We start from the raw sequence: 143,583 nt of genomic DNA, 5'->3' as shown, positions 1-143,583 counted from the left end.
CACCCGCTCTCCACCAGGCCCCAGTTGGCTTCCTCCCACCACGTATACCTTCCCTCCGAGGGTGGCAGAGCAGTGCCAGCCACGGGGCGTCTCCATGGGAGGTTTCTCGGTCCAGGTGTCGGTCTCCACGTTGTAGCACGCCACAGAACGGGAGTAGGCGCAGTTGGTGTAGCCGCCGGTCACCAGGATGTCCCCTGAGGGAAGGGTGGCACTGGCGTGGCAGCAGCGGGGCATCTCCATAGGGGCACGTATCTGCCAGGTGTTGGAGGAGGGCAGGTAGCTCTCACTGGTAGCCAGGAGACCTTCCACATTGCGCCCGCCGATGGCAAACAGGCGGCCGCCGCTGGCAGCCAGGGAGAAGTGGGTGCGGCGCTGACGCATGCTGGCCAGGTGGAGCCAGGTGTTGAAGCGGGGGTCGTATCTGATGGAAGGAAGGGGATATATTCACTGTGCCTTTTCCTATCAGATATCTCTGTAGTAAACTTTATTCCAGCATAATGATGTTGTGCATTGAGGGCAGGACGATCACAGCTCCATTTGTGCCCCATTAACTCTTAGATTATTATTTTTATTAATTGAGTAATGACTCAGTAATAAACACACATTTTAGCTTTTAAGACACATGTTAAACTTAAGGCCCTTCACAGATTTTAATCTGCCCTCTTATCACTTTAGGTCAGAGACTCCTTTTACATCATGGGCCACATACAGCCCAATGAAACTCTCCTTTCTCTCAGTGTAAGTTTAACTACACATTTAATCCCTGAGACATGTTAATATAAGAAAAAGAAGTGTAATTTCAACAGTCTCAGTTTTTCTACATGATAAAGAACTGCTGCTGTAGTAAATGAAAGAAATCTGTCAGCACAACTCTTTGGGCTTAAATTGTAAGAGATAAATGTTTAAAATGACATCAAATCTGGTTCACTACACTGCCCTAGAATTATAAAACAGAAAGTCTTTGTTAATTCAAAGAAAATGTCCTTTTTTAATACTCTGTACCCATTGTAAAACCAGAAATTTCTACAGTAGATGAGTGAAAAAACAGGATTTTTCTCTTTTTTAATTGTTTCTCTATTACCTGGTTAATTTTGTGTAGCATGAATGAGCAGTGGGGTGGTTTTAATCATTAGGAAAAGCTTAAAAATGTATGGAAATACAGTTTAAAGTAAAAAGAATTCTAAATCCGTCTAGTGGGCCAGATTGGAGTCTTTGCCAGGCCGATTCTGGGCCCTGGGCCTTATGTTTGACACCCCTGCATTAGGTTCTTCTCCCACCTGCTGAGGGTGCTGACGGCGTGTTTTGCCTGGTTTCGGGCGTCGTTCTGGTCCTCTCCTCCCGCCACGTACAGGAAGCCGTCCATCACGGCCACGCACTGGTTGAAGCTCTTTGCCGGCAGCTGGGTGAGGTGGCGCCAGGTGGCTCCTCCATCACGAGGGTCCCTCCACAGCACCTACACGCCAAAGTCAAAGGTCGGAGGGGTATTTTATTAGATTGAATTGAATATAAAGACTGCAAAACTAACGAAGAGAAGAATGTTAATGTGTTCATTCAGGAAATTGACCTCGCGGCTCAGAGCTCTCTCGGTGAGGGATGGACGCCCTCCGATGGTAAGCAGAGTCTGCTGCCCGGCGCGGACCTGCGTGCGTCGGGACTGCAGGGTGTTCTGCTGGTAGGGCAGCAGGTGGTAGTTCATGGCGTCCACCAGCAGGCGGTGACACTGGGGGTCCAGCATCATGCGGGGCACCGGCTGGATCTGGCTCACCAGCTCGCTGGCCGGGATGGTCTCGAAGCGAATGTGGGACAGAAGCTCTGCGGCGTGAACCTGGCGGGAGGAGTCGAAGTCGAGCCACCTCATGGCGAGCTGGAGGAGGGGGTGACATCAGTGAATATGGCAGATTAAAAACTTTTAGCACAAATTATCTGTCTGATTAAAAAATCAGAGCATTTAATCAGGAATAAAATCAGTGTAGGGCACCCCTATTACAGATTTATTACATGATAAGTGATGCTGCTTAAGAATTTAAACATAATTTAGTGTTAATTGTAAGACATTAGGCTTTTTACTCACCTTAAAGGTATAAAGCTCCTTAAGTAGCTTAATAGCTCCCAAGTTATATAATCAAAATATTTTTAAAGTACCTGCAAAATGGCAGTTTCAGAATCATATAATTATGTTTTTGGATCATAATTATTGATCTATTGGTGAGTGTATATTACTTTAATGTTGCAGCTGCTGCTGATTTTAATGATAACTCATAACTCGGGGGTAGGATTAAGGATCTGTATCTTTTTGTGCTAATAAAACCAGTCCAGATACAGTAGCAGTTTAACATAGCTGCTGAGTTATTCACAGACTCACATATGGTCCAGTTTATAAATAAAAACACTTCTCAGCTGTTTGTCTATTTAAGTTTGTAATGCAGCTGTATATTAATAAACAGGCTTCCTTCTTGCATACAGTGTGAGTTATATTTGGGGACTTGTGCTCACAGCCGAGCTGCAGCCGACTGGTTTGGATTGATGGGTCTGTGCTGGGCTCTGAACAGCTGGTCTGGGGTCTGTTATTAGTTCTGGATGAAAATAGTCTCTGAGGGTTGGAGGCGTCAGCAGTCGCCTCCTCGAAGACCTGGTATTTCCTCTCAGTTAGGACCTGAGAAGTGATTATTATGTTCCCACTAATTCATGGTAAGAAGCATTTGATCAGAGTTTAAGATTAAACTGCAGCAGTGGTTTATTCCCCTGGAAGTGCAAGAACATCATTTTAAAACACTCAATTCCAAATAAACATGATGTTTGACCTCTGACCTGGAAGGCGGTGACCTCTGAAGGCAGCAGCAGTGAGTCGTCCTGCAGGAAGGCAGAGATCTGCTCCAGGGTCAGCTGGGTGAACAGCGGCGTCTCGGCGAACTGCACAAAGTTCTCCAGCACAAAGCGGCGGGCGGCGTCGCACACGGGCGGGAGGCCGTAAGCGGCAGCGATGTTCCAGACGTAGACGCAGGTCTGCACGTTGAGCTCAGCCAGCAGGAAGTCCATGCACATCTTGAGGAGCTGAGGGATCTGCAGGGTGGCGGCGGCAGAGACGGTGCAGCCGATGGTGTAGAGGGACATGTGGACGCGACCCAGGTAGGCGAAGGTGATGACGTTGGCCAGACCTGCGGACAGAGAGACAAAGAAAGAAGTTAAAAGAGTTTAAGGATTATTTTTAAGCACCAGTAGCAGAATTATCACCAGGAGACAGAATAAGTGATGTGCATGCACTCTTTATAGATTTATAAACTATTATTTGCTGTAGTATTGGTGATGTCATAACTGACCTCTGTAACAAGCTCAGAGGAAGAGGATTCAAACGCCAGAATAAAGGTCAAAAATCAGACAGACTTCTTACTTCTGTGTCTGTCTTGCATGAGCTGTTCATTAATCAGTTTAACCCACAGAGAGACAAATGGATGATCGTGGTGGTTATGCTCACACAAAGCGACCCCGTGCCTCCTTCTAGAGGTCAGACTAAAGTCCTGTTAACCTGCTGAACAGCAGGGACTGATGTTTTAAGCAGATTACAAATGTGAGCTTTAGACTTCAATACATTAGGTTTCCTAATTTAGCCCTGAACAGATGAAATTAAAAACACAGCAGCATGATATTTACTCCACCCACATGTGCCCTGATGAAGGTCATTAGGTGCACACGCTCTGTGGCCAAAGGAATTAAACACACAAAATATCATTGAGCAGTCCAGCGTGTACAGATAAAGCACGGTGACCTCTGACTTAACATGAACCGGACGCACCCAGAGGAGAGAGGGAGGGGAGCTCCAGACGCTTCATGCCCGGGTCTTTGGCCAGAATCTCCCTGAAGTACTGACTGACAGACGAGATCACCAGTTTGTGGACATCGAAGGCTTTCGTCTTACAGGCCAACTCCAGATCAGTCAGGAACCTGAGGAGGAGATATAAGAGAGGCAAACAGTGTATCTACCCACACAGTCGTTTCATCGTGCGATACGATATAGCAGTCAGCATCAAACTAACTTCTCCTGGCGCATCTTGCTGAGCTCCTCCAGCAGGGCGTTGCCGTGCAGGGGTCGTGTGAGCTCGCTGCCCAGGCCGAGGCCCCTCTCTCCGGGCTTGATGACGGGCGGCGGCAGCGGCAGGTTGAGGCTGTTCAGCTGAGCAATGTCCAGAGCCGCCATCTGCTCGATCTTCTTCACCCCGCTCTCCATCACCACAACGCCGTCGCCACGGTTCTCCACTTTCAGCGTAGCTGAAGCGGTCTCCATGGCGACCTGAGAGATGGTTTCCACGGCAGCTTTCTTCGGACGGGAGGCCTTCTTCTTGGGGGGCATTGCTTGACTGCGGATGATGTTTTATTTCCTTTGTTTTAGTCTATCTTTACTTTAATAACTGTGTTCGCTAAATTCACCCACTCAGCGACTCACCTTCACAATGAAACAAACCCTTTGGTTTGGTTTTCTTCAGTAAGCGCCGAGTGGAGCAGCTTCAGACAGCTGGGTGTGTTCACTTTCACTTTAACACAGCACACAGCACCTGAAAGCAGACAGAAACAATCAAGATGTAATCAAATGCTGCAGAGAGAGAATGAAGACTCCTCTGAGGTGTTTCTGCAACACCTGTTCCAGATCAGGTATTTGTTCTCCTCCAGGGTTTTTCTCCCCTGCATACAGAAAATGTTGGCAGCCACAGAACAGGTTTCAACCTTCCACATAAGGAAAATCACTGTGATAACTCTTTTTTTTTTTTGTCTTAATGGGACTGACACTTTTCTACTCGAGCTGAGCCCACAGATCCCACAATGCACCTTTAAGCACCTTCTGACTGTCTTTCTCACAGACTCTGAGGTGCAAATTGGAGTTTGGTATCTTGCCCGAGCTCTTTGACATGCAGACCAGGGGAGCCGGGATCGAACTGTTCAGCTGGTCAGCGACCCGCTGTACCTCCTGGGCCACAGCTGCCCCTGGTATTCCCAGGCAGTCTCAAATCCTCAAAACCTGGCTGAACTCAGCTTAGCTTCCCAAATCAGACGAGATCACACTCACAGTCGTACCACGCCTGAGCACGGAGGATGGCTCCACTGGTTGTCTATGGCTCCCCTCAGTCTGTGACCTCAGTAAACACGTTCCTGATCCACGATGGTTACATCCATCTTTTATGTGGTCTGTGATGAAGCCAGTTTTGAGCCAGAAGAAAGCGCCTGCACCCCCAGGACTACCCGTCAGTTAACAGATTACGTCACCATTTTCACAGTTAACCTTTTGAGCCGGTTTCATTTCTTTTTGTTTCTAGTTTTCCTAAAAGTGTTATATCGTTCCTTGTGTACATCAGTATACTTCCTTGTGTGTCATCTTGGACCTGTCTGGAGGTTAGTTTGCATCTCTGACAGGAGATTTTGGTCTCCTGTCTGCTTCCTTTGGGTCATTTCCTCTGTGGATCATCCCAATATCCTTTATAGTTGTTATCTGCTATTTTCTGTGCTTAATGCTCAGATTTTGATATTTGACTTCTGATTCTGGCCTGGGGATTTATCCTAATTTAGTTTTTCAGACACCATAGGTTTTATATATTGTACACATCTAGAGGATCTAAGGATCAACTTCTGTTCCTGTTAAACGTTCTATAAAAATAAAAGTGATGCGTTTTCTTATATTTTTTGGGAGAGCATCTTGAAAAATCCAGCCTTTAATTACTCACTGCATTACAGTGACTTCCTACTGACAGATGAGCATTACTCTGCTAATCTAAGTATGATTTATTTCTGATTTTACACAGGAGTGAACATCAGAACAGACAAACATTCCAGTTATAACATAAGACCTTAATTGGAATAATAAACATGAACCAGTAAATGACACAAAAACAAAACAAAGGAAAAAAAAAAAAAAAAAAAAAATATATATATATATATATATATATATATATATATATATATATTACCATACCAAAATAGGTAGGTGAAAAAAAAAGAGGAAAAAAAACATAAACAAAAAGGGGAAATAAATAAATAAACATTTCATAAATTTCACAAATAATAAAAAATGAAAAGAAAAAAAAGGGGGGGGGGTAAACACTAAAAAGAAAATAGATGAAGGGCTTAATGTATTCTGTGTTACTATAATTGATAAGAGTTATGTACCAGGTATGCGCAGCTACAACTGGGATGAGTGGAGATAGCACCACTCATGGAGTCACATCCAGTGTCAAAGACATGATTCAAGAGCGGTGACCAGATTTTTGAGAATGTGGTTTCGGAGCCTTTGAGAGAGTGCCTAATTTTTTCCAGTTTCATGAAAAAGAGGGCATCTTTTATCCACTGAGAATGTGTGGGTGGGAGAGGATTTTTCCAGTGCATCAGAATAACACGTCTAGCTAACAATGTGAGCAAGGCCACAAGGTCAGCAAGATGGGGTGACAGTAACTGATTTTTGGGGGAGGACCCCGAATAAAGCAGTGAGTGGAGAGGGCTGTATTGTGGTTGAGGTGATTCCAGAAAGTGAATTAAAGACAGATTCCCAAAATGGGGATAGAGAGGGACAGGTCCAAAACATATGACCAGTGTGAACTACACTGTATGATTCTATGTCGTGCACATATTGATGAAGAGCGAATGCGTTTTAGAATGGTTTGCCACACTTCGTCTTCTATTTCTATGTTCAAATCATCAGACCAGGTAGCGCGAAGATGGTTAAACCCAGGGGTCAAGTTGGAAATCAAAATATTGTATATTTTTGATATTCTACCCTTTGGAATTAGATTAATTTCTAACAGTCTGTCAACCATAGTGGAGGTGGGGATTATCGGGAAACCAGAGAGACTTTACTCTGCTAATCTGACACACCACAACACAACAAACACTGACTGATTATCAGCACCTTTTCTAAATCCTGCTGAGGATCACAGAGGACAGACTCCACGTCTCTGTAGGCCTGTATCTGTGGGTGACAGCTGCATGTGTCCTCTGCGAGGCCTTCCAGAAATGGGGCTCGGCTCGGGGTCGAGTTTGAGGTTTACGGTGGCCCTCAGCAGTCACTGCTGCACATCACACCCTCCGTATTTCACCCACAAAGTAACCGGGAATCTTATTCATGCTCGCAATGAGTCGAGGTCTGCAAACTGAGAGAGGAGCTGATACATGAAGGTCAGACCACACAATGATTACAGAGAAAATGCCAGGAAAATAAATAAATACATGCAATATTTAATGTAACGAATCTGCCTGTTTGTGTTTTTTATCTTTATTTGGAAGCTTTTGGTTTGGACTGACGGAACTTTCCATGTGATTAAAAACAAACAAACATCCAGAAACATTAAGATTTAACTGCAAGTGCAAAAATAAAAGTGCACAAATTTGGTGCATTTAAACTTTCAAACCCCAAAAAGTTGCACATCCTTCTCCAACAGCAGAGGAGAAACAACAAAACCTTTGATAAATTCTTCTCATCTTAAACACCACACGTCTGTTTTGTGCTTATTGTTTAGGGAGCATCTGCAGCTCGTACTTGTGCGTGATGCAGTAAATGAGTGCAGCTCAAACAGGCCCAGTTATAAATGCTTGTGACCCCCCTGGTTTGTTTGCAGAGTTTTAAAGAGTTGTGGGCATGCGGTCACAAACAGAGACGGTGATCTTTGTTCCTGGCTCACAGTTTGTTGATAACGAGCTGAGCCGAGTCCAACGTGACCTCAGCCTGAGCTCCTCGCTCTGCCAGCTGTAAAACCACATGACCTCTGTAATATCAGCTTTGCCCTTCTCTGCTTCTAGAACATGTTTGGTACCAGATTGTTCCTTTTTGAGTGAAGGATTGAGCGTGAGCACAGGTTTCAGGTGGGATGGAGGCGTACCTTAAGATGTGAAAGAAGCAGAATTTGTCCTTTTTGCTCTCTCTCAGCAGAAATGATGACTCTGTGCTCACACAACTACTGAATGTTGTTTTGCAGATGTAACCTTTCCCCTCACACACAAATACACACACACGATGGTCTGACCTCAGTCAGCGACTGCATGGCCTCTGCTCCAGTACGAGCACGAACTACCAAACCCACTGATGCTGAACTACACAGTACGACAATATTAAGATAACATTGTCTGTCCTTCATGCACCCCCCCCCCCCCCCCCCCCCCCCCCCCCCCCCCCAAAAAAAAAACCCAGAAACACAGCACAGATTTGTGCTGTGAGCACGAGCAGAAATCCTGCTGAAACATCTGAGCTGTTTATATTATGGCTGCATATCGATTATTGGTTCCTGACCTCTTTATTGACCCCATGATTATTTAGTTTAGTTTGTATGGTTTTTAATTGCCAAATTTGTTATGACAAATAATGACAACCATACCTTAACCAGCTGTTTTTTATTGTTACCATAGCTGACCCGTGTCAGTGCCATGTATCCTGGTTGTTTACCATTTAGAATTTCCACTTCACTTATTTTATTAACATTTTATTAACATTTTATTAGGTGGTTTTGAGTCTCTAAGGCTTCTTTTATATATTTTTTTTCAAATATTAGTATATATTAATGTCTCTCTGTCTCTGGTATGTTTCTGCAGGATGTGGCCAGTCTTCATCCTCAATAACATCATCTGACAGTAATTTTAATTAACGCTGATGTGACCACCAGTGTTGCTGTTTCTGAAACCTGACGCTCTCAAACCTCTCAGCTCATCAGAAAGCCGGCCTGGTTAACGTCTAAGCTCATGGAAAAAGTATTCCAACACCAGCAACTCAAACATAACTGCAGTGAAACCGCCGCGACCACAGATGTATACATGATTCACCGCGCTTTCCGCCCCCCTCCCTTAAATAGCACCTTTGGGCTCCACACATGGACAGGCCACGGGTGGGAGACGGGATAGTACAGGATGGAGCCGCAGCTGTTGTTGGTGTCATATGAAGAGGAGGAGCTCCCAGTTACAAATGGTAGAGGCCACTCGGGATGTTGCAATCCTTCCTGAAACAGTTCAGCCCCGTTTAACCTCATGACATCAGACGCTGCAGAGTGAAAGCACCCCACAAAAGTTTGGATCTGTGCAGAGCTCAATAATAATAATCGATTTCATTTTGATCTGCTGACGCACTAAAGCAGTTTCCACGCCTCTTTTATTAGACGGTGTTACAGTAACGTTTAATGCTTAACTGTATCCAGTTTAAAGTTTCATATCTCTAATGTGCAGCCGTAACATCAGCCATAAAATAATTAACTGATAATCACCAGATTAACGATTTTCTGCAGCATTAATCTCTCGTGTTCTTTGCAGCAGCGTTGTGTTTTACTGATATATTTTTATGTTCTTTATAGATTTTAAAATCACCATTTTATCATCATCATCATCATCATTTGATAATTCAGTTCAGTTCAGTTTTATTTATATAGCACCAAATTGCAACAAACAGTCGCCTCAAGGTGCTTTATACTGTAGGTAAAGACCCTACAATAATACAGAGAAAACCCAACAATGGCGACAGTGGGAAGGAAAATCTCCCTTTAACAGGAAGAACCAGCAGAACCAGGCTCGGGGGGGCAGTCATCTGCCACAGGTGAGGGGAGGGAGACAGGACAAAAGACACACTGTGGATGATCTCTGATTGGAGCAGGCGACACTCACAGGGATCATTTTCTGTGGAAAAAGAAACGCCTGTTTTAAGCGAACGCGCTCAGAGCATGAAGCTGAAAGCCTGACTTAACATTGACAGCTGAGAACTGCTGTCACGCCCGTTATCTCAGACTTCTTTGTGAAGATCACGTACTTTTTTTTTTTTTCGGGGGGGGGGGGGGGGGGGGGGGGTCATGCAGCGATTTTATACATTTACTTAACAAGTCAGAGATCCCTGCTCTGATCCTCTGGGGAGGAAGGGACATCAGGAAGGGACTCTGGCTTGATAATCAGTCAAACAATGCAGAACTACATTTAAGCAGGTTTCCCACCCCTAAATAAAGTAACTTTATTTAAATGCAGTGAAATGGATAAAATAGGCAGCTGACTGAACTTGTCCTGTCTTCATGTGAGCTTTTGTTCCATCAAATTGATCTGAACCAAATCGATCATTATCTCAGACAAAGAGTAACAGATTTAAAATCAACATTTCAGGCAAACATGGGAACAAAGTGACTCAGTGGTGTGAAAATAATCTTTGCTCTGTGTGGATCAGCTGTCACAAATATCTGGGACTGAGGTTAGAGGTGCGAGCAGCTGCTCCGTCATCCACCATACTAGGAACCAGACCTCTACCCCCCTCCAACCACCATCATCATCACCATCAGTGACACATATACCGCTTTCAGCACACGTCGCTGAGGATTTATCAGTTTGAGCGAAGTCGCTAAACACAGGGTCTTAAAACATTACTGAACACCTTCCTGTTTCTGCACTAACAGATACTTTAGCAAAGCTTTATTTTTCAGGAATACACATTTAATTTAAGTTTCTAAAAACAAAAAGCATCCTGAAGAAACAAAACCTTTAATCTATCTAACCTACACAACATGTGTACTAAATATTTACAGATATCCAGGCAGTGTTTGGAAACTTTTATGTGGATGTTTATGTTTTTATGTTGCCATATTAATGAGAAAACACTCCTGTCCAGTGCTGTAAAAAAACTGGAGCTGAAATGTTTTGAACACGTGATCAAACTCGAAAAGATCTCAGGTGTCAGAAACGGGTCAGGTGTTCGTCTGCTGGCCCAGATACCTGAACCTGTACGAATAAAGTTTTAGAGTGAATGTTTTCAGTGCTAATGTGAACAGTCAAGGTGTTCTCTCTTTCTGAATGTGCAAAATCCAACAACATTCAGAAAGTTCTGCATCCTGTGGTTAAATAAAAGCTCTGGACTCAAATGGATCGGTCCATGGATGGATTACTCTGGAAGCTATTAATGTAAACAGGTGGTATGACGCATCGTGGCAGAAACATCAGCTTCATCTGAGAGCTGATTGTTTTCTCATTTACAAACATTTATTTCTCACATTCTTAATGTTTTATTTTGATTATTAAACTCGTGGAGCAGGAATGAACCCGACAGCTTCTCTGCAGTCTAATGGACGTTTGTGTGGTGGAGAAACAAACAGCTTGAATGGAGCTGAAATAAAACGTGAGTGTGGATTAATCCGCTGTTTGCAGTTGTGTTTATTCACCTGGAGAAATCTGACCTGTTTTACTGTGAAATACAAGGAGGAGGCTGTAATGCAAGCACCACAGGCCCTGCTTCAGCTCTGATATTTTTAAACCTCCTGTGAAGCTGCTCTGAGTGTGTCACACTTTGCAAAGAAGCTCAGATTTTTTTCCAGCAACTGTCATTCTGCAGAAACAGAGCTGCGCCCTCTCAGTTAAACGTGTACCTGTGCAGCTGTGATGCTGCAGAGCAGCACAACACAACCACAGTCCACATCCTGAGTCTTTATTAGCTCGAATGAAGATGATCAGCAGAGTTTGGACTGAAAAACTATGTACTGATGAGAGGACAGATGCTCATTTGCGACTCACAAACAGAAACTGTTATAAGTGTTGTTTTTCTGCTGCCCTCAGTCCCTAAACCTTCGTGTAACCAGCTGCTCAGGTCGCACTAGCAGCATTGTGTTACATTTCTGGAGTCCTGATTATTCCTCAGGGATGATCGGACTCTGCGGCTGCTGAATGCTCCAGTTACTGGCTGTTTGGTGCTAAGCAGGAAGTGTGCTGCACAGCTGCTTTCTCCAGCCTCAACAATACATCTGGAGTGAGCGTGAACCTGCATCTCGTTTCCACAAACCCGCACATAACAGATGGAAATGGTGACGTTATTTCCTGAGTCAAAGCGGTTTTTTGTTAATACGATAACGTTTGATCCACAAACATTTGGTTGGGAACAGCTGCCGCACACAGTCAGTCTCTCCATAAACACAGACTAGTGTGCATGGCAGGGATATCCCCAACCTGGATGCCTGTTTAGTAGACATAATCAACACCTTTCTGTCTCATTTGCTGCCTGGTAAGTTTTATTTCTCATGACTGTTGCAGTCTTCAGCTCTCTGGCCCTGATGTGAGCGTTATAAACATGTCTGCGCGGCGTCGAGCTGAGACATGCTCGGATGTTTTGTTTGTTTCATTTTGCTTGAATTTGTGAATACAAACTTTCCCATGATGGGAAGTCCAGTGAGGGCATCGAGCACTGAAGGCTCAACTTTGGCACAACTTTTTAACCAGGACAGTTGAGAGCAGGTGGTCAGATGGTGGTTATTCAGTGTAGAAATGCTTGCTGGGTAATCTGTCAAGTTCACTTCATAGTTAAATAAATAAATAAAGCTGCTGAAATGCTCACCGAGCTGCAGAGACGGGCTGTTTTATTATGAGCTTCACCAGAATGTAATAACTGCACAGACCTGTGTTCACAGCACCTGTACCTGTGCAGTATAATTATACACAACACACCAGCAGCGCTCCACCTCATCACTTCTCAGATATAGCTGAATTCCTCTGCTTCTCTCACACGGGTATTTATAGGTGCTGACCTGCAGATGCATGCATGCATGCGTGTGTGTGTGTGTGTGTGTGTGTTTGTGTGCGCTCTAACACCCCCTGCAGTACAGTAATATCCCAGCAGCAACTGGCAGCTGCTTCACATTGTTTCCATTCAGCAGTTAAGTATAAATATTAGTATAAATTGTAGTTATTATTGTGGTGCTGCTGTGTGATCACTTCATATGCAGTTTATTTATTTTACTTTAATAAACTCTCCACTAAAAAAAAGAAGCGCTCCCTCTGAATGTGCTGAAGTTAAGTGCACCTTACCTCTTTCTCTGGCCTCACTCCTGCTTTTCTTCCTCTTTCACCTTCTTTCTTTGTTCTGAGTCGTCGTTCTGTCACAGGTTCCTCTGAGCTTCGTCCCTCCGTCCTCTGTCCAACCCTGCAGCAGTGCTGTGTGTGTGTGTGCGTGTGTGTGTCACTGTTTTCGTATCAGTATCAGGATCCTGACCACTCCAAACCTCCACCCCCCCATCAAACCCTCCTCTTTCATTTTCCACCTCCAACATCCACCTCCATTTCCAAATACAGGCACCCCTCATCACCCCTCCCCTCCCAAAATAGCCCATCACAGGCCTGCTCTCCCCACCCCCCCTTTGGAACGTCAGGGTTTCAAGTTTGAGACTTGGTTTCTCTCCCGTGTCTCTGATTTCTTTGTTAGACTGTTGGTCATCCCTCTTCCACACCAAACAGGAGTTTGCATGGATCAATAGTTATTTTGTGACGACTGCAAACATTAAGTTGTGGTCGCTGCATGAAGGAAGCATCTCAGTCTCAACCATAGGAGACGAGAAGGTTCCTACATGAACTTTTCACAACATAAACAAATAAAACACATGAAGTAATTGATGATTTTTGACTGCTTGTATTTTTTTATGAGTGTTGCAGGAGAGAAAAGCCAAATGCTCCAAAACAGAAGGAACTTTTAGTAAAGTAATTAGACTGAAGGTGCAGCATGAAACTGCATAATAATCAAACTATATTATTAGATAAGAATACAACCTCTAATTCTAACTAATGCACTCAGCTTGAATCTGTTATGTAGCAGAGGGTGACTCTGCCTTCACACCTCAACACAACAAGAGCTCCGCTGAGCAGGAGCCAACGATCGTAACAGGAGGCAGGCGGGCGGAGGGGGTGAAAGTGCTGTTAGAGTGAAGTCAGTGTGTTTGATGGGTCCAGCGCGAACAGTATGCATCTACGGTGTGAATTTGAACATCCTCGGTCTCATTGTTCTCGAGTTATGGCAAACATTAAAGTCACTGACACCAACAATGATGGTGAGGCTATGACAGTGGCTGGACTTTTTCTGTGAAACAGCTGAGCTAAAAATGAGTATAACCAGGGGCTAACCTAGAATTCGGCAGGTGGGGACGACCTTAAGGTCAGCTGTAGTGGCTCACCGTGGGGAACCTTCCATTGTGAGCTCCAGTAGATTATCTTTATGTGCAGGCTGTGATCAGCTGCTGCTGCTCTGAGGTTTGTGTGGATTCAACAAGATGTAACCTAATATTTCACAAGCTGATTTCCATCCCCGACACTGACAGCTGTTTATAGTCTTTATACTGACAGCATACAGTCAGTGAATGAACCTCAGCATCATCAGCTTAAATTCAAACTCATCTCTGCTGCACTGAGGTAACCTGTAACTCTGACCATGAACACCACAGCTGCTCAGCGCCAGGTGACACAGAGCTTTACTGTAAACTCACCACAGTACAGCAAACTAACCTGTTTATCCTGCACTAAACTGCAACACAAAGTTAGTGTGCGTCAGTTTGTTTTACAAAATTAAAAAACAGATCATACACAGATCAAATATCAGACATCAGTCCTTCCCTTTAACTCTCACCTCTCTTCTTCCTCTCCTCTTTCCTCCATCTTTCTCCATCTCTGAATGAACTTCTCTCTCAGTCATACAGCAGCTGGACCTCCAGCTCGCAGACACGCTGTGTGACAAACTGCACACAGTTTCTTTGCTGATATTTGTTGAGCTGTTAAAAATGTAGCATTTGAAATTAGCTGCAACACCACCCTTTATGCTCGCTCCTCATCAGCAGCGCTGGCTCGATGCTAAAGTAAGGCGACCACATCTGCACTCGGTCCGCTGTAACCCCTGAGTACAGCGCTATAAATGAGGCATAAATTACACGGTTTTGCCTTTTTCATCTCTTTGTATGCGATAAGTCCAGTGATGGATGCACCTATATGATTGTATTTTATGTGTAATTGTTCCTACATTTAGGCTGAGATCGGTTTGATGTTTGAAGGCGCAGTGATGGAAATAAAAACTTCCCTCAGATGTTAAACCTAAAGTAACGAGTCTGGTTTTAAAATGTAGAAAGTACAGCTATTTGTCAAAATCGAAAAATAAATACTCAAGTAAAGTACAGATACCTGAAAAATCTATTTAAGTACAGTAACAAAGTATTTGTACTTTGTTACTTCCCACCTCTACTTATTGAAAAAATTCTTTATTTAAATATTATATATACACTCACCAGCCTCTTTATTAGGTACACTTGTTCAACTGCTCAGCCAATCACATGGCAGTGACTCGATGCATGTAGACATGGTCGAGACGACCAGCTGACTTTTAAAATGAGCAGCAGAATGAGGAAGAAATGTGATCGCTTCATGTGTGGTTTGGTCACTTTACTCTAATAAAGTCTCCACTAAAAAAAAAGAACTGCTCACTCTGTAATGCACTGACACCCAAAGCTTAACTTAATTTATTCCTTATGAACTGAATTTTAGCAGCAAATATTTACTCAGACATTTTACACTCCACTGATTAAAATAGGCACCTTTTCTGAAAGGTTTTGATGGTGGAAGGGTATGCTGGGAAATACTTCACTTTTTTGCACAATGTGCACAAACCTGAGTGGGCAGAGCTGTATTTTAAGACATGTTTAGCAAAGTAAAAAAAAGTGGAGCTGTCATGACTTTGCTGAGTGAGAGGCCTGAAACATGAAGGTCTGACGGGTGGGTACTTCGTGTTTGTGTAAAGGACTGAAGCATTGCTACTATTTAAATGTTGAAAATATGCACTTATACTGTAATATTTGTGAGTGAACATGTAGAAGCTGGTTCATTGGAAATCACTGTTGAATGAGGAATATTCTATAAATGAACGTGCTTGTTATATGGTCACGTGTGCAGTCGGTCTGTGAGGACCTGTGGTTAATGGGCTCTCCTGTTTATTCCACACTTATACATGTTCCAGTTCCTGTGGCAGCCGAGTGGAGGAAGATGCTGAGAGTTTACATCAATGAGTCTGTTCCTCAAACCTCTGCGGGTGTTGTCCGTGGTGCTGATCAACGCTGGAATGATGCTACTGATATTATTGATTATTGGTATTTGCTATTATCTTTGCACCTACTGTGTGTGTGTGTGTGTGTGTGTGTGTGTGTGTGTGTGTGTGTGTGTGTGTGTGTGTGTGTGTGTGTGTGTGTGTGTGTGTGTGTGTGTGAGAGAGAGAGAGACAGAGACAGAGAGAGAGTGAAATGTTGTGTTTGCTCTGGTACAACCTGACAGTAAAGGTCCAGAAACATGCACTGCCAAAAGCATTCGCTCATCTGCCTTCACACACACACACACATGAACCTGAGTAACATCCTTTCTTAATTCATAGGGTTTCATATGTTGTCGCCCACCCTTTGCAGCTATAACACCTTCAACTCTTCTCGGAAGTCTTTCCACAGGTTTAGGAGTGTTTATGGGAATTTCTGACCATTCTTCCAGAAGCACATCTGTGAGGTCAGACACTGATGTTGGAGAGAAGACCTGGCTCACAGTCCTCACTCTAATTCATCCCACAGGTATCATCCTATCACAGCATTCACTGAGCTCCTGAGAGCGACCCATTCTTTCACTAATGTTTGTAGAGGCACTCTGCATGCTGAGGTGCTTGGTTTATACACCTGTGGACATGGAAGTGATGGAACACCTGAATTCTAGGATTTGAGTGAGTGTACCTGCCCCGGGTCCTACACCTGTGCCTGATGTCTGGTCTTCTGTTACTGAAGCACCTCCTGCTAAAACACCCATCATTCCTCCATGGTGCTGAACCTCATAGGCCCTTAAAAATCCCCCACACAACATTGTTATTACCTAATAATTAATAATTGAATTTATAATTATTTTACTGTATTGTGTTTATTTTGCTTCCAGAATGGTTTGGTTTGTTTGTTTGTTTGTAGCTCATTAAGATGCTTTTTGTCATTTATTTTTTGAACTTCATGTCATCCCACTTAGTTAAGGTTTTTGCTGCAAGCTTTTTCATGTTTAACTTCAGTTTTTAGCTGCTGTAAGTGAGGAATGTCCCAACTTTGGGATAAATTAAATATACCTTATCTTTTATTTTCTTATTTGTATCATGCGAGGCCATGGATGACACCTGTGTGACGCCACAGACAGAGGACCAGGTGCGCTGACGTACTTCCGCCCATTATTAAGCTTCTGTAAGTATTTTAAACTATAGGGTTCTATAGGTGTATAACGATCCCGTTCACCACTGCGATAAATGGCTCGATTTTAAATGAAAATGACTGAATCCTGAGGGGGAATTTTTCAGGTATTATGCTTTATTTTATAAACTCCAGCGTCCCGGTTACCGGAAACCGTCTCGTTTCTCCTCTTTCTCCGCTCCGTCTGGGTCAAACAGTTTCCGGGCGACAGGGTACCAGCAGTAAACATGGCGGAGGACCTGCTGGAAACAGTGGAGAGACTTCAGTCCCGGCTCCAGGAGAACCAGGAGACCCGAAAGGTAACGACCCAGCAGGTCGACACCGACACGTATGGTGGTCAGCACCGATCGTTCCCCGAAGCGTGACCGAGGCCGAGAGACGCGAGGAAGCCGCGGTCACGGCGGCGGATCCCAGAAAGTCGTAACGTTTTTTTTTTTTTTTTGCATGCTGCGTTCAGGCTCGCTGTCCAGCTCGGTCCTTTCAGACTCCCGCTCAGACTGTGATCCGCAGGCTGCTTCCTGAACCGGCTGCTTTATTTGCAAATGGGGCGATTCATTTGCAGATGATTAGATCAGCATTATGGGAACTGTAAGATAAACAGAAGACAAAGAGCGTTAGGAGCATAGACCTAGTGAAAATAGGATTAACATCAGGCGTTTCTACATGTTGAAATCAGGATATTTCACTGTAAAACATCTCCAGCATCTGTTGCTGTACACAGTTGATGTTTTGTATTTTGATCTGGGTGTAATTTATAGTAGGGATAATGGAAGTATGCACCAAAATTGATACTGGTTGCATGTACACTGACGTGTTTGGTACATAAACAGTTACTCCTGCCTCCTTAAACCAATATTGTTAATAGGATTGTGATTTCTAACTAATGTGTGAGGCTGTGGCTTCAGCTGTAAACAAGGTGTGGATCTAGGCCAATGGAGGAAGACTCCGTCCCTATAATTATAGTCCCCCAATGAAAATATGCATCCTTTATTGATTTAAATAGGTGTCTGTTTTTTAACACTAAAATGCTTATTGCAGCCTCAAAATGGGCCGTTGGGGGGGGGGGGGGCTCCATCTTCATATGTTTAAATTATTCACATACATTGATTTAATACTGAAAACTGCATGATGCTCTGTAGCCCACAGACAATTGTGTGATTTACTCCAGACCCCAGGTCAAAATCCAATATTTGAAATAACAGGCAATATTTTTTCTTTCAGATGCACAAAATATAAACAGATTTTCCTGATATTAGTCACATGGATTTATTTATTTACTTGTTTTAAACCCTGACTAGCTTCAGTCAGCTGTTTGTCGCCTGTTGCCAGCAGGAAACTTTGCAGAGCGCCCACTTTAACTTTCATTTATTGGCTGTTGTAAACACAGATACCAATAATATAGCTGGTGTCAGTTCAGTCAGGCTCCAGTTAAAACAGATGAAGAATAAAATGTTAATTTTATTAGTTTGGATAACTTATCAAACCATAATTCTGTGGCAGTGTTTAAATGAAAATTTCAGGGACTTTTAGAGACTTAATCCACTGTACAAATGTTGCATAAAAACTAAAAGTGTGTTATTTGGCAATAATTTAGCTGAAATATTTCAGTATTTTTTTGCTGAAGGAGCATTATTGGTTATTGTGTTAAATCAAATTGTATTGAAGCATTTATCACGTCTCTCTGACTTTTCTTCTTTTTTTATAACAATAGTAATTCAGGAGGATTGAAGGATGTCAACACAAACATCTTTGAATCATTTGAGTGTCAGTATGTCTGACAGCCCGTGAAGGCACCGTGTGGGACGTCACTGTAATTAAGGGGTTTTAACTTGTTATAACGTACTCGTTTAACCCTCGTTTTCAGCTCACTGTAACGACTGTCAGCTCATTGTAAAAACCCACCGACTGATCGTCTTTCCTTTGTTAAACCAGCGCTCCAAACGCCGCACGTTTGACCCAAAAACCAAACTCGAAGCTAGCGCTGCCGTTAGCCGTCCAGCTAGCTAACATTAGAAAGTAGTGACAGCTCAGCGGCGGCAGGCCTCCGAGATTTACCCGATTGGGGCTAACTGAGGCTGGGCTGCTGCTTTTGACCCAAACCCCGAGTCTACTGCGAAATCAAACTGGTGGTGAAAGCGTGTACATGATGACAAACGGCCTCCTGGCTTCGCCTTTGTTTACTGCTGGTGTGTAACAAAGCAGCGTGGACGCGTGTGGTGCGTTTGCTGAGCGCAAACCAGCTGCAGAAGTGAACATTTTACTGCAGAAAGACGCTAAAATGAGGAGGGCAGTGGGTTTTTATAACGGCTCTGCCACGTTAGGCCACCTCATCCTTCGGCTTTGATGGCGCAGCGCTGAGTGCAGACGGTGCGAGTCAGGCAGCAGCTGCAGGTTTCGCTTAAAGCAGCTCCACAGAGCAGATGGAGCCTCCTTACTGAGGAAATGCATGAAAATCACGCTCTTTGTTTTCCCAGTGTTAATATATAATGAATTAATCTATAATGGTGTGTTAGTCGTTTTGATCACTCAGACTTTGCAGGAGAAACACACAAAACAAAACAGTAACAGCTCAGAAAAAAACACAAATCCTTCCCTCTGTGACCCAAACTGCTGGCTGCATAATGGAAAGGCTCTTTCAAAATAAATAAAAATAAAATCGTAGCTTCTGATTTTATAGCAGCCTAAAGTTTTGCAGTCATGCCTTAGCATACTGAGAATATTTCCGAATTCAGATCTGTTTTAACATTTAAAGACATGCTGACTACAGTCCATGTTTTGTCTCATTATGCCTGCACGACTGTAACAGCCTTCGGGTTTTAGTATAGAGTCAAGGTTTTACTGATTAGCTTTTAAAGCCCTTTGTGGCTGAGATGCATCTCAGACCTTTTTGAAGCATTTGCAGCAGCACCTTGAGATCCTCAGGCAGAGGATTTTGTTCTGTTGCAGGGGCTCATCTGAAACCTCAGGGCCCCCCGATCAGTCCGCCTGAGGAGAACAGGCCGGTGGCATCAGTCACTTCCTTTGAGTCGCAGCTTATAACACACTAATGTGGGAAAGTATGAAAGATTTAGAGGACCTGTTTAGTAAAAAAAAAAAAAACTCAGCAAAGAGTCATTTTTACTCCCTAAATGTGAACTCAAAGCTGAATCTTGTGTGGTAAACATACTCCTCTCTGTCAGTCAGACAGGTCCAAAAGACTCAGTGACAAAGGTGGCAGCAAGGTGATTCCCAAAGATCATCCTGAGACATTTATGCCCACTGTGTTCTGAATGAGCAGAAAATTAGCTTAACACACCTGCACCATTTTCATCCAGCTGATGAATTAACATAAATTAATGTAATGTGTTTAATTTGACCTCCTGAGACCCTGCGTCCACATATGGGGACATTTTGGCTTTGCTGCACCTGATACTTCATTCTGCTCAATAGTGTTTTATTCTTTGTTAAGTCACGTTGTTTTTGTTGTGTTATGCTATAAAATAATCCCATTGTCCACATCTGAGGACATTTTTTCTTTTCACAAGATTATGTAACAGCCATGTAACAAAATAAAACTTCCTGTTCAAAAAGGGAGCTTAGTTTATATACATATCAGGTCCATCTAATCACAGATATCTAGGAGAAATTAAAAATGCATGGCAAACAGGAGCTCGGATCTCAGGAGGTTAAATACAGGTCCACACACTTCCTTTCTTTAAACTATAGTCAGTGTGGGAGATTTTTAAGGCAAACACAAAACAGTAAATCATGCTTGTGTTATTTGTGACGACTGCAGAGATTAAATAGATCAGTGATACAGAAAATGAGATCTGTTCTTGATTCTATGTTCTTTATTATGATGAATTTACAGGAACAAATGAATGAATAAAGATTCACTCCCCCCGGTAGCTTTACTCATTATACAGATGTGCACCGTTCAGTTTGTTATATTAAGGGTGAGCAGGTGTCCCACATAGTTATGCCCCCCCACCCCTCGTCCCACATATTCAGACAGTGTCCCACATTTTAACTTTAGGCCTCTGAAGGTCCTTATCTATATTATAATGACATTATGTTGCCTAGCAGCCACCTACTAACATCATCTGACCCACAGAGAGAGGCTGAGCTGGGGTATGATAAAGGCTCATAATTATGGCTGCAGAGGGCATCAGTGCACCCTCAGCTCTGGCTGTCAGGCTCAACTTTGACCCCTGTGATTGTGGCTCTCTGTATTCACTCTCTTCTCACCCCAACCAGACAAGGTCACCCTCCCTGACCCTGTTATAGTGAATTTATTTGGTTTCTCTCTGTAATATGTTTTTATTCTCGGACTTTACAAAAGTGGCTTTTCATGATTCTCGGTTCCAGATAATCCAGATAATTTATTTTACACTGGCTCTCAGTTCGTTCTCTGCCTGAAATGATCTGTTTTAGCCCCTTTAAGACAACTTTCTTCTGATTGGCTGCATCTCACAAACAGAAGGTTTGAACAACAGCCAGGCGGGGCTTCTGTTCTCACATCTGCAGTATTTGAATCTTGTCTAATATAATCCACCATTGTAACATGGGTACATGGAAGGAGACGGGGAAAGGCAGTGTTAGTGCGCAGCAGTGGAATCAGCACTGATCTTATTATCACAGTCTTCCTCTAAACTCTTCCTCTAATGTTTTTCTTCCAGCTGTTGAAGACTCTCAAAAGACTGGGGGAGCTTCCTATGAATGTGGACATACTGGTGGTAAGGATGTGTCGCTTCATCGTCTCCACACTGTTGGGATAAAGGGGTGGGGGGGGTTAAAATATTCCAGATAAAACACTGAGATGAGGTGAGTGGGCAGCAGGTTGATGGCTTCCTCACCTGTTCGACCCGCCTCGCTCTGTCAGCATTTATCAGCGGAGTCTGAACCTGTTTTTGACAAATTCTTTGGCTCATCCGGAGCTGCAGAAGCCCGACAGTAAAATCTGGGTGTTTCCTTTGTAGGAAACTGGAGTGGGAAAGACCGTGAACTCCTTCAGGAAACATGAAGTAGCTGGAGAGTTGGCAAAAGGTCTCGTAGCCAAATGGAAGAAACTGGTTCCTCAGTCTGCAGACAGGTACCGGCTGCACTCCTGTGCCTCAACATGCAGGCGGTAACGATGAGCGGAGCGGTCTGAGTTTAGCTGTCGTGTGTCTTTATTACTCTGAGTGTGTGTGTAATGGAGACTTTCCAGGGCGGGAACCCTTTAAAATAAAAAGGGGACAAATCTGAGTTCTGTCTCCATGTTTCTTCCTCAGGCCCAACAGCCACGCCTCCAGGCCTCACACACACTCTCGAGGCCACGATGTGAGCGGTGGAGGGGGCCACAGACGTGCCCGAGAGCCCTCCCCTGAGGAAGACCGCTCCTACATAGAGGAGGAAGAGGAAGAGAGAGGCTACCACACCAACTACTCGCCCTCACCCCCTCAACACGACCAGTACAGCCCCCTGCAGCAAGGAGGGTATCACTCAGACGAATATGACAGCCCCGAGCCCGAACCCGAACCCGAACCCGAGCCCAGCCCGCCGCCTCCTCCTCCCCTTCCTTCTCGCAAAGACGTCCGCCACACCAAACCACACAAAGAACCCAGCAAGAACCACCACCATCACCACGCCGACCGAAACAGGGACAGGGACGAGGAGCGGCGGCAACGCCACGCACAGACGAGTAGTGACAGAGGAGGCGGAGGAGGTCCGGGGAAGAAGCGCAGCGGCGATCGAGAGACGCATCAGAGTCTGGTACAGAAGTCTGCCAAACACAACAAGAAGTCGACCACGCATGACGGCAGGAAGGAGGAGAAGAAGAAAGGAGGAGACGATGGTGAGTGTGACGTTCTTCAGAAGAACCACAACACCTGTCTGTAAAGGTAGCTGCTCCGCCCACTGCAGGAAACAGTAATTAGGTACTCAGTTAACTTATAGCAGTGCTTAATCTGAAGACCACGTCGCTCCGATCTCATTTCGTCAAATCACGAGGTCACAGAGCAAAATTTCAAATTCCTCTAAAGATCCCAAATCAGAAAAATACCAAATACTTTTGGGGAAATGTGTATAAATTAAAAGGCTGGGCGTGAATATTACACGGACAATTTGAGCCACACATCACTAAAAACCTATAAATACAGTACATAAATAAATAAATATGATCCTGTTATACTGTAAAAAGAGATGGCAGGACTGTTAAGTATACTATACTCATTAGAAACCAGTTTTTTCTTAAATATAATGATGATGTTTGCAGTCTTTAACTTTCAGTTATGAGAAGGCTCAAAGTGATGGTGCAGCAGGAAGGTTTGTGTGTTTTTATCAGCTCTGATCTGTTCTGAGGAGCTGAGAGAGCTGGCAAACTGCTGACAGGAAGTGATGTGACTGTTTCCTGGTTTTCTTCATTAACCACAGCACGCCGCTGTGAAGCATCAGAAGAGGCGTGTGCGTTCTTAGAAATGAAGCTGAAACGTATGAGGCGGGTGATTCATTGATTAGGCAATCAATATTAATTAACAGCCAAGAAGTTTGATAATGCCTTCATAATTTAAACTGCACCGATGTGGACGGCGTACTGTCCGGCATGCTGGAAAGGAGCCAGTCGAGGTGGTTCAGGGATCTGACTAGGATACCTGCTGGATGCCTCTCAGGTGAAGTGTTCAGGTATGTTCTACAGGAAGGAGGCCCTGGAGTAGACCCAGGATGCCCTCTGCCAGCTTGGGAATGCCTCTGTGTCCCCCCAGATGAGCTGGAGGAAGTGGATGGGGAGAGGGAGGTCTTCAGTGGTTAGACTGCTGCTTCCATGACCCAGACTCAGATAAATGGTAGAAGATGGAGGGAATTTAAACTCGTGCAAAACATTAAAATATTAGACGTCACCTTAAGCTTGTCCAGTTTTGAACTGTTTTAAATGGCCTTTCCACAATGATTTGATTCATTGTTTAGTCAGTAATGGAGATTAGCCACCGTCTGAGCATGTGGTGGTTTTACGTGGTTCCAACTTTCTGAAAATTAGACTTTTGTTCTGTTAGCTCTGGACATTTATGATTATTACCTTTGTGTAAGCAGGAAGTAAAATGCTTTAGCTCCAGAATCTCTTTGAAGGGTCTCTTGGTAAAAACACCTGGTGTGGGAGGAAGCTGAGCAGATCCAAACTGCACACAGAAGGGTTTGAACCTGCAACCCTCATGCTGTGAGGTAACAGTACTAACCGCTGTTCCACCTATACAGTGCAGTAGCCTTTACTGTTTAAGTTTATGGCATTTTATCAGCAGAACTATTTAACAAATAACTAAAATAAGTCGTCCTTCCATCTCAGGGCCTCTAGAGGCTGAGTGGGAAGCAGAGTTCGACCTGCACAAAGATGTAAAGTCGTTGGCTGCAGCTCAGGATTTATGACAGAAGCTCTACGCTGGGAAAGGTTTCGAACACACACGACACAATCTGAAAACCTGAAGCCTGTTTACGCTCGCTGTCGTTGCTCTTATGAAGGCGGCGCGAACCAAAGGTGAGGCAGGAACTGCCGTCGAAGAGCTTGTTCCACGACGAGGCGTCCGTCTGTCCATCCGTCCACAAGAACCGCTGCTCCTCCTAAAGCACCGATTGAAATGGTGCGATCGCCTAATGGGTCTCAACCCAAACCCATCCAGGTCACATCTGTCGTACGATGTCACTGAGCTTCAGGGTGTAATCTGGTGTGAACGTTTCTGTGCGATCGTGTCGGTCTTTACTGGAGCTCAGAGATTTCTGGATTATGGAGAGGGAGATGAAAACTTCTTCTGTTCCTTTGGGTTTGATTGTGAGTGGTGACAGGTTACTGCAACAATTACTGCAACAATTACTTCCAACATTAATCATCACTGTAAACATGTAACACAACCAATGTGGTGACCATAAACTCAGCTCGACTTCCCCGACAGAGGAGGTTCAACCAAGGTTAGATCAAAAATATGAATTATAGGCTTTATTTTATATTTGTCATTTATTAAATATGTTACAGGGAGTTAATGCAGTGTATTAACTTCATCTTCCAGCACGACCACGAGCGCCAAAGGACTCTCCGTCTAAGGAGGAAGAAGAGGACTTTGAGGTGCCCACCATGTCCTTCGAGTCCTTCCTCACATACGACGCCCCATCGTCCGTCAAGAAGAAGAAGAAGCCATTACCATCCTCGTCTTCATCACACAGTCGGCCGTCTCACACGTCGACGTCGTCCTCCCATCGCACGCAAACACCTCCGCCTGCACCCTCATCCTCCTCCTCATCCTCCTCCAAAGCACGGAAGGCGAACGGTGCTCAAAGTTCCAAGAGGACGCATTCAGGCTCCAGCTCATCATCAGCGGCGCCGACGCCAGAAAAACGCAAGAGGGTAAAAACTTCTTTATCACTTTGAAACAAAGAGAACAAACAAACGTTCATCACTGTAAAAGAAACGGCTGCCTGACAGGATTAAAAGGAGCAAACAGGCCTTATGTTATCCATGTTTCTGGAAGCACGAATCAATATTTAAGCTGATGATTTTAGATTTGTTAAAGTCTCTTTCTAACTTTGGAGTGAGCGATAACTGAAGCTTAGGAAAGACTGCAGCTGACATTGGTTAATCAAGTGTGAAAAAGTGCCTTTAAGGTTCCCCACAACTCAAAATAATATAACAGGTTAACCCTCTGAGGTGTAACTCGATGATGATTAGTGACCCCTGACTGTGATTTGATTAGAGTTAGGGTTAATCCACTCATTCGTGGAATTAAAGTAGCTGCAGCGATCGTAGAAATCACTCCGATGCTGTCGTGTTGGTGAAAACTGTCTGTGAGAGCCTTGAGGCTGCCGGTGATTTTCTCAGAAAGCTTCGTTTTGCTTTTTTTTTGTGGGATGTTGTTTCCTAGCAACAGTAGATAACTCCACTGTCAAGGTGATGCAGACCAAGAAATACGAACCGCAGCCAGCTGGTCAGCAGCACAGCAGTGCTTTAAACCTGAATTATTTATTAGAGCAGCCAGCAGGGGGCGACTCCTCTGTTTGCAAGAAGATCTGCAACTGTATAAAAGTCAATGGGAGAATTGCCCTTCAGCAGGCACGGTTTATGACCTCGGTAAAGTCTTTAATGATTGGTTCATGGGTTCAATTGCTATTTTTTTTTTTTTTTAAACTTTATTTTTAAACAGTTTTATAGTCTTACAAAGGTGAACACAACATAAGAATTGAATAACATATAGAACATTGAACAAATGGGTCACCGAGGGAGAGGGACAGTGGTGTATCACAAAAAAAGAAGAAAAAGGGGCAAATAATGTTCCAAATAGCACCGGGTTACAGTAAAACTTATTGAGGTCTCAAGGGGAATGAATGGGGTTGTAGGTTGGACGCACCTGCTAAGAACGTGGAGACCCCTGTGTGAAAATTTCAGTAATGTCTTATTATCTGATATCAAGTCACCTTTATCACAAAGTATAGCAGAGGGAAAATAGAGCGAGAGAGAGAGAGGTGAGAGAAAAAAAAACAAAAAAAAAAAAAAAAACAAAAAAAACTGAAAAATAAATAATTACTTCACAGTATTTTTACATTTGCATATATTAACCATTTTGACCAGTATTTTTCGGCCTTGTTGCTTTGAAGTCTCAGGGAGTAGGTGAGCATCTCCATATCACATATTTCTTTTACAGTGGCAGACCATTCTTTCAGTGTTGGTGGGCTCCCACTAAGCCATTTCCTTGTTATTGCTTTTTTCCCTGCTATCAGTAGTATTTTCAGAAGGTATTTATCTGGAGAGTTGAGTTCAGTTGATAAATTACATAAATATATAGTTTGAAAGTTAAAGTCAATTCCAAATCCAAGAATTATTCTTATCTCTTTGGCTATCTTTGACCAGTAGGAGTGAATCAGTGGGCATCCCCAGAAAACATGAAAATGGTCTGCCATCACATTGTTACATTGTCTCCAACAATGCCCAGAATCAGTTCTGCCAGTCTGAGAGTATGTTATTTTGGGGGTTATAAAAAACCTAATGATATTTTTCCATGAATATTCCCTCCATAGCCCTGAGCTGGTGGTGGTGGAATTAATTTGGCATATGTTTAGCCACTCATTGTCTGTCAATGTTATTTTGGCCTCCTTCTCCCACTTATTTTTAATATGTAGTGTTGATGTTTTATTGTATGCTTCTAGGCATGCATATATTCTGGATAGTCTCTTCTTATTGGATTTACCCTTATAAGCGTCAATAAAAATATTAGCTAAATCCTGATCGTTTCTTTCTAGTATTTTAACATTTTTATTAAAGTGATGCCTGAGCTGTAAGTATCTGAAAAAGTCACACTTGTCAAGGTCAAATTTTTCTTGTAAATGTTGGAAGCTTTCCAAGTCGGTTCCAGAAGAGATCACACAGTATGACGTAATACCTTTTCTGGTCAATTCCTTGAATCTGGAATCAAGCTGTGCGGGTCTAAAGTCCTTATCATATTCAATCCATCTAAATAGCCATGTTCTCCTCTCTGTGAGGGGGTTGCGGAATTCTCTAAACCAGGTGTTGAGAGGGGCTTTTGTAAAAACACACAACTTTTCTGAATATGTATTCTTGAGGTGCTTATCTCCCAGCAGGGCTTGAAGGGGGATGTCTGTTTGATTTACTTCTAGTTCTTTCCATTTTGCATCATACCCCTCTTCACACCAATAAGCAGCATACTGCAGTTGCGCTGCTTTGTAGTAATTTTCCAGACATGGGAGTGACATTCCTCCTTTATCTTTTGGTAACTGTAAAGTTTTGTAGCGTACCCTCGGTTTCTTGTTCTGCCATATAAACCTAGAGATGGATCGGTTCCACTTATTAAACTGCTTGGTAGGGATTTCCACTGATAAGGATTGAAAAAGAAATAATAGTTGGGGTAATACAATCATCTTTATTATTTCTATGCGGTTATATAAGTCAAGTGTCAAAGGGGCCCACCTGTCCAGATCATTTTTAATTTTATTAGTCATGGTATCATAATTTGTTTTATATATTTTGTTTAGATTTTTGGTAATGTTAATGCCCAGGTATTTCAGGATCTTTGTTTTCCATTTAAATTTGAGCATTTTACTTATATCTTCTTGGGGTGAGTAGTTAAAAGAGAGGGTCTGGGTTTTTTCTATATTCAGCTTATAGCCCGAGTGGAGTCCAAATTGGTGGAGGCAGGACATGAGGTTGGGTAAACTAAAATCTGGGTCAGATAAGGTCACCAGAATATCATCGGCATATAGACATGTTTTGTATTCTCTTCCCTTAAATAGGATTCCCTTGATTTCTGGGTCTTCCCTAATTTTTTGAGCAAGTGGTTCTATAAAAAGTGCGAAGAGAATGGGGCTCAGTGGGCATCCCTGCCGGCAGCCTCGTTCCAGAGGGATTGTATTTGTAAGGCTGCCATTTATTTTAATCCGAGCCACCGGCAGATTGTATATTGACTTCAGACAACTTATGATTGTATTACTGAAGCCAAAGCATAGTAAGACCAGATATAAGTATTCCCAGCGTACAGAATCAAAGGCTTTTTCTGCATCGAAACTAATTGCCAGGGATTTCATATTATTCTTATTCACAATGTCAATAAGGTGTAGTGCCCGCCTCACATTGTCCTGTGTACGTCTATTTTTGATGAAGCCTGTCTGGTCTGTATCGATCAGATCAGGGATAATATTTTCCAGTCTGTTAACAATTATTAAAGTGAATATTTTATAATCGGTGTTCAAGACAGAGATGGGCCGATATGAATTACACTCCGTTTTATCTTTTCCCGGTTTTGGTATTATAGAAATTATTGCTTGTTTCCAGGATGGTGGGGTCTCGCCCCCTTTAAGCACGTGGTTAAAAGATTTTAACAGCAAAGGTGTTATAGACTTCCTAAAGGTCTTATACCATTCAGCTGGTAGTCCATCTCCGCCTGGTGTCTTGTTTGCCTTCAGTTTTGAGATGGCTTTATCAATATCCGTTTGTGTTATTTCTGCAGTTATCCCTTTATTTTGATCTAGGCCGATTGAGGGCAGGTCCAAAGAATCTAGATATTGCTTTACCGATGAAAGCTCGGTTAGTTCGGGTTGACTATATAAATTCTTATAATATATTTCAAAAGACTTATTAATTTCATCCGGTGTGAAGCACATCTGATTGGTAACCGGGTTTTTAATTTTATAAATGGATCTGTCTAATTGTTGCTTTTTGAGTCGCCAGGCCAATGTTTTTTTTGCTCTCGGTCCATTTTCGTAGTAGGTTTGTTTAATATATTTGAGTTTAAGTTCCACTTTGTCATCAAGTTTCTTATTTAATTCCTCTTTTATGGTTGCAATTTGCTCTAGTAAGGTAGGGTCTTTGGTCTCAATATGCTTCTGCTCTAATGTGTCTAGTTGTTTAGTCAGGTAATTGAATTGCTCGGATTTTTCCTTTTTCTTCCTTGATGCCCACATTATGCTTTTTCCTCGCAGTACTGCTTTTGCAGCGTCCCATAGGATACTCGGAGACACTTCTGTGTTATCATTAAATTCTACATATTCTGCGAGTTCTTTGTTAATGAATTCCTTAAATTTATTGTCATTTAACAGAGCTGTGTTAAGTCTCCATATTGTTGTCTTAGGTTGAACTTCTAAATGTAGTTTCAGGTATACTCCAGAATGGTCGGATACATCCCTAGTGCCAATATTACAATCTAGGATTCTGTGTCTGTCTGCTCGGAATAAGAAGAAATAGTCGATTCGTGAGTAGACGGCGTGGGGGTGAGAAAAAAAGGTGAACTCCTTGGTTGATGGGTGGCATTCCCTCCATACATCAATTAGGCCTATCTTTTGGATCATTTTTTTAATATACAATGATTCAGAGTTAATTTTTTTAATTGGGTTTGAGGAGTCCAGGGAGGGATGCAGTTGTACGTTCCAATCCCCTCCGCATATCAAAACACCTGAGGTTTCTGCCACTATGAGATCAAATAATCTGTCAATTAGTGTTTTGTCGTGACCTGGTGGCCTGTATACGTTGAGTAGAGTTACTTCCTTTGAGTCTAATGTCCCCCTCACCAAAACAAAACGCCCTTCCTTGTCCGTGATCTGTTTAGATAACCTAAAGTCTATCCTATTTGCAATTAGTATTGCAACACCCCTCGTGTGTCCATTTGTATGAAAAGAGTAAAATGTCTTTTTAAACCCCATTTTTTTAAATTTCTCATGGTCTTCTTTTCTTAGGTGGGTTTCTTGCCAGAAGATAATGTGTTGCTGTTCTCTCTTCATCTTAGCTATGAGCTTTCCTCTTTTGATTGGGTTTTGTAACCCATGCACATTAAGAGTTATTATTTTATATTGTTGGTGAAACATAAATCTTTAAATGAAATAGTTCCCTCTATCTTACACATCCAGGGTGACCTTAACATTTGAACATGGATAAAAAATAAAACCAATGAACTTGTAACTTGTGAATGTCCAAATAAAGATAGTGAAAAAGCGACTTCCAAGACAAAATGACTCATATGAGAGTCTTGGTTGGAGAGAAAAGTCCCCGGAAAATGGGGGGTCTCTCCAGTGCAAACTGGCATTGCTCGGTAATGAGTATAAGCTCAGTGCACAATCAGAGCCTTTAAACAAGCACCCAAAACAACGGTCTAATCTTGTAATCTGTGTGTAACGGTAACTGGCGTCTATCTTGTTAACATTAGCAAAGACAGGGTGAGAGATGGTTAAGGTGAAATCTGACAGTGTCTCTTTATGCAAATATTCCGTTTTTAGTCCATACGCTGGATTAAGGCACTATGATTGCAAATCTTACCACAAGGAAGTTACATGAATGAGTTTATCTTGGCGGAGGGGCTGTGTCCCCGGCATCATGACGAAATCCGCTGAGTTTTTTCCGTGCTCTTTCTCCGTGCGTATCTGGGTTCGGTCGTTTGGCCTCCACCCTCTCCCAGGACAGTCTGCCCAGTCTCTCCATCGGTGGTGTCGTGGGGGGATTGTCATTACTGTTGTAGTCAAGTGTGAGACCCCTCTTCTTTAGATCCTTTATGGCCTCATCTGCGCTGTTATATGTAACCGAACCACTGTCAAAAAACACACGGAGCTTTGCCGGCGGTGGGGTTTGAAAGCGGAGACCTTTTTCTTTCAGAAATTTTCTGATGGGGGCATAAGCTTTCCGCTTCTTTTGGGTCTCTGCCGGGTAGTCATGGTCAAAGTATACACGTTGCTGATTGAGGCGAATCTCTCCTTTCTTCCATGCAGAGCGGAGCACCAAATCCTTAGTTCTGTATGCCAAAAAATAAATCACGACGGAGCGGGGGTTGGCATTCTGCGGTGGTTTGGGGCCCAGAGCACGGTGGCAACGTTGTATAGCCAGATCGTTATCCTGAAGTGACAGCTCAGCCTTGATAAAACTTTCAATAAACTCCAATAAATTCTCACCCTCTGTGTCTTCAGGAATCCCGTATATACGGATGTTATTTCTTCGTGAGCGTGCTTCTAACTCAGTCAGCTTGGCTTGAATTTTATCTTGATTGCTTGTGGTTTGGGACAGCACCTCTTTCGCCACCGCAGTCCATTCCTCCATTTCTGCAACTCGTTTTAACGACTCCTCCGCTTTGTCTCTGGTCTCCTTCATGTCGGTCGCAATTGCGTTTAGCTTTTCGTTAACCTCCTCTTTGAAAATGGTTAGATCTCTCTTCATGTCGCCGGAGAGGTTGTCACGAAAGCAGCTTAGTTCTTCTTTCACGTCTGTGCGAATGGCTACAATCTCTTTGTGGATGGCTTCGATGCTAGCTTGGAGGCCTGCCATAGCCATGTGTTGGTCGTTTACGTCTTCGTCGGCTTTCCCTTTAGAGTCTCTCTCGCCTGTTTCTTGTATCTGGTTTGATTTACAGTTACCTTTTAGTGTCTTTCCCCTTCTCATCATAAATTTATGAATTCAAAAATGTCAATACAGCTTTGGCGTAGGGGAGCTAATCAGCCGTGTTGGGAGCGCTCGTTCAGTGCGTCTGTTCACCTCGGCGCCATCTTGGGAAGTCGTCAATCGCTATTTTAAGGTCTTATATAATAAAACATTTTGGTCATTTTGTAAATTATGGTCCAGTTGTTGGAGGATAAAGCAGAATATGCTTTCAGGGTGGGTCTACCTTGTGACTGACACAATGCAACCATACGAGTGCGCAGTGGCCTCCGTTTGTGATCCACGCCTCACTCGTTACCTCTGATGCAATCGCCAAAAATATCGATTGAAAGCACAAACCACATCGGTGACGTCACCATGTCTGAGTCTCTGCTACTGGCAGAACGAACAGCCCCTCTCAAGTAATACAAGTTGTTCTGTCCTGTTACACATACTGTGTACTTGTACATAGTAGAGAGACACAAACAAAGGTCAGTCCAGCGTCTTTGCTAAGCTAAACTAACCATGGACTGCCTGAAACAGGACAGTTTTAATACATTTAATTTCAATCTTATTTATAGCACCAATTCACAGAAAGCCACTTGGAGCTGTTTTATATTATAAGGTCCTACATTAGAAAAAAAGCTCCTACAAAGGTCCTACATTATAAGAAAGAGAACCTCCAGCAGGACCCGGCTCAGGGTGGTGCCGACATTGAGGGTGAGGGAGAGAGAAAAAGGGAGAGCATAAAGAGACGAGCAATAACAGAGAGCAGACAAAATTTAATGCATCGCAGGTCCTGCAGCAGCCTGAATCTATCACAGCATAACTAAGGGACGTTTCAGGGTCACCTGATCCAGCTTGATCATAAAGGAAAGTTCAGAGTTCAACTTTAAAGGTAGAGAGAGCGTCCCGAGGCATTTGAGAGGGAAAATTCAGACGGCATGACCAAAACTGGGCAGCACGGTGGCATTATGGTTAGCACTGCTGCCTCACAGCTAGGAGGACATCTAGAAGGTCTAGGTTTGAATCCACCTTGGCCCGGGAGTTTGCATGTTCTCCTTGTGTCTGCGTGGGTTTCCTCCCACAGTCCAAAGACATGTAGTTACTGGGGTTAGGTTAATTGGTGACTCTAAATTGCCCATAGGTGTGAATGTGAATGGTTGTCTGTCTCTCAGAATCAGAATCAGAAGGTTTTTATTGCCATATGGGTGAACAGGTTCACAGCATTAGGAAATTGCTGCGGTACTTCGTGCTTACAGAAAAAAAACAAAAAACAAAAAACAAATAAGTATAAAAACTATAAGACAATATACAAGTGTTAGCCCTGCGACAGGACGGCCTGACCTGTACAGGGTGTACCCTGCCTCTCGCCTCTCGCCCTATGACAGCTGGGGCCTTATGATAGGCTCCAGGCCCCCCACCTCCATGACCCTGAACACGATAAGAGGAGCAGAACTGCTGCACATGCCATCTTGGTATTGAAAAAGCAGGAATTTTTTGGCCACACAAACACAATCTTTGCCTCAGTGAGTTTTTCCATTTCCCTAAAAAGAAAAACAAGTTGAAGTTTTCACCATCAGAGGCACAAAGCAGCAGCTCAGACCCTCACTTTAACCAGCTGTATCACTGCATCCTGTTATTGTGCAGGTTTGATCTTTACCATCTCCTATCACAACAGCAGTAATCATGTCAGATTTATGCTTCTTATTGTATCATATTGAGACTTTGCTTTTGTCTGCATTTCCTGTGTAGTTGAGCTCCCTGTCTGTTTGACTGCACTTGCAGCTTTTGGCTTAAATAATTTCTTATCACAGGTGGTTGAAGCTGTGCCGACTCTTCCTGAAATCCCGCTGCCAGCGATTCAGCCCAACTACAGACCTCTGCCCTCCATCGACGTCACGCCGCTGTCCCCTCAGAGACGCAAAGGTAAGGCCCCCCCCCCTCACACCACAGGCTTGAAGGTCCACGAGAACACCAAAGCGGGTGATCGTTGTAGTCCTTATTTCTGAAGACACAGACGGGAAAGGGTGGACCCTTACAGCAGTCTCTCTGTGCCTGTGTTTGTGCATAAATTAAGTGTCTCAAACATTTTTGTCTTTAACTAATAACTACGAAACAAATACTTGCAGCTAAACTTTGAGTTAACCGCTCACTTCGTGTCATGTAGGAGCTTTAGTGTGATTGTGGCTGATGTGCAGGTTTGTCTTTGTAGACTTTTCTTTAATTATCGTTCTTTTCCTCCTTCTGTGTCTGTGCGCTTCTGAAACCATAAAAGCATCTTTCATGCGTGGAGTCACACATGTAGTTTCAAGTGATTTTTCTTGCTGGTGTCAGCATAGCTGCAGACATTCTTCCTCATCCTCTACCTCCAGGCGTGCTCTGACTTCCACTCCCTTCTGACTTCACTTTCAGTTCCTGCCTACAGTGAAGAAGATGACACGGGCTTTACGGGCAAGCGGTTCAACTCCAAGATGGTGGTCTACTCGGGGTCGAAGACCTCCTACCTGCCCAGGATGATGACGCTGTACGAGCAGTGCATCCGCGTCCTGCAGAACAACATCGACTGTGAGTCGAAACGCAGCGTGTGTCCCTGCGGGGGGGGGTCAAAGGGCACAAAGAAGCTGTTTGAACATGTGTATTAAAGCTAATTTGATCTAAAGTGTAGTTTAGCATATTTTTATATTTTAGTTTTTATTTACTTGGGGGGGGGGGTATGGTGTGGGGGTGTTTTTCAGAAGCCTCGGACCCTTAAATTCCAGTGAAAGGAACTTTTAATGCTTCAGCATACCGAGACATGCATACAGGCAAAGACTTCTAGCAATGCAGCGTATTTTCACAAATACATATGAAACTGAAATATGACAAACTGGGAGGCGTCAGTCTTGATTTTAAGTAGAAAATATCACAAACTGATCCAGGTCCAGATTTCTGCCCGGATTCAGGGAGCAGAGATGTTTTGAATATAGTGTCGTTTCAGGTGGTTTGCAGGGTGGGTTTGCTGGTCTCAGTTCAGTTTTTATTGTTTGAAAATATTTAGCGATAGTTGCAGAGTTTTGTTTGTTTGTTTTGATTGAGGTTGATTTAATTACATTTTGACATTATGTGAAGTCTCACTAAACATTTACCAAATGCTGTCTCGGAGTTTGAGAAGGTTCGGTTTCTGTTTTGCGTTTGGAAAACTCGAGTAACCTCGCAGGGACTCAGTTCAGGTATTTTTGAAGGCTCGGACTTTTTCACTGTGATGGTCGGTGTAGGTGTCGTTGATCAGTTCAGTTCAGCTGAAGATCTCCACAATCTTTGAAAGTCAATATTGACTCATCTGGGGTCCTTACCTGAACTCCGCCCATCTGTAATCTTCAGGTGGTTAAAACAAATGCACACTGCTGAACGGTGTAACACTGGTTTCTATGGTGGCATCAGTGTGATACCTTCACTCTGATCATCAGAGGGTGTGTCAGGTGCATTAGCCTCTGTGTGGATTTCCACATACGCTCCTGTGTGCAGTACAGAACAAGAGCGCCCCCTGTAGGTCGATATGAAAGCCCCTCAGCTCTGCAGCAGTGTGTTCACAAATGTAAACCTGTGCTGACGGCGCCTCTGTGCTCTTTCAGCGATCGCTGAGGTGGGAGGAGTGCCGTTCGAGATCCTGGAGCCGGTTCTGGAGCGATGTACTCCGGAGCAGCTGTACCGCATCGAGCAGAGCAACCAGGTAACGTGTCAGACTTTACTGAACCTTTAACCTCAAAACTTAACCTCCAGGTTGTCTTCAGGTTTAACGGTTTAAACACGCTAAAGCCTCCACACGGGCTTCTCTTTATGAGGACTCCAGAGATGCTTCCACTTCCACAGAGATGTTTAAGTTATTACAGAAATAAAATATTATAATAACAATTACACTCATTGTTATTGTCTGCCACAGCCTCTGCAAAGAAAGTAGCTGTTTATATTATTGATAAGCTGTCCTCAGTTATTGTTTTTGTGGCAAATTAAAGCAATTATTTATCATAAACTCTTCTTTTCTGTCTCCACAAAATGTTTGTGTTACTAATGTCTCGTTGCGTCGTGAGAAATGGCGTTGCGTCTCTTTCTGAATCTTCTTCTCGTCTTCTTTCAGTGGTTCACGGAGGAATCGGACGAGCTGTGGAAGCATCACTGTCAGCGCGACTTTAAGCGGGAGACTCCGCAGGAGTACGAGTCGTGGAGGGAGATGTACCTGAGGCTGCACGACGAGCGCGAGGAGCGACTGAGGATGCTCACGCAGAACATCACATCTGCGCACGCCAACAAACCCAAAGGTGGGACGAGCTTTTAATCGCTCAGGTGTTACAAAGTGCAGGAAAAAAGGCGATCGTTTGTGCAGTTTTTTGTGACGAGTCGAGTGTTTGAATGAGAGCGCCGTTTCCTCTGGCAGGACGCCAGGTTAAGATGGCGTACGTCAACTCTGCCGCCAAGCCGCCACGTGACGTTCGGCGCCGACAGGAGAAGTTTGGAACCACCAGCGGTTCAACGGCCTCCTCCACCGTGGCTGCAGCTCCCATCAAGTGAGTAAAGAATAATCAGGATTAAATTGATCAACATCACAGATTAAGTCTGAGGAAGATCTTCTCTCTGCATCTGCTTTCAGCCAGAGGATAGTTTTTATCTTAAATTCACCTCAGTGATTCTCTTCCTGTGTCCTTCAGAATAAGACCGGCTACCATAGACTACTCCGGAGAATCGAGCCGCTCTTCTTCTTCACAAAGCAACCCTCCTCCTGCCGGCTCGTCCCGCTCCTCTGCACCGAGCGGAGGAGGAGGAGGACACGCCGCCCGAGAAAAGCCTCAAGTCAAAAGTAAGTCTTGCTGAAGCTGTTATTGAGATTTTTTTTGTGTCTTTTACACTAACAAACTATTTGTTCCTGTTTCCTTTATCCCTGCAGAAATCGCCCCCATGATGGCCAAAACTATCAAAGCATTCAAGAACAGATTCTCCCGCCGATAGTGTGAAAAAGACTGAATGTATTTTATGTCATTTTAATTAGCGCAATTGGACTGGAGACCCTCCGACCCTGCACACACACTTCCAGCCCCGCACACACATCACATGAACTCTGCAGTATTTGTGGCAAAATGGTTAACTTCCTTTTTTTTTCTCTGTTTTTTTTCCTTTGTTTTTTCTGTGGTGACGTCTGTTCTGCAGGTCTTAAATCTTTGAATCCTAAATGATGGTACACACAGTAAAAGGACACACAAACACACACAGTCTGTTACTGAATCATGTTTTCCAGCAGATTTTTTTTAAAGAAAGAGTCGCACGTTTTTGGGGGGGAAATCTTTGCTGCGAGGTTAGATTAGAAGATCAGTTTCTCTCCAGCAGCACAAAGACTGGAAACAGGGGAGCGGCCAGCCTGGTGACAAAATCTGCCCAGCAGAACCTTTAAATATCAATAAATAATGTGTAAATCTGTACATATTCACAGCCAAAACATGCATCGAAAATTTGTAAATTTTAGAAAAGATGTAGTGCCTTGAACCTGCATTCTGTTGAATGGCCAGCAGAGGGCGGATCTGAACTCAGATTGCATAGAAGTCTATGAGAAAATGACCCTTCTTCTCACTTGATCTGTGGACTCAGTTAACAGTTTCCTGATGAGTTTATGGACTCGGTTGTTAGTTTTAAATCTTAATGAACACAACATAAACTTTATGCAGTAAATTATTATTGCGTTAGAGTCAAAAAGGAGGATAAAGCCACCTGAGTTTCAAAACACGTCACGATGTCCACATCCATCTTTTATCTACAGTCTGTGACTGATTGCACTAATCGATTTCTTTCAGATTTTCCCATTTTTAAAAATGTTGAGAGAAAAGGTGACACTGCTGTGACCAGAACATCAAGATGCAACACCTTAATTCAGTCACATAATTTTGTTCAGAGTAACATTCCTACTAAAGCGCCCCCGTCTGCTTTCCCCCCCTTTGGTTCCAATCTTTGTGCCGACCGGTTCGTATTTATTATACGACAGATGAGAGTTGTATCGGTCTTGATCTCAAACTAGAAATAAGCATGTTGTCCCGAAGTGTTCATCTTTTCCTTGTAAGGGACAGAAAAAGGCTCTAAGTTTAAAACAGTCAGCTGTTGTTTTCCCTTATGACCAAATGATACACTACAGTGGGAAACTTTTACACTTTTACTCTTGTTTTGTCTCTTAATCGCATGCATGATGCACGTCCCGACACCCGAGACATCAGCTGGACGATGGAAGACTCGAATCCTGTTTTGCCCGGTGCATTTTTTTTAAAAATGCATGGGGCTAAGTTGATATCGCAGATGAACGCACGGCGGCGTAGACTCATTTTAACCCTCCTGTGGCTTCAGATCACGTTTCCCTGCTGTCCAATGTGTGCTTCCCTGTTTTTATCTGCTTCACTGTGACAAACCGATCGAGTGAGGGGAGAGTAGGAAGAAGAACCATCATAAGTTGTCTGCAGCTGCAGTCCATGATGATGATGTTGATGATGATGATGAAATGTATTTATTTTCAACACTGGGACCTGGCACCCCACAACATGGGCCTGAATGGAAGTAGATGACAAATTGTAATTTTATTAGATTTTAATAAATGTTATATGGTCATTTTTATTAAAATTGACTTTTTGCCCTTAAAAGTGTTTGTGTTGAAGTGTCTCTGATTTCAACATGACTGTCATGAAGGGTTATTAGTCTGCGGAGATGGGGGTGCAGAGAAACAGCCCATCTTACCAGAACAACCTGACCAACCAAATCTGTGAACTGGTTTACGGGACTGTGAAACGGCACAACATGACCAAAGGAAAGAAAGAGAAAAATGTGTATTTAAACATTTAATACTTATTTAAAACAAAAACCTCATTATTGGTTTTTATGTGGTGAAGCTGTTAGAGAAACTTCTAGATCCTCAGCTTTGATATTTTTTCTGCTACACTGAAAAGCACCTGTTAGATAAGCCGTTGAACTCATGTGAATATTTATGTTGCACCATAAATTTATTTATAAATTGAAAATACTCGCTTTCATCCTTTGGTGGTATCGGGAATATAAATACTTCATCATTTCCGTTTGTTGTCGAGGAAACGTCGCTTTTATTTTTACGTGACACTTGTAAACAGTTTGCGACACTATCGACGTTTGTTGGTAAAAATCGTGAGCCAATCAGAGAGCGCATCGCTTATGTTTTTGGGCTTCGTCTGGGTAAAGTGGCTACATTGGTGCAGATGACGATTTCCTGCGGGGAGCCTTTTCAAAATAAAGCGTTTGGATCACAGCCCCTTCAAAAAAACTCTGCGGCTCACTGGAAACAAACAGCATGTGCAGGAGGAATTTTATTTTTTTAATTTTAATGTCAAATTAAGACTGTTAACCCTTTCCAACTGTCAAATGTAAGAATCAAAGGCTTCATATTCCCATCACTACTCTGAAAATCCCGATGCTCTATTAAACTACCTGTTCACCTTAAAGGTCTTCATTACTGGGCCACAAAACACAGACATACAACACATCAGATATATCACACTTAAAAATATACAATGCACAGTATATGAAGCACATAAGACACTCTGAATTAAATCTAAAACTCTGGAGATGCACTTTTATCCTGTTTATATTCAGGACATTAAAAATTACATTACTTTTGATTTTTATGTCTTTTGATGTCTGCCATCATTATGTATGATTACAATGATCAAATTATGTCTTAGTGAACAAATATTTATTTTTTGTGGAGATGTGGACTTTCTGGGAAGCAAAGAAAAAACAAAGTTACTTTGTCTCAAATTCGCATAAAGATAAATAAAGTGATTGCTTGAAGTAACAAATATTGGTTAAGAAATAATGAATAAGAAACTCATTTTACTGGAGCTGAGAGAAAGGGAGGTAGTGCAGCCTTTAATTAAGGTGTGACAGGTGCTCGTAATCAGATGACAAAGGAACACATGAGCCAATCAGTGAGTGGGAGAGAAAAGTAAATGAAGTGAGGTGTGGGAAATACTTTTTAAAATTAATGTTTACTACAATTTTCCTCTCTGAATGAGAAATAACACGATTCTTTTATTTTACACGACCCTTAGTTTTATTTTGAAACCCTCGTACCGGAAGCTAATTCGTGACTTCGCTTCGCTTGACGCAGACGTCAGTTAGTCTCACGCTTCCAAGTGAAACTTGCTGATCTCATTTCACGCTATAAAAACGCTTCAGCGTGAACGCTGCGATTTATTTCTCCCGGTGGTCAGAACCGGAAAGCAGCCACGATGTCTGGGCACGGGCACGGTCATGGTCACGGGCACGGCTGCGGGTGCGCGGGTGAGCATGAGCCCGCAGAGAGGGGCCTGGAGTACGGACTGTTTCAGCGGATCGACCTGGAGAAGCTGCAGTGTCTCAACGAGAGCCGGGACGGAGATGGCAAGCTGGTGTTCAAACCATGGGACAAGCGGAAAGAGCGGGACAAGGTAACGGCCGCATAGAGCCTCTCCCCCGGGCAGGGGTCCCGGTAGAGCCGCCCCGTGCCCGCTGCGGAGCTGCGCAGCATGCAAACAAAACTTTACCGGGGTTAGAGGTGCAGGAGAGGCGGTAGGTTCGGTCTGCGCATTAAGTCAGCAGCTTCTCAGAGTTTGATTTATTAAGGTAACTTATTGATTATAGATTGGTTTGTAAACGGGCCTAGCACGAGGAAGGCGCACGCAAAAACCATAGATGGAACAGAGGTGCGTAAAGTGTCCCTAAATTATCATAATAAAGCGTAATATTACTACACAGAGGCAAAAAATGACCACAAAGGACTCCCATTAGACAGAAAGCAGCTACAGATGTATGTAAAATGACCACGGAGACATGTCAGCTGACCCCAAACAAGGTGCATCAAGTGACCACAGACTATCCCAATGAAACACATCAGTGCACTGAGGTGCAAAGCAACCACAAATATACATAAAATGACCAGAGAGACATGTCGGCTGACCCTCCCCCCCAGCAGCCAAACTAAGATGTAAATGAGCACAGAGATGAGACTCCTGTACAGGAGATCAGGGAGCTGCTGCAGTTTGTTGTTCAGTTCTCTCTCACCCTGATTAATATAGGAATGACTCAGCAGTCGTTACTCAGACAAAACGAGACATTTAGAGGTCATAAAGGTGATTTCTGGCAGTTTTCCACCCTCGGGTTTTAGAATTTCTCAGTACAATTTTAATGAAACCTCCCACACTGTCTCACAGATCCAAAAACACTTTGTTGACTTCATATTTTCATAATAATTTATAAAACGTTTTTAAAAATAAACCTGATTTTCCTCAGTGAACTTTACGGGAAGCCCCCAGGACGGCCGGGGAGCGATCAGATGACTTGTTTTCTGAATAATGTTTTTAATTTTTCACATCGTGCAGAGCTGTCAGCGAGTCCCAAACCCAAAAATACTCAGTTTACAGTCATGTTTGGGTTTTTTTTTTTCAAAAAGCATCTCATTTTCACACTGAGCACATTTTCAGTTTGAGAGCTCGAACAGCTTTTAATCAGGTCCAACATTAACGCGGGGACATCCTCATCAGACAGCCTGTATTCTCTGTATTAACGATGCAGCCCAGAATTCACACCTTGTTTTTTCTGCTCGCAGTTCGTGGAGAGCGACGCAGATGAAGAGCTGCTGTTCAACATCCCGTAAGTCCTAAAATCATCAGCATCACCGTTAGCCTGAACTCCTGCCGTCTCTGCACACAGTATGCATCCCAGCATGCACTGCAGTCTGCCAGCACTGCTACTTCGATTTCATGTGATAGTCTCTGCAGGATAAATCTCACAATTCTTACCTCTCTTCATGTCCTCTACCTCTGTTTGACCTCTTAGTTTTTAATTTTATATTTATTTTATTTTCATCCATCCATCCATTCACTTCCGCTTATCCTATTTAGGGTCGGGGGGGGGGGGGGAGTGGAGCCTATCCCAGCTGACATAGGGCGAGAGGCAGGGTACACCTGTACAGGTCGCCAGCCTGTCGCAGGACCAACACAGAGACAGACGACATCCACACTCACATTCACACCTATGGGCAATTTAGGCAATTAACCTAACCCCAGTAAGTGCATGTCTTTGGACTGTGGGAGGAAACCCACGCAGACACGGGGAGAACATGCAAACTCCACGCAGAGAGAGAGGGAGGGGCCTGGGCCAAGGTGGAATCGAACCCAGGCCTTCCAGATGGTATTCTGAGGCAGCAGTGCTAACCACTGCTTTATTTAATTTCTCAAATTAAATAAAGGGTCCCCAAAGGTGATGAGTAACACCTTCCTCTTTTTCATCATTGCGCCACGTTTCTCTCTGCACAGCGGCTGCCTGTAGCATGCTAACACGCTATCAGTAGGAGGTGAACTGGTCAGAGTTGCTGCAGATTTGATAAATGACAAATGATTTAAGGGGACCTATTTTCTACATTTTTTTTCCTCATGTCAATTTAATTTATAGCCTTAGAAGTTCATATCAAACATGTTCAGAGTTTCAAATAATGAAGTAAAGTTGTGTGAAAGTGTTGTTATATCGAAGCCTCGGGTTCAGGCAGCACTCTGTTTCCATCAGTTTTCTTCATTTGTTCATCTTCTGCAGGCAGCACAGTTCACAGCTGCCCCTCAGCAGGCTTCCTGAAAGAGGTCAATCAGATGAAAGAGGGACGGAGAGGCTGTCGTTTAATCAGGGCCTGCATTCACAAACATAAGAATCTTCTAACTTGGCCTGTAAATGTCAGAATTATAAATCAATCATCAATCAGCTGTTAAGTTTCCTCGTTGCATCAGAGGTGATTGAATCCCCTAAAAATGAAGTACTGGCATTTTTCCTCTCTGGGAGGGGCTTTCTGCTGCTCTGCACTTTGACATTTCCTCTTTGCTTAAGAAACTCTTCGGCCTCTTAAAGTCCTCGTCCCCACTTCCCACAGTTTCCATCTTATGTAAGCGCTAAAATGCTCTGTGAATATCTTTTTATCTTTATGGGATTAACGCCTGACTGTTAGGATTCTTAGAAAGCTTCTGAGTATTTTAGGATCTTGTTTTTGAACAGATTCATTAAATGAGTGAGGACTGTTTTAAATGAAGCTGTGGTGGAGTCCCTGAATAAAAATGCTGGAAATCAGCAGTAAAGGTCCCCTTTCATCAGTCATATATAAACTTTAAGCCCCAGGCCTTGTAATTTCAGACCGACGCGTTTATGCTTCTAATTTCATTTTTTTGTTTTCACAACTTGGCGTTCCTCTGCTTCAGCGTGCGTGTGTGTGTGTGTGTGTGTGTGTGTGTGTGTGTGTGTGTGTGTGTGTGTGTACACACACGCCTGTACCAAAGCAACTGTGTGTCCTCTCTTTCAGTTTTACGGGCAGCGTGAAGCTTAAAGGCATCATCATCTCCGGTGAAGACGATAGCTCTCATCCAGCTGAGATACGACTGTGAGTGCTCGTGTCTGAGACATTGCAGGAAAACAGAGCTGCAGGCTGGAGCCTGTTTTCTAAGTTAGACTTCACACATCATCTATTTAAGAAAGGAGAAAATTAGCTGCCTGATTGTAAGTTAACTTGGAAGCAGCATCTTCTGGTTACATTTATCCTGTTGGCCTTTTGTGTGTGTGTGTGTGTTTTCAGCTACAAGAACATCCCTCAGATGTCCTTTGATGACACCGGCAGAGAGCCTGAACAGGCTTTCAGACTCAACAGAGATCCTGGCGCTGAGCTGGAGTACCCAACAAAGTGAGAGCACAAATCACAGTAACACAAAAAAAGCTCCTGCACTCCAGAAAGTGTTGAAGATGGATGAAAATCTTTCTGTAGTTTAATGGCTGCAGGAAGAAAACACCCACACTGAAGACACTCGATGTGCCACTCACTGAGGTGCTCGTGTTAAACAGACGTCTCAGTCTAAGTTTACAGCTCCTGATCACATTATTCTAACTTTTTCTGTGCACCCACGAAAAGCCGGTTTTCCAGCATGTTCTCATCTCGCGCATAAAGGTGCTTTGTAAGATACCGCCTGTGTCTCCCCGTTGTGGAGAAGGTGTGTGTGTTGGTGTGCACGTTTTCATGTAGCGGCTGCTTGGAGAAAACAGCCGAGGTTCAGGGACCTGCGGTCTGCATGGGGGACTCCCAGAGGTGGTGCTGAGCTGAATTCACAGTGTTGTGTTTGTGTGCAGTCCTCAAAAAATGAACAGTGTGCAGCCCAGCGGGGATGACGTTGTGTGCAGGTCAACTGCCGACTGGTTGAAATGGGAGTGATAGCACGAATATATGGAAGCCTGTTTGAGCCTCTGAACGAGCATTTTTTGGCCGTCTGTAACACATTTTGGATTATCTCAAACTCATTGACTGAAACACCTGAGTCTAAAGTTTTGCAACGATAAACCGAAATGTTGACTTACAGACGGCAGAAAATGCTTTTTCGCAGTGGCTGAAATGCTCTTCTTCCACGCTGGTAAACTGTTTGGTTTTACTTTTTTCCCACTCAGATTTCACTTTCACTCACTTTTTATCACTTTTGCTGGTTAGCTGTGGGCTCTTAAAAAAAAAAAAAAAAACGGCTCTTCTAACAACTCTGAAAGAGTCGAGGAAAGATGCTGTTTCAGTTAAAATACACCAAACTCACAGCAGCGACCAACTGGGAGCAGGATGCTGCGTTTAATGGAAATTTTAATGAAATTACAATGATACTTTTCAAAGATGACAGCCATAATGCATTCATTATGGCTGACTGAGGTGGTTTTATTTTGTCTTTTGGTTTGGTCTGTACTTCATATTGGCGGTTTTTTTTTTTTTTTTTTTTTTTTTTGCTCCTCGCTGAAACACAAGCTGAAGATGAAGGACTGACGCTCGCTGTGAAACTCAGACAAGTATCATTAACACACTCATTATAGACATTATGATCATACTTATGCCAGCCTACTCTGTCGGTTTCTGTTAATACACTTGTACAATATGATATCTAAAACTCTCACGCTGAGACATATTGTTTGAGTACATTTGCATCATTCGTGCAGCCTTTGCCTTTAACCAGAGCGCCTCTCGTTCTGTGTCTAGGATTGCTCGTTTTTCCAGCGTTCAGCACCTCTCCATCCACATCTCGAGGAACTTCGGAGCAGAGAGCACCCGGGTGTACTACATCGGCCTCAGAGGAGAGTATTCAGAGGTCAGTCTGAACTGAAGCAGCGTTGGTGATCTGCTTCCTTTTCCGATCGCGGTGCTGTAGATGATCATTCAGGGGATAGTTCAGCCTGCTGTGTGTGTCGCAGCTTCCAACAAGTTCAGCACCGACGCTGTAATGAATTCCTTTTTTCTGCCTGTTTCCACTGGTTCCACTCTGGAGCCACTGTTATCAGTGAGGTGGGAAGTCCACCCCGCAGACTCTCAGATGCAGCTTAGCCGTTAAATAACCCAGCCTTTTGCTACTTAATGTTTGGTTCTCAAACCATTATAATGAGGTTGGTTCTCAAAAAGCCATTAAGGCAGAACGATCCTTTGGGCTGTCAGGCGTCTGCATTTCCACCTTTTTGCACAAAGCTCCTCTAAGAGCTCCGAAGCGCCCTGGGGAGAAGCTCCTGGGGTGGAAAGGACCTTAATGATGACTAAATATTGGAAACATCTCTGACTGATCTACAGCAACCACAGTCTGCAGGATAATCAGGTTTACACTTTCCTAAGGAGGAACCTTTGCAGCTCGATGCACCCAATAGATGCACCCAATAAACAGGCAGGTACAGCAAAGTTATAACGAATGCGTCCTTGACAGAATAGGAAGCTTCATCACGGCCCTACATGTTGGAATATAGTCGTGAGTGTTTCTGTGAATCAGTTCTTTCTCAGGCATTTCCATGCTTGATTTGGCAGTTTGTGTCACATCATTACTACACTCAAACAAGAGACTTATGTCTCTCATCCTCAGGGCAGCAGATCCAGATCTTTCTGGAGTTTCTGTTTCAGACTCTGAGTGATCCTGTGTAGTAATAGTCCTTTCTGTTCTTTGTATTACTCCTAAATATTTGTGGCGTCATGGATTATTTAGGCGACGACGTTAGGTGTGTGTGTGTGTGTGTGTGTGTGTGTGTGTGTGTGTGTGTGTGTGTGTGTGTGTGTCTCATCAGAATTAAAGGGTGTGTTTTATGTCTTGAGTGTGAAGTTAGTTTCTTTTTATTTCCCTGGTTTTGATGGACTTGCTTTGCTTCCTGATCATTGCCGGTGATTTCCGAGGCATAGTTTAACTGACAGAGATGTGGAAATTAATCATTAATGCTATTGGCACCATTTACAGTGGTTACTGCAGCTCAGAAAGCTTTACAGATACTGGAAAGATCGTGGCAGGGGAAACATTTGCAGGCACTTCATGAAGTATTCAAAGCCTTTAGCTTTTTTGTACACTTTGCATTGTTCCTTTAATACATTGTTTATGCAAATGCATAAGGTAATTGTACAGAACAAATAGACAGCAAACAGAGGGTCAGTCTCAGTAACAGCTCCCCATCACTGCTTTGTTTTGTTTCTGTGCCCTTCTTAAGGCTCACAGACACGAAGTGACCATCTGTAACTACGAGGCCACAGCAAATCCTGCAGATCACAAAGTGGAGAGCATCATCCCGCAAACCAACTTCATTTCCTGAGAGCTCGGAGAGGTGGGAAGAGGAAGAGGAGGCAGTTAAAGGTTGTAGTGGCGTCATTCCGATTGTCACGAAGTCAAAGATGAGTTCAGCGCTGCGTACCGGCAGGTTGGTCGAGATCGACCGGGACTGAGCACTGACGTCTGAAGACCAGCGGAGCTTATATGCTACTTGAAGCGCTAAGATGTGTCTGATTTCTATGGCAATAAAGTGTGAAAGTTTAATGTGGGCAAGCACCTGAATAATAAATGCATGAAACATTTCAAGCTCAGATAAAGTCTGCTCTTCTCAGCTTAATCCAAAGATGATCACCTCTTTAATAAAATGACAGAAACTTGTAAATAAAATATTAAATCCTGGAAATTAAAACAAAGATTTTTTTTTATTTTTTGACTAATTTAAAGTCCTAATTGCTGTGTTTACACACCTGATGTAAAATTAGCCTCACATAGTTTGGCTATTGGGTATAAACCTATAAATAAACTGACTTTTATTATATATATACATATACAGATTAGAGATGTTTAAGTTATTTAAAAAAAAAAAAACTTTAGTAAAGCCAATAATTTGCACTGGTTTTTTTCTGCCATCTAGTGGCTCCTTTTGTCACTGCAGTCATGTTTGACCTCCATTGAAGAGCTTTTTCTTACCCAATGAATGCGTTTCTCTTCGCTTTCTCTCTGCAGTGAGATGACAGGCTTAATGAGTCAGATCAAGGTTTGAATCAGAGTGCAAAGAAAGTTATGAAATCAGGAAGGAAAATAGTCTAGTTCCTCTTTACCTTTCACAACCATTTTCTGCAGCTTTTTAGTGAATACTTACTGCTGTTGTGCCATTAACAGTGACCCGTACACTCCTCTTTTCTTCTGCAGCTACATGATGCCACTTTTAGTAATACTGTGCTAGTGAAAAGTTGAGTCATCAGTCGCTCTGTGGGAGTCATTTACAGGAATGTGTTCCCTCAGTATGGAGGGGTATATTTATGTGTATCCAGCTTCAAAATAAATGAGAGTTTATTCTTAAAATACTCAGTGATCTCATTTTAGGTCAAAAAAGTGGCACATAAGCAGCTTTTGCGATTATATGACCTTTATATGTAAACCACAAGGAAGCTGAAGGAAATTATATATTTTGAGAGGCAGTTTATATACAGGAACATGATTAAATTCAGAACTATCACTAATTAGCTTGCTCAAGTAGAAATGATTAAAATATTACACTTGCATTTATTTAAAATTAGGCGCATTCACAAGGGGTTATTTTTGGTCTTGTGTTAGTGTGACATCCATCATTTTCATAACAGGTTTGTTAGGTGTTCAACTGTTTACATCAGTATCTAATCAACCAATCACAGGGCAGCAAATCAGTGCATTTAGCCACACAGACGTGGTCAAGGTGACCTGCTGAAGTTCAAACCAAACATTGGAGTGGGGAAGAACGGTGATTTAAATGACTTTGAATGTGACATGTTTGTTGGTGCCAGATGGGCTTCTACTGGGATCTGCTGGGATTTTCCCACACAGCCATGTCCAGGATTTACAGAGGATGATCCCAAAAAGAGAAACTATCCAGTGAGCAGCAGCTCTGTGGGTGAGGACACCTTGTTGATGTCAGAGGTCACAGGAGAATGGCCAGACTGCTTTGGGCTGACAGGAGGACAACAGTAACCACTCATTACAACCAAGACATGCAGAAGAGCATCTCTCAGTGTCAAACCTTGATGCAGACGGGCTCCAGCAGCATGAGACCACACCAGGTCCACTCCTGTCAGCTAAGAACAGGAAACTGAGGCTACAGTTCAGAAGGTTGGTGGAAATGATGGTATTCAGTATAAACAACATGGAAAGCGTGGTTCCAGACTGCAGGTGGTGTAATAATGAGGTGATATTTTCTTGACGCACCCCATAGCACCAGCTTAGCATCATCTACTCCACAGCCTACCTGAGTGTTCTTGCTGCCCGCGTCCATTCCTTTATGACCTCCACAGTCACCAGATCTTTAGGATGTGGTGGAACGGGATATTCATATCATGGATATGCAGCAGAAGATTCTGCAGCAACTGCGTGATGCGCTCTGCTGAATGTTCCCATGAGGAATTAAATCAGTTCTGAAGCCAAGAGGAAGGTCCAACCTGGCACTGCCAAGGTGTACCTAATAAAGTGTCCAGTAGGTATACATGCATGTTGTGTGTGTGTATTTTTTACAGCATAGACTTTGATTTTATTGTAATTTTCCACATGCAGTCACTGCATTGTAATGTCTCTAAAGGAGCCAGGGCTAACAGATATAGAGTACCAAAACTTTTGGGTGCTCTGCACAAAATATTTTTAACATAGCACATCTACATACCAGGTGTTTAACTACATTTAGCTTGAAGCAGCAGCCTGGAAGTAGCCAAGGATAAAAAACAACCTAATATTGATTCCACAGCAATCTGTTGATCAAAGTGTTGTGGACCAGTTCATCTATATTAATATTAAAATGATTCTAGCATAGTGTAATATATACTCCACTCAAACACACCTCAAATTTTAATGTTTTTTTTTTTCTAGCATCACTAAAACAGTTTTTTCTGTTCTTGTAAGAAGTCACAGACAAAGGTCGTCTAAATGTAATTGTTTTTTAAGAACTACCTTTTGCATAAAATGGCCAAAAACCGTAGTTAATGACATTTTAGAATATATGTCATAGATAAAGGAAACTGTAGGTATGTTAAATATAAAGAGTCATTCAAAAAGGATTCCTCTGTAAAATATAATGGTCTTAATATTGCTCAGAATAAAGCTATATATGTAGTTAAAGGGGATTTTAGGGATTTTTTTTAACTGTAGGTAAAAATCTAACATATCACTCGGACTTGTCCTTTAATGAGGTTGACAGGACTTTGAAAAATGGGTTTAAAACGAAGCCGAAACAGCTTGAAAAGCATCTAATTTTAGATTTAAACCCTAAAACAGGAGGCTGCGATCCGGAACGGGGCGTGGCTATGAGATGACGTCTCCACGCTCTGCCCCGCCCCTCGCCTGTGAGCGGTCAGTAGCGGAAGTTCCGCTCCGTCGTGAACTGGGACAGCAAAGCGGTGAGTGTATGAATTTGTATTAGCTAGCGGGCCGCGGGTGTAATTTTAAACCATTTAGCCGAACTCGAACGGAACCATAGGGGGGTCCCTTGGGTGCTTAAGGGGTCTTCTAAAAAACGGGCGGGGTTTGGTGTCTGAATCTGATTTGTAGCGTTTGTTCGAAGTAGACGAAGAGAGACACACCGGCAGGAGACAATACAATTAATGTGTGTGTGCGCGATGTTAGCTAGTAGCAGCTGTACTCCCGCTGGTCCCGGTTATTGTGCGGATGTATGCGCGCGTGTGTGAGTGTGCGCGCGCGCGGTCGGCTAAACGTGGATTAAACCCGAGCGCATGGTCGAGAGTGAGGCAGTGTGTGTTTTTGGGGCAGCAGAGGCTTTGCGCTGCTGAATGCCATCACTACTGAGGCTGAGGATGAGGCGCATATCAGCGCTAAGCTTCAGCCATTCATTGTCTCCTTCCTGTTCGACACCACCCGCTTTCTCTGCTTCACCCACCCATGCCAAGTCATTTTAATATGATATCGGGGGCCGTTTTACAAAATTCGGTTTGCCTCCTTTGACATTAGGTAGCCATACGAACTGTTACCCTCCATCAGCAGGCGGGGAGCGGGGTTAGCTGGTGGTGGTGGAGGAGGAGGAGGAGGAGGATGGTGGTGTGTTTGGTGGTGGTGGGGTGCCTGTCACTCACTGCCGCATATTATCCTGTTGTTTGCCAGACATCCGTAGCCACTGAGCTGAGAGCTGCCTGAGTGCAGCAGCCTGCTCTCTCTGTGTGTGTGTGTGTGTGTGTGTGTGTGTGTGTGTGTGTGTGTGTGTGTGTGTGTGTGTGTGTGTTTGAAGTGCATGCACACACTGCAGCACGCCTCTGGTTTTTGTGTTTGATTTAAATGTAATTGGAGTCACGCAGGATGGAGACTCGTGATGTCCAACACAGGCTACATTTTCTTTCTTTTTTTTTTTTTGGGCGTGTTTGATTTAAAAGTAGTGCAGGGCGCTGCTGCTTTCCACTACATATGGCTAATCAATCAGTCAGTTAGCATTTGAGTGGTGCTTTTTGTAAGTGTCACTTTACTACATTACACCCTTTGAGGAAACTATAAACCAAGATACTATGATGTGAAAATGCAGCATGATGTTACAGCATCAGTGGCTGTCTCCTGTCAGATTCAGTAATTTTTCAGTATTCTGTGTTGGCAGAAATGGCAAAATTATAGCAAAGACTTTACAATGATTTTGGTCAAAATTGTTTAATATGATAACATGGTTAATGGGAAAATAGTGGATTTATTATACTTTAAAAAGAACAAACCTTTGTTAGCAACTAAAATGGCAGAGTTATTATATATTATGTAGATATATTATTTTTATATAGCAATAATTCCTTTTGTCTATTAAAGATAATTACAGCCTTTGTTGAAATTTTGTACAAATTTTTGGTTACCTTTTTTTCAATAATACTAGTCAAGAAATATACATTTTAAAACTTAAAATATTTGAGAGTTTTATTTATTATAATGTCCAAAATACAGCTGAACTGGTGACTCCAGTAATAGTTTGTTCAACAACAAATTACAATGAGGTTGTCATAATCCGGGAGGGTTTTTTTTTTTTTAGATGTGCTACATTTAAAATATTAGATTTATCATCTCTTTGGGCATTAAGTATCTGCCTCAAGACTTCTGCAGCAGGAAATCTTGCTGCATGATGTCTGTTAGTCATGGTTCAATGGAAAATATTACAGTGTAGTGGTTAGACATGGAAACTTACAATCATAGTATTTAATATTGGAAAAAACCCATACATATGTGTATATGTACTTTGCATGCAAAACATTTTGTCCTTTATCATTTTTCCACATCATTGGGCCAATTCTTGTAAAAAAAAAAAAAATTAAAAACAAAAATTCATGGTAGCAATTAAAGTATCACAACAGCACATGTAAACTTACAGCTGGGATCATAAATGACTGCGGGTGGCCTCATGAAGGTTAGTTAATGGCATTTTAACGCCTGTAGTTTGTTTACTCCGGTCCAAATGAGCTGATGAGGCTGTAACTTGTAGCTTTTTCCCGTGGTTTGGTTTCTTTTCACACAGAGAAAACTCCAAGCAGACTACAGATCATGTGAGAACGTTCAGTCTGCGTTTTGTACAGGTGTGTCCAGGGTGGGAGCAGCAAGGGTGTCGTGGTCTGGACTGCTGGATAAGGTGGAGAATTTACTCCTGACATTAGTGTTTATCTGGGCAACATTACAGACAGAACTGTATGAATAAATGTCTTCAGATAATATCAATAAGGCTGCATACCCTGTCGTTCCTCCATGTGAGGCCTTGGTTCATTATATGGCTAGTTGCTTCAATTTGTGTGGCTGAGTACCCGGCTACCTCGTCTCGGTGCAGTCGCTTCAGTCCGCACCTGAGTGCGATTATCGTGTTCACATCTGCAGAAACGAAGCGCACCAAGTTACACAAACTAAACAGTCTTATTTAAAAAACAAAGCCAAATAAATGTGCACTGAACTAAACCTGCAACAGCCTGATGGGGAGTGGACTTCAAGGGAGGGACAAAAGTAAAGGGAGTTATTGCAAAGTGGAACAGAGCACAGCTAATAATAACAATTGTTTATATGCAATTATAAAATCCTTCATTTCTCTGCTCCACTGTAGAGACGGGAATGGCATCCAGCAAAGCAGTTGTGGTTTTATTGTTTAACTTAGCTTAAACTAACAGGCTAGAAAATCTCTTTTTTTTTTTTTTTAAATATAATGAAACCCGTTTGTTTTGCAGTGTAACTGTTCTGAACCTGTAATCTGCAGTCAGATAAAATAGTTTGTTATTCTGAAGGTGGAACCAGAAAGACTTTAAATGATTTAGAGCTAAAATGAACTTCAGGATAATCTTTTACCTGAGATTGTTGGCTGTAAATTTTGAATATTGGCAGGTTTTAAATGCTTTAAACTTATTAAAAAGCTAAACAGGCAGTGTAAAAGTACCAGTCTGGCCCTTTGGAGCACATGATGGGCATTTAGTTTTGCATTTCCTGCATATTTTAGGCTGATGTATGACTCAGTTAATCAAATAAATGATTAACCAATGATACATCAGTTATTTCTTTTCTCTTCATGGCTTAGCTGCTTACCTTTTGTGGCACAGTGCATAAATATTCAGGTTTTAGCTGCTTTCTTTTAGACGTTTATTGAAGAAAGTGACAGATTTTTGCAAATAGAAACTGCAGAGTTCAATAAAATGAAGTTTGCATCATTTTTTTAAGGCCCAGCTTGAATTGGACTCGATGGTGTTGCGTTATTTTTAACAGTCAGCCTCCTCCAGAAGCATAGAGAGCGAGTGAGCTTGTTTCTTGGAGCCTACTTTGAAAACCCACATGGTGTTTTATGCTGGTTCTCTGGGTTATGGGTCATTGTAAATCTACTGAACAATATCAGGTAGAAAAAAAACTATATCAAAGAGATTAATTGCTTCTTTGCCTATGCGACCATGTTTGCTGAGCATGTCCTACTTGTTCAGATTGTCCGGTGTGCCTGCACTCCATTTATTTTATCTGTTCTTATCATCTCTTTATTTCTTTCACTTCTGCATTAATGCCATTTACGTTCAGTCTCAAAGTCTCTGCCTGTTCTCTGTCAGACTCTAGAGTGCAGCTAAATTTGTTAATACTGGATTAGTATTTGTTGACAATGAGCCCTTTAACTACATTTTATATGTCTTTGCTTAAAAAATAAATGAGATTCCTACTCAGTAATTCTCAGTTTAAAATCTGGGCAGAAAAAAATTCAATAATGATGTCGGTGTCATATATTTTACTTAGCCAGGAGAACAAGTTTAAAAGATAAGATGACCTATACTTTATCCCAAAACTTGAGAAATTCTTGTGTTAGAGGAGACAAAAACATCAGCCATTTATCTAGAAAACTACTTGAGGTAGGTCCTTCAGATTTAGAGGTCTGTAGGAACCACAGTTTGACAGGTAGGGGACTGATATATCACATACACACCACCCAGTATGCTTTAAAATGGTCCAAATCAGGTGGTTTCCCGCCCATCAAGAGCTGACAGTTTCTATTCATTATAGCCATAGTACCAACTATTTACCCTAAAAACTGAAGGACCTAGTTCAAGTTGTTTTCTATAAAATAGCCCCCCAAAGAAAATCCGAGAAAAATGTCTTAAATCACCCCTACCTTCATCCCATGACATACTTTTTGAGAAACCTAATAACAGTTGGCATCTGAAATAGTCTAAAATTCCTGTTAATAAGTGCTGGGTATTTTTCCCCTGGAATTTTTTCAGATGGTCAGCTGGGAGTCATTTGATGTACTGATATGAATGACCCAGAAGAAAGCAGCTCAATAAAATTGAAAAAATCATTTAGCAATGTAAAAAATGAAACGCGTTGTAAAAAGTTGAATATAAAGCCATAACTTTGCTCTGTTTAAAAGCCACATGTTTGTTGTCAGGTGGGTTGGACTGCTGGAGTAGAAAATCTGCCATTCTTTTAGTGCATAGAAATAAAAGTTAACATTGTTTTTATATTCAGATTTTTGGAGCTAAACAACAATATTATTTTATTGTTTATGTTCTAAACAAGTTTTTGGGATCTAGGAGTGCTTTTAATTTTTCATACACATTCATTTTGTGCAGGAATAGCAGCACAGTTTATTGGGAAATGTACGATACTGCTAATCCAGTGGGCTGCATTGGAGCCTTTGGTGGGCCAGTTCTGGCCCTCTCACCTTTTGTTTGACACCTTTACTCTGAGACAAAGTGAAGGAGAAGTTCAGCCTCTGGAAATATTAAATATGTAGACATTTTCCTACTGATATTGCATGATTTAATACCCCATAGCCTTTGTTTACTGTGAATAAAAAGTCTGTTTCCTGGTGTTTGCCCTTGCCCGTTCATTATTAATCTATTACTCATTCTCTGTAGTCCAGAGAAAAACAGTCTATTGTCCACACTTTGGACTCTTAAATCAAACATTTTCCACCCACTTTGACATATTCTTGACCACAAACGTGACCTTCAGCTAATGATTTGTCACCTGCCACAGACAACACGAGCAGCATTTAGCTGCTCGGTCATAACAGCAGTGGAATTTTAACAGCTGAGCTGCTGAAGGCTTATACATTAACCTTCCTGCCTCAGACATTTCCCTGTCTCCTTGGTGCCTGTTTACCAATCAGGCAGTGTGCCGTCTGACCCGCCTGACCCGTCTCCCCACATCCTGTCCGGCATCGTCGGGAAGTTGAAGCCTTTTACTGCTGGACTTTACTGTAAAACAGCAGCCTGATCTCCTGTTCATCGATGTCTGAATCATCCCAGCCAGCGGTCCATTTTACAGCCGAGGGAGGGAGTTTGGTTTATTTGAGTCTCGTCACTTGCTGACTACATAAACGTGCACGACACAAACGCATCGCATACCTCCCGACCGCTGCTTTACGTTCACCAGCAGCTTCATTGTGTGTTTGCATGTATGAGCGGCATGTTGACCTTTTGTTGTTCCCGTGTGGCGTATGAATGGCCGCGCTGATAACCGGGCATTTATAACTGACCGAGAGAGCTGTTCATTGTCACTGCTGACGTCTAAATAACATCCAGTCCTTCTGAACTACATGCAGATAACTGCATCCGTCTGCACAGCCCCTGGTTTGAATAGGTTTAAAATATTTGAATACATCCTGGGGAGGTGAACGCTGGATTCTGAATGAGCAGTGAGGTTTGGAGAAGGAAATATATAACTTTATGATCCGATTAAATATAGTTCTGCCAACATGATTTCCATTTATTTGCTTGTATTCTTTATATGCAGTTGTAGCAGACCAAGTTAAAAAAAATATTGTGTTTATAAGTCCCTTGAATGCATGCCTGATGTTAGATTAGTTAGTGTGTGGATAACCTTAGCAGTGCTACCAGAAGCATGCTAACATCTGCACACCTGTGATTATCTTAGTTTACTGTGACAGAGCCAACATACAACAGTCCCACATTAAAGTACTGAGCAACTGCCTGGTTAGCGAAGCTGTCATCTGTCTGATTTTATAACTTTGCTTGTTTACATCATCCCAGAGAGCGAGAGGCTGTGCCGGCATCTTTCAGGGCTGAAGTACCGGCTAGTATTGGGTGGCGTCACACCATCAACAGTTCACTGGTGTACATTAAATGCTAAAGTAGTTTAACCCTGTGAGGTCTGAGGGATTTATGCTTCTGCGTTATGTCTACCCCATAGGTATGTCGTAGCTGCAAACCCTTCTGAAACCCGATGTTGTAACTTACTTTCGTGAAGTAAGTTACAACATCGTGCCAACACAGCCCGCAGTGACCGATTGGTCCATTCAGTCCCATTGTTTCCTACTACTCATTTCTGGCTGCTTCTTCTGCCCCCACTTTTTGAATCATTTGGAAGAGAACAGATGAAGTCGAAGAGGGAAATCCCACTGTCAGCACAAACAGACGCACCATGAGCAAGTATAAATGCTGGCAGTGAGCTACGTGGTGTCATCCACTAAAGTAGGCCACAACAACTTCTGTAGATGCATCACTGAAGTATAAATTAACCTTAAGTCTCCTGTGTTTAGGAGAAAAGCACTAAGGAATTTGGGGAAATTTGGGAATAGTTTTTAATGTGTCTGTTTTACAAAAACATTTTTTTTTTTTGTTCCCTGACATGGGAGAACAATGACTCTGATAGGTTAGGGTCATCACAGTTGATGGCCTAGACCTCCCAGTCATGGATTAAGCACGGTCCTAGACTAAAAGGAAAAAGTCAATGAAGACCAAAATAGGAAAAAGTATTTAGTCCAGGATTAGACATAATCCCTGTACGGGAAACTGGGCCCACAGGTTTAACCGACCAGTATGTTAGGTGCTGACTAGCGAGCAGGAATGCTTAAACGTCTGGTCGTGCACATCCCTAATTTCATTACCAAACTGTTTACACCAGGTAAAACCACCATGTTACACGTTATATTAACACTCACCTGCAGCCCAGTTTAATCTTATGATAAGTTAATGATCACTGCATTGGTTGTTGCGTCCTCCACCTGTGACATTACCACAGCCTAGTGAGTTAGTACTGGCACTCGCGGCATCCGTGAATGTCGACACATCAGCAATGTCATCAAACAGGAAGTGCCATCTCCTTCTCTGTAATCTGACAGGCTCTTATTTATCATTGAAATGGCAGCAAAAAGTGACACAATCATACACTCGTGTCTTTAACTCAGCCGACCATCCCGGGTTACCCCTGAGGGGTGCACAGCAAGCCAAAACGACACCAACGCACAAATATGAGCTGAGGTTTGAGTGGACCGGACCACTAAAGCTGTCATAGCTGCAAACCCCTCTGAAATCCTCAGTAACCTGTTAAAAACTCCAAGTTGGTCACTTTCTTTTAGTGTAAAGAAGTTTAAGTACATTCTGAAAATATCCAAAACCCTAAGAAATAAGTGCAATTTCATCCAGTACCTCTTAGTCCCCCCCCCCCCCCCCAGCCTGGCTAATGTCATAACAAAGAAATCCTGCTGCAGTAAGTCAAAGAAACCAATCGGCACAGTTTCTTTGGCCTAACAACCTGACTTTGGTGGAGTATGACATGCCGTGTACAGTGTCTGTACGAAGGCTGTAAAGCCCACAGTGATTCAGATGGCCTCGCTCATCTTGATTAATTTTTGTCTACTTGTAGCGCAAGGTTTCCTGATTCCAGCGAGCATTTCAGAGCCCAAAGTTATGCCCTCCTCTTTGTAATTTTCACCTTCTGCAGACCCATCCAGTGTGTCACCTCGTACACTTTGGTGAGCAGTTTCTTCCCTCTGGGCGACATATCTGTTATCCACAAGGAGGCCGTTTCATGACAAAGATAGAAAGAGAAAGTAAAAGCCAGAACTGCGCCTTAAGAGATTTCTAAAGATAAACAGAACAGAAAAACTAGAAGATGAATGAAAAAGCTACCACAGTGGGATCGAACTGAGCATCTTTTGCTTGTTAGGCGAATGTGTAAACCACTATTCTTTAAATAAAATATGTGAAGTATATAAATCATATATAAACTTGTGTTTAAGGATGTGGAATATACACCATAGGGTGGTGTGGTGTGGTGTTTGTGGAGGATAAGAGGAAAAATGAAATCAGCGTACTCTAAATGTGCTACGCTGCAGTTTTACCAGGTTCAAAATGGGTCTTTGGGGGTGTGCAGCAAACACAACAATCTCCTTCAATCATTCGGTCGTTAAGGGCACGTTAATCTGATGTGATTGAGCCTGTTTAATTTGACTTTAGAGCAGATACTGTAGCAGTAAAATAACTGTGTGATATGTTTCTAGTATTAAAAATGTGTGTTCACCAGAAAAATCTCCAGAGGATTAGTGTCCTAACCTCTCCTCCATCGCAGCACTAACTGTTAACTCGAACTTTGAGTGGATTTCCAGTTTTAATCTGCCATGTGAAAAGTCTTAGAGTTAACACGGAGGCCTGAAAACTGTGAAAATGCTTCAAATATCTGAAAATATGAGCGTTAAATGGAGCTTTTTGTTTGGCTTCAGTGCACATGACACCATACTTTTATGTAGCTTCTCACTGTGCAGTCTTCAGTCAGCTCAAATCTTTGTCCTTGTGTTTGTCTCCAGCACCTCTTACAGTGTATGTGTGGCAACAACATGTCTGTGCCGCTGCTCGCCGAGGCCGTGACGGTGTCCGGGATGGAGAAGGAGACCGCGGCGGTGAGTGAAACCAGCAAACCTCACTTTCCTTTATTATCTTGAACTCAAAGGATGAGAGTGCAGAGGGCTTTTTGTGGTCTTAAAGCTGCCTGGCTCTTGTTCATGGGTAACTCACACCTATCGCCAATTTAGAATCGCTAACCTCACCTAATCTAAGAACCCAGATGTGCACAGGAGAACATACAGAAAGCCTCCTGCCAGCCGGTGGATTTGAACCCAGGACCCTCTTGCTGTGAGGTGACAGTGCTAACCACTGCGCCTTTAAATGTAGCAAGTGTAAATCTTATGTGCCATTATACCATAATTTTATAATTTCATGAATATTTCAGATACCGTTATACCCGTCCACCAGTCTTCTTCTTTTGGCTGCCTCCGTCTATCCCAGCATCCTTCTGTCACACCAACCCTCTGCATGTCCTCCTGCTCTACATCCATGAATCTTCTCTGATCTTTCCGTGAAGGAGGACTGTGGAGCGGTTTCAGAGGGGACCTGTATTTACTGAGCACCCTTTTCTCTCATGAATCCAATCATATGAATCATATACATTAATATATAGTACAGCGTAAATGAGTAATCCATAACTAACTCTCTTTAAGAGAGCCAAACATCATGACACAATAATATTTGAAAGTCTGCTCCTGTGGGTCTTTGTAAAACTATACAAAGACCCATAAAACGGCATTAATCAAAATAATACTGCCAGAATCTTACCATGATACAAATTTCCACCCGGCACTCCGATCAATACAGAAGAAAGCCTTGATCATCATGATCATTGATGCATGTTAATCCCATTTAATTGCTCACCTGTAGCAGCACGTGTAACAAGTGTTACAGCACAGTAATCAGGCCCGTTGTGTCGACACTTAGCTGGATCTCACAGTGAAAATTAAACGAGTCTCTTATCAAGCTGTTGTTGGATACCGTGCAGGGTTTTGTTAAACACCACAATCAAAGCTGACTGTTCCAGCTCTGAACCCGACATGGAAGAAAAGTGATTTGATCTCCGCAAAGAGCCAATTCTCTGACTTCCAGCCAGCGAACTTCGAGCTGCCAGCTTTCTGAACTGCCATTAGTCCCTTTCATGGTTTCTCTGCAGGGAGCATCGTGTTGAAACTGGCACTTGGAGTTGATCCTGGCAGGAATGCAAGACTGGCGCCTGCTTTTCCTCTGCAAACTTGTAGCTGTAGTACTCTGTGCCCAGAAGGCCGATAAATTGTAACGAACATCAAAGAGAATTTTTTTTTGTTTTTCATCTGTGAAGTGCAAGATGGAAGCGAACACACTGTCCGGCTCACAGGGAGAAACGCTTCTCCCCGCTGTTATCGGCCAGTAACGAGAACACACGAGGCCCCTGTGTCTGCGTTTAGAAGGAAATGTTCCCGGTTTATTTATGAAGTCTGCTTTCTCCTTCTGTGCTGCAGGTGATCTTCCTTCATGGGCTGGGAGACTCGGGGTGAGTAACTTTATTACTGTTCTCTGAGAGGTGCAGTTAAAGTTCAAACTGTGCTCATAAAAAATTAATAATATTAATATGTTGAAGCTTCCCTTCAAGGTCACGGCAAAATTCACGTTTGATCCTCGAATCGACCAATAAATGTCCTGGTTCATGATGAGGACAACTGTTTAAACACCAGCTCTAATTAAAGGAGGACATTTATTGGTCGATTCGAGGATCAAACGTGAATTTTGCCGTTAAGCTCCTCGTTAGAGAACAGCAACTTGTGCAAAAAGTTCTGAAACATTTAACAGTTGGACATGTGCATTCAAAAGCTTAGAGAAGGTCACATTAAGTTCACCTGTAAAGGTTTGAATGCATTTTAGGCTCGTCCTGAAATTTCACCCAAAAGACAAATATCCCTAACTTTTTGTGAGTAATGTATGTGGTTGCCTGCTCCACCACTGAGCCAACTGGGCGCCTGTGTGGGAGTCCTGTTCTGACCACTTGTATTTTTATGTCTTTTGTAAAAACAATGATCTTTTAACATGAAGGGTGAAGTCAGAGGGACCCAAATCTGGTGAATATGACAGATTTATTTTATTCCCCCCCCCCCAAGATGGCGCCACGGTAGGCAGCCTGTTACTGCAGCTCCCAGGTTACTTCCCTTTCTTGTGTGTTTTTCTTGTATTTTAAGGTTTTCTTTCAGACTCTTAGTTTCGTAGTTATATCGGATATCAAACCCGTCATGGACCTGCAAAGTTTCATTAGAGTAGTGGCATTCCTTATACTCTTTTTGGGACTTTTCACCACTTCATCTGGAAAACCGGTGAGCCACTCTATTGTTTACAGCCGGGATCAGCTGTTAGCCCTGCGCAACAGGAGCGTACTCCCGGAGGAGAGACCCGAGATTCCGAAGGAATTACGGCGTCGGAGGAGGGGATGCAGAGCTGGAGCGAAGTACCGGGAGAGGAGGAGACGGTACAAACCGAGCATTCCATCTATTCTCATGGGCAACGTAAGATCTTTACCCAACAAGATGGAAGAGCTGACGGCGCTAACCAGACTGCAGTGGGAGTACCAGCAGAGCAGCCTCCTGCTGTTCACGGAGACTTGGCTCACGGATCACACACCGGACTCCGTCGTAACATTGGAGGGCTTTCAGCTGGTGAGAGCGGACCGGAGCATGAGGGAGAGTGGTAAGAGGAGAGGTGGGGGACTGGCGATGTACGTTAATGAGAGATGGTGTAACCCAGGACACATCACTGTGAAGGAGCAGCGCTGTACCAAAGACATTGAACTGTTAGCGGTTAGCGTTCGGCCATACCACCTGGCCCGGGAGTTTTCACGTTATTGTGTTAATTGTTTACATCCCGCCGTCGGCCGACGCTACAGCAGCCTGTGAGGACATCCACACCACCGTCTCTCAGTTACAGACGGCACATCCGCAGTCCCTGATTATCCTCTCTGGGGACTTCAACCATGCCTCACCTTCTTCCACTCTCCCTAACTTCACCCAATAAAACTCAATAAAACTCTAGACCTGCTGTTTGCTAACACAAAGGAGGCTTACAGCTCATCACCTCTACCCCCGCTCAGCCACTCAGACCACAACCTGTTCATTCTTCACCCCACCTACACCCCCATTGTGAAGAGGAAACTCCCCACCAAGAAGACAATAAGACTGTGGTCTGAGGACTGCAGTGAGGCCCTGAGAGACTGTTTTGAATGTACAGACTGGCAGGAACTCTGCAGGCCTCGCGGTGAGGACATCGACGCCCTCACCCACTGCATCACAGACTACATGAACTTCTGTGTGGAAAACACTGTGCCAACCAAGAAGGTACGGTGCTTCTCCAACAATAAACCATAGGTGACCCCAGAGCTGAAGGCCCTGCTGAATGAGAAGAAGAGGGCCTTCAGATCTGGAGACAAGGAGGAAGTGAGGAGAGTGCAAAAGGATGTGAAATACAAGATCCGGAGAGGCAAAGAGAGCTTCAGGAGGAAGATGGAGGAACAGCTCCAACATAACAAAGTTCGAGAAGTCTGGAGAAACATGAAAAAAATCTCTGGCCACTTCGAGGACAATTGAGGAGCCACAGTGTCTGCTGACCGGGGGTGGGCTAACGACCTGAACCTGTTTTTCAATAGATTTGACTCTGGGTCTTTGACCACCTCCCCCACCCCTCAGCTCCCATCTGCCCCCCTCCGTATGCTGACCCCCCTCTCTCCTGGTGTAGTGCTATCATTGCCTGCACTCTCCTCACCCTCACCCACAGCGGAGCCAGCCCCATCACCCACCCCAACCCAGCCTCACATCCACCTCACAGCTGATCAGGTGAGAAGTCAGCTCAGAAAAACGAAGATCAGGAAGGCAGCGGGTCCAGATGGAATCAGTCCCAGACTGCTCAGGGACTGTGCAGACCAGCTCTGTCAGGTAATCCTGCATATCTTCAACCTGAGCCTGAATCTGGAGAGGGTTCCTGAACTGTGGAAGACTTCCTGCATAGTTCCAGTGCCAAAGATCGCACAGCCCAGGGAGTCCAACCACTACAGACCTGTGGCCCTGACTTCTCACCTGATGAAGACCATGGAGAGGCTCATCCTTTATCACCTCCGCCCACTGGTGAGCTCAGCGCTGGACCCCCTGCAGTTCGCCTACCAGCCCGGCATTGGGGTGGACGATGCCGTCATCTACCTGCTGCACAGATCCCTCTCTCACCTAGAGCAGGCAGGAAACACTGTGAGAGTCATGTTCTTTGACTTCTCCAGTGCTTTCAACACCATCCAGCCTGCACTACTGAGAGGGAAGATGGAGGGAGCCGGAGTGGACAGTCAGCTGACGGCATGGACCATCGACTACCTCACCAACAGACCACAGTATGTGAGGTGCCATGACTGTATGTCTGATGTGGTAGTCTGCAGCACGGGGGCGCCACAGGGCACGGTCCTCTCACCCTTTCTGTTCAGTCTGTACACCTCAGACTTCAGGTACAACTCGGACCACTGCCACCTACAGAAGTTCTCAGATGATACGGCCATCATCGGATGTGTATCAGATGGGAACGACCAGGAATACAGGGGGGTCATCAGTGACTTTGTCGGCTGGTGTGAGAACAACGCACTCCAAATCAACGCCAGCAAGACGAACGAGATGGTTATAGACTTCAGGAGGAAGCCACCCCCTACAGCACCAGTGAACATCCAGGGAAAGGACATTGAGACAGTGGTCTCCTACAAATACCTGGGTGTTCATCTCAATAACAAGTTGGACTGGACTACAAACACAGACGTCCTGTATAAGAAGGGTCGACTCCACCTGCTGAGGAGACTGAGGTCCTTTGGTGTCTGCAGGACTCTGTTAAAGACCTTTTATGACACAGTGGTAGCATCTGCCCTTTTCTATGCAGTGGCCTGCTGGGGGGGTGGATGCACCGAAAGGGACAGGAGCAGGATCGACAAACTGGTGCGGAGGTCTAGCTCTGTGCTGGGATGTCCTCTGGAGTCTGTGATGGTGATGGGTGAGAGGAGGATGTTAGCAAAGCTGACATCCATCATGAACAACCCCCATCACCCTCTGCATGAGACCGTGGGTGAGCTGAGCAGCTCCTTCAGTCAGAGACTGAAACATCCTCGCTGCAGGAAGGAGCGCTTTCGCAGGTCATTCATCCCAACAGCAGTTAGACTGTACAACACATCATAATGTCTTGAGTCACTTGGACACTTTACCTCCTCTGCCATCACTTTATCCATATAGTCCAGATACATTTTATTTATTACACTCACCCATATAATGCATACCGTGTATGCTGTGTACCTTACTGGCTACAAATGTATATAATATTTTGATATCTGTATATAGTGTTTTGATTTGTGTTTATATGTACATGTGTGTATTGACTATATATTTTCTGTATATAGTGCTTATGTATATGTGTATAGTGTTTTTCTATTTTATTTTTATTTTATTCTATTCTATTTTTAGTTTTCTGTACTGAGCTGCTGTAATGCGCAAATTTCCCCGTCGTGGGATCATTACAGTTTTATCTTATCTCTTATCTTATCTTAGATTGTGAGCAAAGATCATGCAAGTGTGGCCAAAACTGCCATCACCCACAGATCAGGTCCCCTCCCTCCCTCCCTCCCTCACACACCTCAAAATGCTTCAGTAAAACTTGGATCACAGTCTGAAACTGGGGGACAAATTCACAGTGTGTGTCAGTATTGGAGAAAAATGTCTGCAGCAGTCCATGTCCACGACAGATTATAATCTGCTTTAAGGGGTGTCCACGCGTCCTACGTTCCTGCAGTTCAAGGTTCTAGCCAGAAAAAAAAATTCTCAGCCCGGCGCGAGATGACCTCAGCACGGCGCAGCGCCGGGTCATCAGCCACTGCCTAAAACCCGGCGTCACCTGGGAACACAAACTGTGGGTAGTGACAGAAAGAATGAGATTGCCGATAAAATTACTTTCCTCTGGGGACGAGGAGCTCGGTCATTCCAGAAGGACTCAGAGTAGAGCCAGTTGAGATGTTTTTGGCGTATGACAGGGATGCCTCCTGGGTGACTGTGCGCTGTAGACTCCACTGAAAACTGCTGGGTTGTGACCCAGCTTGTCACCAGCGATGATCCTCCAAACAAAAACCGGGTCACTTTAAAAGAGAAGCTGAGGTTTGTGTTGAAGTGGTCAAAACAGGATTTCCAGGGAGTGATCTAAAAGTTGAGCCAGAGATGGGAGAAGATGAACTGATCGTTACAGGCTGCCCCAAACTTTTGGATCACACCTTTAATTTCCCCTGCAGTCTACATAATTTGAGCTGTCAGTCTTTTTTTTGTCCTAATGTATCACTGAGGCTGAATGTAAGGATAAAATTCACAGGAGATACATATCTACATGTAAAATCATTAAACAGCACAGTAACAGAGGCTGGTGATGCAGAGCTAATAACAATAATTGATTTAAAATCATGCATTTGGCTGTTGTTGCTTTTGCACTTGCTTGTTATTACGATTAATTTACTGGCCTTTCGTAATGTGGGCCACATTCATGTGGTTGCATTTCAAAAAGCACCACTTACAACATGAGTTGTAAGTGGTGCAGGCACTGATTTAAAAAGTAATTAAATCAGTGCCTGACGGGAGCTCGTCCTTCCGCTGTAGTGGAGATGAAGAACGTTCCACTCATGTTGATCTTTAGACATCAGGAGGAACCGTGTTCATCACGCATTACTTCAGCGTAGAAGTGATTTTCATGCGCTCAGTCGTAATGCTTTTGGGTTGGATGTGCTGCATTTTAGTGGCTTTACTGTAGCTGGTTAAGAAACAAAGAGCTGCTCTCTGTTTTCTGTCAGGCATGGGTGGGCGGAGACTTTGACGGGGATCCAGCTGCCTCACGTCAAGTTTATCTGCCCCCACGCGTAAGTCTTTTTTCTTATGTCACGATTGATGCTTCTGAGATTTTGGTTTGTCAGGTAATGTGTGGACTGACTTTTGAAATTAAAAAAACCTGACATGTAAACAAATAAACGGTCTGTAATGTTTATTTGGGAGATTTTAAGCCAGAATATTTTCAACCATTCAGTCTTTTTGAGTGAATAAATGTGTAGCTGTCACGTAGCTCCTGGCTGCTGCTGCTGCTGCTGATTTCCTGTCATGTTTTCACTGCCTCTCCTCCGCTGCAGGCCTCCCATTCCCGTTACACTCAACATGAAGTCGATGATGCCCGCGTGGTGAGTTGGCGTGATGAAAGAGGCGGCTTTTTAGCTCAACACTGGATGCCATTGTTTCCCTGGAAACCACAATAGCTTCCCATATTCCCATTGACAATACTGTGATTGTATCTATTCATTTTCCTCACGCCTGGCTTTACTTGTGTGCAGGTTTGACCTCATGGGCCTCAGCCCCGACTCCCCAGAGGACGAATCTGGAATCAAGAAGGCAGCAGAAAACAGTGAGTTTAATGAGTTTAAATATCAGAAGGGCTGCGTCTGTAGGATGATGGTAGCAGGGAAGCACGAATACATTAAACTGTGATTGGGACGCTTCGAGGCTTCAATCTGCTTTCACATCCCTCTGTTTCATGGCTAGTATCTTGTCATGTATGCACCTAGCTCCACGAATAATGGCTCAAATAAAGAGGACACTTGCACTATTAAATATAATGTATAAGAAATACTTAGTTCACCTGTTATAGTGATTTCCAGCACTACTACAGTACAGTTAATTCACTAATAGCTCAATATAATTCTTATTGATCTGATATTGGGCCTTTTAGTTCACTCTGAAACAAGCTGTTTTACCTCCTCCACCTTTCTTCTGCTAATTGTCTTCTGATTGGCTGCCCTTCACAAGCAGAGGGTTTGAGAATCAGGAGGGTGGAGCTTCTGTACTCACAGCTAGAGCTGAATGACCCTATAGGGTACCACCTCTTTATGACATCATTGACAGCCAAGAGTAGAAAAAAGTGTCTGTATCAGAGCATTTGTTCACCCCAGTTTCAGTACAAAATGTGAAATAGTCTCTCACACACACAGACACACTTTTTTTTTCTTAAATATGATGATCCCCTTGGATGTTTTGAAATTTCCCAAACCTACAGTTTGACTTTAACAGCTGCTTCACGCTGTGATTTGTTGTGTTTGAAGCTCTTAAAAAAAGCCTTCACATTCCAGTTTTTGTACTTTCCTGTCAAAAAAATACAACTCCAGATACCCTCGAGGAGAGACGGGCTAAGTGTGTGCGTTTATCCTCTTATGTAACCTGTGATAAAGTATCACCGCTCTGTCTTCGTTCTGCTCAGAGCGGATGTAAACACATTTTTCTTTGACTATTCACATGCCAAGTATGGATCCTTTTTTTTAAAACAACTGCAAAGGTGACAGGAAGTCAAACGGAAATTTTTTTGTTGCTGGAAATTTGCCACCTCAGACCTCTTTCTTCTGAGCTGGCCGCCTCTCATTACAAATCTGCTAATCCCGAGCAGTTCACCGTTTGTCTCCACCGACGGGTTTTTCTTCCTTTTTTGCAGTCAAGGCCATAATCGAACACGAGGCCAAAAATGGGATCCCTCCAAACCGTATCATACTTGGCGGCTTCTCTCAGGTGGGTGTTTGTGTCTTGTGAATTATATTTACAGCATTATATATTCAGGGTAGTGCTTATAAATGCATGTATTAAAGGTTCTCTGCTTCCTGTGTTGCTCCTCAGGGTGGGGCCTTGTCCTTGTACACTGCCTTGACCTGCCAGCACCAGCTGGCTGGTGTTGTGGCCCTCAGCTGCTGGCTTCCACTTCACAGGAGTTTCCCATCGGTACAGTCACAGTTTTACTGCAGAGGAGAAACATCCTTCTCCTGCCTGCTCCTCTTTTACCACATGCTGCTTCCATTTCTCTAACAGAGTAGTTCAGCACAATGCAGACACCTCATATGATGTTTAACATGCCGCACTGCCGCAACGTTTTGGTAAGAAAGATCAGAATTAACTTCTAGTTTTGTGTTTTTCCCGTAGGCGTCAAGTGGCAACAAGAACATCCCGATCCTGCAGTGCCACGGCGAGATGGACGTCATGATCCCCGTGCAGTTTGGTGCCATGACAGCAGAAAAACTCAAATCCATAGTCAACCCTCAGATGATCACCTTTAAAACCTTCCCAGGGCTCCCTCACAGCTCCTGTCCTCAGGTACTGCTGTTCACAAACCACACTGATATTTTTTAAGCTCTCTTCACTTTTCCCCTAAAGCATAAAAGTTATCCTTATCTTATATGATGGGTTGGAAAGTTGTCTTAAAGGGAGAGCAGCTAAAGTTATTTTGAACTGTAAATTCTGCAAAGCTGCTAAACTGGTCCAACAATAAAAATGCAGAGCTGTAAATCAGCATTAAATACAACCTGCATTCCAGCCGGAGACACGAATCCCCTCTGGGGTTGCGTCAGGAAGGGCATCCGGCGTAAAGCCTCTGCCAAATCAAACATGTGGAGCTATCTGCTGTGGCGGCCCCTCGTAGCAAAGGAGCAGCTGAAAGTAGCTTTTTTTTATTTGAAGCTCCTAAACTCAACTCCATATTGTTTCTGATCCCTTATGATGATGGTCCAAATACAATCGGTTGAGTCTTCAGGGCAGTTTTTATGGTCCTTAAATACTTCAGATTTGCTTCTAAAGCTCTTGGGAGTTTTTTTGTTTTTGTTCTTTCTAACGAGAGGGCTCAAAAACAACAAACATCATCAAAATCAAAGTCTTGGTCCACCAGAAAGATGATCACAAAGTTTCCATGTATAGAAAGTGTGATATGATGTGCTGCCCATTATGTTGAGGAGTTGATGCATCATCCTTCTCTCAGTAACTACGTCTATGGGCTGCACAGTGGTCTCCAGCACAGCTTGTTCAGCTTCCTAGTGTCACTGGCTCTGGTGCTGTTACCCCAGCAGATGGTATAAAGAAAATGACACTAGGAGCAGAAAAAGTGCGGCACACACTAAAACAACTGAAGCCTTCCCACGAAGCAGCGTCTGCGCTGTCCTTTCCTGTAAACAGCCTCTGTGTTTCATCCAGAGGCAGCGAGTCCTGAATCATCTGTTCACTTCCTCCACTGTACCAACATCTGATCTGCTCTCTTGCAGGAGATGGCGGCTGTAAAGGAATTTATCGAGAAGTATTTGCCCCGGATCTGACCTCACCTCATCCCTACTGTGACCCCCTTTGAGACACTGACCTTTCACCCCTGATCTGCCGTTCTCCTACAGGAAACAGCCATGAGCACCCCCCCTTTCCACACGCATCCACAAGACCGCAAACACACACATATTTAGTAACGATGATTTGATTCTCACTGCTAAACCAACCAAATGCTTCTCCTGCGATCCAGCAGCACTCATACTGTAAACAGATCTGTCAAACTCACTGATTTGAAGTGCTCGCACTCACACGTCTCAGCCTTCGGAGGGAGAAACACTGAATACTCACACAATAAGTTCCCTTTTGGTTTCATTTTTAGAACCTCCGTCACCTCAATCCCAGTTTTTTTCCTCCCATTTTTCCATCATTTAGGTTTTTTTTTTTATCCAGTCGTTGCTTCACTTTCCCTTCTGGCATTGCTGTTTACTTTGTAAACCATTAAAATCATCAATAAGACCACGCCAGATACGCAGGTTTCCACTTGCCTGCACAGCGCTGTTTTAAGGTGCAGTCAGACCAAATTACACACAGGTACAGTCGTGAAACTTTCTCTTAAGGTGCATGATGTTAGAAAAGAAAGAGCGTGGATTTGGCTTCTCATTCAGTCTTGGGTTAAGACTGTGGCATAAAAGTTTGGTGCACCAACATAAGCAGTAAAAACACAAAGAACATGCTGGCTAATGTACAAGCTTGGGGATGGCCTGCCATGTCAGCCCCCTTTATTTATGCTTACAATCCCACCTGTGCTATTTCCTGAACCCTTCTGCTATCTGGTCTGACTGCAGCTTCACTCCAGTGCAGAGTGTGACTCGGGTACAGTGAGCAGCAACCCATCCATTCCAGTCATGGCTGCGGCCTGTCCGGGTCTGGCTTCGTTAACGGTGGTGGCGGCGGCTCCAAAATCGTTCACGTGAGCCCCGCGCTTCTTTTTTTAAATGAGTGTGATCACATAGCATGGAAGTACACGATGGAGAAATAAAACTATTCAGTGGATACTTGTGCTCCCCTGTGCTGTTTCTTTCACAGCGTGCACGCCTGCATGTTGGTTATCTTTCTGTGAGCCTGTATGTGAAAGTACCTCAGTTCATTAAAGGTGAGCGATCAGTGTGATGGCTGCAGACCTGCACAGACTGCACACCGTGACTCATTTCACTCCACCTTCGTTCTCCCATTCGAGTGTTTCAGCAGCAGTCGCCTCACGGACCGCCTCCTCCTCCTCATGAATCCCTGTTGATTTCCAGTATTTGTTTGCTTTAAGCCTCCGCTAGAACGTGCTTCCTCCACATTTTCTTCCATCACACCAAAGCAGTCCTGCTCCCTCCTTTGGCTCCCCGCTAATAAAAAAAAAAAGGTCAGCAACACTATTATACTTCACTTCTTTAGAAAAAAAATGGCTATTCAAAGGGAGTGCTGTGGCGAGAAGCTGTTCCAACGTAACCGAAGGGTGATTAAAAAAAATTTTAAAAGTTAATCTTGAACAACTTGTGATCCTTGGACATAGGAGTGTAACTCTGCGGAGTCATGTGTGTGTGCTTAAACATAAATATATCAGGTGTTTTACATTATTTTTCCTTTGTGAATGTTGATTTTTGCTCCTCCTGGTTTCCTGTTCTGTTATGTTGTTGTTTCCGACCTGATTTTAAAACAAACAAACAAAAAAAACAGTTGAGGAGGAGGAAAGACTGTTTTTGATTGTTGTTCACAACTTGATGAATGTGTCTCATCTCCTCGACCCCTTTTGTATTTTTCTCTGATGCAGCCGTTTCTCTGCTCTTTGGTATGTTTACCATTTTTCTTTCATCATTCCACTGGTTCCTGCCGTCTCGTGTGGTTTCTCCTGGATTTTGTATATTGTGATTTTTTTTTTTTTTTTTGGATCTTTTTTTAATGTGGTTTTTTCACTGTTGTCATCTCATCCTTTATTTTGTGTCAGTTTGTAATAATGAGCATTAAGAAAACGTGTCGAGGTGAGGCTGAGGTCGTCTCTCCTCTTTTTGTTTTTTCCTTTCTAAAACACCTGTACGCATAATAATAAAAAAGAAAAGTCAGTCTGAGTTGAGCGTCTTTCATTTTTCTTGTATCTGCAGAATCACACCCACTCGTTCTTTATTTTTACAGTACTTACAGGGTTAATGATCTCTGAGCTGCTGTCATCACTTTTTTCTCATTGGTTGGTGTTTGAGGATGTTTTCAGTGGGGTCAGTGTATCAGTCATCACCTTTAACCTTGAAGGAAAACTTTGCCCACTGAGGCCATCATTTTCCAGCAATTTTGAAGGCGTTCCCGCACACTTGGAGCACCTGTTGGCTCCTTTTCCTTCACTGCATCCATCTCTTCCCAATTCTTGCCTGCTAGGTTATGGGAAGCTGTGACTCAGCAGATAGAAATTGCACCCCAGTGCTTCCAGCAGAGTGTGAAGGTGTGTGATGGAAAGATTTAAAAACACAGAAGAAAATGCCGTATGAATCTATGAATGTGGCTTTTAGTAAACACTAAAAGTCGTCCTGCCGGTTTTGTTGAGATTCAGGTAAGTTTACTGATCCCAGAAAAAAGAGCAATTCATTTACAGCTTACCCACACGACCTACAACCCTTAGACACTAATTACAAACACTGCTCCGTATCAAGATACAGATCGACAGCAATGGAAAAACCGGTCTGAATGACCCGTCAGAGTTAAGTGAGGGGATTAAAGAGGTGACCCAGCCTCCTATTTATACTACACAGGTGGAATAAGGTGGACCTGAGAGCGACTTCCTGAACTCAGATCACAAAACATGATCAGGATGGTTAATGATGCTTTTTAACCTTCATTATCAGCTTATTTCCCCAGAATGAACAGAAATCTCTGTGCCTGACCTTCATGATTTTAGAGATGTTGGTAATGCTGCTGCTGACTGACAGAAAAAAAACACTGAACCAGGATGTAAAATATTAAGACAATAAAAACATCAAATTAGCTTATCGCCATTAAAAGAGTTCATCCTTTCACGATGGACTCGTTTACATCGACTTTGAATTTATGACCAAAGACTGTGCCAAGATATTTACCATGTAGGTTCAAGCAAAGTCTTTATTTACTTTTATATTATTTGACATTTTTATGTAGTTGGGCCATTATTATGTAAGCCTTTTCTCTTGCTTTTGCATTATTAATTTCCTGTTGCAGAACACTTCCTGTTATTTTGATATTTCTTTGTTCTGTGGGCTGGTAGATAGACATGACCAGTATTTATTTCCCTCTGATTATGAGTTCGTATGACCTTCTGTTGTGATGTGTTGGTGCCAATTTGCTTAAATAATAAACTTAAAATATATTTTTTAGCTGGAGGCAGAGTGCCTCAGTAGTTTTCCTTCTCACGAAAAGCACATTTTCCTTTTTGTTCTTCATACTTCTCCCTCCAGGCACTTTTTCTTTTTTTTTGAAGCAATTGAGACATTAAAACTACATATAAAGAATGGGATTTAAAAAATGCCCTATCTTTGCTCCAAAGTACGTTTTTAAAGAGCTTTTTTCCCCCTGTTGGAAGCCATACTTTTACCATCATCTTTGCTGTTGCAAAGTTCTCCCATAAAACTCAGTCCAGGGTGTGTCTCTCTCTCTCGTGCTCTGGTTTAGGTGCTTCTTGGTCAGGCAGCCTTCACAGAGACTGGAGGTGTGCTAAAAAAATATTGTCCCACTAAGGCAAAGGCCTGTGTCACTGCAGCTTGATGTGAATGAGCATGCTGGCTACGAGTTCTCCAGCAGTCCAGCTCCATGCTTTTACCTTGTCTCCATCACACACACAGAGGACTGCTGCAACCAAAAACCTGAAATCATCAAGCTGAAGTCTAATGTCCCTTCTTTAGGGACTTTCTTCTTACTGGTCTCCTTCACTAATATTTTTAAGCAGTTTCACTACAAACACCTCCACATGACTGATGATGAAAAGTGTCTCAAGCTTTTAGAAAGCTTATCTGAGGTGCTATTAACTGCAAACTGCTGAGTTGGATAATTTTTATGATGAAGATGGAAACCTTACTCCTCCTTTCCTTGGCCAGTCCTCAGTTTCATCAGTGTTTGATAGTTTCTGTGACTTCCTTGGAGCAGGCATGTGTGTTTCACTGCACAAGCAAATGAGAATCACATCAAGGGCCAGATATATAAATGTTATTCATAATCTTTAATTGAAAGTAAAATGCATATAAAACGGATAACTTCCTCATGTACTGTGTGGTCCTTCACTGTGCTGACTGCGGTAACAACCAGAGAGCTATTTGACACAAAGTCTGGAGAATCTTTTCAGAAGGCTTTAAGTGATGATGGGGTCTTATTTCCCTTTTTGTAGTCTAACGGTTCTATTTGCTGTACGAGCTCACATTACAGGACCGCACGAAGCTTCTTCAGATATCACCAACTGCGCGCAAACCTGAGCAGAACTGTGATTCAGGACTGGTTCCTTCGAAAACCTTTGACTCCGCCTCTTGAGTAGTGGACCAATTAGCGGCGTCGGGCGGAGCCAGACGTCTCCGTGCCGGAGAAAGAAAGACCCGTCCTTAATCGCTGATCGCCATTTTGAGGACCTGCAAACAGCCGTTTTAAGTGGTTGTTAAGCAGTAGCTCTATTAATTTTTTGGTATTAAAAAAATTCGTCTATATTAGGACCAATGTCTCGATTCAACAATAATCGCGGCGGCTTTGGAATGAATAACTTCCAACCTCGCAGAGGCGGTGGACCCGGCGGCCCCGTGCGAGGTGGGCTTATGGGAAACCCAAATTTTAGGAATCATCCTTTCCAGAATCAAAATCAGAACCGGAGGGGACACAACTTCAATAGGCCTCCGCATCAAGGATCGCAGAACACTCCCGAGAAGCCGCAACAGAACCAGTCACTGCCAATCATCCCTCCGCCAGCTCCGGGCCCGGCTCTCACGATGGAAGGCCCAGTTAAGCAGCAGCCGCAGAAACCGGCGCAGCAACAACAAGAAGAGCAGAAACCCACAACCCCTGCGCCCCAGCCTAAGGTTCAGTCACCATCGCCAACACCCAAACCTAACGTGACCTCCCCTCAGCCAAACCAGGCAAACAAGAACCAGAGTCCGGTGGCAAATGCTAACGGACAGAAGCAGACTCCACTCCCAAGCCCGAAGGCAGCTGGGCCACAGCAAGTTCAGAAACCAAGTCCTCAGCAAGGCCCGAAGCCTGGTCCTCAGCAAGGCCCGAGACCAGGACCCCAGCAAGGCCCGAGACCAGGACCCCAGCAGGGCCCGAGACCAGGACCCCAGCAGGGCCCGAGACCAGGACCCCAGCAAGGCCAGAGACCCGGACCTCAGCAAGGCCAAAGACCAGGATTTCAACAAGGCCAGAATACAGCGCCACCGGTCATGAAGCCCAAAGAGGAGCCCAGTCAGCAACCACAGGAAGAGGCCATGAAAAGCGAGTCAGGAGAGAGACAGCCAAAGGTTTGCTTTATTTTTTTTATTAGAAACCATTTTCTGTCCCGAGTGGCGTCGACAGTCGCTGTCAGCTAGCGCTAGCCCAAGCAGCACGGCATGGCGTTCGATAGGAAACACTGCGTAGCCCGGGAGGGCGGAGTTGAGTTTTCTTACGTATTGTTTTTATGGATTTAGGGAAGCCTTCGGCTCCTGTCTACGGCGGATAGTGGCGGTGAATAAAATCAAACACACCTAAACCTTATGGCTTTAGCTAGCAGCCATCTTGTTTGAAAATGCAAAATTTGTTCTGTTAACTCTAAGAACTAAGCAAAACTGTCTTTAGTTTTAGCGATATGATTTATCGCTCATCTTGGACAATTGAGTGCGCTGGTTTGTCGAAATTTTAAAATAGAAGATAGGAGATGGGACTTTTTTTTTTTTTTTAAATACTATTCAAGGCATTGGGTGGGGGGGGGGCGGGATGGACGCGAGCTAGCGCAAGCCATAACAGAAAAGCTGTTTGAAATTTGTAACGTATTGGGGCTTGAAATAATGTGATTGTGTTTTCTGTGTAATATTGATCCACGAATTTAAATTTCGGTGTATTTTTTTTATTATTTTGTTAGAGCGAGTTCAAGGCGACGCTGTCCATGTTGCTGAAGCCAGGTGAGAAGTCCTACACGCAGCGTTGCCGCTTGTTTGTTGGTAATTTGCCCAACGACATCACGGAGGAAGATTTCAGGAAGATGTTTGCAAAATATGGGGAGCCCAGTGAAGTCTTCATCAACAAGGGCAAAGGCTTTGGTTTCATCCGACTGGTATGAGAGCACACACTTGAATTTAAGCTTTTTTGATACTGTAATGATTAAGATTGTAGTAGATAATTATTAACCATTTTCTTTTATGTAGGAGTCCCGGGCACTTGCAGAGATAGCAAAAGCAGAGCTGGATGACACACCAATGAAAGGCAGGCCCCTGCGCGTCCGCTTTGCTACACACTCTGCGGCGCTGTCGGTGAAGAATCTGTCACCATTTGTTTCCAACGAGCTCCTGGAGGAAGCTTTCTCACAGTTTGGAATGGTAGAGAGGGCCATTGTGGTTGTAGATGACCGTGGGCGCTCCACGGGCAGAGGCATCGTTGAATTTGCCTCCAGACCTGCTGCCAGAAAGGCCCTGGATAGGTGCAACGAGGGGGTCTTCCTTCTCACTACGTAAGTTGAAGTTTTTCAGCGAGTTGGAAGATGTCTGTTAAAGGTTCTTGAGGCCTCATTGGTTTTTTTGATTGTATTTCACCTTCTGCAGCTCTCCCCGGCCTGTTGTTGTTGAGCCTATGGACCAGTATGACAGTGAAGACGGCCTTCCAGAGAAGCTGGCACAGAAGAACCCCAAATATAAAACGTAAGCACCGTTTAATTACTAGTGCACTTAAGAAAAGAATGCAGCAGCACATTAATGGATAGAGCCTGGTCAGTGCTCTGTGTATGGCTCATTTAGCGAGTCACAGATACATAGCAGTGGTAGTACAGATTTAGTGTTCACTAATGTCTACATGCACTGCTGCCATCATGGATTGTTAAGTTGGAGCTGGTGGGGCTGCTCCGAGTTTCCAAGTTGTAAGTCCGATTTGATGTGGTCGTCTTTGTTATGTTAATTAGTTTCAGGTCATTGTTTTGTGAGTAGCAGATGGTGTGGTGGGGGAGGGGGTGTCAGCTGTTAAAAATCAATCTTCTCTGTTGCTCTGCCGATGTTTGCCTTTCTCCCAACACCTCCACTCAGTTGGGTTGTCACTTGCTTTGGAAATCCCACATTAAACATAAATAAATCAGTATTTCCTATGGCAGTGATTTTTCAAAGTGTGGGCCGTGAAGGTACTGCAGGGGGGCCACAGTAATAGAAATTCAGTTTGAAATTACAAGTATGCATAGTCACATATTTATGTAAATTATTTATATAAAAAGTGAATAAAAAAATGGTAAACGGAGATGGTTAGTGTGTGATATTAATCGTTACTCTGACGTAAATTTACTGCTCTTGTATTGAAGTTTGTGTCCCAGTGGTAAGTGGGACACATATTGGCATTATCTAATGTATTGTTCTGTGGTGTTTGTGTATATAGAGAGCGTGAGGAGCCTCCTCGCTTTGCCCGTCCAGGCACTTTTGAATTTGAGTATGCGAAGCGCTGGAAATCCCTTGATGAAATGGAAAAGCAGCAAAGGCAGCAGGTGGAGAAGAACATGCGCGAGGCCCGGGAGAAGTTGGAGAGCGAGATGGAGGATGCTTACCATGAGCATCAGGCCAATCTGCTCCGTCAAGGCAAGTTTAGAAACGGAAGACCAGCAGGTCTCATAATTTGTTATATATGAGCAGAAAAGATGTCGCTCATGGGATGTGGATTATCTTGCTGCTTTTGATGTAATGTGTCTGTGCCATGTTTTCCTGCAGATCTGTTGAGGCGACAGGAAGAACTGAGACGCATGGAGGAGATGCACAATCAGGAGATGCAAAAGAGGAAGGAGATGCAGCTCAGGTATTTATTTTTTTAAATTGCTGCTGGTTGTTGATTGGAACAGGTGTTTATATTCTGTATAAAAGCTGATAAACACTGACCACATTTGACTGAACATTTGGCATTTTTAAACAGACAAGAAGAGGAGCGCCGCAGACAGGAGGAGGAGATGATTCGGAAGAGGGAGTTGGAGGAACAAATGCGCCGTCAGCGTGAGGAGAACTACAGGATGGGCAGCTTCATGGATGTTAGTCAGACTTAACTTTTGGATCAAAAACCTGCATGAAATGCTTAATCAGTAACTGTCTCGGTTAATCTTACTACTTGCTTTTACAGAGGGACAGAGAAATGAGAATGCATCCCAGTGGAGCTTTGGGCATGAGTGGTAAGTTGTGTTTTTTTTTTTTTTTTTTTTTTGTTTGTTTTTTTTGTTGTTGTTGGGGGTTTTATGGTAGAAATAAATTGCAAAAAGCAGCCACCATATTGGCTATAAAGTTGACTTTTTAATTATGATGGAGCATAAGTAAAAACTATGTAAAATAAATACAGGTCATGTGGTGTCAGGAAGGAAAGACTTCCTGTGTGTTAGACAGAAAATTGTTATATAATGTTTATTACTTGGCACTAAGGCTGATTTTCTTTTTACAAGGTTGTGAGATTTCATTTGAAATGACTGGTATCTATATTTTTCTTTAGTAAAATAATGGACAGCAGGACCAAAATAAAATGGAAAAATTGAAGCATTCGCTTTATTTACTTAAGTATTTGCAGAGTGTGCTCCTCAGACGTCCACATAACAAGTATGAAGTCAAATAATGAAAGTGTTGCACCAAACAGAACCAGAGAGAAAGCATCATTGTCCTCTGAGCCTTTTCAGCTCAGTTGACAGTTTGCACTTAAGTTTATAAAAAAAAATCCTGCAAGCATGCAAATAGAAGCTGTTTGGTTAGCAGGTGTGAAATGCTTCTAAACTGCTCTTTGCTTTGCTGTTAACTGCCTTCATGTTACTGGTGCACTGCTGTAAATGATGGCTGACGGTATCAGCCTGTAGATACATAGAGCTAAATATTAGATCAGTGGATCCCTCTTGAAACTCTGCTGAGCCAGCTTTACCATCAGCAGGATGCATTGGGAGTTTCTCTGGAGTCTTTAACTCATGTGCAGTAGGAGTACCTGACATGTCTTCCTGTTTGTTCTGTAGATATGTCCTTTGGTGGATCCTCACAGAAGTTCTCCATGAGCGGGCTGGGCTTCGAGGGTCAGCAGGGAATGGGAGGACCAGGAGGCCTGATGGGCAGCGAAATGGTAATGTATCCCATTTATGGGAATTTCAGTAGTTGATGTAGTTTGTGTTTGGCTTTTCTTTTTTGGTTGGAGACTTCCAGCTGATTTATTTTTTTTCTTCCATTTTAACATGATGTCCAGTTGACCAAGCAGGATGGCAGAATGAGCGATTTGTGTTCCCAGCTATCACTGGATGGCTTACGGGTTGTTGAATGTGACAGACACACTGCCTGCTTTTATAGGGTTTCTTTCAGTAGCAAGCCAAGCCCCCTCAGTTAATATTCCTACGAGTCGTTACTGCTTTTCAGCTACAGAACCGTCAGCTTGCACTAAATGATGAGAAAGTGCTCTCCAGTGTGTTTCTAACAGCTGTAGAAAAACTTCACCAGCTCTGCTCACTCCTATCACGCTGTTTGTGTAGTAGACTGCGATTGCAAGCCCTGTCTTATGTGAGCTGGACAGGCACTTTTTCTTGACTGAGGACAGCGATCTTATCCAGTATTAAACTTTTTTTTTCCCCATTCTGTGCTACCAATTTCATGCTTCATTTGTCTATCAGAAGAAGTGAAGTTGTGTATGAACAGGCTTCATGTATTTTTGGGGGGGGGGTGGAAGTGTGGTGGAAAACTTCTGGACCAGCAACCTTTACTGATCAGCATCTCTTTTTGTAACTGAGTTTTGAAACTTCATAACACATTTAGTGCTTGATGACGGGATAAAGCTTTAAATTTGAGCAAGATTGCAGCACAGTTAACTGATGGGGGCTGGCACAGCCGTGTGATTTTTTTTTTTTTTTGTTTAGATGATGTAGCTGAAAACTGGACAGAGCCTGGGATCTTTGTTTCCTGCAGAATTTAGTCCTGAAGTCATTTGTTTCTGGATTATAGTTGACGGATGAAGAGCTTCTAAAGGTCTGAAGTCCTGAATAAGAACTTTAAAATGGGGTTTCTGTGGGATCTGTAAAAAAGTCGTATTAATTTAAGCACTTAAGCTGTCTTAAATACAATTTAAGAATTAGTTTCTTTGTGAAGTTCATTTTTACTTTTATGCACTTTTGTTTGGAGCACACCCAGCTAACATGGGAGGTGCAGGTTTAGCCACATTTGGCTGAAGTTGTTTGAAGATAATATGTTTGAAGCCTGCTGCACACTTTGCAAGAAAACCCTCAGATGAGGAGCTTTTTTTAAGTAGGGGTGTGTGTGTAGGTGTTGGTCTCACAGGAAGTCAGAAAAGTGTAAAGCTGCCATAAAAACAGCACGACCCACCCTGCACTAACACTGGTAGAAATGCTCATCCAATGAAGTCTGTACTAGAGCTCGTCAAGTTAAGGTTTTACTTAAAATTAAATTGTTACCCAGTTTTTGTGTTGAGTTAGCAGACCTTTTAGTGTGAGCTCTGCATGGCTGTATGATGATGGTGATGAAGTTTGGGTCTAAATCCCAAACAAATCTCAAGCTCACAGTAGTACAACTTAAAGGAACAGTTCACCCCAAAGTCAAATCTATGCATTTTTCTTCTAGCCTGTAGGGTGTTGTGGCCATCTTAACTGTTTTTCTATTTTGTGAGTGGCCCAGTTTCAGAGATGATCCGCTACCTTCTCTTGAACGTAATAAATCTAAATAACACTAAGCTTGTGCCCAAAGTGCAAAAGATAAGTGTTGAGAAACTAAAGGCAGCGTCTCCCTCCAAAAATTATGGCCACTTTACCCAAAAAGTCCACAAACTATTTTCTTTCTGATGAGCTACATCCACTTAACATGCAGTTCTGCAGAGGGCAGAATTCCTCTTTCAGCTGAGCTGTATTAACTTCTTTTGGTGGGCTGAGGACTCTTTTCTTTGGGAGCGGGGGTAAACTGTTCCTTTAAATTTCCTTACTTTGTCTAACAGCAAAAAAAATCAGATTTTATTCAGTGACTTTGATATATTTTTTTTCTTCAAATCCTTTTATACTTTTTTCATATAGTAGTAAAACAGATCTTAAAATACACTATACTGCCAAAAGTATTCCCTCACCATCCAGATCACTGAATCTAGGTGTTCCAGTCACCTCCATGGCCACAGGTGTATAAACCAAGCACCTTGGCATGCAGACTGTTTCTACAAACATCAGTGAAAGAATGGGTCACTCTGAGGACCTCAGTGAACTCCAGCGTGGTACCGTGATAGGATGATACCTGTGCCACAAGTCCGGTCCTGAAATTTCCTCACTACTAAATATTCCACAGTCAGCTGTTAGTGGGATTATAACAAAGTGGAAGGGATTGTGAACGACAGCAACTCAGCCACAAAGTGGTAGACCACACGAAATAACAGCGGGGTCAGAGGTCACCAATCTTGTGCAGTCAGTCGCCCTGTTTTTCCAACAGAAAGGCTGATGACACAACAGCAGTACAGCGTTGGGATGCACACGGTGTAGAGCAAAGAGGCGGAGCTGTTACTGAGACGGTGAGCTCAGGTGGAGTGAGCATCCAAAATAGCAGCGCTTGTTCCTGTAGTCACCATTTTAAAAACAAACAAACCTTGGGGCACTGGGTAGGCAACCATGTACACCACATGGCTGTGGTGCAGGCGGCCCGGATTTGTGTCCGACCCATGGCCCCCCATCTCTGATCAACAAGCTCTAGCGTGAAGGAAGGCAAACTCTGTATCTGCTCCCATCCACCACCACAGAAAAGATGCAGATCTTAAAATCTGCAGATGAACTTTTATGCTAGTCTGACATGTTTAAATCAGGTGGCTTTCTTAAGGCTGACGCAGGCATCCTGCTTTATATGCAGCAATACCTGCAACAAGCAGGGGTGAGTCTCAAGGGGAGCATGGACTGTACTAGACCATATTTTACTAGCCCCCCCAGGCCAGTAAAAATATACATGGGCAAGTAAAGCTGAGCTACTGACCTGGAGCTGTTAGGTTGGACACTGAATTATTTATAACATTATTAACATGTACACCATCAGAACATCTGTCTGCAGCAGGAAACGTTGCATCAGAGTACAGGACAAACATCTGCTAATGACGACATGCTCGCTTTTCTTCATTGCAGCCACCACATGCTCCTTTAATTACTGACACACCCTTCACTATTTCACCAGCAGACTTAAACACACACACGCACACACATACACACCATATCGACCTTATTATTGCTCATTAATAAGACAAAAGTATTTATATAATTAATTGATGGAATAATCGATAGACTAAAGTACTAAAATAATCAGTAGCTGAAACCCTATCACTCAAGTTCATTTGCGTGTGAAGGAAAACGAGTGAATACTTTCGGCAGTATAGTGCACATTCTTGGTGCTCCTAAATTCACATGTACAAACCTGTGAAAGCGTGAACAGAACTGGGCTTTACATTATTGAAATGACTTCCTACACAACCTGCAATTCTCTGCTCTCTAATACTAGTTTAGGTAATCCCTTACCTTTGCTCTGAATTTAAAACATCGTTTGCAATTGAAATATTTTAAAGCCTGTTATAGAATTAATTTCTTTTTAGTTTTAAGCTTGTTGGAAGTGAGACAGGCAGACAGTTTTACAGTCTGAACTTCAGTAAAACTCAGAAATGAGCAGAAAGAGGTTTCGTTCTTTCACTTCCAGGAAATATTTATATTCTATAATCTGACTACCTCACATGTTTGTTCTCTTCCTACCTTTTTATTGTTGTTGTTTGTAGCTTCATTTTGCAAATCAAAAATTCAGCTTTTCCCTCTGCTGGATTTTTAGACTCACTTTAGTTTCAGAGAAGTTATCTGAATTAGTATTGAAGTGTATATTGATGAACAAACTGCTTACTTATTGGGAAAATTGTTTATGCCACAAATATACTAATTTTGCCCGAGAGACTACATTCTACACATTTCTGGTATTTCCTGTGCTTTGTACACACATTTAGGACCTTTAATTAAAACTTTATTGCTCATCATACACTTTGGTGATACTTGGGCAGCAGATTTGTACATAATTTGTGTTTGAGAACTTTTTAAGTCATGCCATTTACAATTTCAGTCATTGTAGCAATGATTTTATATAAATTTCACACATTTTTCACTACCATTAGTATGAATATGAGGTTAAACCTCATGTTATAGATTTATTTTTGGAAATGCCTCCTTTCAGAGGTTTAGACTTGTATCTATTGCCATATTCATTGACGGCCAGCTTTCATTAATGCCAGGCCGAACGAGCCAAAATGATTGCAGGCTAATCTTGGCATGCACTGGAGAAGAGACCGCACTAGGTAGGCACTGACTAACGAAAGCATTACCCTCTCTTCCTTTTCCGTATGTAACCTGTGGCACCTGTGGACCTTCATATTGGAACGAACCGTTTCTCCGGATGTGTCTCCTGCTGGTTCTTTTGTAAATCCACTCACAATATAAAACAAACCCCACCTTTTTTTTTTTTTTTTTTTAAACTCAATATGGACATGAACTGTGTGCTTGTGCACTGACCCCTCCCATACCTTAATACCACCCTCCTGTCTGCCTCCTTGGCACATTGACCCCCAACAGCGCAACGAGCGCTTCACTCCGGGTGGTGCGAGGGGCATGGGTCCTGGTAACCCCGGGTACGGCAGGGTCCGCGAGGAGTTTGATGGCCCTACTAAGAAACCTCGTTTTTAAACGCTGCTCTTTGATGCTTCCAGCAGCACCATTTGTACAGATTCTCTAAAAACAAACATGCTGATTCGCATTTCTTGTATTTAAGTTTAAATTGTTACATTTTAGCCAATTTACTCACTTATTGGAAGTCAATATATTCATTTTTTTACTTTCTCTAGTGTGGAAAGAGAACTTATCCTTAGGTGATCAAGTTGTTCTTTTTGTCCATGTATAATTTTTATTATTTTTTTTTTTTTTAGATGTATTCTGCTCTGTGAGTCTTCGTGAAGTGATAACTGTAACATTTTTCTGACCTTACTATGGCTGTGTTTTTGTGCCATGCATTTGGAGTCAACGCATGTACTATAATAAAGAGACATTGGTTCAATCAGGACAAACCTTTAACCTTTTATTCCTATAGTTGACACGTGCAGTATGTTCAGAAAGCAACAACAGGTTGTTTGCACAAGTTAAATAATGTGGGTATCTCTGCCACAGTAGCTCTTAAAGATTCTATGTGTCATTTCTGCCATAGTCCTGTCCGCATTAGTTCACTGACATGTCAAAAATCTGACGTACGCTGTGACCCAAACCCTACCACTGAAGTATATTGTAAAAACAGTCATTTTCATTTAAGTGATAATTGATGATTAACATCTGCTAATATGTCTATAGACTGGAAAGTGGAGTCTGACTTCCTGCAGATCATCCAAAAGTTTGAATTGAATTTGCTGAAGTTGTTACATTTGCAGGTGGAAACAGGAAAAAGCTGTTAACATTAATTTTTATAAATCAGTTTTTTACATTTTTGCAATCTCTTCTCAGCATTTTACAGAACTTAGATTTTTCTTTTTTTTTTTTTTTTTTTTAAGGTTCAAATTTAATTGCCCAACTTTTCATTTAAACACTTGGGTTTCCTTTCTTAAACACTAAAACTTTTAAGCTGTTTTTCATAGTTAGGAGCGGCCGCGCTGTTACATTCACTGACCATTCAGTAACTGCTTAATTGTAAAGGAGGAAATGTCACACATAGAACCTTTAAGCGAGCCTGTGGTGTCCTGTGTGACTGTGGATAACCAGACTAACAGACTGGTCTTACAGAAACATCGTGCTGAAACCACTCACTGTTTTAAACCGGCACAATCCACTCAAGTGTGTGTCCTTGTGTGCATGTTTGGCAGCTGGAATTATTGACTACGTTTGCATGCAGGTGCATTCAGTGTTGGCATTATTTCTGGTGCATTTTTTTAGAGAGTTAAATGTCATAAAACTGCAGTGATTCTGCCATTTTTGGAGCTGGATTATGTCTTTAAAGGATACACTGATGTGATTCTGGGCTGATAGTGTGGTTACAAGCTTAAAGATTTATACCTTTTTAAAACTACAGCAAGTGTGAAATTGATGCAACACTGCAAATGAATGTCAGCCAATAGCATCTGGAAAATGTCTTCCTGTATGCCAGTGGGCAGCCGTCAAGGCCAAATGATGAGAATACATTGATGAATTGATGCAGTGCGAGGTGTAGACACCACAGATTAGTGGCCTTCCTGCACAGAGCTGGCTGCTGATTTTATTTTTTTAGTTAAATCTGGGTGAAGCTTGTAGGAGGGCAGTAACCACATTACCTTAAGTGACAGTAGTTCAAACAGCACTGAGTTACTGCCTCAGTTACACAAATCTTGTATGTAAACGTAGTCAATAACACTCATGGACTGACTTGTGCATATTATAGGTCTGCAAAGGTTTGTGTAAAATGAACCTGACATCTCTGACATCAGAGATTTGAATATTCATACCATACTTCAGTATCTGTTGGCTTAGGAAGATCTGCTTTTGTATGACTGGTAAGGCTTTCATTTGGACCAAATGTGGTTAATTTTGAAGGAAGAGCATAAATTCATCACATTTCTTCCATTTTGGATTTTTATTTCTACAAACTAAACAAATGGGCCTCATCTGCCTTTTCAGACATGGATGTTTTAAATAACTGAGTCATTCTTGGATTTAGAAAATAAATAGTATTTAATTTATAAAGCTGTAATTTTTCAGTATCAGCAAGAAGAAGAGTCACTTTGTAAGGGTGCCCTGGTTTCCATATTTATAAGGATGTGAAACTGCACATATGTGTGCAGTGGGCTTAAAGGCCGGTCTGATCTCCTCTTCTATTTCAGTGTTGCACAGATGAATTCTTGTGTGTGGCTTCCTCACTTAACTGTTGGCAGACCAGCACTACTGTCCCCATTGAAACTAGACTCTAGTGCTGTTACATCAGCTTTGTCAACGGGACCCATGAGCTTTTTCCCCTCCAAGGGCCCCCCCACCTGAAAAATACCTTCTCGGGCTGTCCTGTTGATAACCTGGGTTACCTTCAGCAGTACCCAGTTTTGCATTTTCTACATATTTGTTTAACTGTACCTGCATTAATGACATCTTTTGTACTATTACGATATTCAAAAATTATACCCAAACACAACACATTTTATTACTGGCTGATTTCATTACACAGAAACTGATCAGTAAAAGATTTCAGGAGGATTAAAAACAATTGAATAGTTGGACTTGCCAACGTAATCTTAAGTCCAAATATTTTAAGTGTGGACACAGATTGTTACTGTAAATTTCTTCAGTGACGTGTTGTGTTACCAAACCTGCTGATGGAGCTTTAAGTCCTCCTCATGACTCTGTCCTCTCTGGCCCAACCATAATTAATGCAGTGATGAGTGTGCCACCATTAAATGGACGTCTTCCTCATTCACAAACTTACCCTGCAGAGTTTTGTCAGAGTTGTTTGGTAAGAGACGACCTGAAAAGTGAGTGTAAGTAATTCTGGTCTTTTTAATAATTTCAACTTTTTATAAAGCACATTTTATTCAGGTGTATTAACTTTGCTACATTTTGTTCTAGTCGCTGTGCCTGTGACATTCTGTGGGTTAATGAAAGCATATTTCATCCAGCATTAGTTATCATTTTCTAATTGGTGAAAGCTGCTTAATGGCTGACCTGGAACAGCAGCTGGCTGATTGTAGCTTCTTTCCCCCCCCACCCCACCCTTCATGTAGCAGAAAATGTCGTCCATTTAAAAATGGAGCACATAAGCTGTCAAGAGAAATGAACACTTTTAGTGTACCTATTAATATGTCCTTCACTGTAATCAAACACATGAAGAAGGTAAGGTTTTAACTGAAACATCTCCCATCATGTGGCATCCCAGAACCCCACAAAACACCTGAAATGGCTGCAGAACAGAAGACTTTGATACTTGGATGAATCCATATTAGAAATGGATATAAAGGAGTGTTTGTCTCAAATGTTACGTTTGTTTGTATTATGTACATTTTTTTTCTTTAACAGGTATGACCGGCTTTAAAGATTGTGGACTGTGGATGAAGTTGTGGCTGTGTAGTGAGGACTCGGGGAAAGTTATAGCTAAGAAACTTAAACACTGGATGTTCTGACATTAGTGAGAATTATAACAAACTGTACATGGTTGAACAGGCATGGAGGGGGTTTCAGGATAGAAAGCAGGGTTCCTGCTTTGACTCCTGCAGGGTTAGCTGCATGTAACATGTAACAGTGACGCACAGCAGAGCAGCGCTGGCCTCGATTATAACCCTGCACTCGCACCACGTGTTGAGAGGGAGAGACACACTGGGGAGTTTATTATTCCCTTTATAGCGTGCACCAGCAGGAGCACCAAATCACTGTCATTCACACACAGCAAAGACGGGTGTAGCCTGCACACAAATGCTGGACGTAATGGATGAATATCAACTTAAAAGGTAAAACCGTATGAAGGTAGTTCTTTATTGCTCTTTATTTTTCTAGCTCTCTCTTATGTGTATATGAAGACTGCAAGAGTCATCTATTAAGGGGATTAACCCGACACTTGTGCTTAAGCTTGTGGTTTTAACACACTGGCGTGAACGCTGGAAAGGCAGCTGCGCTTTGATGCTAATCCATCCCTGTGGCATTCCTAATGGATTAAAAATTTCCTTATCTGCCGGGTTTAAAAACTACACTGGAAAACAGTTTTCAAAGAAAAGCTGTAATAACAGTAGCACTAATTTACTCTTAAAGTTATGACTTTATGAGTTTGAGAATTTTTAACCTAATTTTGTTCTTTGACCATTAAAAGTGTCGTTTTTAAATGTTCTCAGAATTTTGTTTTAAATTTGAAAATTTTGAAATTTAGAGAATTTAACTTCTGAGATTGATTTGCATCAGTTAATTGCAACAAAATTAAATTAATATATGGGAGACACTCATGAATAATACATTTGAAGACTCTTTAGGAGCATAACTCAAACTGTAACATAACTCACTGTTCTGGTGTGGGAGTGTGAGCTGATGTCTTTGTAGACACTCGGTGCTGGTTTGTTGTATCAAATATTCTGAAGATTATTACAGGTTTAAGTCAGAGCTGTTGTTCATTCTTACACCAGTGCTGGTGTCTTTATATTTCAGGTAACAAACACCGCATCATAATGACAGATAAACCAGCTTTTTACACTCCCAGTTTATACGCTCCCAGTTAAATGCTCTTTTTTTGGATGACCAGTTTCCATTGCAAAATAACCAAATCATTTACCCAATAGTTATTAGTGGAGATGTATTTGCTACCTTTCGGTGTTTTCATTCCTTAGAGGAAAGATTACATTACAATTTTTATTTTAGCACAACAGCATGCACTCTAATGTGTCATTAGATTTGTGCACAGATGACTGGATTTCCAGATTAAAATGAGTTCTCCAAGTAACTGACAAAAGCCCAGAGGGATATTAGAAGTGAAATGACCTCAAATATTTAGGAAACAATCAATAGATCAAACAGTAGATATGCCCAAAATTTAAAATGTGTATGCAGCTTTAAAACATCCTTCTTACACCAACTTCCTTTTAGATAATTAAAATCTATATGACCTTTTCAGGTTAAGTTATATTGAATTGAAGTCCAGACAGGAACTAAATGTAGTTCTTTAAACGTAGTGTGCATTTTGAACTTTGTAATGTTGTCTGTGTTGTGTACAACTTGTTTTTCTTTAACAGGTTTGACCATCTATTAAGGTGTTGGACTATGAAAATGAAGTTTCCAAACCAAGGCGTTCACAGTCTGTAGCTTCTGTTTTGTGAATGTGGAGCTGTCACTCAGGCAGGACCGGAGTGATCAGATGATAGTGGCTCTGTAGCTCGGACTGTAGGTTGCAAACTTTGAGGATTTAAATATTTGGCTAGTCCTCTTGCACAAGTACACATAGTTTTAAGGAAAATATATTTTGTTTATAAATCTATAATCTATTGCATGTACACAGTAACTATACTGTTTGCAAAAGAAACTGCCATTTTGACATGAAAACAAACCCTTGGCATTCTTGAAGGGGACCATTACCTGCTCCATATTTTTATTCTGATGCATCACTTTGTCTCATATATATTTTACTGGCTCTTTTTGCTGCCACTCAGTTCATTCTTATCTTCAAGCTGTTTGAGCTCCTCTGTCTTTAAGGTTCCCTCCCCGAGGTCTCCCTTTCTTCTGATTGGCCAACCTCTGGAAGCCTGCCAGGGGGCAGCACCCTGTGCTTTTGAGCTGTACTGGCTGTATGGCAGATAACAAAAAATGTTGGAAACTATTGAGAGTCTGAAGCATGTGGCTCTCATGGATTAATTTTAAATGTCATTTATAGTAACGTCTGAATTTTATATATGATCAAAATAATGAAAATGGTTACATCTCCTCTGAGATGGTTCCAGTTGATGGTGGATTGATGCTCCTCAAGACTGAAGAGATATTAATCACTGAAGCCTGAAACAGTTAATTTAATTCACTATTGTTTACATATTTTCATGGTATTAAAGTAAAACTAGCCAACATATTTTTTTTTTAAATACACGCCTGAACTACACACACTGAACTACACATTTAATAGAGACTTTTTGGGTTTTTTTTTTTTTTAAACTGATTATTTTTCCAATGTCGACTCAAGAACAACTTTAACTTTTTTATATTAGAGGTCTGGATGCCTTCACAGGAAAGGTTTTTTTGATGGCTTTGTTGTGGAAACAACGGAAAGCACCGACATCAAAGTTTTTAGTTCCATTTCTTTATGGTGGCGTCCAAGCACAGCTAACAGAACAGCTACAATACATGAAAGTCCAACATGACCAACACACTGATTTGAGTCACTTCACACCAAGTACAGTTGAAGTAACTAAGATATTAAGATTGATGGTGTGGAAGTTACCTACTGCCTCTGAGGGGTGTAACGGTACACATTTGTTCCAAAACTGCTGGTACGTGAGATTTTTTTCTCCCCATCCAGACCTTTGTGATCCATCACCTCAGGAACAGGCTTGGGTGGTATCATTTCACCTGGCTGTACGATGATTGATTGATGTGTATGTGTTTATAAAAGCTGAACTGCTGGTGTTAGAAATTATTGGAGCTATAGATATGTGGGATTAGCTTTGCTACTCACTAGCTGGCACCAGCAAACACTGGTTTGTCAGATGGCAAGCCAATCATCCACACCAGCCCTGCAGGCGGTGCTGCACAGCAGCGCTGACAGACAGCATCCTACAATCAGTTCAGCTTTTATTTTATTTATTTATTTTTTATTCAGAAAAATTTGTTTAAACTAGAATTTAACTTGATGCGATCCCTCGACCAGAGCTTTACATAACCATGTAACAAAGTTCTGACATGTATATGTCGCCCTGTAGGGACACTCACAATTTTTACTTTTGGATTATTTGGTGTGTTAGTGTCACCTGTTCAGCAGTGAGCTGAAAGCAGAGCCACTGTTAGTGTTATTACATCTTTCTAGAGGTAAGTAGTTCACAGCCTGTTTTGTGCTTGCTGAGTCTCAGAGTTACCATGTTTCACAGCTCACTGTTGAAACTGCCCCCTTATTTGTGTATTTTGTGCAGTATATCAGACTGCAGTACAGTGTCTTCATATCAGTGTGGTAGAAAGGGGAGCTTCTTTTTTGTGATGTTCAGTCACACTATCGGCATTTCTGCCATAATGATACCACCCAAACCTGTTTATGGCAGTAATGTTGTTGCTGTATTCTAGGTATGCGCTGGCTATAGGATTACCCTTGAAAGCTCAACTAGTTTTATCATTCATACAGTGTGCCAACTAGGCCTGGGCGATGTGGACCAAAAGTAATATCTCAATATTTTTTTAGCTGAATGGCGATATACGATATATATCTCGATATTTTTCTTCAAAGATATAAACAGAAAGGTACCCCTGAGTCAAAGCTACGTGTCCCAAATGTCTCACAGACACTTTTATTAACATTCAGCTGTAGATGTACATGAGAAATTGCTCAAAAATAACCGATTGGTATATTTAAATAATAATGCTCCTCAAATAAATGGATGTTTTTTCCCCTCCATAACAAAAGACTCACAGCTGTGCTATTGAAATGTAAACAGAAAAGAGTGAGAGCAAAAACAGCAAAAGGCTGACTGATTTTTTAAAAAGCCAGTCTGCAGTGAAGCAGACTTCACCAACGTGCTTCCTCCTGTGTGTACTCCTGTACATCCAGTACTCTGTGCAAATAACACAACATGTAAACAGAGTGAACAAACTTCCATCCTTCACTCAGCAGGGTTTTAGCCAGCGGTTGATCGCTTGACGCTGATGACTTCAGCAGTTATCGTAACTGTTAGCTAGTGATGTGGCCATTAGCATTAGCATCGGTACCATCTCCAAATAATTGAGCTTCGACAGCTCCTTGGGTGTTTCTTCTTCATGCTGTCGCTTCCTGCATGATTTACGGGTGAAGCGGTGATGGAGAGAGGCGGGGCAGTGTGAAGGTGTGCAGAGACAAACTGGGAGAAGAGGAAGGTGAACTGGTGGATCCACAAGTATGGTTGTAACGTGACAGACCATATCGATTTAAAAACGATATTGTCTAGTCTTATATTTCATATGAAAATATTTATTTCTTAAAAACACAATGTATCGCCCAGTCCTAGTGCTAACTCTCACTATATAGTTTAGTTGGCTGCAACATGTGAGCGCTCAGTGAACTTTTAATAGTTTTCTTTTCAGGAAGCAGTAGCATTTATATTTCTACTGCTGTAACTAAACAATTTTCTAAATATAGGATATAAAGTATTTCTCATTTATTCTAAGTTGAGAGCCAGCCTCTGTTAAAGTAAGGATTAATCCAGCTTTAAAAATATTAAATGTTGATTTAATGTCTTTTGACTTCATGTGATTCTTTTGTTGCCTCAAACAAAAATGTACCAATCTGTGACTTGGACAGAAGCGCTGTGAACCTTGTACCGTTACATCCCTGCTCCCTGTACTGACCTTCAAGATTTACTCCAGCACCTCATCTCATATCCGTTCTGATTTATGACATTTTGAGCCTAAAGTAAAAACTACACCAGCAGACTGATGATGAAGCTCACCTGAGCGAGGCACGAAGTTCAGTGCACCTTACGGGTGAAGAGGCAGCGACTTGTTGTACCTGTGTGGTTGTGCGTGATTCATGTCTTTGGGTAAATGAGGTACATTAGCTGCTGTCAGCCAGCTTGTCAAAGACAGGCTGCCCCAGTCCACAGTAGAGGCTCTTCTCTGCAGTTGGGTTACATTGACGATGAGTAGTTCTGCAGATGTCAGTGGACAGTAAAGCCTGGACTTGTTTGCACTGCAGCCAGAGGTATGCTTACACAGATCAGCTGACCGAGTAAGGTAAGTGTCCCATCCATGTTTATAATGCAAGATGCACAGTTGTCCCATGACTTAACTCTTCTGTCTTATTCCATGTCACTGCTCACAGTGACAGCTGCAGGGCTTCTGGCATCACACTTGCAAAGAATGGCATCACAGTGCAGATCTCTCTTCTTCATGCTTTTTTGTATGGGGTAGATCTTCTGTAGCACGTGGAATGTGTATGTGTGGTTGTAGTACTTTGCCCTCTGTGTGTGCATGAAAACAAGTGTGTTTGTGTGGTTTCAAACATGTGAAATACACTGAAAAGTGTTCTTTTAGTATTAAAGCAACTAAAGGAATTGTTAACAAGCAGAAGTCTTGTACACAACTGTATAAGAAGTTTGTGTTTCCTTTGGAAGCTTTCCTGTGTGAAAGGTGAATAGTTTGGAAATAGGCAGGTCGTTTGCAGCAGTAAACCTGAAACACTGAGGAAGTGAAGTTTTGTTTTGGTTATGACTTTTTTTCCTTTTTTTAAAAAATTTCTCTGAAACTCTTAGTGCCTTACTGATAAAATTGTGCAGTGATAGATTATTTCTGTCTTCATACTATAAGAACTGTCTTAACCACACGTCAGCACTAGCACATTCACAGTCAGTTGAACTCAAATCATGAAAAGCATTTTCTTTCTTTGTAAGCAGCACTTTTGTCCTTGATGCCGTGTCAGCATGTGTGCTGACCCCCCCTCTCTCTTTGCCTGTCTGGATGGCAGACAGACTGTACTGTACTGGGTTGGGTCTGTGCAGCGTTGATGTGAAAGAGGAACCGTACTGCTTGGGTCACTCTGGGTGGGACTGTTTTTGTTTGTTCATAACCAAAAAAAGGGAAACTGTTGACGCAGTGATCCTTAGCCTTTCTATCTTCATGCATTTGTATAAACGCTTTATGGTTTTATTATTTTTCCTTTTTCTTGTCACCATCCCAAATATCTACATTTGAAATATCAGATCGGCTGCATCACAGGTTAGCAGGCTGCTTCACTTTCAGCATAACCTCAGTCTGTCTATTTGACTAAGACTTGTGTATGTGGAGGAAACTCAACTGTAGTCCATTTGTACAAGGGGCACCCCACCCCCCTCAAAAAAATAATTTCCTGAAAATAGAAGCAGCTATAAATATGAGTTTATGCTGTTTATACTTCATGCAGCACATTTGGGCTTTCATTTTACACGGTGCTTGTTACCAATCTGCCGTCACAGCAGTTTGCTGCCTCTCACCTGTAGACTGTATTCGCCGTATAAATGATGGTTGTTACCACTTACTGCTGTGGAGACGTTTGTTTTGAGTGGTGAATCTGACTTTTTGGATTTCACCACCTTAGCTGTTTGAAAAGGCATGCTGCTAACAGTAGCTTGGTCAGTAAGGCATGTCTGTAATTCGCTGTGAAATTTATCAGAAACACTTTTAAAAAAAAAAAACGTTCTTCCAGGGTAAAAACTGAACATCCCGCTCCGGAGATCATTTCAGAGCATCTGACGTCTAAAGACTTTTTTTAGGTGAAAAAATGTTATAAAAACTTGAGCATGAACTGAAAACAGTACGCAGAGTTAACACCCAGAAACCAGTGTCTATATATAAATGTATGGACTCAAACTCATTAGGAAATATTTACTAAGGTCTTAAATTAGATGTTAGATTCAACTCATTGTCATTGTGCACGCAACGAAATGATCGTTCCAGATCACTCATCCAGAGACGAGCATCTGTGGTCATGCAGCCAGAGACCGGCGCTACCGTTAGGCAATGTGGTTTAAGTGTCTTGCCCAAGGACACAACACAGTGCAGGGACAAAGGGCTCAAACCTGCAACCTTTCAGCTGTAAGGCGAGCGCCTACCCACTGCGCCACTCAAATTCTTAATTTTGACTTCTACTCAGTCTGGCTGACCTTTGCAACTCAGGGGTCGCCCCCTGCTGGCTATGAGAAGAAAAGGAGGTTTAGCTCACTCCCTTATCGGCTTCATGTTTAAAACAGTACTCAGTCCATCTTTATATACAGTCTCACCAAAGCCTTTTTTAGGAGCAAACTAACTGATGGTTGGGTGACTTGTTGGAGGAAGTTGGATGTAGTCATTTTAAAGTGTGTCAGTAATGGTGATCAGTGATCGGCTCCAAATGCCACTTTATTTCCTTTCTTCTCTTCAGTACCTCTTACTCCTCGTATTTCCTCTTGTTGCTCATCGATGGCCCGTCATGCTCTGACCAGCCATTTGAAAAAATGTACATCACCTCAAGACTGTGGCAGTTCTGTGTGTTGCTGGTATGTAGGAGCTCCCCTCACTGAAGGGCCCTGCTGCCTTTATGGGTCTGTCGAGCTCTGACTAGACTATGTTCAGCCGGTGGAGGCTGGCGATGTTATCTCTGCACTGTGATCCATTTTCTAACCAAGCTCTGATTCCTGATTGGCTGCAATCTCCTCTACATCCTGTTCGAGTGTGATGCCAGAACTACCCTTTAGGCCTGTGACGGCCTCTTCGCTGCTCAGTCTGAAAGACTGACGCTGAAAACGACCACATGACCATGTTTACTTCAGTGCTAGGTTTATGGTGCAGCTCCAGTTCGGGGTGCCTTTGCAGTAAAACCAGCTTCACGTGGCTTTGTAGCAGATGGACCGTCCTACCTGTCGAGGATTGCAACAGATTTGAATGTTGTCATGAATTTGTCTTGTCCCCTCTGCAGTTCCTAATTAATCATCTTCTGGGTGCTGAGTTGCCCTTCAGTAACACGCACACACTTCATTCACACATTTTACTACACATTTGTACCTTTACTTACTCTCACACACACAATTTTCTCCTAATGTATGCTTATGCATTATAACTAACTCATTTTACTCTGAACATCTGCCATCACAGCCAGCACATGAAACAAACACACACAGACTCACAGGCTCATTGTTTTTAAGCTCGGCGACCTCAGTGAGTTGTTTTTAAGCAAATGTGCTGATCAGTCCACTGCCAGGCTCTCATTGTCTGTCTCTCGCTGCAGGAGCCTCGACCAATAGGAGGAGGCTGAGGTCCACTCGGATTTGTCGCGGTAAGAGTCAGAAATGCAGCATCACACAATTCATTTGGATTACAGGGAAGAATCACAAGTTATTTAATATACTGTAATCTTGTTTGTGTCCTAACTTGTTACATAATCAACTGTATAACTCCAATGGAAGAACAGTTAAAAAGAAAGTAGGTGAGGCTGGTGGCTGAGAGCGTGCAGTCAGTCACAGACTGGGTGTGTAAGTGCTGACCCGCCTCCACCGGCCTCTCGGCCAGCTTTGTGGTCACCAAAAGCAAACTGGTAATGGGAATCCTCAGATTGCTCCAGGGAATCATTTTAATAATCCTTCCACATCTTCACCTACCTAAACACTGCTTTACTTCCTCTTGAGGCTTCTGTTCAAATCAAGCTGCTAGGTTAGCTGTTTTAAAGCCGTCTGCAGTGGTTCGGTCGGCTCTTCAAGTTTGTGTCCTGGAGTTTCCTGAGGTCCCTGTAACATGTTTTTGCTGCCATAAATTTGTCTGTGTAAGTGAGACGGCCTTCATTGCTTCTGTTTTATCACAAAACACTGCAGCTGCAGATATGAGTTCCTTTATTATAAGCTTAAGGCTCCTGTCTGAAGTACTTTAAAGTCTGCACTCGAGTATAAAAATGTCTGTTTTCCCAGTTTACCCCCTCGGCTCTCTCAGCTGTTATTGTCCAGAATGAGTTCATTAACAGTTGGTTTGATGTTTGTGTTTTGTAGGTAAAATGAAGATTGGTGTCATAAAATGTCAAAGCTGCAGGAAACAGCAGGATGACGGGATGACCTCCATGTTGGCTCATGTGCAGCTCGTCCTTTAAACCTGGAATGTGAAAATGTGGGTGTGCCATAAAAGTATATTTTAATATTTGAGTAGAAACAAATCCTGTAAAATAATGTCTTGTTTGTAGTAATTCAGTTTAATAATCATATATTATTGTTTCTCAGGTGGTGGTGCAGTACCAGGACACATCCAGCAGAGGGCAGTCAGCAGTTCAGAGGAGGGATGCACTGTTTTCTCTCAATAAAGATCTAAACCTGAGTTTTGTTTCCATGTGTTTTTCCTGTTTAGTGTAGGTTAATTTAAACCTTACGTTGAGTTTAAATTGAAATGAGATGAACAGGAAAATCACCAACATTACAATATTAATCCATAAACATTTAGGCAAATGCTCAGAAATGACTGAAAAATCCTTTAAAAAAAATAAACACTCTGCTTTTACTGTACAGCATATCATGTTTACTTGCTTAGTCACACCCCAGAGGTTGATTCTGAGCCAGGAAAAACCTGCAATCATACAAACGCACTACGCTCCAGTTGGCCTCTGAGCTGCCTGCCCGCGCGCTCGATTCAGTGCCTCGCCTCTGAAGCTCGAGTCCGGTCCACTTACAATTAAGGCTAAAGGTGCAATGTTTCCGCTGCTGGCTCACACTTGCATCTCCAGTATTGGCTGTCAGTCCTGGAGGAGGTCCAGCCGAGAGGCGGCAAGATGATCCGGAGGAGTCTCAGGGCACGAGTCGAATATGTGTGAGGTTGGTGTTGTCTGACCTGAACTGCACCCCTGGCACAAAAACAGGCACTTAAGAGCCAAATACAAAGTGAAAACTGGACTTAAGTTAGTGGTGAAACGAGTCACCTGTGCTCAGCCTCCCTGAATGTCCGAGAGAGCTTAAAACATCCTTATAAACACTTCAAGGCCAGCCGGTGTAAAACTGAGCCAAACGATGTGATCCAGTGTTATTTAATCCCCCACGAGGTCACATGTGCTGCCCTCTACCCTGCATTTGGATGTTTCACTGTGTGGCATGAAGTCTGCAAAGTTTGATTCTGAAAGACTTTGAGTTGTAATTCCACGTGTGGTCATTAGATGCCCGTTTTCCACCACACTGGAGCTGTTACCCAGCGTAGAACCGCTCCCATGCATTTCCACTAAAAACAGGACTGGTGCTGACACAGCGCTGCTGCTTTGCTGGGCACAAACCTGCAACCAGTCGTGATAAAAGCGGCTACTGCATTAAATGCATTAAAGATTGGCAGCGCACGGGTAATTACCTCAACTTTTGCTAGAAACAGACTTTGCAAAATGTGGCCTGGCACTGAATACAGTGGGGGTTAAAATTATTTGACGACCTGCTGAACTTATGTTTACTCACTTCCAAAGAAATGGATGTTCTATAATTTTAATGGTACTTTTCAACTTATAAATTGATTTATGTCATTGAGTGAAATAAGTATTTGATCCCCAAGCAAAACATGACTGAGTACTTGGAGGAGAAACCCTTGTTGGTGAGAAGGGTGGTAAGGTGTTTCTTGTAGCTCGTCACCAGGTTTGTGCACATCTCAGGAGGGATTGTGGCCCTCTCCTCTTTGCAGAAACTCTAAATCCTTCAGGTTTCTCGGCTGCTGATTGGCAACTTGAAGCTTCAGCTCTCCACAGATTTTCTACAGGATTGAGGTCTGGAGACTGGCCGGGCCACTCCATGACCTTATAGTGCTTCTTTAGCTGCTCCTTTGTTGCCTTGGTGGTATATTTGGGGTCATTTTCATGCTGGAAGACTCATCGATGAAGGTTCTCGTCCAGGATTTTATGGCACATGGCCCCGTCCGTTCAAATGCAGTGAACTTGTCCTGCACCCTAAGCAGAAAAACGGCCCCAAAGCATGATGTTTCCACCTCTGTGCTTAACTGTGGGGATGGTGCTCTTTGGGTCATAGTCGTCCTTTCACTTCCTCCAAACATGGTGGGTTGAGTTGATGCCAAAGAGCTCGATTCTGGTTTTATCTGACCACAGCGCTTTCTCCCAAGCTTTCTCTGAATCATTTAGATGTTCACTGGCAAACTTGAGACGAGCCTGTACCTGTGCCTTCTTGTTCAGGGGGGCATTGCTGATAACATCGCTGATAGTGTGTAATCAGCGGTGTTCTTGGTGACTGTGGACCCAACTGCCTTCAGATCCTTATCAAGGTGCTCCTGTGGCCCCATGAGGCAAGATTCATGGAGCTCCAGACTGAGGGCGATTATTTCAGCAGTTGTCACCTCCTCACTGAGCTTCTTGCCGATGGTCTCATAGTCCATTCCAGCCACGTGCTGGACTACAGTCTTGTCCCGACATCCTTTAACAGCTCTTTGGTCTTTGCCCATGGTGGTGGAGAGGTTGGAATGGAGGAACTGGATTCTGTGGACAGGTGTGCTTTATATGCATGACCAGCTGAGGCCATGAGTATATCTGAGTGATTGATTGATTGACTGATTACAATCAATCAATCAAACTGTGGAAGCCAGAATCCTGGCTGGGCTGTAGGAGATCAAATACTTACTTCACTCAATGAGGCTGAAGGAGCACTAACTCACAGGAAGAATGAAACCTGTTGGGAAGAGATCAGAGAGACATGAGACCGGTTCAAAGCCAGTCTTCACCTGGATCCATGGTTCATATCCAAGAAAATGTAGCTAAAAATATAATATTATTAATAATAATGAACATACATGAACCAAATTCAAGAGAAAAATGTCAAACCTTCAGCTAGAACGAATAAAATTTGCTGAAAGACAGTTTCAGAAATAAATTTGGATCTAACTGGGGGACTGTCATGAACAGCAGGAGCAGTTTGTTCATGTTTTGGAGCAGCGCTGAGCCAGGGTCCAGCAGTTTTTATTCTGTCAAATGAGCGTTTCCTGGACTCTTCTTCACTCACCACCTGCTCCCCCGCTGTAAGCTGACCTGGTGAAGAGGGAAAGGGAGTGAGGGAGAGGAGCTGGTGTCCACCTGCCCACCTCCATGCATGCATCATTGATGGGCATGCATAATTGATGCTGTCCGCTGCCCACAGGTGGAAGCTGCACAATGTCCTCCTCCTCATCCACCCCCTGCAGCCTATAGACAGGCAGACTATAGATCCAGGTCTTCAGGTGAATCATATCCATATCTGCCATCCACCTCGTGATCATGTTCTTACTTTCACTGCTCTTCTTGCGTGGCAGCAGGAATCAGTGTCTGGATTAGTTCTGAGAGCGTTTCCAGGCTTGTTCTCCTCCAGGTGTAAAACACTCAAAGATAAATGAGTCACAGTGCTGGAGCCGCACCCCCGACAGCTGTCCTCGGTTTTGACGCCGGCGGACCGTGGCACCAGAGGGGCGTCCAGAGGAGCGGGACGTTGGTCCAGACCTACCTGCTCACCGGCTCCATGCTCCCTCCACCTTCAGCAGCAGGAAGCAGGGCAGCTAAAACACCCCTGAAGCTGCCTTCACTCGCAACTGCAACCAAAGGGCCCCGGGGGCGAAGCAGCATGGCTCGTCTCAGGTAAGGAAGCCCACACAAGTTCAGGCTGCTGCTAACCATTAAATGAACCTGCTGCTGGCTTATTATACAGTTTATATCATTTGATGGATGAATTGTAGTTGCAGCCATAATGAAGATGAAGCTGATTTTATTTTGTTATTAATGATGTTTAATGAAATATAATTTAAAATCTCCATCTGCAGAGTAACCAGACTGAAGCTGCCCGTCACATGTAGTAAAAAAATAAAATAACTGTTTGAACTTTTGACTGTTTGTAAGATAAAAAAAACCAATCTGATATATTTTCTGATATATTCTGACCGTCACAGTCCCAATAAATAATCAGGACAATAATGAGCAGATTAATTAATAAAAATAACCCAATAATTTAAAAAAATACTTTTTTTTAATATTTATATACCTTTTATATAAATAATGTATGTTCAAGTAGGATCAAGGATTATCCCCTAAACAGAACTTATTGTATAGTCAGCAGAAATCATACAATAATCAAGCAAAATGTAACAAATATACATAAAAAGCAACATTAAGAACATGTTGAGTTATTTAAAAGACCGATGGCAGCGGGGACAAACGAGTTTGAGTCAGTCGGTCATGCACGTTGGTGTGCTCTGTCCACGGCCGGATGAGAGCAACTTCTTCTAATAAAGAGTCACTGTGATCAGTCAAGATAGACTGGGCCTTCCTCACCTTATACAGGTCATTCAGGAGAACATGAGAACACATTCAGTAAATGATTCTCATAAAAGCTGTCAACATGAAAAAGTATGCGATAAAAGTGCGTGTGCTGGTGAGCACCTGCAGGTCACCTATTAACCTCTGTGAGCCTAAAACCCAGGCTTCAGGCTGTGAGAGTGTGCACACACTTTTTTGTGAATCATGCAAAGCTGCTCTAATAGAGTCCAAGAATAAAAATATGCAGCTGGAAGTGCAAATCTGTTTTCTGTCTTGGTCAGATTGTGTCCCTTCTGCCTTTTATCTGTAATGCAGCTACAATTTTATCAGTTACATTCATTTCAATAGTGATGTTAATGCAGATGCAGTGTATAAATGAAAAGATACTTTTGGACAAAACAGGAAGAAAGGCCACGAAACTGCACGATGCTGCTCAGAAATGCTTCTAATCAGGCAGCATGTGAAGGTCCAGATTTCCTCTTCAGGTGCTTCAAGGTGTGGATGCCAGGCTGATTATGAAGGCTTCAGTTATTTACAGCATAAATGCAGTATTGTTGTCCATCAGTCAGGTGAGTATTAATAATATAATAACACAAAGAGTGTATTAAATTCTAATTTCACAGCATTAGCAACACAAACAAAAGGCGTGCTGTAAAGGATCCCAGGATGTCCTGGTGACTCAGTGACCTTCAGTACCCATCATGCATCTGTGACTTTGAAAGTGATTAATCCCACAGTGTGTGTCATCTCCACCATCCCGCCCCCCTTATTCACTTCAGCAAAGTGTCTGACAAAGCGTGGAGGGGACGCTTGACTGGAATTACACTGGAATTGTTTCCTCTCTGAAGTGACCCAGTTTGATGGCTCCATGTGGGGCACTCCGAGCCCCGCGTGCCACAAATCTCAGGTGTGGAAACCGATCTGTGGGTCGATGCAGCGCCCAGTGATGCCACGCTGGCTTCACTCAGAGGAGGGTGAAACCTGAGTGAGACACGGACACACACTTCAGGCTATTAAAGACACACTAACACACCTCCCTCACTGTCCAGCAGAGTATTTGATGGCGTCTGCTCACCCAAGTCGAGCAGGTTTTGAATAACCACCAAATAAATGAGGAGGAGGTTCTGATGTGTGTGTGTGTGTGTGTGTGTGTGTGTGTGTGTGTGTGTGTGTGTTTAATCCTTCTCAGAAACGCTTTTGGGAGCTCTCAGAGCCTGTAACATGGCTGCAGACTGTCGATCTGTTATGAAGCACTTTCCTGAAAACTCTCCTTTTGTCTGTTTCCAGTTTCAGTGAACCGTCCCTCTTCACTGCAAATGAGAACCTCTCCTTCGAGGGACTCTCTGTCAGCCGCCGCCCCAGCGTTTTACAGAGGCGACCTCCGCTGCCTTCGTTCTGTAAGCCATCCTCTCTGCTCCCCTATAAGAACAGCCAGCCTGATCAGTGGGTGCAGAGCTGCGGCCGACCGGCCTATATTCACTTCGCCCACGCCATCCAGCCGAGCTCCAGGCCGAGACCAGCGAGACGACACTCACACAACCCGGCGCTGAGCTCAGAGATGCTGCACGGCGACGTCCGGGCGTCAGATTCTCAGCATCAGGATGAGCCTTTGTCTGTGGTTGGGAAGCCTTGCCTTCTGACCTGCAGTCAGCGCCCGGCTGCTGGTCCAGTTCGGACGCAGCTTCACGTGTTCCTACCCAGTGAGGCGGAAGGAGAGGAGGCAGACAGGGAGTCTGTGGACGAAGGTTTCATGGATGAGCTGGACAGTAAGATAACCTCTCTGAAGCTCCAGCAAGGAGCACCAAAGACAGCTACACCCCACTCACAGCACGAGTGATTGTTGTAATATAAGGACAGTCCTTCTGCATTATTATCTTTTTTACTTAAAGCTCTGTGACTGTGTCCTTAGGATTTGGATCAGATTACTGTGTGGATGAAAATCAGTTTCAGCCGCAGACGGTCCTGTTTCAGCAATAACTGACACAGAGCTCTGACCTCCAACACCTTCAGGATGAGCTGGAATCGAGCGTGAACCAGACCTCACCGCTGAAACATCAGCGCTGAATGTGACCGAGCAGGACGAGGCGTTCAAACCTGCTCTCTGCAGCTTGGTGTCGACATACTTTCATGTTTACAGTCTACTCTCTTCACAAACTACCTGGGAACAAAAAAAAAAAAAACATGCATGAATGATTAAAGTCTCACAGATTAATAAACAGCAAAATAAAATCTCATTGTGGTGGTATGTACTGATGGTTTCATAGCAAAGAATCGTGACCATGACGAGACAATTAGAGGCTCTTTCTTTCAAAACTATAAAACCAATTTTTCAGATTTTACAACTTTTATATTGTAAAGCAAAGACCCTACAATAATACACCCAGTAACTGTCAGAATGCTCGAAGTACAGGTCGAGGAGGAGGATTAGCTGCAATCTTCAATTCCAGCTTATTAATTAATCAAAGACCCAGACAAAGTTTTCATTCTTTTGAAAGCCTGACTCTTAGTCTTGTCCATCCTAATTGGGAAAGTCAAAAACCTGTTTTATTTGTTATTATCTATCGTCCACCTGGTCCCTACTCAGAGTTTCTGTCTGATTTCTCAGACTTTTTATCTGATTTAGTGCTCAGTTCAGATAAAATCATTATAGTGGGTGATTTTAACATCCATGTAGATGCTGAGAATGACAGCCTCAACACTGCATTTAATCTATTGTTAGATTCAATTGGCTTCTCTCAAAATGTAAAGGAGCCCACCCACCACTTTAATCATACTCTGGATCTTGTCCTGACATATGGCATAGAAACTGAAGACTTAACAATATTCCCTGAAAGCCCCCTCCTGTCAGATCATTTCTTAGTAACATTTACATTTACTTTAATGGATTACACAGCAGTGGGGAATAAGTTTTATTACAGTAGAAGTCTTTCTGAAAGTGCTGTAACTAAGTTTAAGGATCTAATTCCTTCATTGTTATGCTCTTCAGTGCCATGTGCCAACACAGTGCAGAGCAGCTACCTAAACTCTGCTCCCAGTGAGGTCGATTATCTCGTCAATAGTTTTACATCCTCACTGCGTACGACTTTGGATACTGTGGCTCCTCTGAAAAGGAAAGCTTCAAATCAGAAGTGCCTGACTCCGTGGTATAATTCACAAACGCACAGCTTAAAGCAGATAACCCGAAAGCTGGAGAGGGAATGGCGTCTCACTAAATTAGAAGATGCTCATTTAGCCTGGAAAACGAGTTTGTTGCTCTATAAAAAAGCCCTCCGTAAAGCTAGGACATCTTACTATTCATCATTAATTGAAGAAAATAAGAACAACCCCAGGTTTGTTTTCAGCACTGTAGCCAGGCTGACAAAGAGTCAGAGCTCTGTAGAGCCGAGTATTCCTTTCACGTTAACTAGTAGTGACTTCATGGATTTCTTTACAAATAAAATTTTAGACATTAGAGAAAAAATTATTCATAACCATCTCAAAGATTATTCTTCATGTTCGGCTGCTTTCAGCACTGCTGGTATTTGTTTAGACTCTTTTGCTCCAGTTGATCTTTCAGAGTTAACTTCAATAGTTACTTCCTCCAAACCAGCAACATGTTTATTAGATCCCATTCCTACTAGACTGTTCAAAGTAGTCTTTCCAATTATTGATGCTTCAATCCTAAAAATGATCAATCTGACTTTATTAGTTGGCTATGTACCACAGGCCTTCAAGGTGGCTGTAATTAAACCTCTGCTTAAAAAGCCATCACTGACCCAGCTGTCTTAGTTAATTATAGGCCAATCTCCAACCTTCCTTTTCTCTCAAAGACTCTTGAAAGAGTAGTTGTAAAACAGCTAACTGATCATCTGCAGAGGAACGGTTTATTTGAAGAGTTTCAGTCAGGTTTCAGAATTCATCACAGTACAGAAACAGCATTAGTGAAGGTTACAAATGATCTTCTTAGAGCCTCTGACAGTGGACTCATCTCTGTGCTTGTCCTGTTGGACCTCAGGGCAGCTTTGATACTGTTGACCATAACATTTTATTACAGAGATTAGAGCATACTATAGGTATTAAAGGTACTGCACTGTGTGTGGTGCAGTATGAACCATACAGTTCATTCTGTGCTCATGTGAAGAACGTACAATATGATTTATACAGTACATTCTGTGCTCATGTGAAGGGAATACATAGAGTGATTCTCAGTGCTGTTTGATGGTCATTTATAATCCAACAGGTTTTCTCTGTATTATTGTAGGGTCTTTACCCACAATACACAGCACCTTGAGGCGACTGTTTGTTGCAAATTGGCGCTATATAAATAAAATTGAATTGAATTGAATTAATCACAACGACCCCCTATGAGCAGCACTTGGTGACAGTGGGAAGGAAAAACTCCCTTTAACAGGAAGAAACCTCCAGCAGAACCAGGCTCAGGGAGGGGCAGTCATCTGCTGTGAGGGGAAGAGAGCCAGAGATTAATAATAACTAATGATTAAATGCAGAGTGGGGTATAAACAGAGTAAAAAGAGGTGAATGAAAAGAAACACTCAGTGGGGGAACCTCCCAGCAGCCTAGGCCTATAGCAGCATAACTAAGGGAGGGTTCAGGGTCACCTGATCCAGCCCTAACTATAAGCTTGATCATAAAGGAAAGTTTTAAGCCTAATCTTAAAAATAGAGAGGGTGTCTGTCTCCTGAATCCAAGTTGGGAGCTGGTTCCACAGAAGAGGGGCCTGAAAGCTGAAGGCTCTGCCTCCCATTCTACTCTTAGTCTTATAGGAACAATATAGATATGAATCATTAAAGTTCATTTTAGCCATCTTTGTGTCATTTTATGTTTTTTACAAGCAATTTAGTTTTTCTGATCAGCGGTCTGCTACAAAGATGTAAAAGTCATGCTGCCGTGTTGATGATGTATTACCACGTCCTGCATCTCAGACAGAAGCTGCCGCCTCGTTCCAGAGCACCAGTGTACGTTTTGAGCTTAGGGCAGTTTTTCAGTATTCAAGTGCTCAAGTTTGTACTTGGTAGTTCACACGGGAGTCTGGACTTCCCGAGGATGAGAGGACACTGCTATTTCACTGTGATTAATATTTACAGGGTATTCACAGCCCAGTAAGCCTAATTACTAGAGTTATTTAAAAAAAAATAGATGATTTTATAGTGTTTTAAGCACTTTGGCAAAATGCTCGGCCATAAAAGAACCATCATTGTGAGATAATGCCATATAAATTATATTAACCTTGTCTTTAGACCTAAAGAACACTTCCCTGACTTTATTCTTATTCATGACCATAATTAGTCATCTTCTAACATCCACAGATTTATACAATCTGCTTCATTGTGTCCAACAAGCTTCATGCAGTTAAACAACAACAGTCACTACAGGATGAATTCACACAGCTCAGCTGCTGACTGAAAAGAAACCAACAGCTCAGATGTTAAAATGATTTTATTTTTACTCTGTAGACTCCCGACACTTACAACAGACAGCTGGTGTTTAGAATACAACTGAATAAATATTAAAAACAGATCATTTGATCATTTCTGCAGCAGGCTTGACATCAGTCTTCAGGATCTTCACGAACAGCATCAACATGCTGCTCCAGACGTTCCTGCTCCCGGTGAAAAGGCTCTCCCTTAGCTGAGTGAAGCTGACACCCCACCCACGTGAAAAATTCCAGCAAATAGACTGAGCGGTTAGTGCTTCGTTTGTGCCGTTAAAACTAGCGTTTGTGCTGCTTTCGTTTTTGCGTTATTATGAATTATAATTTTGGCCGATGACGTCATCATCCCCCCATCATGCTCAAAAAACAAACCAGAGTTTTCTACTTTTTTAGTGCTTCGTTTGTGCTCGTTTGTGCCGATAAAACTAGCGTTTGTGCTGCTTTCGTTTCAGAGATATTAATTATTATTTTGGCCAATAATGTCACCCCCCACCAGCACCACCACCACGTTTTTTCAAAACGTGTGTAAAAATATAGTAAATAATAAAGTTATGTACAACTATTCTCATTAAAAAGCAGGAAAGACCTCAGGCATTTTTCTGTACAACTATTTGCAGACCGAATGTCCTAGGACATTCGGTGTTGTTTCTGTGTTGAGTAATACCAGGGAACTTCAGCACCAAGGACAGCACCATGGACAGATCTTGGTGCTGAAGTTCCTTGGTATCACTCAAATAATTATGAGACTCAAAAAGTGATCATATGTGGTGCCAACATTTGTTTTTATTGCATCTTTGTTTTTGTAAGACCAAATCAAGAGTAAATGAAGAGACTTACACACCAAATAGTTTGTAGTTTTCTTTTTATTACTATCTGTAGTGCACAACTTCATTATTGAAACAGAGACCACACAGCAGGAGGAAAGGAAATGCAGGAGTCACTATGATGACAAACAACATAATGCTAAAAACAGCCGTGAAAATAACAGACTGTCCAATGGTCAACACAAATGACAATATCCATGACAAGGGGAAACATGAAAACACTGCCCTTACAAATGGGACACATGACTAGAACTCAAAATTATACAGTACATTACACTAATTTTTGAACAGGCACCTAGTGAAATAGGGAATAGGACTGTGATGGAATTTGCAGAGATTTGATTTCCATTTTCTATGAATTTTTGTGTGGTGTTCATTGTGAAGAAGTGACTGTGGCCAAATTTTGATTTCAAGATGTCATAATTTCACATTCCTACAGCTATATGACTTGAGAATGGTAACAGCAATACATCAGCGACTGTGAGCGGTGTAGCGCAGCTCGGGCCTTTGTTGACGCTGATAAAGACATTCATAACAGATGTGCCAATATACAGAACTTACTCAAGTTACTAATAGCTGAACAAAGCAAATAAAACACGGGACTAATCGGTATGTAAACACAGCAAAGGTGCGCACATTAGCCAGCTCTTTAAATCCGCCAAACAGCGTCATCCTGTCACTTTAGCAGCTAGCAGGCAGCAGCGGCGCCTCTTTAACACTGACCTGCGTCCGACAGCATGGCTGCCCGCGGTCTTTATTTAACGCCACAACGTCCCAGCGAGATTCCCAGATGTCTTTCTGCTTTTAATTGTTGAATTCGTCTCTCTCTTTTATTGTTGTGGGCAGGGAAATCAATGCGCTGTTGTCACCAGAATACCACTTCCGGTTTTAAAGAGGAAATGGGCGTGCCGCTCTAGATGGGTTTTTGAACTCTGCCGCTCTCCGTACTGCTAAAGGGTAATCATAACAACAGCATCGCGCCGTCAGACTCGGTCAACAAAAACGGAACGAAGAGGAGAGCAGAGGTGGTTGAACAAACACAACAGGTATTTAGAAAAGCGGGCCGATTTATAATGTTTAAAACTCTGTAAGCTGCGAAAGAAAATGCGTTTCTTCATCTACGCGAAGCTCCTCTGAATTTACAAATGGATTCGGGAAAAGTTGCGCACAGAAGAAAGCTGGGAAGCCCTGTGATCGGTCTGAGAGCACCCCAGAAGAGTCAGCACCTTCAGGGGGTGAGCAGTTTAAAAATGTGTCTTCTGGCAGCGTTAGAGTGTAATAACATCTGATGTACGGGTCCTAAATCATCAACAGGTGTTGCTGTTGAAACCTTTATGCGCTCGCCGGCCACCTCATTAGGGACACCTGTTCAGCTGCGCGTTAACGCAACTATCTAATCAGCAAATCACGTTACCAGTTCAGTGTATTTAGGCATGTAGACTCGGTCAGGATGACCTGCTGAAGTTCAAACTGAGCATCAGTGACTTTGAATGTGGCATGGCTGTTGGTGCCAGGTAGGCTGCTTTGAATATTTTAGAACCTGCTCATCTACTGGGATTTTCCCACACCACAATCTCTAGGGATTAGAGAGGATGGTCCCCAAAAGAGAAAATATCCAGTGAGCAGCAGTTCTCTGGGTAAAAATGCTTTATTCATGTCAGAGGTCAGAGGAGAATGGCCAGACTGCTTCAAGCTGATAGGAAGGCAACAGTAAGTCAGATAATAAGAAGTTACAACCAAGATATGCAGAAGAGCATCTGTGAGTGTACAACACGTTGAACCTTGAAGCAGATGGGCTACAGCAGCAGAAGACCACACTGGGTCCACTCCTGTAAGCTAAGAACAGGAAACTGAGCCTCCAATTTGCACAGCTTCACCAAAATTGAACAATTAAAGACTGGAAAAACATTGCCTGGTCTTGTGAGTCTCAGTTTCTGCTGTGACATTCACATGGTAGGGTCAGACATTGGCATAAACTACAGGAAGGCATGTATTAATGGCTCAGGTTGGAGGTGGTGGTGTAATGGTGTGGGGAAGAGTTCCTTGGCACAATTTGGGCCCCTTAATAGTGAATAGAATAGAATAGAATGCCTTTATTTGTGATTATACAGAATGTACAATGAGATTGGATACCAATACAACACCAGCTGAGTGTTGTAAAAACAACACAGCCTACCCGGGTGTTGCTGCTCACCACGTCCATCTCTTTATATACTCGTGTACTGATGGCTGCTTCCCCAGGACAGCGTGCCATGTCACAAAGCTCAGATCATCTCAAACTGGTTTCTTGAACATGAAAAATGAGTTTACTGTACTGAAATGGACCCACAGTCAGATTCACATCATAGATCTGCAGCGTCTGTGTGATGCTGTCATGATGATGAGTTAGGAGTGAGACTCACTATTGCTCCTGTGACATGCACAGTGCTACAGGAAACCTCGTGAGCAAACAACTCTGAATAAATGTATTTTTAATGAATCAGACCCGGTCAGTAAAGAAACTTGTTACAAAATGTCTCTTATAGCCTATGATACAATAAGTGATAAAGTAAAAAAAAAATATTTTCTTCACATGAGATAAATAAGTTATACAAGTTATAATATTACTGATTAGTTAACATGATTTTTTTTCTTTAGTAAAGGGCGTGTTTATTTTGAGTTTATTATATCTCTTAACAATGGTTACCAAAAATAACCTTTTACCACAAAACATGAAGTTAAGCTTAACCATGATGAGTGTTTAAAAGCCAAGAACCCTTAAAAATAAATAGAACACATGATAGAAAATATTCCTTTATTTGTATTTTCCTCAAAGCTCCTGGAATAACTTTGCAGTCTGAACTGTAACCTAAATGTCTCTCCAGGTCAGTGCTAAAAGTCTTGACCTCAGTAAGGTGATTCGTCTTCTTGAAGATCCTTTGACTGTAAGTTAAACTTGAATATATTCCTCTTTTTTCTGCTTTACATGATTTTATGAAATGTATTTAATCCATCTGTTTGTACTAAAGACCAACTTGAAGGAAAGGCACCTTTTTGTCCTGAAGAAACTACTGAAGAAAAGCCAAATTGGCTTCGTATCCTTTCACTTTTTCCTCATATTGTAGACTGTCTTTCCAAGAAGGCCCTCTCTTTTGCTGAGTAATCCCTGTCGGGCGTCACACGCAGCAGCACATTGTCAAATTTTCCCTCATTATGGTCCCACACTGCAGCGCTGGAAATAGATGTGCTTTCACACAGCACGAACACAAAGCCAAACGTTAGTCCCGAGGCTCTAATTTACCGCTGCGTTACTCTTTCTGTCAGTGTTTTCTGTGTTCACAAATAACCTCAGTTATCATGTTGACCCATCACCCCCTCTCTGGGCTTTAGCTCTGTACGAGCCAAAAATATTAAACTTCTTTAACTGTCTGAAGCTTTTAAAGGAGCTGATGGGCATTGCTAAAATACTCAACATCTGTGCCCAGAAGGCGACAGATCATCCTGAATATGTCCCCGTTCTGTGTGAAGCTCTCACGATCTGTCGGTAAGAAACTTTTGCAAGATGACAGCTTAAATTTTAGCTCGCAAGATGATCTGATCATCAGAGCGCTGCTCTTTTCCATCCCAGGCTTCCCTTCCTGAAGGAGAAGGCGTCTGACGAGCTGACCTACGCTCAGGACGTCACGGAGTTTCTCTCTCAGATGGGTAATAAAGGGACATTTTCACAGACTGGCCAATCACAGCTGCTTTATTTACACGCAGGTGGAAACGATGGTTTTCAAACGCATACAGTTTTTATGAATGATTTTGAGGTTTTCACTACATGTCTCATCATCAGTTCTTTCCAAAGCTAATGCTCATAATGATTTTAGAGGGAATCAGTGAAGAGGCAGGGCTTTGTGCAGTTTAACTCAGTCCAGTTTTAGTGTTCTTCCGATGAGAGCGACGCTGACAGTTGTGTTTCTCTCGGCAGGGTGTCTGATGAGGGTGTCCGATGCTGAAGTGAGGCGGTGCGTGGTTGAATGTGTGAAATCGTTCTACGGCTCCGTGGCTCCCAAACAGATGCTCGATGGTACGGACGGTACCAAACGAAAGCCTCGGACTTTCCCCTCTAACAACCGATTTTCTAGACTTTCCCTAAGTGAGGCTCTATCGTGGCGTCCGTGGTGGCATGCTTGTGCTTTTCTTAGTTCTGTTATTTCCTTTTCTCTCCACTTGTTTTCTTCATATGTTCTTTATTAGAATTTGATATAGAAACATAACAGAGCTTACAGATGTGCCCGGTGGTCTACGAGGACGTTCAGGGTTGAGAGTCGAGCCGTGTAATGTTTAGCTTGTATAATGTTTACCAAAATCACCGTCTGAGTTTGTCAGTTTTTGAGCTCATCAGAGCACAAGATGAACAGTCAGCAGATCATTAAAGGGTCATTCCACATAAAATCAGTCAAGTCTGAGAAAGGATCCCAGCGGATCTCCCCAGAATCCAATACATTGTTTTGTACAATAACTGCAGTATTCCATGCAAAGTTTTACTGTCACGTGATGAAGTACATGTGGGGGGTGGGGGGGTTGAAATGTAATGCTTTTACTTCACATTTTTTCCAGCATGAGAGCAGCCTGGCATTTTAAGGGCTGAAAAACACAAAACGACACCACAATCAACCCAGTCCAGGGATCCCAATCTAAAGCCAAACCAATATATAACCAACTTTGAGTATCATGGGATATATCATAGTTTTAAACGGCACCAGTTTAATGATGTAGAGTAAGAGAAATAAGCACTGGTACCCTATTTTTCTAATAATTCACTGGAGAAAAGCTTAAAAAGAGCATTTTGGGTCGACTTTCAGGGGTCATATGACCATGTGGATTCTGTGTCTATCAACACAAGTTATCGCCTTTGAAAAGGCTCATTTTTACCTTTATTTTGACACCAGGTTCATCTTCTAGCCACGATTATTTATTTAAAAGATAAGGAACTACAAAGTGTCAAACTTTGGGCCACTGCTCTGCACTTTGAGGGCCGGTAACAGAAAAAAATCATAGTATTTCCATGACTTCATTAATAATCAGCTGATTCTGAGGGGCTCCAGTGAGAGGCGCTCACAGATTTGTGTTTGTAATCCATCCTGAGTGGAACATAAATGTGTGCACCAGAGTTTCACTGCAATCTATTCAGTCTGGTCATTTATTAAAGCATCAAATAGCTAAAATCCAAAATGTGAACCTCATGAAGGCGTCAGAAGAAAAGTCCTAGTCTGATGATCATGAATATCTGCACAGTGTTTGATGGAAAAATCATCCAATAATTGGTGAGATAGTTTAGTCTGGATTAAAGTTCCAGAAATCCACGTTTAGTCAGATTCTGATTTTTATTTTCCTCCGTTTGTGTTCTTTTGTTCTGTCATGAATTTTGCTTAAAGTTGATTCTTTTTGAGTTATCAGTGTTATATTTTTGTTCCTTGATGTTGACCTAAGAGTCCAAATATGGAGCTTTTAGTAAGTCACATCATTTAAAGTGATAAATCAATAATTAAAAATATGTATGGTTTCCTTCCTGTAGTTATGCCTGACATTTAGGAATTTCTTGCTGTGTTCAATAATGTTTCTGCTGCAGGCCTCCAGCCAACCTCTCCAGGCTACAGGCTGCAGCTGCTGGAGCGCAGTGAGCTGGCTCAGACACTTCTCCTCTCCATGGCCACTCTGGAGAACCAGCCCACCATCAAACTGCAGCTCCTTCAGACCCTTCAGATCCTCTCCAGCGCCTCCGGTCAGTTAATGATGTTACTACAGATCCAGTGAGGGAGGGGAGGAGTCAGTACAGTGACCTCCTTCATTAGAGAAAGTAGCTAGCCCTTAAGAGCATAAATCAGACACACGATGATTATGAGTGTCCCCGTTTCAGTGTCAGCAGGTCACTGGGTTCTTTTATTATTATTCACGTCTACCTTTCATTTTAAAACCGCAGATATGAACTGTTCTTCCATTCTGCTCGCACGGGGAGCAGAGACAGTATGTCTCCACATGACCGCACCCGACCCCCCCGGCCAGGTCCTGTTCCGCTCCTCCGAGATCCTCTGGAACCTGCTGGAGAGAGGCGACGAGGAGGAGGTCGCCGCTCAGCTCGGCAGCCTGGAGTGTGTCCTGTACGAACGTCCTCCTTCCTTTAAGATGCTTCTGAATGTGCCTGATGCAGGGGTGTCTGCAGGATGCTTTAGATGAGGGGGGGGGGGCACAAACCAGTCTGGAGGGGCCCCGTGTAAAAATCTGAAAATTGTGCTTAGAAAACACTGGGCATTATTTTTCAGGTTTTTGTGCAGTGCCCTGATGTAGGTTACACTGCACAAAAGGCTGAAAATTGTAGATTTCAATAACAGTATTATTATTATAAAATATTGCATTTTATAATCAGAAACTTTTCTGCAGTTGTTCCTGAAGGGGACTCCCAAATGGATTCTATTAAAAGCATATAGATCAGCAGTGTCAAACTCATGAGCCACACACAGCCCAACTTGATCTCAGCAGGGGCAGGACTCAGAGACAGGATGAAACTAGACTTCAGCTTTATTTCCTGATAAAAAAGCTGGACGGGACCAGCAGCAAAAGCTAGGTAACTTACTTAAAGTCAGATACGAGCGCACAGACGCCAAAGACAACACAACAATGAACAGAGAAAACCTCAGGGCTTAAATGTAAAAGGGATAATGAGGGGAGTGGAGGCAGCCTGGGAACACAGGTGAGCAGACCGTCAAAATAAAACAGGGAGCAAGACAAACAAAGGAAGCGAGACGAGGAAACAGACACAGACTTGACACAACACACCGGGAAACAGTGGGGAACTAGTGATCACAACATAACCTGTAACACAGGAAGCTCTTAAAAGGAAAACAAAACTCAAATTAAAGTCCAACCTAAAAATCTGGGTCACCACGACAGCAAGAAGGAAATATCTTTAATTATATTAATGAAAAAAATGCACGCTTCCTTGTTTCCCCTTTCTTTAAGTGTAAGGAAGTAAATTCTGAAAATGTTCATTTGAGTCATAGCCAAGATTTGAAAGAGACCCTTTACTTCATTACTTTAAAAATCTGCCCGACAACAACAGGTATTTTTTCCAGTTAAATTATTTTTGATGATAAACAGTGTGATATATGAGCCGGATTCGACCCTTTGATTTATGGTTTGTGTATAATTTGACTCTGTTAGCTGTGTGTTCCTTACACGTCAGGCTCTCACTCCTGATTTTTGTCCTCATTTGTGTGTCAGCTCCCTGAAAGAAGCGTTTTCCCACCTGCTGCTCTCCGGCTGTGGACACTCAGACCTCCAGCTCAGAAACGATCTGCTCGTGATCACCACTCTCGTCGCAGAAAGTCCAGACTCTCAGCTTATTGTGAGTGCGGGGCTGTTAAATTAACAGCAGTGTCTGATGATTTTATACGTTTTTTTTTAAATGTGCAGTGTTTCTGATTTTCAGGAGAGTTTCTTTGCCAAACAGCTCGTGGCTTTCAGCACATTTCCAGAGCGTGAGGCCACTATTTCCTCTAAATTTAACATACATTTGATTATTTATGTGTACAGTTGCACCTTTTGTGAAAATCTTTTTTTTTTTTTATGTTTTAGTGAAAATTCACAACCCTTTGGTCCACAACCTGAAGCTCTCCTACAGTAAGGAAGACCTGAAAATGAAGAAGCTGCTGCTGAATCTGCTGGTTATTATGTCGCGGGACTTGGCCGCCCTGCAGGTCAGTCACACGGTCACCCCGGGAGGTCTTTAAAGTTTGGACAACTTGACTGATGAGTGCGAGCTTTCTTCTCTCAGCTTTATAGAGAAGAACGAGTCATGTTGGCTCTGCTGACGCTCATGAAGCCGCCTGACGCCTCCTCGCCTGAGCTCCAGTCGGGGTCGCGTCGCTGGTCCGCTGCGCAGAGTGAGGAGCTCCAGCTGCAGGCGCTGGCCACGCTCGCCACCGTTGCTCCTCTCATGCTGGACGAGTACATGTCCTGTGAGGGAAACACCTGTCTGCTGCTCCTGCTGGACTGGTGCAGCGGGCAAGGTCAGGAATCTAAAAGGTTAAAGGTCAAATCAGAGTGTATTTGAACTGAACGCTGTCACTGATGCGCTCACCTTCTGTCATTGCCGTGATTTGCTGTGCAACATTTAAACTGTAAACACTTCCTCAAACTCTTCAGCGTCTTTTATCTCTTAAATACATGTTTTTAACGGAACTGTCAGTTTAACTGTTTTCACAGCTTACAAACTAATCAAACCCCAAACTATGAATAAAAAAACACTCTCAAGGATCAGGTGTTTCCTCTGAGAGGGAAAACAGGCACGAGTGGTCACCTGGTTTTTATTTTTAATAATGGATGTAAGTGTGAGCCTAACAACACCTGTTGGAGGGAATAATCATGCGTGGACAAATAAATACAGTTTTAGCAGAAGGCGTCTCATTATGCCCGTCCTGGCTTCTCCTCGTTGACTCTCTGTAAATTTTAAAATCGATTTTATGGTTTTAGCGATCACTTTTAAAGCATGTCCGGCTCTGCTTGACCTCCACGTGAGCCCGGTTGCAGCCTCGGCCGTGTCAGGTGTGTCCCTCATGGCTGCTCCAATGTCAAAGCTTACTGTAAATCAAAAGATGACCGTGCTCTTCACCATCAGTACCTCCCAGGCTTTGAGATGACCCACCCGAGGAGTAAATTTTTATGGTTGATTCATTACTAAAAATACGATTTCTATTGATGCTACCAAAGTTACAGAACCATTTGAGCTACACCAGATCACAGTCAGACAGACTGTGTAATCAGATAAATTGAAGGTCATTGTTAGCCTCACCATGAGTAGTTGAAAGGTCACCCTAAGGCATGTAATGTGGGCTCACATGTGGGATTACTTGACAGCAACTCCGACTCTCTCACAATGTTTCTGCCCTTTGGTGCTCTAAGTAACATCATTTCAGTTGTTTAATCAGGTTTGAGGACTTTCTCATTTTCTGTGATGTTGTAAAACTGTAAACAAGGCTGAGCAGTCAGTCCACAGTCAGCAAGTATATTTTTGATCTTCTCTCCTTTATTTCAGATTCTTACTTTGGCCACGGTCACAGCGTCCACGCCGCCGGAGGCAGAGGCAGCAAGAAGGCTCAGATGCGGCACTGCATCCGAGTGTTGAGGTCAATGACATCTCTGGGTGAAGAGACTATAAATCAGGACCTTTGTGATCAGGGAACCATCAACCAGCTTCTGGGTGACTGGACTGGACACACTTCATCTCAAACTGCTCAATATCATGAATTCAGTGAAGTCAAAGCTGCGGTGTTTTCTCAGGAATCTTGATGCAGATGGAAGCGGGTCCTGATGATGATGATGATGTCATCGCTGTGGAGATAAAGTCAGACATTCAAGTGATCCTTTCAACGCTGTGTGAGACCGACATGCACAGAAAGGTTAAGCTCGTATTACTAACTCACTAATTAACCTGATGAATTGCAGAAACCGTGGCAGAGCCAGTCATTTCTGATTAAAACTACATGAATGTTGTAAGAATGTGTTCTCACCATAATCTGAGGCCAGATTTTTTTTTTCCTGCCAAAGTTAAAGAAACTTAAAATTTCTTCACATTTCATATCAATATTTACATATTTTGCTATAAAGTCAGAACTATTATAGCTTATTATCTCGTACAGTCATCCCACAAACAAAGACTTTTCCCCTGAATGAATAAATATGCTTGAGTTTTTGTGAATAATCTGACGAGTATCCGGTGATTGTGTGTTCGGATGCTGCCTGCGCTGCAGGAACTGTTCGGCTCCGAGGGAGTCGAGATGGCAGTTCACTTCCTGAGAAAAGGCTCGGACAAGTTCTACAGCGGCCTCGGACACAACAAGCTCCTCCTCTCCACAGTGGACTGTGTGTGGTCAGTTCAGCACACTTTATTATTTATTTATTGATATTTTGTCATGTTTCCACTGCGGGAGGCAAAGCAGAGGACCCCAATACAAGACTCTGGAGGCTCGAACTATGTTTAACTTAAACTTTATTTCTTAAGCACAGGAAAAACTAAGCTGGATGGGAGCCAGCTAAACAAAAACTCAAACACAAAGCACGCAGCAGGTAATCCGAACATAAGTGATGGTTACACTGACCAGGATGTGACAAAAGCAGACAATAAATACACAAGGGCTAATGAGGGGAGTGACAACAGGTGGGATCACAGCTGAACATACTTTCAGAGACACGACGAGGGGAAGCAAAACTAAACACTAAGTATAGGGAACACGAGACTGTCACAATAAAACAGGAAGTAACTAAACATGGTGCATGCAGCCTTAACACAGAGGTAACCTAAACACCAAACAGAAGGAAACAACGGGAAGGGAAATTAAAGACAAAAAGGGGCCATGACACGGGGACAAAACAGACACAGGTACACAGGGAAACCAGAATGATACAAATATACAAATAACTATAACAACTATAACCAAAAACAGAATACAAAACTACAACTAACTGGGAAGCCAATAATGAAAAACTAGTAAACGCAGCCAGAAATATAACAAAAAACAGAACTTCACTAAAAGAGCTCAAAACACTGGCCACTGGCCCAGGACCATGACATATTTCTTCTATGTTCAACAATATGTTTGTGTTTCGTTAAAGAAACAGAAATAGAGCAGAAAAAATGAACACAGAACAAACAAAATACAAGAAAAGCATCATTGACTTGATGCATGCTCAGTAATCTCGGGAAGGAAATCCCAGAAAGTTGACTGAGTTTGTCTGGATGCAGCACTTTCAGTGGGAAAAATGTTTCAGCGCTCATCCAAGTAACTTCTTCAATACAGCTTCCCCAGCCTTACAGTATAGCTGCATAACAACCAAAACCGGCACCTTTGTCTAACAATGAGCCATGAGCTCTGGTTCATGATCGTTAACGTATCATTATTATTGATCAGTAGGGGATGAGTACTGTTCACAGAGAACTGGGGAATGGCTGATTACTGCCAGACCTGTTGAATCAAGAAATCACTAAAACAGAAGCTGTCTGACAAAGTGAAGCAGGTCTCAAAAGGTCAAAAGCAGGTTTGCCATCCTGCTTAATCACAGGTTGTTTGGTTTCCCCAGCGTATAATTCAATCCTCACTTAACTGCGTACGCTATTTATGCTGGGGGACCCAATCCTTGGGGGTCTTGAAAGCCACAGAGACACAGTGTTTGGAAAAAATGTGTCTCAGATGTTCCGATACTCCTGACGCGTGAGGGATCGCCAGTTGTTTTCATTCAGGCGGCGGTTATCCTTCTTCTCTCCTAGATTGCCTGGAGCGTTCTTTAGGGACTTTTTCCAGCTTTGACAGATGCTGATCTGGGATCATGGCGTTTACTCAGGGCCGTGTTCAGCTTCCCCAGCTGTGGGGATGATGTTCTCTGCAGTGTCTTGATAACAGTTTGTGCGCCAACTATCAGTCGTCCTGAAGAATTGGGATCAAGACTTTTTTTTTTTTTTTTTGTCTTCTACAAATGAGAAAGCTCCTGTTGATGTGGCCTCTCTCCCATCAGGTCCTGTATTGTGGGCTGCTACACCACAGAAGATTACTTTCTGGTTAAAGATGGGGTGTTTCATCTCCTCGACTTACTCAGTGTGAGTAAAGGTTTCCTGAAGTTACTGTTGAGGCTTTAAAATTCTCTTTTCCTGCATTTATTTTATGATAAAAAGCAGGCTTTCAGCTGTTCTGTGTTAAATGTAGTTCTTATTAGGCAGAACAAATGTCTGATATCTAATTGTTTGGGTATTTCTTCTTCAGACTAGCCCCAGGTGTGTACACGGCATCGTCCTCGCCACCCTGCTAGAGTTATGCGACAACCCGAACACCGTATCCCATATCCTGACCTGGAGGGACGGCAACGGACAGACGGCTCCCAGACTCCTGCTGCAGCTGTGGAGGGAGGAAGAGGAGGAGCTGGGCGTTCATCGGAACAAACACGGAGGCATCACAGGTCAGTCTGCAAGTTTAACCTAAAGAGGAAATGATGAGGCTGTGAGGAGAAACCGATGAAGATAAATGTTGGCAGTCACAGTGGAACTTAAAATCCAGCCATTTGTCATCATCCAGACATTCAGATCATTACAGCGATGACCTGAGAGAGTTCAACTTATTCTTTCAGTGAGTGTTAAACAGAATCAAAGTGCTTTTTGAGTTATCTGCTACACTAAGTGGTCAATGTTTGTACCAAATTAGTGATGCAGTGAAAACTATCCTGGAAGTCTGTGCTGCCTTTTTGGTGTCATTTACAGGCACACTTTCCTCTGCTGTCTGTGACACAGCATCATTCCTGTTTCCCCACTTGTGTTTTGTCAGCATCAGCCTTTACTGTGCCTCTGATTGGCTCTGACAGACATTTTTCCATAACCCTATCTGTAACATTTAAAAAAAAAAAATGCAGATTTATTGATATTTCACACAAACAGACACAAGGAGAGCTTCTACGAGAGCTAGCTAACTGGAACAAAAACACATTAACGTGAGGGAGGACGCAACGAGGAGCAGAAGAAAACTGAGGGCTTAAATACACACAAAGAGAACAGAAACAGCATTGTTCAACAGTTTTTCTCAGAGACCTGTAAGAAGGAGGGGCTCAGATTAGTGCTGCTCCACATCGAGAGGAGACAGTTCAGGTGGTTCAGGTATCTGACTGGGATGCCTATTGGGCGCCTCTTGGATGAGGTGTTCCAGGCATGTCCTACCAGGAGGAGACCCCGGGGCAGACCCAGGACACGCTGGAGCGATTATATCTCTCGGCTGGCCTGGGAACATCTTGGGGTCCCTCTGGACGAGCTGGTGGAGGTGGCTGGGGAGAGGGAGGTCTGGGCTTCTCTGCTTAGGCTGCTGCCTCCACGACCCGGCCCCGGATAAGCAGAAGAGGATGGATGGAGAGAAAAAACACAGACTTGAAATGGAGATCAGGAAATCCAGGAATGAAATCAAGGAAACCAGCCAGAAACTATAAGAAAAGCATTCCAACTCAAAGCTGCAAAATCCCATAATAACTTAACACATGAACAAAAGATGAAAGTCCAAAAAACTGAAAACACTGGGTCACTGGTAAAAATGAGCTTTTGGGGTTTTTTTTTTCACAACATATAGTCTGTGTAATCTGGTGTATTTCTCTCTGTTGCTTTTGTTTTACCTTGAAGATCCTCAGAGGCCCGTCCTGACACATTTCCAGCCTGATGACCCTCAGCCTTCATTTCCTGCCAACCTGCCGAGTGCTGCAGTGCTGGAGATGTCAGAGAACCTGCGGTCAAAGATTTACTCCATCTTCTGCAAACTTGGTAACTGAACAGTTACACATAGTATAAACTATATTTGAAAGATTGGTTCAGAATTTATTTTAGCAAATTCTTTGAAATCATTTGTAGCTCCTCCTGTGGATCAATTTTAGACAATTGCATATTTAGGCATATAAAAAAAAAAAATCACTGTTATTAATGTGTTGTTTAGCTTCTTGTAGCCTGTGAAGCCGTATTCAGTTTATGTCTTAGTGATTTTGAAATATCCTCTCATGATGTGTTGTGTTGGTTATATTTGCATGTTATTGTCTAATCAGAACATCCAAAATGTTTCCTTTCAGGCTTTCAGGAGCTTCCTGGATTGTTGGCCAAAGATTATGTGACTCTGACCATCATCAGGAGATATCTAGACTTGAAGGTTAAAAAGTGAGGGAAAATTGTGTTAATGCTTCATACAATAGTGTAGCCTTTTGAAAATCACGCTTTGGTGTGCCTAGATCTTAAGAAACTGTTGGGAATTTTTTATCACTTTGATATTGGTATTTATTGCTACTATTGTTGTATCATTTATTAACAATTAAATCAGTCACACACTGGATTAATGCACACTGTGTGCTTTAAATTAGTAGGACAAAGCTGAGACCTGTTAAATCTATTTCTCATTTATGCTTAAGGCCTTGGTGGGATTCAGGAACATCTTTGGTTCACATGATATTGTGACCTCATGTTGTATTTTAGGTAACTTTATGACAAGTGGGCCCCAAGAGTTGAGTTCTGCAGACCCACCTGTGTTTGTGTAACATGAATTAGTGAGGGGATAAACTGTAGCTTAGTGGGGATTGTCCTGTCTCTGCATCTTTGTCTGTCTCTTTGTTTCTCCCCTGATCTGAGAAATGTTTATGATTCGGTTAAACAAATTTCATCAGGATTGACTGATTGTTACACCAGCGTCATAATGTGAAAGGCATGAGTGCAGGTTTTAATGAAGAGTCAAATACATACGTTTACAGTCTGTCTGATCAGGGATAACATTAAGACCACCTGCCTAACATTGTTTTGACCCCCCCCCCCCCCCCCCCTTTCTGCTGACACAACACTGACCTGCTTATGACCCCATGAGAGCTCTGAAGGTGTGCTGTGGTATCTGCACAAGATATTAGCAACAGATCCTTGAAGTGCTGTAAGGTGTGAGGTGGGACCTTCATGGATCAGACTGGTTTGTCCAGCACATCCCACAGGTGCTCAATTAGATTGAAATCAGGGGAATTTGGAGGACAAGTCAACACCTCAAACTCATTGCTGTGCTTCTCAAACCATTCCTGAACCAATTTTAGCTTTGTGGCAGGGACCATTATCCTGCTGAAAAAGGCCTCAGCCATCAGGGAATACTGTTTTCATGAAAGGGTGTACATGCTCTGCAACAATGCTTAGCACAATGCACTGTGTATTCTGGCACCTTTCTCTCAGAACCAGCATTAACCTTTTCCACTCTGGGAAAATAGGCTGTAGGATGCAGCCTGAGTCTGCCTGCAGAGGAAACTAAAGTAACTTTTTTATAACTATTATAATTTATAAAAGTGTGTATAGTGTATAGTATATAGAGTATAGTGTATAGTGTGAATTACTTTTTTTTTTTTTTTTTTTTTTATTCTTCTTATTTATATGTGTGTGTGTATATATGGTTGCAGGTACAAAATACATTTCACTGTGCATTGTACTGTGTATAACTGTGCATGTGACAAATAAACACTATCTTAAACTTGTCCTCACCACTGTCAAAAGGTGTGCTCCACAATAATTCAATTCAGTTTTATTTATATAGCACCAAATCACAGCAAACAGTCGCCTCGAGGCACTGCAAGCTAAAGACACTACAGTAATTACAGAACAAATCCAAAGAATCAAAACGACCCCCTATGAGCAGCATTTGGTGACAGTGGGAAGGAAAAACTCCCTTTAACAGGAAGAAACCTCCAGCAGAACCAGGCTCAGTGAGGGGCAGTCATCTGCTGAGAGGGGAGAGAGACAGGACACAAGATAGCGACTTCATTCCCATATTTCAGATTGAGATGCTTTGGCATGACCTTGGTCTTTTGCCTGTGAAGACCCCTGCCTGTTTTTACTCTTCAGGTGTTTCAGGTCTTTGGTGGGCAGGGCAGGAATCATCAGTACCAACTGGGAACACCTGGGCCATGTGTTCCCAGGCTAAAAATCTGAGGCAGGAACTTCTTTCTGGGTGCTGTGCACCAGCCTGTTGCCAATATGTTTTGTGTTATCTTTGTTTCCTTTAGGTTTTTGTTATTTGCTGCATTTGTAACACTTACAAACATCTCTACACACATGGACACCCTACTGGCTTCCACACCTCATCTGTCTTTAGTTCTGTTTAAGTTTGTTGAATAAAATCCTTTTAAAATGGCAAATGGTGTGTCCACCCTTTTTGTCATGGTTTTACAAGCCAGGTTGTGACATGCCCCAGTGTTTTCTATTCATTCTTTCAAGTCCTGTTCTTGCAGGGTGGTCCCTGCAAGAACAGGACTTGGTTAGCACTGTTGGTTAGCACTCCCAGCCAGAAGGTCCTGGGTTTGAATTCACCTTGGCCCAGATATGAGTTTGCATTTTCTCCACTTATAGAAAGAACAGCTTTATTGTCATCATACAGAATATACCATGAGATTGGAGATTGTACAGTGATCCTCTGGTTTCCTCCCACAGTCCAGAGACATGCAGTTACTGTGGTAATGTTAATTGTGATTCTAAATTGCTCATAGGTGTGAAGGGTTGTCTGTCTCTGTGTGTTGGCTCTGCGACAGGCTGGCGACCTGTACAGGGTGTACCCTGCCTCTCGCCCTATGACAGCTGGGATAGGCTCCAATGAAATGAGAGCAAATGAAAAAGTCATTGGGGTGGTACAAGAAACAAGGGATTAAGTTTTAAATTTTGGTGATGATCCAGCTCACACTCTGGATCTAAGATGTTGTGAAAAGATTCTTTACCGTTGTGCGTCTGGGACAACATTCACGTATTTGCGTTTAACTTTTGTCCATCTATTAAAAATAAACAAAACATTTTGAGCCAAAAATGTGGGAAACTTTGTGGAAATATTCCTTAGCTACCCAAGAACATGATTTCAGTTTCAAGGTCAAATGTCAAGGTCACCCCATCACTGGTCAAATTGTAAAATACCTATCTCAGGGAATTTTTCATCTATCACAATGAAATTTGGTACTGAGGGATACGATGGCGTTCTCTGTAACATGACATAACCCGACATCGTCATGACGTTTCTTTTGATGTCATGACGCCATTGGTCAAAATGTGCTTTTTCATTATAACTCAAACTATTCATCTCAGACACTATTTACAAAGATTTACATTTTAAAATCTTCATCGAATTCTTCATCTTCCAGGTTCTGTACAATTGCTTACGTATGTGTAAATATGACAATGATCAATGGTAATATTTATTAGAAAACCTTTTTAAAATATCACTGTGGCTGCAGCAGCACGGCTGCCTCGCTAGCCTGGACTCTGAAGTGTTTTGCACTCAACACACATTAGTAAAACTAAGGTCTTGAGTCCAAAGAATCTTCTTTTGTATCTTTACTAAAAAAAAGCAAGAAACAAAACATAAAGGAGAATCTTGACCTTTCTAATCTAACTACATTTTACAGTGTGTAGTGCAGTGTAGGTCGAAAAATTGTGTCACTCTAAGGTCCAGTGACTTCCAGTGCATTTTCTCCTACCTCCTACCAGTATACAAAGATATTATAACATCATAACCACCAAATTATTATTCCTGCAAATTATTAGTGACAGATTAATAATAGAATTACTTATACTTACCAAAATATATTTTCCCAAATGTATACTATTATTTTAAAAAGAAATGGCTTCAACAATCACTGATATGTCATTTAACCACTTAACAGAGTTGTGGAAGCATTTTGATGATTCTAAATAATCACATGCAGAGATGCAAAAATATAGTTTAAGAGTTTATTTAAAGATTAAAGTAGTTTAAAAATAAAAAAGGTTAAAGTTGGGCAGGGATCCTCAAGTCCAGGCCTCGAGGTCCGGTGTCCTGCAACTTTTAGATGTGTCTCTGCTTCAACACACCTGAAGTAGGGGGAAAAATGAAGGAGAGAAAAAAGAGAGGAAAGATAAGATCCCAGCAATCAGAATATGATCCCCTATGAGCAAGCTCTAGGTGACAGTGGGGAGGAAAACCTCCCTTCTAAAAGGAAGAAACCTCCAGCAGAACCAGGCTCAGGGAGGGGCGGCCATCTGCTGAGACCGGCTGGGGTGAAAGGAAAGAGAGGAAGGATAGTAGGAAAGATAGAGAGGAGAGAATAAGGAGGAAGAGGAGGCTTAATCCTCAGTTTGAGCTGAGCAGCAGAACCACGACCAGAGGCAACATCGTCGGTTTTCATTCTGTTCTTGCCTTTTCAGCTTCTTTGCCTCTTTTTCCTGTCGTTTCTGCTCTTTTTTTGCTTCTTTCTCTCGAATTTTCTGCTGTTTTCTTTCTTCTTCTTCTTGTTTTTTCACCTGCTTCTCTAATTCTTTCTCTCTGGCTTTCAGCAGTTTTTTTTCTATTTTATCTTTCTTTTTCTGGAGCTTCTTTATTTCATTACTATCATTATCTATGTCTGACTCTCCAAGCTGCAAATTTATCACTTCCAGCAGGTTCATTGTCTCTTGTTGTGTCTTTAAGAGCTCTGCTCTGTCAGTCTTTTTCTCCTGAATGTCTTTCTGCACTTCTGTCAGTGCTTTCAGTGCCTGACTTACTTTCTGACATTCCTGCTGCTGTCCATGCAGACCTTTCTTTTCCTCCTCCAGCTGTTTTTCTTCATTGAATTTTTTCTTTTCTTCCTTAAAAATTTTCCTTTCTTCTTGAAGCTTTTTGGTGGCCTTTCTCAACCTTTTTTGCATTTTATAGACCTCCCTGTGCTCATCCATCAGATTTTTATTTTCTTCTTGGAGAGCCAGCATCCCCTGCTCCACCATCTCTCTGTGTGCTGCCTCATTCCACTCAGCCTCGGCTTCCTGAAGGCGTTCAACTTTGGCAAAGAGACTCCTGTTCTTCTGTTTCAGGTTCAGGATTTTCTTGTCTGTTTCATTCCAGTCAGCCTCGGCTTTCTTAAGGCGTTCAACTTCGGCAGAGAGACTCCTGTTCTTCTGTTTCAGGTTCAGGATTGTCTTGTCTGTCTTATTCCACAGAGCCCTGGCTTTCTGAAAGCGTTTAACTTTGGCAGAGAGACTCTTGTTCTCCTGTTTCAGGTTCAGGATTTCACTGTCCCTCTGCTGAAGCTGCTCTTTCAGCCTCTTCATGTCCAGTTCAGAGTCCCTGGGCTCTTCCTGAGCCTCTGAACAAACCTGGTCCCCTCGCTCCTCCGTTTTGGATTCCAGCAGTGAGGTCAGCTTGATGATTTGCTCTTTATTTGCTGCTACTTCATCATTTAGCTTTCCCACTTGAATCTCATATTGGTCCAGCTTGATTTGCATGACTGACTTTTGGACCTGCAGTTCGTAAATGTACAATTTTACTCTCTTGATTTCCTCCTTTAATTCATTTTTTTCAGAAATGACTTTATGAAAGTCATTCTCAAGGCTGCTGAGACGATGTTGTATACTATGCAACAATTCAGAGTCTTGGTGCTGGTTACTCATGTCTAACATTTTAATTTTAATGGTTTTGTCTGCAGAAGAACAAAATTCGTTGTGAATCGCTCTTGACTGTATCCACTTGAAGTGTGTGTCCAGTGTGCAGGCTGCCCTTACATACAGGATTTCTCGGAATGTGTCGGTCATTTGATCCTTTGACTAAGATGACGTCATCATCTTGCGTTTGCTGTTTGGAACAGGCCCAGCCTACAAAAACATTCCATGCCCCGCCCATTGAGAATGGAGCCCAGGGGCCTATGCTGTAACGTGAGAAACCGCGAGATCTCGGCAGTATCCAACATGGCGGCCCGTCACTGACTGCTACACCTCTATTGATTAGTTTTCTCCGCCAAACGTCTTGTTAGACAGTGTCATAGGCAATTAAAAATTCTAATCACTTTTTTTTCTCTCTCTTTCTCCGACTTTAGCACTCTGGAGCACGACAAAGAGGATGTGGACGGCTTACAGGTGTATATTGACGAGTGTTTCGAGCAGATCGTCATGGGCAAACCGGACAGGACGCCGACTCCCTCCAGCAGCAAAGGAGCTCCATCCACCAAAAGAAGTCGCCCTGAAGACTCCCCAGTGGCAGCTTCTCCACAAACCAGCAACGTGGTGGACATTCTGGAGTCCATAAATAACAAACTGTCCAGCTTTGACGCCCGCCTGGCCCTGGTTGAAATCCTCCACAAGGAGTTTCAGGCCTTGCGGGAGTCCGTAGAGTTCAGTCAGCAGCAGGTGGAAACACTCGCTGCTGAAAACACCGCACTCAGGGAGTCGGTGAGGGATTTCACCGACTCCCTGAGTGTGCTGAAAACACCGCACTCAGGGAGTCGGTGAAATCCCTCACCGAGGGAATGACCCAGCTCTCGGAAGAAAATAAAAAAATAAAGGAAACCGTTATTGAGCTCCAGGCCCGCAGCATGAGAGACAACCTCGTGTTCTCAGGCATCCCAGAAAAGGCTGAAGAAGACCCAGAAGTAACGGTGAAATCCTTCATTCAGAACCACCTGAAGCTCCCCGAGGACACCGTGAAGACCATCGCCTTCCACAGAGTCCACCGCCTGGGAGGAAAGCGACCCGACGGACGCAGACCCAGACCGATCGTGGCCAAATTTGAGCATTACTAACAAAAAGAGCTGGTGAAGAGCCGCGGCCGGGAGCTGAGAGGAACCGACTTCAGCGTCAACGATCAGTTTCCAAAAGAGATCCTGGAGCGACGCAAGGTCCTGTTCCCGATCCGAAAGAAGTTCATGCAAGGAGGCTCCCGGGCTGTGATCGCGGTGGATAAACTTTGTTAACGGTCAGCTTTACCGAGACCAGAGTACAACGCCATGGCTCTACTGATCAAACAGGTGATCTGTGTACATACCTTTCTCTGAGGTTTTTGTTTTTTTCCAGTCTCTGCTCTACTAGTATTCGAAATGTATACTCATTTGTCTAAATAGCATCATTAACGCCGGATTAATCAGCATAGTGCCGTGATCTTTTGTTGCTGTTGTAGTTTTTCTTTCCCCTTTTGTAGTTTTAAAAAATGGTATTTTGGTGTTTACAAAGTTCTGTTTCACTTAGATCACTTTTCTTTTTTAGCCTTTTTCTTTTTTCACGTCTTTCTGCACTCAACAATATGCTTACTTCACTGTCAGTGCTGCAGTTTTCACACCAACATACAGCGTATACACACAGATACCAACATACAGCATATACACACACAGATACCAACATACAGCGTATACACACACACACACACACACACACACACCAATATACAATGTGCATACACACACATACCCATCTATAGTAAACGCACAACAATCCATCAGTTAGTTTAAACATGAGCACACTGAGGTTTATCTCATGGAATGTACACGGCGCTGGTTCGAGGGAAAAGAGACTAAAAATTTGTAATCAGTTAAGACTTAAAAGCAGATGTTGTTTCTACAAGAGACACATGTGTCCAAAACATCTTCACACATTCTCTCCTCTCCACAGTTCCCTCATGTGTACTCAGCCTGCTACAATTCCAAACAAAGAGGTGTAGCTATATTGATCAACAGGAAGGTAAACTTTAACATTAATAACACTACAATTGACCCAGATGGTAGATTTATAATACTCAATTTATCCATCCAGAATATAGATTTATGTATTGCTAGTATATATGGGCCAAATGTTGATGACCCCTCCTTCTTCCATGCTTTTTTCACCTCACTCTCTGATCACTCTGACGCCACACTTATAATAGGAGGAGACTTCAACCTGGTACTTAATCCAGATATTGACAGGCTCAGTACAGCAGTGAGTCAGAGGAGCTGGCAGTCTGCAGACATTCTTAAACAGTACATGAAGGATTTTGGTCTTTGCGATGCTTGGCGTTCACATCACCCCACTCTGAGAGATTTTACTTTTTTCTCAGCAGTGCACAAGTCTCACTCTCGCATAGACTATCTTCTAGTTAGCAGCTCCATGATGACGGATATCACAGACACCCAGATTCACCCTATCACGATCAGTGATCATGCACCGGTGTCTATGTCTCTGACACAGAAGAGAGTCACACCACCAATCAGGAACTGGAGATTTAATACATCATTACTTTAAGAACAAGACTTCATTAACTATTTCAAAAAAGAGTGGGCAACATATTTAGAACATAATGATATGCCAGGAATACCAACATGTGTTCTTTGGGAAGCAGGAAAGGCAGTAATGCGGGGCAAAATAATATCTTACTGCTCGCATAGGAAAAATAAAGAAAACATACTTGTGTTAGAATTAGAACAGAAAATTAAATCTTTAGAAACAGCCTATGCTGCTTCACCACAAGAACATATAGTTAAAAACCTGAGGAAACTGAAACTGGAGTTAAATAAAATAATTGATAAAAGGACACAATTTATGTTGCAGAGGCTGCGTTTGAAAAACTTTGAGCATGGAAATAAATCTGGAAAATTTCTGGCCAACCAATTAAAACTAAACAAAGAAAAAACAGCCATTTATTCCATTAAAGATTCAACTGGTAAAATTACTCATGACCCACAACAAATAAATAACTCTTTTAAAGATTTTTATGAAGCCTTATACTCATCACAGATTAATCCATCTGATGCTACCATTGAAGAATTTCTTAACAATATAAATCTACCTAAACTAAATGAGGAACAGGTTGCAGCTCTGGATTCACCACTTTCAATGTCTGAATTCCAGGAAGCCTTAAAGCATTTCCCAAATAATAAAGCCCCAGGCCCAGATGGTTTTCCAGCTGAGTTTTATAAAGAATTTTGGTCTGAGCTAGCTCCCATTTTTTTCAGAATGGTGACTCAGATTCAGAATGATCACACATTATCTCCAAATATAAACTCTGCTAACATTAGCCTGCTTCTTAAACCAGGCAAAGACCCCACACTCCCATCTAGTTACCGCCCAATCTCTCTTATTAATGTAGAGCTTAAATTAATTTGCAAGGTCCTGGCCAGAAGATTAGAAAATATTACTCCACTTATTATACATCCAGACCAAACAGGCTTTATCAAGGGTCGACATTCAGCCAATAATACATGCAGACTAATAAACATAATAGACTATTGTTCTATTAACAAATTAGAAACCACAATTATATCTTTAGATGCAGAGAAAGCATTTGACAGGGTAAACTGGAAATTTTTATTAGCGGTCCTACACAAATTTGGATTTGGTTCATCCTTTATAAACTGGATCAGAACACTATACAGCTCTCCAAATGCACGTGTTTGGGAAATAATATCATTTGTCCTAAGCTTTAATCTGCAGAGGGGTACCAGGCAGGGCTGCCCACTCTCTCCCTCACTTTTTATCATTTTTATTGAGCCGCTTGCAGCAGCAATACGTCAACATGCAAATATTAAAGGGATTCAAACTGAAAATACAGATCATAAAATATGCCTTTATGCTGATGATGTATTACTTTTCCTTGGGAGTTCACAATCCTCTCTTCTGAAGACAATCTCACTAATAAGTTTTCATCTATATCAGATTACTCTATCAATTGGGCTAAATCAACAGTTTTGCCTTTGAATTGTAACTTTCAGAATACCTCCAGGACTCCACTAAAATCAGGTAATATTAGATATTTAGGCATCAATTTTTCCGCCAGGCTCTCAGACTTGGTACGATTAAATCATATCCCCCTGTTAAAAACAATAGAGGATGACTTATCACGTTGGAATAGTTTACCTATATCACTTATGGGGAGAGTTGCCACCATTAAAATGATGGTTTTACCAAAAATTAATTATCTATTCTCACTGATCCCTAATAAACCTTCTGTTGCTTGGTTTAAGTCACTAGACTCAAACATCTCAAAATTCCTATGGAAAAACAAACCATCGCGAATTAGTTTGAAAACTTTACAAAAGCCAAAACACTATGGCGGTCTAGAGCTACCAAAGTTTTATTTCTATTTCTTAGGCAGTAGATTGCAGTACATTTCAAAGTGGATCAAATCAAATTCATTAGACAACCCATGGTTGGATTTAGAGCAGGCACTCTGCGGAAAAGTAAAAATCTCAGATCTACCTTTCATTAGCCCCAGTATTAAGCATCATAACTGCTTTAAAAGTCTTAGTATTAACACCTCTCTGTCAGCCTGGTGGGAATTTTTAAAAATAACTAAGTCTTCACTTATCCCCTGTAAATTAACGCCCATTTGGAACAACCCAGATATTTGTCAGAAAAAGAAAATGCTGAATTTTCCGTTATGGCGTGATAAGGGGATAAATAAGTTAGAACATATTATCCAAGATGGAAACCTTATGACATTCCATGAACTTATATTAAAATATGGAATGGGCAACAGTAGATTTCTCGAACATCAACAACTGAAATCTATCCTGCAGGGAAAATTTAATCTCAATCAACTGAATTTAGAAATACCTACATGGGTATCTGAACTTCTAAACCTCTGTACCCCCAAATTGTTATCAAAATTATATAAATTATTATTAAAAACTGATGATTCAGTCTCCCTCCCGATTACAAAATGGGAACGTGATCTTTCTATCAGCCCGGACCAAAACTTCTGGACAGAAATATGCTTAAATATCTTCAAAATGACTAAAAATTCCCAATTACAACTTATACAGTATAAAATTCTCCATAGAACGCACTATACTGGACAAAGGATGTTCCAAATGGGCCTTACACACTCAAACATATGCACCCACTGCACAAGCAATTCAGAGGAGAACTATATGCATGCTCTGTGGTCTTGTATTCCTGTTCAGAAGTTCTGGCAGAGGATATGCGAAGACTTATCTACATGGTTTAGCTGTCGTGTTCCAACTTCCCCCAGACTGTGTATTTTAGGTGACGTTAATGAATTATCGATGGAGTCATATATATCACACATAGTTCTTACTGCCTTGTGCATTGCTAAAAAAACTTTCCTCATGAACTGGAAATTAAAAAATAAACTGTGTATTACTCAATACAGAAATCTACTATTAGATCATGTTAGCTTAGAGAGAATGTCTGCTTCTGCTAAAAACCAATTGGATGAATTTGAATCTCTCTGGTTCCCACTGATCAACTCCATTACTTAGCAGGTGGTTGGCTGAGGGCTCTGCTCCTGGTGTGCTTTGTGGGCGGTCTGGGGCGGACTCCCGGGGCCCGTGTGTGTCCGATAGCCCCTGGGACTGGAATCTTGTGGCTGCCTTCTTGTGGCGTCCGTGTGCTTGTCCTGGTTGATGGTGGTGGGGGTCTTGGGTGGGTGCTGCCTTACGGTCTTGGGGTGTGGCCGGGGTGCTTGGGGTGATGGCTGCTGGCCTTGGCCGGATTGACCGGTCTTCTCTGTGGGCTTGGGGCTTGGGGTCTGGGGCCTGGGGCTCTGGGAGCGCGCCGGCTGCCGGTGGGTCCACCCTGGCGCTGGGGGGGGTCTCTGCTGTCCCGGCGCGCCACCGGGTGGGGCGGGTTGGCCCGGCCTGCGTCGGGATGTTCGGTCCGCGCTTCTGGGGCTCTGGGGTGCCTGCATCGTGGGGTGGTGGGGGGGTGGCCGTCGTGGAGTGGCTGGGGTGTACGGGGCACCGTTTTCCCAATTCAGGCCAGTTTGTCTTGTCTCTTGTTTGTGTCCCTCGTTGAGTGAATGAGTATCTGGAGTGGAGCATGCTGCCCTCTGTGGCGGGGGCTGTGGTGCCGATCTCGGGCACTGCGGTGCTCCATGGTGCTGTCACCGGGGCCCCGGGTCCACCTGCGCCTGCCCTGTGCTGGGGTGTGGGGAATCGGGGTGCCTATTGAGCCAGCGGACAGTTGGCTCTTACTCCAGGCCCCCCCCCCACACACACACACACACACACACACACACACACACACACACACGCGCGCGCGCACATATACACACATATACACACATATACAAACTTCATGTCGTGTGGAGAGGCCACGTGCGGAACCACACTTGCCTCTCCATTTTAATTGCATTACAGACATTACAAGTGACAATACACTCTGATACACATAGGACCTTGGGGGGCAGGCATAGGGATGATGAGAGGGGGCCACTATGATGGCCTCGCTCTGGTCCAGTCTACCGTCAGCCCCCCAATTTTAATGGCACTTTAGACATTAAGGGCTTTGAGGGGGTGGTGTGGTCAAGCACCGATGGATGCTTGAGGCACAGCTGTCCCCTCAATTTTAACTGCATCTTAGACACTTCATGCATTCACAAACATGAGGCCATACACTTCAACATTTATAATTTGGGTGGGGGGTGGGGTGGGGCGGGCCATCCCACACCCGGATTTCCTGTACCTCGCCCGGGGTGGGAGTTGGGTGGTGCTTCGGGTGCCGGGCTGGCAGCATCGTGGGGTCGCTGTTGGCCCGGGTGGGGTGTCTACTTGCCCTGGCCTCAGAGGGTGGATAGATGTGGATGAATGTGCATTTGTCACAGTCCTCGTGGGTGTATTTGGGTGGGTAAATGCGTGTGGGTAGGGTTGTGTGTGGTGTGTGTGTGTGTGTGTGTGCGCACGAGCATGTGTGGGTGTGTGTGTGTGTGCGCATGAGCATGTGTGGGTGAGTGCGTGTGTGCGCATGAGCATGTGTGGGTGAGTGTGTGTGCGCATGAGCATATGTGGGTGAGTGTGTGTGCATATGTGTGTGCATGGCTGGACCTGAATCTGGGCCTTCTTGTGCCTTGCCTCCCGGCTGCTTCTCGGTGGTTGCTCCTGCGTCCCCCGCTTCCCCGGGGTGTGGATGCCTTGGGGTTCCTGGATGTTCTGGCGTGGGTGTCGACCTGCTCTCCTGGGGGCTGTGGCCGGGGCGGCTTGGGCCGCCGGCCTGCACGGGGGGCTGGCCTCTGGGGGGGCCGGTTTCCTGATGCCTCGAATTCCCTTGGGCCCTTGCCCCTCGACTGGGGGGGCTCCATCTAGGACCTCCCTCTTCCCTCTGCTGGGGTGGGTATGCGGTTGTCGCTGGAATGTGCGGCCGCGAGTTTTCATGGCTCTTGATGGGCTGTGGATGGCTCGGATTTCCTGGGTCCTTCTCTGCCTGCCTCTGGCTCCTTGTGGGCGGAGCGGCGGCTTTCTGCCCTCGTTGGTAAGTGCATTCCATGACACAGAGACTAACGCAATCACAGCATAACAAAATTGTTGTTCTTATACAACCATGCTTCATTTTGTTGTGCCTTTTCCACATAGTTTTTTTTCCAGGTATTGCTTGTTCTGTTTTGGTATGTTGTCTTTTTTCTGTTTTTTTTTTGCAGTTGCAGCATTTGAATTGTTTTGGTTAGTATAGTGGTGCTCTGTCCTCTTTTTTCTGTTTTCTCCTCTTTCTCTCTCCTTTTTTTTTTTTTTCCCCTCAGCCTGTCAACTGGAATTAAATGTATATGTACACAAATAAATAAATAAATAAAATGAAATAAAACAAACAAACAACAAAAACACAAAACATTAACAAGAAAAGCTTATAGAGACTATAGAGCTTATCTTGGAAGAATAAATATGTTTGGCACAACAATGTATTCAGAGCACAATTCTGCTTGCAAACAGTGCCAGACATGACAGGCTTTATAAAAAAAAAAAAAAAAAAAAAAGAGAATGGAGCCCCACCCACCTTACGCTTGACTTCCTGCCTGTCAGCACTGTTGCCAACTTAGCGAATTTGTTGCTAGATTTAGCGGATTTTCAGAGCCCGCTAGAGACTTTTATTTTTTTTACAAGAAGCGACTAGCGAAAAAATTTAGCGAGTATTCCCGGTGATGTCGGGGACTTTTGGAGAGTTTTTTGTTAACCTGAAATCCTCCGCTATCACTGTGTTTTGTGTACATACCGCCTTCTACTGCGCCCGTTCGTGCGCTTTAGCATCGCCCGGACCCCCAAGAGTACCTGACTGTTGGTTTGTACCGTAAGTCACGTGACCTTATAATATTGGAAGTGGGTCTGTTCGTGTCCTCCCGATGCAGCTGGTGGATAGGATTCTGGATTTACTGAGCTGGCTGAAATCCTGCTGACTGAAGGATGGAAGTTTGTTCATTCAGTCTGTTTACATGTTTTCCCAGATAGCAAAGCATTTCGGGGCGGACCCGCCCTCAAGTCAGCCGATCCGCCCAGGCTGTTCCTCAGTTCTGGCCCTCCGGAGAGGACCCGGCCCGCCTACGGACAGCGGCTCTCACACAGAAAGCAGGGAGTGGACGGCAGCGCTTCTCTACGGTAAGAACTGTAAACTCTTCTGTTAAATGTGCTTCATTCGTAGCGTTACCTGTTCAGTAAACTTGTCCTGGTAGGAGATCATGAAAATAACTGCTTTATTTGTTGCTTTTATTGAGAAATTTGAGATTGTGCCGGTGGAGTTAGCTTATATAGCACATTAGCTACCGTCATATTAGCTAACATAGATGGAAGCTCTGAGTTTAAAAGTTCAAAAAACCCCTCAGAGATTTATTTCACAGGGGCAGTTTAGGTGGGTGTCTCGGTAGTTTGTCATACCGGGCCAAGAACATGAATGATTTTATTGACCCTTTCCAGGACTGACTGCAGGTAAAGTTAAGCTAGCACAGCTAATCTGGGAGCATCTGTCATGTAGCTAGATAGAGAGGGGGGGGGGGCATATAAGTCATCTTCTGAATGCTTTATCACACTGGGACATGTTTGATGAAGGCAAAGACTGAGGTATGATCTGCAAAAGATCATAAAATGAAATTTATTTGACTTAAATTCAGCAGCTCCTCATATTAACTGACCTTGAGCTCATCCATGATCCAGCTTTTGCTTCCTTGTTGCTGATCCTGTCTGTACACATATATCCTGTTATTTCCCAGAGTTAAAGAACAACAATGGAGCAGAACCTGGATGTTGATCTGAACGGACTTTAGGACAAAGAATGTCATCGGTTTCTTTCAGGTGAATCATCTTTATTCATATTCTATGCTGTGTTGCAGCCTGCAGCTCACTGCTGATCTTATTCAGGGGGTCTCATCTCTGCACGCTGCCTAATTAAGGTCAATACAATCTGAACACACTTGTGCGTATGTAATATAACACATTACTTATGTATTACTGTAGGTATTATATGATACTGATTGAAGTTTTTTCTCCCTCTCTGCTCTCCACTATAGATTTCCTCCATCCTGGCTCCCTTTCTGTGAAGATGTTGGAGGAAGATCAGGTAAAGCAGGAAGAATGTGGGAAAAATCAGCTGGATGTGTGGAAGCTGTTCCTGCTGTGAGTCATGTTTAAAAGAGCCTGCAGCCACAGAGCAACGCTGTCACCAAACTGACTGTTTCTGTTCTGCTCTTTCAGTTCTGCTGTCTCTCTTTAATTCTTAGTTTCCTCTCCTTTCCTCTTGTGTTTATATTCATAGACATACATACGCAGACGCCGCATTGAGCGGGGCGGCCCGTTGCTGTGACACGTCAGCGCGTCCGCCATAGTGGATGTGGCAGATCTGCGCTGTAAACTAATCCAAGTAAATGGACTGAACTTCATGAAGCGCCTTTCTACAAAGTTCTGTAAGTTAATGTGTTTCACTCACACATTTAAACATGCACTTAATCTGATAATTATAAATGTTAAATGATCCAAGTATGTTAGGGTGCAGCAGCAAACCAACATCTGTATTTCTAATGTTTTTATGAGTGTTTACAGCTGTTTGTAATGCTGTTACTGTGGTGATAAATGTATGTTTCTGCATGTTTCTAAGTTCAGTCTTGTCTCAGGAGTCTGCATTAGGATCCAGTTCCTGCCTTCCACACAGCGCTTTATGGTGACTGACTCATTTTTACATTACACTTGTTATTATGGAGGAAAAAATCAACTTTTAGCTGCGAGAGCTTTGCAGGGTTTTCACAGCAGTGCAGGATTATCAAGTTCAGTGGTTCCACATTTTACTGACCTCTAATAAGACCTCAAACACAAAGATCCTTTTGTAGCAAATTATTAAGTAAGCACGTTTTTAATTATTATATTGATGCATGGGTGGAAGGTTTCAGGCATTTTTACCTATTCTTATAATTAGACGAGGGCTGCAACAATTCTTTGAATAACTGAAATAATAAAAGAACTGACAGTTGCAGCCCTGTATCAGACAGACTTCATGCTTTAAGGCTGCTGCTGACACCAACACTGTAAACTGATATGTTCAAAGGAAGTTCATTGAAGTGTTGCTGCTTGTCTGATCACAGATGCAGAGTCGTGTTTCCCAGGCTGCCCCTGAACACATCCTAAAGCCTGCGGCAGACAGATGGAGGTGTGCTGCTGACCCTGTGCAAGAAGATGCTGTTACTGCTGCTCCACAGACACACAGATTTGGATGGAGGACTTTATGGAGCCAGAGCTTTTTATTAGACATGTGACACTGTGACATTTCCTAAAAACTGGACTCACAGATGAAGCAGAGATTCAAGTCCAGAGATGCAAACAGAAGGTGAAGCAGTTTCTTACTCGGTGAGTCAAACTCAGTTCTCAGTGGTTCCCACACATTTACACTCTTTCTGTGGGGTGGGTGGATGTATGAGGATGTTTTATAACTCCAAACATGAACTGAAGACGGTCTGACTGCTTTCCTTAGTTTGGTTCATGTAAATAATGATTTTGAGCTTAATTGCCTAAAACTGATGTCTGAATGTCTGAACTGTTGTTAAAGTGTTGCCACAGTTTATGACCATTTCCTTTCTGAAGTCATTGTTCAGTGAACATCACACTGATGGGCTGCAACAAGCTCACTTTTTATTGAGGATTTCATTATTTCTGCTTTACTGGATACAAAATGTTTTAGAAGGTTTCCAGACAGAAACATCAGCTTTGCTTTAATGTAAACATGTATAATCTGATCTAAGATCAGCTTCACTGATAGATGATGGCTCTGACAGCCACAGCAGAGTTATTAATCTATTAATACAAGCCCACTTTTACTCTTTAACTTTAAATAAAAAGGCAGAGTGTAAGCAGCTGTCAGTGTGCCAGTGAGAAACTTCCACGTTACTCTGGAGGAGGCTGGAAAACTGTTAAAGGAGTGTCAGTGATACTGAGGTGAGCTGCTGAGGATATCCTGACCTCCGTCAGTGAGCCCTGGTGTTTATACTGCTGTTAGTGAACCTGTCTTTGAAGTGGATCCATCATCACTGACCTGCAACACTTAGAATAAACTCATACGAAGTGATAATGTGATCAGAAAATCGCAGAGAAAGTGGGATTTTAGGACACTGGAGTCTAAAGTTAGCTGGCATAATGTTAGCTTATAAACAGCTGTTGTCATCAGCTGACGACAAGCCACAGAGAGCTATCCGGGCGGCATCCGTGAACAAACACAGAACATTTTGCTATCTGGGTTGTTCTCTTACACAGGAAGAAGCCCTTTGGTGAAGTCTGCTTCACTGCAGACTGGCTTTTTAAAGAATCAGTCAGCCGTTTGCTGTTTTTGCTCTGGATCTTTTCTTTTTACATTTTAATAGCACAGCTGCGAGTCTTAGGAAAGAAAAAAGCATTTATTTATTTTAGGAGCATTATTATTTAAATATGCCAGTGGTTTATTTTTGAGCAATTTCTCATGTACATCTACAGCTGAATGTTAATAAAAGTGTCTTTGTGACATTTGGTACATTAGCTTTGACTCAGAAGTGCCTTTTTGTTTGTACCTTTGGGAAGAAAAAATATCAAGATAAAGCTCATATATCACCATTCAGGTAAAAAAATATTGAGATATTATTTTGGTCCATATTCCCCAGCCCTAGTAGTTCTAAACATATTTAGGGTGTTTTTTCTTTACTTTTTGACAGCAGGTTTACCAAAAGAAGCATCACCATCCGAGAGGACAATTACTTTCCCACACAGGGCCAAGTAGGTCTGGACTGCATTTTCTATTTGTCTAATATTATAATTAGTTTGATGATCTGAAACATTCAAGTGTGGCAAAGATGCAAAAAAGCTAAGAAATCAGGAAGGGAGTGAGGACTTTTTCCCAGCACTGTGAAGAAAAGTCCTTGAGTCGAGTTGTACATAAACCCAGATAACACTGAGGTATCTGTCTGTCACGGTGCTGCAGGTCGGTGAGGTGTGGGCCGAGATCAGCAGGGAACTGAGTGTGGACGGCGTGAGGCCAGTTAGCCCCGACCGGGAGGCTCTGAGCAACATCTGTAAGACTGCAGAGGACACCGCAAGGAGGCTCATGGAGGAACAAAACAGCATCCTGGAGCATCAGGAGGAGGACGTCAGCGAGGAGGAGCTCACATACACAGAGGTGCTGAGAGTAAAACAGTGGAAACGCCTCACCTGAAACTTCCACCTTTTATGCCACACACATCACATTCTTTTTTCCTTCATGAACTTCTGTACAGATCAGATTTATTTCCACATGCATAACAAATCAGTCCAGGTTTTCAGATCTATTCATTTCTTTAGTTTATTTTAATATATGTTTTCCTTTGGGACATCTTTGTTTTAATAATGATTTTGTGTCTTTTTTTAATCCCAGATGAAGTCTCGCTGGAAGCAAAAGGAGTTCATTGCCAAATCATGGGAAGATTACGTTTCCAGGACTTCCAACTATGAGACCTTAAAGGTTGAAATATTTTAACTCCAACCATGAATTCCCCCTATTATTAACAATAATATCTGCATTCTCATCATAAGTTGCGAGAGTATATTTTTGTTATGATCTTTGAATGCAGGAAGTAAAAGCACAGAGGGAAAAGGACGCTGAATCATCCAGAGCTAAACCAAAGGACGAGGGCGCTGCTCTTCATCCTGCAGAGGTCTCCCATTAAAACACTGCTTTATTTCATTTCTATGACTTTTATCCACAGAAGACTCAAAGTGTTTTAGTCAGACGAGCTCAAACCTCCAGTGTGTGTTGGTTCAGTCGGACTTTCTGACAAATGATGAAACCTTTCGTGATGTTTGCCAGTCACCCTCCTACATATCTGCAGATCTCACTTCACTTCTATTTGGAAATGTTTTGCCATTTAGAAGATGCTCTGTAAAAAGTTCAGGTGGATAAAGATTTGCTCTGAAATGTTAAAAATCAAGGCGAGTGACTGACCATTGTCTTGATGTGCTGCTCTGCTGTGTTTCAGCATTTCATCGGGCACGTGATTGCAGTAGAGAGCACAGGCGCTCAGGGTCCCGCAGGAGTGAAGGTGACCTGGTCAGAGCTCCAGTCAGGGCCACGGGTCAGGACAGAGGGCCGCCAACACGTCCAAACCCAGACGCCACCAGCACCGGATCATCCAGAGACTGACGGGACCAAAGACGCTGGTTTAATGCAAGCTGTTTACACTGTTATTGTAACGGCATTTTATTTTCTTTATTGTGCTGTGAATCCATAAATCTAAACTCTGTGTAAGAGCGCATTAATGTGTTTTATATGTGTAGAGTAGAGAGACCAGGACCCAGTTGCTGGATGTAGTTTGAAGTTTGAAAAAGTGAGTTTTAATAGCTTAAAATTTCAAAATAACCAAAGCAAGAAGATGGAATTTTTTTTTTATTTTACAAATAAATAATAAAGAAATCCAATCAAAATATCAGTTTTCTTTTCAATTCAATTTTATTTATTTAGCATCAAATCATAACAAACAGTCGCCTCAGGGTGCTTTATACTGTAGGTAAAGACCCTACAATAATACAGAGAAAACCCAACAGTCAAAATGACCCCTATGAGCAGCACTTGGTGACAGTGGGAAGGAAAAACTCCCTTTAACAGGAAGAAACCTCCAGCAGAACCAGGTTCAGGGAGGGGGGGTCATCTGCTGAGGGGGGAGAGAGAGAGATTAATAACTAACAATTAACAGGTAACAAATGAACCAAGTGGTGCCCACAACAAACCCCGCCCCCGGCAGGTTTTAGCTGATTTGTTGTCACTCTGAAACACTGAATCACAGAAATAACACACAGGTCTTGTTGTCCATGCCCATAATTTTCCTTTGACCTTTACCTTGAGGTCAAGGTCACTGAGATTCAAACTTGATAAGCAGCATAGCGATGGGTTATTAATCTCCAGTGTCAGTAACGAGCCTGTGTCCTCTGAGTGTTTAATGAGACCTTTTTTTGTAAATGAAAACATCAAAAATCACATTTTGGCTCCAAACTCCAGAGCAGTCATGGACTTTTCTCCCTTTTTCTTTAAAGATGTCAGGTGAAAGGACCAATATCCTTTCTCCGTACTAAAATTATTATTATCATGCCTCCATGGGGTAGTGGTTTACACATGTGCTTTACAAGCAAAAGGTCACTGCTTTGATACCAGCCGGAGGCACGAAGGACATCTGATGCAAAACTCTGCAAAGTCAGCCCTGCAGAGCGAGCAGCCAAAAGTGTCTGTTATTAAAATATATAACTACTTATGTAGTGATCCCACTGGTCCAGATGTACCGCAGCTAATTCATGATACCAAAAGATATTAAAAATGTAATTCTGGAGGATGATTGCTCACAATTTGGCAACCCCGATGGAAAACTTGTTGCTATTAGTGACTTAAATAGACCTTATAAACTGCATCAGTTTTTGTTGATGCTGCTTTGGATTTATGAAACTTGTGATTTAAGGTTCCAAAAACAAAGATGAGCACAAAGATATGAGTGTGCGTGAAGCTGCCGGCCTCCCTACAGGTAACTGCAGCTCGTTTTTAGGACAGTTTGAGTAAAAAGCAGTTTCAGAAAAAGATGCATTGTGACTTTTTTGTTGCTCTATGTTGAATATATAATGACTTGGTGTTTTGTGGCGACTTTGATTGGCTTTCTCAAATTCTCCTGTGAGTTTCCATTGGCTGAGTGGGGACAGCAAAGCTCTTTAGCATCTTATCTGCTTGTCCAGCTGCTGTGACCGAGGGCCCGTTGTACTTCCTGTCCTAATGCACTGCTTGATAACAAAGATCTCAGTGTGCAGAGTCAGGGAGGGGGTGTGGGGGCGAGGGCAGCTCCAAACAAACCACTGACTGCATAAACACTCTTTACAGCAGCCTGAACCTCGGACTCATGACGGAGAGACTGAATGTCAAGGCTTCTTTCAGCTGAACAAACAGCACGAGGCTACGAGAGAACCAAGAATGGTGCATGCAGCTTCCTGCAGCCAATGTTCTGTTGAATTACTGAGATACACAGCACACTGGAGGCTGCTCTTTATTACAGTGTGTTTTTAAGGACCTAATAAGCTACTTTCCAGCTCCACATAATTATGTTTGGCCTCTAGAAAAACAGATCTGCATAATTGTCAGCTCAAAATAATCCTCATTTATGTTATACCAGGAGCTGGTGCAGCTCCTCAGTTCATCTTCTGTCTAAAACAAGCTGCCTCTCACTTTAGGCCAGCTTCCTTCTGATTGGCTGTCCCTCACAAACAGAAGATTTAAACTGCAGGTAGATGGGGCTTCTTGTTTACACACCCGTTGACAATTTGAGCTCCTCGCCCCACGGTGACACCCGTAGAAGCATCGTCCCACACCCACCCACCTATTCTGTCTCTTGCCTCGAGCACCACCACCTGCAAACCCACAGAAATTCAACATGGTGAAGCACACTCACCGGCCACTTCATTAGGCACACCTGTTCAACTGCTTGTTAGTGCAAATATCTAATCAGCCAATCATATGGGAGCAACGATGCATTTAAGTATGTAAAAGTGATCGAGATGAAGCTGAAGTTCAAACTGAGCGTCAGAATGAGGAAAAAGGGGATTTAAGTGACTCTGAACGTGGCGTGGTTGATGGTGACAGACAGGCTGGCCTGAGTATTTCAGAGGCTGCTGATCTGGTGGGATTTCCCCACACAACCACCTCTGGGTTTACAGGGAATGGTGCTAAAAAGAAACAATCCAGTAAAGGGCCAGTTCTCTGTGCAAAAAATGCCTTATTGATGCCAGCAGCAGAAGATCACACCAGCACAAAGGAAACTGAGCCTACGGCTCACATGGATTCACCAAAACTGGAGAACAGGAAATTAGGAAAACGTTGCCCGCTCTGATGAGTTGGGTGGAAGAATCAGACTTTGGTGTAAAAAGCACGAAGGCATGACGGATCCATCCTGCCTCGTATCAGCAGTACAGGCTAGTGGTGGTTGTGTAATGGGGTGGGGGGTGGGGGCATTTTCTTGGCACACTTTGGGCCAAAGTGGTTGGTGAGTGTATGATTCAAGAGTTGTGGTTAAGTAGCCAAAAAAAAAAAAAAACTTCCTCATAAGGACACAGGAAAAAAAGCAGTTCAGTACTTCAATAATCCATCTGCCGTTCATCAGGGTGGATGCTGCTGATGTAGGTCTGACTTTTGAAACTACAAAAACACTCAAATTTTTACTGTCTAGTTTCATATAAGCTGTTTAAACAAGGACAGCCCAATGGAAAAAAAATCATTACCAGGTTTGTTGGAATTTTTTTTTAAAAAAGGAAGAAGAAACAAGAAGGAAGTAGTAGTAGTGGTAGTAGTACTGTAGTAGCAGTAGTAGTAGGCTACCAACCACAGCAGGGAAATTAAATGTTCAGACACGTCTCTCCCTTTCCTCCCTGGATTAAAATATTTTTAATGTCAGCCGTAATTTAAAATGAGCTGTTGAAACAAGTGTAACACATTTCTACACGAGGGAATAAAGACGAGCGCATCATTCATTTCCAAAGATCCTGACAGCTCTGCGCAGACATATCAGTGTTTAATTAAACGGTCCCGTTATGAAGCTTAATTTTATTCTCAGTCAGACCGATTTCAGGAACAATTTATGAAGCAAACATCAGCCGATCATCTGAGTGAATTCCTTCTGTGTTTAACTTCCACTCAGCGGAGAGAGCCAGCGGGGCTTTGAAAACGCTGTGCCGGGAGTCAAGCGATCTCTCCTTGTGCAGCGAGCCCCGGCCGCCCGGTCACCAGCGGGAACGGACACCTCCGAAAACATCGGAGCGCTTTTGCGATTACGCGTCTTAATAAATCAAGCAGATATTTGAAGTTCACACATCCACACTCTCGTCTAAAAATTTCGTAAAACTTTATTTTGTGTCACAGAAACAGTCACATTTAAAACTTTACTCTCAGCTTCAGCTGCGCTCCTCCGTTCGAAATGCATTCTGGGATGCGTGTCTGCACCGAACAGTGCAAGCGGCACCAAGCGCACCCTCGATAGAAGGGGCGGAGCGAGAACACATCCGGGCCTTTTCAGCATATTGCCTTGATGAGTACTTTGAATCGGAACAGTAATTGGGCTGCGACTGATGACATATCACAAGTACACAAATCCGCATATCGAGAAGCCTCGGTCAGTGCACAGAACACACGCAGCTTCAGGTGGCCTTGAGTGACATCATTTCCTGAAGCCCCGCCATCTTGGTTTGCTCCCGGAGGTGGCGTTGTTCTGATAGACTGAGTTCTGTGGTTCAATCTGGGTGAAAATGGAAAAATCAAAGCCAGCCAGGCAAGATAATCGCTCCAACAAGCGCTACTGCAGCGCCATTAACTGCAGCAACCGGAGTGCAAGGGATGTGGATCCAAGGACCGGCTTAAATGTCCGTTTTCATCGTTTTCCTCACCCAGAGAAAGACAGAGACATGTGAGTACACACTCTTATTTTATTCTTTCCAGTTATATCTGAAGCCCGTGTAGATAGAGCACAGATAAGATAAAATTTGATACCTAAACCACATTAACAGCCCAACAAATGATGAACTTACAGCTAATCAATGTCCAAAAGGGCAGCAAAAATTACAACAAATATAACATCACAGTTCTATAAAGATATTTGAAGTGTCCAAAAAAGCACTGATGTAGGTACAATAACAGTCATAAGTTTCTTCATTTTATATCTAAGCTATTCATAAATCATGTTGACTGCACTCTGTTTACTAATATAAGCAAAGGTATTACACATAGAAAATACACAGAAACATAGGAAATCACTTTTTGGCTCAACAGCGGCTGTAACAGTCCAGGCTTTAATAAACTGCTTCAAGAAAACACGATGAAACTGAGTCAGTGTTAAGATCAAACATTAAATTAAGCGTGCATGTATCTTAAATTGTTTTTGTTAAATGTGCGATCAGCCGCCGCAGACTTGGTGACAGTAACACATGGTAAATGGACTAGTTCTTATATAGCGCTTTTCTACTCAGTCAGAGCACTCAAACAACACGTTTTTTACATTTACCCATGCACACCCATTCATACAAGCACTTCCATGTTAACTAAGCTAAGTGCTTTTTAATTATATAACATTCACACACATTCACACTCCGACGGAACGGTCGGAGAGCAACTTGGGGTTAAGTATCTTGCCCAAGGATACATTGGCATGTAGCTTGGAGTAGCCAGGAATCGAACCCCTGACCTTCTGATCAGTAGGTGACCTGCTCTACCTACTGAGCTACAGCCACCCCAAATGTGATCAATGGGTCAGCAAACTGTGCTCAGTGAGTCTGAATGAGACCAGCTTCTCTGCACAGTGAGTGACTGAGTGACTCGCTGTGTCAAAGAGAGCGCTCTTTGAAAGAGGTTACTTACTCCCTGAGACAGATTGTTGCAAGTGTTGTGGTTTGGAGGAGGGTGTCTCCTCATGAAGTGATGAATTATGACACATTCAGTGTTTTTAATTATATTTCCATTCATGAGAAGGCCTATTTTCCCTCCATCTGATATTTGCTTTACATTATTCAACAAATGTCATTTACAGTCTGGTGTTTAAATGACCCTGTGCTCTTGGTGTTTTGTGGTTGTTTTGTTATCAGAAATCAGTGTGTGAATGAGGAGTGTGTGTGTGTAGAGATCCAATTGGGTACAATATCAGAATTCATGTTCCTATCTGAGTATTTCCTGAATCAGCACATCCACACAGTCAATACTTGTAACACTTTGTGTGGTTTTGTCGGGTGATACGTGTAGTTACAATGTATAGTTCACAATTATTCAATTATGCAGTTTTGGGAGGTTTGACATGTTTTTTTTTAGGTGCCTGAAGTGGATCGCTAATGTCTGCAGAGCTGATCTGACCCTGAAGAAAGTTTTGCATAAGTACGTCTGCTCAGTGCACTTTGAGCCCCGTGCATACGCCTGCCCCGCTGACATCGGCCACTCCAGCCTGATGCC

The 143,583-nt window shown here is 42.8% G+C and overlaps 5 protein-coding genes and 1 pseudogene across 7 annotated transcripts in view; 5 read left to right on the top strand and 1 right to left on the bottom strand.

The window, feature by feature from the left end:
• klhl43 (kelch-like family member 43) overlaps positions 1 to 12,927 on the bottom strand; it is a 15,095-nt gene extending 2,168 nt beyond the window's left edge. Inside the window, exons 1-8 of the mRNA XM_030740352.1 lie at positions 12,778 to 12,927; positions 4,439 to 4,547; positions 4,032 to 4,352; positions 3,791 to 3,939; positions 2,809 to 3,155; positions 1,565 to 1,864; positions 1,278 to 1,453; positions 1 to 421 (exon numbers count right to left, since the gene is read on the bottom strand). The exon at positions 1 to 421 is cut by the window's left edge and continues 2,168 nt beyond it. Coding sequence (XP_030596212.1) covers positions 1 to 421; positions 1,278 to 1,453; positions 1,565 to 1,864; positions 2,809 to 3,155; positions 3,791 to 3,939; positions 4,032 to 4,345 — 1,707 coding nt within the window. The 5' untranslated portion in view covers positions 4,346 to 4,352; positions 4,439 to 4,547; positions 12,778 to 12,927. The remainder of the gene's footprint in view (positions 422 to 1,277; positions 1,454 to 1,564; positions 1,865 to 2,808; positions 3,156 to 3,790; positions 3,940 to 4,031; positions 4,353 to 4,438; positions 4,548 to 12,777) is intronic.
• A 4,010-nt stretch (positions 12,928 to 16,937) lies between these two features.
• On the top strand, positions 16,938 to 38,468 carry eloa (elongin A). Of its 2 annotated transcripts, none has more exons than XM_030741103.1 (12): positions 16,938 to 16,973; positions 21,638 to 21,694; positions 21,938 to 22,050; positions 22,232 to 22,794; positions 24,992 to 25,326; positions 33,636 to 33,747; positions 34,234 to 34,386; positions 35,433 to 35,530; positions 35,936 to 36,116; positions 36,233 to 36,362; positions 36,504 to 36,652; positions 36,740 to 38,468. In XM_030741103.1, exons 2-12 carry the CDS (start codon positions 21,674 to 21,676, stop codon positions 36,799 to 36,801), a joined length of 1,917 nt encoding a protein of 638 aa, XP_030596963.1. In that variant the 5' UTR covers positions 16,938 to 16,973; positions 21,638 to 21,673; the 3' UTR covers positions 36,802 to 38,468. The 2 variants fall into 2 exon arrangements, with proteins under 2 accessions (XP_030596963.1, XP_030596962.1); XM_030741102.1 differs by lacking the exon at positions 16,938 to 16,973 and adding an exon at positions 17,079 to 17,278.
• A 1,453-nt stretch (positions 38,469 to 39,921) lies between these two features.
• pithd1 (PITH (C-terminal proteasome-interacting domain of thioredoxin-like) domain containing 1) lies at positions 39,922 to 46,777 on the top strand. The gene is made up of 6 exons (XM_030741350.1): positions 39,922 to 40,283; positions 41,441 to 41,484; positions 43,175 to 43,252; positions 43,445 to 43,549; positions 44,870 to 44,978; positions 46,342 to 46,777. The coding sequence occupies exons 1-6, from the start codon at positions 40,086 to 40,088 to the stop codon at positions 46,441 to 46,443; spliced, it is 636 nt and encodes a 211-aa protein (XP_030597210.1). The 5' UTR covers positions 39,922 to 40,085; the 3' UTR covers positions 46,444 to 46,777.
• Positions 46,778 to 49,464: 2,687 nt separating this feature from the next.
• On the top strand, positions 49,465 to 70,412 carry lypla2 (lysophospholipase 2). Its single transcript, XM_030740887.1, has 10 exons — positions 49,465 to 49,519; positions 58,159 to 58,251; positions 59,677 to 59,708; positions 65,040 to 65,105; positions 65,370 to 65,417; positions 65,568 to 65,638; positions 66,716 to 66,789; positions 66,895 to 66,996; positions 67,195 to 67,365; positions 68,304 to 70,412. The coding sequence occupies exons 2-10, from the start codon at positions 58,174 to 58,176 to the stop codon at positions 68,352 to 68,354; spliced, it is 693 nt and encodes a 230-aa protein (XP_030596747.1). The 5' UTR covers positions 49,465 to 49,519; positions 58,159 to 58,173; the 3' UTR covers positions 68,355 to 70,412.
• Positions 70,413 to 72,866: 2,454 nt separating this feature from the next.
• On the top strand, positions 72,867 to 94,954 carry sfpq (splicing factor proline/glutamine-rich). 2 transcript variants are annotated; one of them, XR_004020568.1, is made up of 12 exons: positions 72,867 to 73,799; positions 74,399 to 74,590; positions 74,682 to 74,983; positions 75,075 to 75,170; positions 75,889 to 76,085; positions 76,215 to 76,299; positions 76,414 to 76,525; positions 76,615 to 76,663; positions 77,480 to 77,583; positions 93,885 to 93,932; positions 94,636 to 94,750; positions 94,861 to 94,954. XR_004020568.1 is itself a non-coding variant. In XM_030741046.1 (10 exons), the coding sequence occupies exons 1-10, from the start codon at positions 73,005 to 73,007 to the stop codon at positions 82,190 to 82,192; spliced, it is 2,043 nt and encodes a 680-aa protein (XP_030596906.1). In that variant the 5' UTR covers positions 72,867 to 73,004; the 3' UTR covers positions 82,193 to 82,559. The 2 variants fall into 2 exon arrangements, 1 of the variants encoding a protein (XP_030596906.1); XM_030741046.1 differs by lacking the exons at positions 93,885 to 93,932; positions 94,636 to 94,750; positions 94,861 to 94,954 and adding an exon at positions 82,082 to 82,559.
• Positions 94,955 to 106,110: 11,156 nt separating this feature from the next.
• LOC115788038 (cilia- and flagella-associated protein 69-like) lies at positions 106,111 to 137,921 on the top strand (annotated as a pseudogene).
• The last annotated feature ends 5,662 nt before the right edge of the window (positions 137,922 to 143,583 follow it).

Source organism: Archocentrus centrarchus, chromosome 11 (assembly GCF_007364275.1).
Source record: "Archocentrus centrarchus isolate MPI-CPG fArcCen1 chromosome 11, fArcCen1, whole genome shotgun sequence".
NCBI lineage: Eukaryota > Metazoa > Chordata > Actinopteri > Cichliformes > Cichlidae > Archocentrus > Archocentrus centrarchus.
The sequence above is the reverse complement of the archived record's forward strand: the minus strand, read 5'-3'. Positions and strand labels throughout refer to the sequence as shown.

Coding starts and splice junctions, on each gene's coding strand:
- eloa (XM_030741102.1), top strand. CDS start 17,207: ATGGCGGAGGACCTGCTGGAAACAGTGGAGAGACTTCAGTCCCGGCTC. Junction 17,279..21,637: donor AGAACCAGGAGACCCGAAAG/GTAACGACCCAG, acceptor TTTTTCTTCCAG/CTGTTGAAGACTCTCAAAAG. Junction 21,695..21,937: donor TGAATGTGGACATACTGGTG/GTAAGGATGTGT, acceptor TTTCCTTTGTAG/GAAACTGGAGTGGGAAAGAC.
- pithd1 (XM_030741350.1), top strand. CDS start 40,086: ATGTCTGGGCACGGGCACGGTCATGGTCACGGGCACGGCTGCGGGTGC. Junction 40,284..41,440: donor AGCGGAAAGAGCGGGACAAG/GTAACGGCCGCA, acceptor TTCTGCTCGCAG/TTCGTGGAGAGCGACGCAGA. Junction 44,979..46,341: donor TCAGAGGAGAGTATTCAGAG/GTCAGTCTGAAC, acceptor GCCCTTCTTAAG/GCTCACAGACACGAAGTGAC.
- lypla2 (XM_030740887.1), top strand. CDS start 58,174: ATGTGTGGCAACAACATGTCTGTGCCGCTGCTCGCCGAGGCCGTGACG. Junction 59,709..65,039: donor CATGGGCTGGGAGACTCGGG/GTGAGTAACTTT, acceptor GTTTTCTGTCAG/GCATGGGTGGGCGGAGACTT. Junction 66,997..67,194: donor TTCACAGGAGTTTCCCATCG/GTACAGTCACAG, acceptor TTTTTCCCGTAG/GCGTCAAGTGGCAACAAGAA.
- sfpq (XM_030741046.1), top strand. CDS start 73,005: ATGTCTCGATTCAACAATAATCGCGGCGGCTTTGGAATGAATAACTTC. Junction 76,526..76,614: donor GGATGGGCAGCTTCATGGAT/GTTAGTCAGACT, acceptor TTGCTTTTACAG/AGGGACAGAGAAATGAGAAT. Junction 77,584..82,081: donor GCCTGATGGGCAGCGAAATG/GTAATGTATCCC, acceptor GACCCCCAACAG/CGCAACGAGCGCTTCACTCC.